The 144,179-nt window shown below is 41.9% G+C and overlaps 4 protein-coding genes across 11 annotated transcripts; 2 read left to right on the top strand and 2 right to left on the bottom strand.

Annotated features, from left to right (window-relative positions):
* Window positions 1-4,236: 4,236 nt before the first annotated feature.
* Window positions 4,237-17,868, bottom strand: nif3l1 (NIF3 NGG1 interacting factor 3-like 1 (S. cerevisiae)). Of its 2 annotated transcripts, none has more exons than XM_029629761.2 (7): window positions 17,807-17,868; window positions 11,544-12,160; window positions 10,441-10,597; window positions 10,213-10,336; window positions 9,034-9,172; window positions 7,794-7,877; window positions 4,237-4,960 (listed from the first exon to the last, which is right to left on the bottom strand). In XM_029629761.2, the coding sequence occupies exons 2-7, from the start codon at window positions 12,148-12,150 to the stop codon at window positions 4,776-4,778; spliced, it is 1,296 nt and encodes a 431-aa protein (XP_029485621.1). In that variant the 5' UTR covers window positions 12,151-12,160; window positions 17,807-17,868; the 3' UTR covers window positions 4,237-4,775. The 2 variants fall into 2 exon arrangements, with proteins under 2 accessions (XP_029485621.1, XP_064864125.1); XM_065008053.1 differs by lacking the exon at window positions 17,807-17,868 and adding an exon at window positions 13,284-13,381.
* Window positions 17,869-25,112: 7,244 nt separating this feature from the next.
* Window positions 25,113-31,255, bottom strand: cabp5a (calcium binding protein 5a). Its single transcript, XM_029628779.2, has 7 exons — window positions 31,055-31,255; window positions 30,084-30,133; window positions 28,753-28,783; window positions 28,214-28,357; window positions 27,793-27,902; window positions 26,055-26,202; window positions 25,113-25,742 (listed from the first exon to the last, which is right to left on the bottom strand). Exons 2-7 carry the CDS (start codon window positions 30,129-30,131, stop codon window positions 25,714-25,716), a joined length of 510 nt encoding a protein of 169 aa, XP_029484639.1. The 5' UTR covers window positions 30,132-30,133; window positions 31,055-31,255; the 3' UTR covers window positions 25,113-25,713.
* Window positions 31,256-58,323: 27,068 nt separating this feature from the next.
* taok2b (TAO kinase 2b) lies at window positions 58,324-121,677 on the top strand. Of its 5 annotated transcripts, XM_029629758.2 has the most exons (21): window positions 58,335-58,735; window positions 69,262-69,412; window positions 72,878-73,018; window positions 73,630-73,701; window positions 73,834-73,935; window positions 74,385-74,430; window positions 74,715-74,811; window positions 75,287-75,400; window positions 77,667-77,758; window positions 82,857-82,950; window positions 83,263-83,344; window positions 83,825-83,992; window positions 85,975-86,181; window positions 87,864-88,069; window positions 89,555-89,732; window positions 90,176-90,304; window positions 99,804-100,007; window positions 100,303-100,542; window positions 107,551-107,763; window positions 109,232-109,414; window positions 116,900-121,677. In XM_029629758.2, the coding sequence occupies exons 2-21, from the start codon at window positions 69,410-69,412 to the stop codon at window positions 117,803-117,805; spliced, it is 3,477 nt and encodes a 1,158-aa protein (XP_029485618.2). In that variant the 5' UTR covers window positions 58,335-58,735; window positions 69,262-69,409; the 3' UTR covers window positions 117,806-121,677. The 5 variants fall into 5 exon arrangements, with proteins under 5 accessions (XP_029485619.2, XP_064864124.1, XP_029485618.2 ...); XM_029629759.2 differs by lacking the exons at window positions 107,551-107,763; window positions 109,232-109,414; window positions 116,900-121,677 and having other exon boundaries at window positions 58,324-58,393; window positions 100,303-105,722; XM_065008050.1 differs by lacking the exons at window positions 107,551-107,763; window positions 109,232-109,414; window positions 116,900-121,677 and having other exon boundaries at window positions 100,303-105,722.
* A 367-nt stretch (window positions 121,678-122,044) lies between these two features.
* Window positions 122,045-133,678, top strand: mazb (MYC-associated zinc finger protein b (purine-binding transcription factor)). Of its 3 annotated transcripts, none has more exons than XM_029629756.2 (7): window positions 122,045-123,049; window positions 123,357-123,507; window positions 124,003-124,400; window positions 124,713-124,960; window positions 128,705-128,768; window positions 129,087-129,258; window positions 131,278-133,678. In XM_029629756.2, exons 1-7 carry the CDS (start codon window positions 123,017-123,019, stop codon window positions 131,622-131,624), a joined length of 1,413 nt encoding a protein of 470 aa, XP_029485616.1. In that variant the 5' UTR covers window positions 122,045-123,016; the 3' UTR covers window positions 131,625-133,678. The 3 variants fall into 3 exon arrangements, with proteins under 3 accessions (XP_029485616.1, XP_029485614.1, XP_029485617.1); XM_029629754.2 differs by having other exon boundaries at window positions 128,705-128,777; XM_029629757.2 differs by having other exon boundaries at window positions 122,047-123,049; window positions 124,003-124,109; window positions 128,705-128,777.
* Window positions 133,679-144,179: the final 10,501 nt, after the last annotated feature.

Genomic DNA, 144,179 nt, shown 5'->3' with positions numbered 1-144,179 from the left:
AGGGACATAGGGAACCCCAGGTAATAATAGCAACAACAAAAAAAAAACAGGGAAATAAAAGTAGGCTGAAACATTAGTAGGCCTAGGTTAGGCTATACAGCCCATCCCTCTCAGTTAAAGGAAAATAAATATAAATTGGACGGCTGTAATGACATTTAGGGGGTGGGTCTCTGGATATCGGCTATATGTCGTCTTACCTCCTTTAGTAATGGCATTAATCGCATTTAGTCATTGGTCTGTTTCTCATTGGCCAGGATTGTCTTTCAAAAAACGTTTTGCCTCTTCGGGAGTTTTGAAGTGTCGCAAGGCTCCTTGGTGAAGAATCCTGAGCTCGTTTGGGTATTTGAATCCCCTGAAGATGCCTCGGTCAATGGAGTATTTCTTCACTTCGTCAAATTCTCGGCGCTTTCGGCGTATTCCAGCTGACAGGTCCTGGTGTAAAGCGAGTTTGGCGTTTCCCACTGTGATGGTGTTGTTTTTCGCCGCCTGTAGGACTCGTTCCTTGTCGGTGAATCTCAGGAAACGTATGGTGATTGGGCGCGGTGGTTGTCTGGCTGCTGGTGGGGGCCTCAGTGCTCGGTGAGCTCTCTCGAGTTCTATGGGCCTGTCGGTGGGCAGGTGGAGCCACTCGGGAAGTTTGTCTTGCAGGTAGCGGATCAGTGGCATGTTTCCCTCTTCTTTTTCGCCCAGATTGAATAGAACACAATTATTCCTTCGCCCCCTGTTTTCCAGGTCCTCTGTTTTCTCTTCCAGATGCTCGATTTTCTTTTTAGCATATGCTATTGTTTCCATGGCATCTGTCAATAAGTTTTCCATGGATAGGATTCGCCCCTCTGCCTCGTCCAGGCGCCCCACGTTTATGGTTATCTTGTTGTTGATGTCAGGCAATGCGTTTTCCAGGATTGTCACCTTGCCCCCTATCGCACTGAGCTGAGAGTTAATGGCATCTAATTTGGTGTTTAGTTCTGTACGTTGGGATCTCAACTCAGAGAGGATGTCTTCGACAGAGTGCGAGGTTGGCGTTCGTTGTGCCTCGTGGGGGAGCGGGTTCTCTTGCTCCTGGCTAATGGCGCTAGTTTTTTCTGAAGCTAGCTTCTTCTTGGAGGCTTTTTCCGTCCTTTTGTAGCCGCCATGACTTTTTCTTACTAAAGCTAAATGAGTGTGAACTTGGAATGGAGGTAAGATTAGGAATTGGAAACTACTTGTGCGGAGCTCTTAGTTCACGCGGCCATCTCGTTCAAGGGTCACGTGATCGCTCCTACCCTGCTTTTCTAAAGTCTTTGAAAGCCAAGTTAACAAACAGATCACCTACCATTTCGAATCTCACCATACCTTCTGTTATGCAATCTGGTTTCAGAGCTGGTCATGGGTGGACCTCAGCCATGCTCAAGGTCCTAAACGATATCTTAACCCGCCATCGATAAGAAACATTACTGTGCAGCTGTATTCATTGATCTGGCCAAGGCTTTCGACTCTGTCAATCACCACATCCTCATCGGCAGACTCGACAGCCTTGGTTTCTCAAATGATTTCCTCGCCTGGTTCACCAACTACTTCTCTGATAGAGTTCAGTGTGTCAAATCGGAGGGTCTGCTGTCCGGACCTCTGGCAGTCTCTATGGGGTGCCACAGGGTTCAATTATTGGACTGACTCTCTTCTCTGTATACATCAATGATGTCGCTCTTGCTGCTGGTGAGTCTCTGATCAACCTCTACGCAGACGACACCATTCGGTATACTTCTGGTCCTTCTTTGGACACTGTGTTAACAACCCTCCAGGCAAGCTTCAATGCCATACAACTCTCTTTCCGTGGCCTCCAACTTGCTCTTAAATACAAGTAAAACTAAATGCATGCTCTTCAACCGATCGCTGCCTGCACCTGCCCACCTGTCCAACATCATTACTCTGGACTTAGAATACGTGGACAACTACAAATACCTAGGTGTCTGGTTAGACTGTAAACTCTCCTTCCAGACCCACATCAAACATCTCCAATCCAAAGTTAAATCTAGAATTGGCTTCCTATAACAAAGCATCTTTCACTCATGCTGCCAAACATACCCTTGTAAAACTGACCATCCTACCAATCCTCGACTTCGGCGATGTCATTTACAAAATAGCCTCCAATACCCTACTCAACCAATTGAATGCAGTCTATCACAGTGCAATCCGTTTTGTCACCAAAGCCCCATATACTACCCACCATTGCGACCTGTGCGCTCTCGTTGGCTGGCCCTCGCTTCATACTCGTCGCCAAACCCACTGGCTCCATGTCATCTACAAGATCCTGCTAGGTAAAGTCCCCCCTTATCTCAGCTCGCTGGTCACCATAGCATCACCCACCTGTAGCACGCGTTCCAGCAGGTATATCTCTCTGGTCACGCCCAAAACCAATTCTTTCTTTGGCCGCCTCTCCTTCCGCCTCTCCTTCTGCTGCCAATGACTGGAACGAACTACCTGTACATAGCCCACCTATAATTTAGCCCAAACAACTACCTCTTTCCCTACTGTATTTATTTAATTTATTTATTTTGCTCCTTTGCACCCCATTATTTTTATTTCTACTTTGCACATTCTTCCCCTGCAAATCTACCATTCCAGTGTTTTACTTGCTATATTGTATTTACTTTGCCACCATGGCCTTTTTTTTGCCTTTACCTCCCTTATCTCACCTCATTTGCTCACATCGTATATAGACTTGTTTATACTGTATTATTGACTGTATGTTTGTTTTACTCCATGTGTAACTCTGTGTCGTTGTATGTGTCGAACTGCTTTGCTTTATCTTGGCCAGGTTGCAATTGTAAATGAGAACTTGTTCTCAACTTTTCTACCTGGTTAAATAAAGGTGAAATAAATATTGATTGGACTGATCAATATTTGATTGGACTGATCATGTCAACATCATACTTTCAAAATTTTAGCTAGCAGTCATCATCATGAATCAAGTCGACAATCCTTGTCAAATGAAGAGAAATGAAAGATAAAACGTATCAGTGCCATCAGCCATTGGACAAAAGTAAATCGCAAAAAGCCACAATCAGTGGCTAACTGCAAATGCTGCAAAGCAATCACTAAACTGCTATTCAGTGGCGTGGGTGTGTGGTCCAAGTCTGGGTTTAAGGGTCTCTTTTCTAAGCTTAAAAGGATAAACATTCATCATTGACATGCTGTTAATCCAGCATGATTTCTGCCGTGTTCAAAACACCTGGAAACCCGGAAATCTCAGACTTCAGTGAGTTCAAGACAACTGGAAACTCCGACTGGGAAAATACGTTACTTGCTCGCTTTACTCATCCTACGGTTCTGACTTCATATACAGGGAGAATACTTTAAGAACGGACCATGTTCTGAATTCTGTCAATGTATATTTCAAGTGCAAACCAAATAGTTATTGACTACGTCCATCCTAGCACCCTCAATGTCTTAATCGAAATTACGGACTACCTCTCATCCACCCGCTGTCCCCTTATGCCATGTACATCTCAATTTTCAGTAGAAACCACATTTGTTTAAGCAAGTCAGCCATGTTTTTTTTAAAGACAGTAAATGAGGCTGAATGAACTGTTTCGCTGCCAGACAAGGCTCTGCTGATAGCCAGGTGTAGCAGTGGTAAGGATTCACACTCTGCTGTTAGGACAGCTTTATGTAGGCACTGTTTGTCACCATTATAGTGCAATTACATTTATTGGTTTAGTGTTGTGGCTTTGCTGGCATGCATGTAAAAAAAAAGTGGGAGATTTACATGCTAAAATCACCACTGGTAACCAAGCATTTATAGCGGCTAAGAAATGCACTGTCAATAATTGGAAGGTTAGTTATCCTCCCATAATGTCAAATTATGTATCACTATCTTTGATGTATTACCAGATTAAGGGAATACTGGGCAACTTTCATAAGGTCTGGATGCCTTATATGGAATACAGTACGACTAAAGGAGTCTATTGAAAACATGCCCACATCAGGGTGTTACGTTCCCCAGTTTCTGTGTTGTGGTTTGTGTATTTGTGAGTGTGTGTTTCAGGAAATGGCTTCCTGAAATTCTCCCCAAGCAGCTGATTGGTCGGCCCCCATTGATGGAGAACTGACCCTGCCCCCTCGTCAGGACGCAGCTGTCTTCAATTACCAACTCCTTCTGAAGCTATATAAGCCAGAGTTCCTGTTGCTCAGAAGAGAGAGAAGGCTGATGGCTATCGCATGTTGGATGTTGCAAAAGGAATTTAAAAAAAATAGGAATGCAAGGATTTATATATTTATTTTTTTACATTGTTTGGTGATTGACTAGGAATGCTGTGGTGACCACTGATGTAGATGCATACTTTGAATATCACCAAAGGATTACCTTATTCAGTTGTATACATTAGTCCTGCATTTCCTTATTGCATTTAATAAATCCTTTAACGCAGAGATCATCAACTAGATTCAAACACAGTCCTATTTTTTTCCTTGAGGGGATGATCGGGAAGGTTGGAGCATAATTACGAATCATTTGTAGACTGCAAATAGACAGGAAGAAGCCCAAACATATATTTCACTTAATCATTTCAAACCTTGCTTACATTAGTAACCGATCACATCTCTATTATGTGTGGGAATACTTGGGAACAGATTAACCCCAAAAAAAAAAAAAAAAAAAAAAAAAAAAATTGCTTAGTTGATTTCCTTGATTTTACAGCCTTATGACTAAATATGAATTTATTATTTATTTGCTAAGAAAACCACCTGCGGAATAGATTCGGTCTGTGGGCTGCCAGTTGGGGAAAACTGTAAGCATCTCAGACCACCTCCAGGGGGTCCCTGTCAGCTTGTGACAGCGCCACGGTAACAGAGTTGGACAGATGCCCTGCCAGCCTCTTCTTGAACACGGCCAGGAAACCACGCTCGCTGTTGCTATGGTCACTGAGGATCACACTGGCACCCGCAGCGACGGAGTCCAGGACCTCGTGATGGGACATCTCACCTGGGGGAGAAATGAGGTCAGAGGTAAATGTCTGGACATTTGGAATAAACAAAACATACAGTCAATAATACAGTAGAACAAAAGAAAACAAGTCTATATACAGTGAGTGCAAATGAGGTAAGTTAAGGCATTAAATAGGCCATGGTGGTGAAGTAATTACAATATAGCAATTAAACACTGGAATGCATTGCATGTACATCGAGAATATATGGCAGACTGACCAGGTGACAGCTATGATCCTTTTTTGATGTCACCTGTTAAATCCACTTCAAATCAGTGTAGATGAAGGGGAGGAGACCGGTTAAAATCATGCATGATTCTGCCACCACCATGCTTCACTTTAGGGATGGTGCCAGGTTCTCTCCAGAAGTGACGCTTGGCATTCAGGCCAAATTGTTCAATCTTGGTTTCATCAGACCAGAACATCTTGTTTCTCATGGTCTGAGAGTCCATTTTGTGCCTTTTGAAAAACTCTAAGTGGGCTGTCATTTGCCTTTTACTGAGGCGTGACTTCCGTATGGCCACTCCACCATAAAGGCCTGATTGGTGGTGCTGCAGAGATGGTTGTCCTTCTGGAAGGTTCTGCCCTCTCCACAGAGGAACCCCAGATCTGTGCCTCGACACAATCCTGCCTTGAAGCTCTACGGAAAATTCCTTCCACCTCATATGGCTTGGTTTTTGCTGACATGCACTGTCAACTGTGGGACCTTCTATAAAAGTACCAATCAAAAGTTTGGACACACCTACTCAATCAAGGGTTTTTCTTTATTTTTAGTATTTTCTACATTGTAGAATAATAGTGAAGACAAACTATGAAATAACATATGGCATCATGTAGTAACCAAAAAATATGTTAAACAAATCAAAATATTTTATATTTGAGATTCTTCAAAGTAGCCACCCTTTGCCTTGACAGCTTTGCACACTCTTGACATTATCTCAACCAGCTTCATGAGGTAGTCACGTGGAATGCATTTCAATTAACAGGCGTGCCTTGTTAATTAATTTGTGGAATTTCTTACCACCTTAATGCATTTGAGCCAATCAGTTGTGTTGTGACAAGGTAGGGGTGGAATACAGCCCTATTTGGTAAAAGACCAAGTCCATATTACAACAAGAACAGCTCAAATAAGCAAAGAGAAACGACAGTCCATTACTTCAAGACACAAAGGTCAGTCAATGCGGAAAATTTCAAGAACTTTGAACGTTTCTTCAAGTGCAGTCACAAAAACTATCAAGTGCTATGATGAAACTGGCTTTCATGAGAACCGCCACAGGAAAGGAAGACCCAGAGTTACCTCTGCTGCAGAGGATAAGTTCAATAGTTGCCAGCCTCAAATTGCAACCCAAATAAATGCTTCAGAGTTCAAGTAACAGACATCTCAACATCAACTGTTCAGAGGAGACTGTGTGAATCAGGCCTTCATGGTCGAATTGCTGCAAAGAAACTACTACTACTACTAAAGGACACCAATAATAAGTGACTTGCTTTGGCCAAGAAACACAAGCAATGGACATTAGACCGGTGAAAATCTGTCCTTTGATCTGAGTCCAAATTTGAGATTTTTGGTTCCAACATTTACATTTAAGTCATTTAGCAGACGCTCTTATCCAGAGCGACTTACAAATTGGTGCATTCACCTTATGACATCCACCACGGATGATCTCTGCATGTGTACATCACTGGGTCCAAGCTTCCTGCCATCCAGGACCTCTATACCAGGCTGTGTCAGACGAAGACCATAAAAATGGTCAGACTCCAGCCACCCTAGTCATACTGTTCTCTCTGCTACCACACGGCAAGCGGTACTGGAGCGCAAGTCTCGGTCAAAAAGCATAGAGGTGGTGTGGGGGTGCTTTGCTGGTGACAATGATTTATTTAGAATTCAAGGCACACTTAACCAGCATGGCTACCAAAGCAGCAATATGCCATCCCATCTGGTTTGCACTTAGTCCCACTATCATTTGTTTTTCAACAGGACAATGACCCAACACACCTCCAGGCTGTGTAAGGGCTATTTGACCAAGAAGGAAAGTGATGGAGTGCTGCATCAGATGACCTGGCCTCCACAATCACCTGACCTCAACCCAATTGAGATGGTTTGGACAGCAGGGTGAAGGAAAATAAGCCAACAAGGGAACTCCTTCAAGACTGTTGGAAAAGCATTCCAGGTGAAGCTGGTTGAGAGAATGCCAAGAGTGTGCAAAGCTGTCAAAGGCAAAGGGTGGCTATTTTGAAGAATCTCAAATATATATTTTGATTTGTTTAACACTTACTTGTTTGGTTACTACATGATTACATGTGTTATTTCATAGTTTTAATGTATTCACTATTATTCAAGAATGTAGAAAATAGTAAAAATAAAGTAAACCCTTGAATGAGTAGGTGTGTCCAAATTTTTGACTGGTACTCTAGACAGGTGTGTGCCTTTCCAAATTCTGTCCAATCAATTGAATTTACCACAGGTGGACTCCAAGTTGTAGAAACATCTCAAGAATGATCAATGGAAACAGGATGCACCTGAGCTCAATTTCGAGTCTCATAGCAAAGTGTCTGAATACTTACGTAAATAAGGTATCCGTTTTTATTTTTAATATATTTCCAAAAAATTATAAAATCCTGTTTTTGCTTTGCCATTATGTGGTGGTGTGTGTAGATTGCTGAGGATCTTTAAAAATATATATTTTAAAATAAGGCTAACGTAACAAAATGTGGAAAAAGTCAAGGGGTCTGAATACTTCCCGAAGGCACTGTATATGCAAAATAAATTGTTCAGTATTCTTGACCGTATTTGTTTTGATTCTAGCAGCTGGCGTTTTATAGCGAATGTACCTGTGATGTAGAGGTCTGCTTTCACTCCATTCAATACTGAGCCTCCGGACCCAGCACACACTGCCACAGTGCTTACAATGGACTCTAAAATGACAAATCACATACAATTACGTTATCCTCTCAGCCCCTCACTAGCTGTCAACATAATATACTTATTGCAGCGAATATATATATATATACACTAAAAAAATATATAAACCCAACATGTGAAGTGTTGGTCCCATGTTTCATGAGCCGGAATAAAAGATCCCAGAAAATGTCCATGGGCACAAAAGCCTATTTCCCTCAAATTTTGAGCACAATTTTGTTTACATCATTGTTAGTGAGCATTTCTCCATTGCCAAGATAATCCACCCACCTGATAGGTGTGGCATATCAAGAAGCTGATTAAACAGCATGATCATTACACAGGTGTACCTTGTGCTGGGGACAATTAAAGGCCAGAAAATATGCACTTTTGTCATACAACAATGCCACTAATGTCTCAAGTTTTGAAGGAGCGTGGAATTGGCATGCTGACTGCAGTAATGTCCAAGAAAGCTGATGCCAGATAATTGAATGTTAATTTCTCTACCATAAGCTGCCTTCAACGTTGTTTTAGAGAATTTGTCAGTACATCCAACTGGCTTCACAACCGCCCAACCTGTAATAAAGCCCTTTTGTGAGGGAAAAACTCATTCTGAATGGCTAGGCCTGGCTCCCCAATGGGTTGGCCTGGTTGCCAAGTGGATGGGCCTATGCCGTCCTGCCCAGTCATGAAGAAATCCATAGATTATGGACTAATTTATTTATTTCAATTGGCTGATTTCCTTCTATGAACTGTAATTCAGTAAAAATCTTTGTTCAGTATATTTAAAAGACATGGTGTGTGTCCCAAACGGCACCCTATTCTCTTTATAGTAAGGCTGGGACGATACCAGTATCGCAATATTTTTTCCATGGCAAAAATGAAAACAGAAAGAAGAGCAAACACTTTGGTCCTTTTAACCTGCTGTATGTAAAATATTGCGTGCTATATCGAAAAATAAATAAATGTGACTCTGGATGAAAACAATGACATTAGGGCTGTTTTCCTAAAGAAAAACACGTATCGCGAAATTGGTATCCTCCTGCCACTACTTTATAGCTACTTTTGTCCAGGGCACTATATAGGGAATAGTGTGCCATTTGGGACGCATCCAAGTTAGTAATCTGGTAACAAAAAGGAAGACATAGATGTTTGTTTAGCCTTCTCACTCACCTAAAGTTTGCTGGGCTCCGAGGGCCAGTCGAAGGTGATTCAAACCCAGGTGTGATTTCATTCGCTGGACGGCTGCCGCCACAGTTACGGGCTCGTCCAAAACACTTAGTCGCCCTTGGCCGTAGCCTGGGAGAGGACGCTACAGGGTGAGAAACAGCCAGGGTCGTATTCACTAGGCACCAAGAGGAATAAAACAGACAAACAGGGAGGGACTGCCTGAACTTTTTGTTTTGCTAGTGTGCACTAATGAATAAGATGTCACACGTAAAAAGAGTGAAAACATTTAGTAAAATTAATTGAAGTTCAATTCCAGTCCTATTCACACTGTGGCAAGCTAAGCCTATTGATTCAGGATAGCAGGAATATGATCCCAGGGGATATTTATCAAGCACATTAAGTGAAGTGTTGTCCTATTGCCTGGGGCCTGCTCTGAGTTTGCCCCATTGGGCAGGTGATAAAATAAGTTAAAACAACCAAACTGCAAAGACCTCTAGTAGCCTAAAACTGATATTTCTGTTTCCCATTGTTTAAGTAAAAGACAGACAATTTATGGTAGTCGGGCAAGTTTATGCCAGCTCTGAGAAATGTTTTACTGATAACAACCAAAATATAAAGAATTCCAGCACTGATCTTTCTGATTTCTCCCGTGTGTAGATTAATGGCTGTCAATATATGGCACTACTGCGTGTAAATATCTCATTTACATTTTTTGCGCAAGTGGTCAATCTTCGGGCAACCAAAAAAAAATACTCCTTTAAATGTTAATCCCTGTCAAGCATGCTGATATACAGTCTGCTTCCCCCTTTCCATGTAATCTTATCTTGCGTTGACACAGGTAGCCCAATTCTGATATCTTTTCCACTAATTGGTTCTTTAACCAATCACATCAGATCCTTTCACATCAGATATTTTTCAGAATTGATCTGATTGGTCAAATACCAATTAGTGAAAAAAATATCAGCCATTGTGATCTAAAAGGCAAAAATGATCTTAAAATCAGCACTCCGACCAAACTGTCCACTTTGTGTGTTTAGGGTGTAATACGCTGGATACATATGGCCTCAGATCTGTTTGTGCTGTTTTGCCAACTGCTATGGTCATATTTCCCATGACAATGACCATAGGAGATGGCTATACAGCACAAACAGATCTGGGACCAGGCTAGCAGCAATACTATACCTTTTTTACTTGAAGGATACTGAGAGACTGGCTGGGAGTGGCGTGTTGTAACAGAGTTTGAACACTGGGGGTCAGCCCTGAGTCTGGACAGATCAGACTTATGAAGAAGCCATCAGTTTCAGAGCTAGAGCCAGATGGAGGAGATATGTACAGTAACAGTGTAAACAACAGTGAAGAGGTGTATACAGATTTAAGCACGCACACACAAACTGACAGAGTATCCAGTACCTGACAGCTGTGTGCTGTAAATTGACACCACTATTCGTCCCCTTCAGTTCTGCCATGATGGTGTTGAGCTCCTCCTGACTCCTGGCTGTAAACTCCAGTTTGTGGCTCTGGGGGGCGCTACTGAAGGCTTGACTCAACACCGAAACTTTGCCACTCCCTGAGCAAGACAACAGAAACAGCACTTGTTACTCCGCAGTGCTTTTCAAACATCATGAACTTATTCAGGTGGGGAGAACACTTCAGAACATTGAGATAATTTGAGTAGAACAAATATGACACTCTATACACATCTTCAATAAACTGTGAAAGTGACCCTACCCTAATCTTTGGATTGGGCTTGACAATTACAATACAATTTGTGAAAACACGGTTATTTAAGATATATAAAACTATATTTGTGGATGAGTTTACATCTGCCAGATGCCTTTTGGGGGTTTTTGAGCTCAAGACCATTGCGCTACGTTTTTGCCCATTGAAGACCATTCAAAATGCATGCAAAAGTTCAAAAACGAGTTCTTGGAAAATTCTGTGTCACTTTCATAGTGCATATTCTGAGTGTAAAAGGTCCCAGATATAATAAAGCACTCAATCTTATAGCCTAAGTGTAACAGTATAGACTTTACGCCCGTCCCCTCGCCCCGACCTGGGCGCGAACCAGGGACGCTCTGCACACGTCAAGAGTCACCCTCGAAGCATCGCTACCCATCGCTCCACAAAAGCCGCGGCCCTTGCAGAGCAAGGGGAACCACTACTTCAAGGTCTCAGAGCAAGTGACGTCACCGATTGAAACGCCACTAGCGTGCACCACCGCTAACTAGCTAGCAATTTCACATCGGCTACATAAGCACTATTTTATTTGATAGTAAGTGAACAACAACCCAATTTGGGAGTACTATAGGCTTATATACCACTTTTATTTCATACTCACCATACCCAAAACCAGTTTCTCCTTTACCATAATGGACCAACAAAGCAGCATAACATCCAGGACCTCTCACACCAAAGTTTACAATATTGAGCAGTTGTAGAAGCCCAAAACAGAGCTACAGCAGTCCACTTTGCTTATTATAAAGCTAGGGGAAACACTGACAGCAGTCTCTTACCAATTCCTCCAACCAGCCAGTCATTCACGCCTCCTTTGACGCTGTCCCAAGAGGTGTGAGGAGAAAACACTGCTATTCCAGCCGTAATCGCCCGGATAGCCAATCGCTGCTTCCAGTTCTTTGAAACCAAGCACTTGATTGGATGAAACAGCGGGGGGTGGTAAGAGATGATGAGATCGCAGTTCATGGCCTCTGCTTCCGACATGACAGAATCGGTCAGGTCATTGGTTAACAGGATGGTTTTGATAGGCCGACATTTAATGGGTTCAACTAATAGGCCAACGTTATCCCAGGACTCTGCCAGTGATAGAGGGGCAAGCTCCTCCAGAACCTTGAGAACCTCCTTTAAATCCATTGGACCTGTTGTACGAGAAGAGTGGGAAAGGGAGCACGAAAAAGAGTAGCAATGATGGAGATGGGTAGAAAGCTGATAAGACCTAATATTACAATGAGAGGGGTCAGAAAAAAAGGATGAGCGAAGGGCAGACAATTTGGAGTGAGAAGAGAAAGTGGAACAAGCGAGTGTTTGAAAGATGCTTTCGTGGTAGCTCCTTCTGCAGGTCAATGACAGAATTCTCTGGAAAACATTCTTGTATCCAGTCAACATTAGTGTAGACCTGTGTGCAAAAGAGAGTTCATTTGATATGAATAAATATCGTTTGCATCCAAGAGCAAGGTTCATCTGCAACAAATAGGCTGCATTTTCTTAAAACATCATGAACGGTTTCTTGTCACCTATCAGTCTTGTCATCTATTATATAAAAGGCTAATTGTCAATATGTGTCAAAACTCCCATTCAATGTAGTGGTGGAAAAAGTACCCAATTGTCATACTTCAGTAAAAGTAAAGATACCTTAATAGAAACGACTCAAGTAAAAGTCACCCAGTAAAATTCTACTTGAGTAAAAGTCTAAAAGTATTTGGTTTAAAATATTTAAGTATCAATAGTAGAAGTTTAAATTATTTAAAATTCCTCATATTAGACTAACGGCACCATTTTTCTTTTTCACGGATAGCCAGAGGCACATTCCAACATAATTTACAAACGAATTGTGTGTGTAAGTGAGTTCGTCAGATCTGAGCCAGTATGGATCACAAGGGATGTTATGTTGATAAGTGCGTGAAGTGGACCACTTCCCTGTCCTACTTAGCATTCAAACTGTAACGATTACTTTTGGGTGTCAAGGAAAATGTATGGAGTTAAAAACGACATTATTTTCTTTAGGAATGTGGTAAAAGTAGTCCAAAATATAAATAGTAAAGTGAAGTACAGGTACCCTCAAAAACGACTTAAGTAGTACGTTACACCACTGCTAAGGTGCACTGTTCTAGCTACATTTAGTAGGCTAGCTAATAGGTTTGGATTGCAATGGCTGCTGTTACCATTTTGTGCATGGTTAAGGTGCATTGTTTACAAATTAAATCAACAGAACGGGTTTAATGGCCAAGGTAACGTTAGAATCGAAGTCATTTAAATCACACGAATATGAGCCAGAGCAACTCCACAAACTAGCTAGGTAAAGTAACTTAGAGGCATTTATAATAGCTTCGCTAACATTACATAGCTGGCTCCCAACCTGGAACAGGGCCCACAGCAATACGCTTAGCTACCAACAAACAAAGGTGTTTCTGTTTGCATGTTCAGACTGGTGTGATTCATACGTTACATTTTAAACGTAAGTTTCCAATTAATAGGCAAAAACTATGAATTGGAAATGAAAGCATGGTAACAGCACTTACTGGTGGAGAGAGAGCCAGCTATTGCGGTTACCTTCTTCTTCGATGAGGTTTAACCGCAGTTGGCATCCAATAAATGTTGCATTACTGCCACCTACTAGACTGGAGTATAACTCCCATATACTTTGCTTGAAACATTTAAAATAAAACAAATAAAACATACAAATCCCCAACCATCTAACACTACACCAAAAATAATAACAATTTCTCAAATGACTGCCTAGCCTGGGTCACCAACTACCTCGAATTCAGTGTGTCAAATCGGAGGGCCTGTTGTCTGGACCTCTGGTAGTCTCTATGGGGGTGCCACAGGGTTCAATTCTCAGGCTGACTCTTTTCTCAGTATATATCAATGATGTCACTCTTGCTGCTGGTGATTCTCTGATCCACCTCTACTCAGACAACGCCAGTCTGTATACTTCTGGCCCTTCTTTGGACACTGTGTTAACAAACCTCCAGACGAGCATCAATGCCATTACAACACTCCTTCCGTGGCCTCCAACTGCTTTTAAATGCTAGTAAAACTTCCATTGTCTGCATTTTCTTCCAGTTCTCTGCTGCCAATGACTGGAACGAATTGCAAAAATCACTGAAGCTGCAGTCTAATATCTTTAAGCATCAGCTGTCAGAGCAGCCTACCGATCACTGTACCTGTACACAGCCAATCTGTAAATAGCACACCAAACTACCTCATCCCCATATTGTTATTTATCTTCTTGTTCTTTTGCACGCCAGTATCTCTACTTGCACATAATCACCTACACATCTATCACTCCAGTGTTAATGCAAAATTGTAAATATTTCACATCTATGACCTATTTATTGCCTTACCACCCTACTCTTCTACATTTGCACACACTGTACATATATTTTTCTATTGTGTTATTGACGGTACGTTTGTTTATGCGTAACTCTGTTGTTTTTGTAGCACTGCTTTGCTTTATCTTGGCCAGGTCACAGTTGTAAATGAGAACTTGTTCTCAACTGGCCTACCTGGTTAAATAAAGGTGAAATAAAATAAATAAGTAAAACACTCCACTATTTCAATCTATTTAGTGCTACTTCAGGCCAACAACCTGAAAGGAAGGAACACCACCACTTAACACACCATGTAACTCTTCTGATGTCAAGTTTCGCACACCAAAATACCTCTGCAGCCGCCACCTCAACCTCTATTTTCTGAACCTTACGTTCCATCCCTGTAGAACACTTGATGATCATTGCTTAAATGCCAAAAATTCAATCTTACTGAAACATGTATCACTTGTTGGTTTATCCCTCTGTACTGGTACAGATCAAATACTCACACCACTCCTCTCAGGATCCCTCCCCCTTGACCCATCTTCCTCTACTTTCTTCACTGCCTCAGTATATGACCATTTCTGCACTAGTCTAACCCTGGAAACCTCAATCTGCCTCTCTCACATAGGACATTTCTGATCCCCAGCCCCATGGGCACCTCTACAAATAACACATAACACTACTTTCCCCAATGCTACACCTTCCTTTGTCTCGTGCTCTTCTGCACACTTCTCATACCTAGAAACCTCCCTCCTACACACTGCTGCCACATGCCCATAAGCTTGGCACCTGTAACAACGTAATGTATTTGGCACAAAAGCTCATACAGGATAACTTATATATCCTAACATAACTTTGTCGGGCAAAAGAACAGACAATGACTCTTCTGTTTCTCCACTCTTCCACCCAGTCTGCGTCACACCAAATGACGAGCATCACAAACACCGGGAATCTTCCCCTTCAGTTGGTCAGCTTTCACATTTACCGCTACCCCAGTAACCTCTCCTTTTAATGGTGCCCTTTTCTTGAGAGCAAACCCGTTCACATCTCTTGCCCCCGTTCGTTTAACACGGAGTGCCTGCTCCCTCTGACCAGCAGAAACACAAACAATTAGCACAAGGCCACTTCTGGTTACCCTCGCCTATTCCACAGCATCCAACTGTTTTTACCCACCCTGAAACCACAAATGGATCAGCCAAAAGGAAAGGGTCCACTTTTTCCAAAAACGTAACTACTGTCAAAGACTCACCTTTATCCTGACCCTCAGTGCAAGCCTCGGGCTCCAAGAACTTCCCCAAACCTATGAACTCCGATACTTCGCCCTCATTCACTTCCATTTCTCCACCTGTCTTCAACGCACTCTGCTTTCACTTTCTACCATTCCTTCTTTAACAAACCATCTCCTTTTTTCTCACAATTTTTTCCCCACCTCTGCCTCTCCTTTCCCTCCATTGCTCCTCCGTATTCCAAGTATAAGTCTCGTTATGATAATGCTGCACTTCTCCTGACATACATCTTGTTCTTGCCTTGTCAAGGGACGCCATCTAACTGGCTGTCACAATCTCTGTACAATCAGCACAATCCCCTCGGGATGTAACGCTCAACAGTGCACCCGCTTGTTAAGCAGCTACTTTGTCTTGATGTTATTCTTTATCAATAGCTACCGCAACGCTTTTCCATTTCAAACAAGAGTGCTCCCTTTCTCACGGATTCCTCGATTCGCTTGCTCTGACCCTGTGCCCCTCAGTCACGCTCTGTCCAGAAATTACTTTTGATACCGGAAGAATAACTTTAGGAATGCCTTCTTCTTATTCTTCAGGTCCGCAAACAATGTTAATGGTGCATGGTGCACCTACTGGATGGGGAGGGGGGAACCTCTTCATTCAGTCAGTATTCCTTGTAACATTTTGCCTGATCCAGAAGTATTTTTCACGCCTTTAAAATGATGTCTAGCTTCTTAGAGTTTTTATTCGTTTCAGTAGTGCAATGTGCTTCTTCACAGTTAGTGTGTCAGGATATTTCTCAAAGAAAGGAATTCACTGCAGGCTGTGGGACATCCACTACCATCTCATCTCACTCCTTTGGCTATGCTACATGACCAAAAGTATGTGGACACCTGCTTGTCGAACGTCTCATTCCAAAATCATGGGCATTATTATGGAGTTGGTCCCCCTTTGCTGCTATAACAGCCTCCAATCTTCTGGGAAGGCTTTCCACTAGAAGCTGTAACATTTCTGCTTGGGCCTGCTTCCATTCAGCCACAAAAACATTAGTGAAGTTGGGCGCTGATGTTAGGCGGTTAGGCCTGGCTCTCAGTCGGTGTTCCAATTCAACCCAAAGGAGTTCGATGGGGTTGAGGTCAGGGCTCTGCTTTCTCTGCAGAATCTCTTAAGCTCTGTCAGGTTGTATGGGGAGCGTCACTGCACAGCTATTTTCAGGTCTCTCCAGAGATATTAGATCAGGTTCTAGTCACCCTCCATCTGGCAAATCTGACCATAATTCTGTCCTCCTGATTCTTCTGCTTTCAAGCAAAAACTAAAACAGGAAGTACCATTGATTTGCGCAATACGGAAGTGGTATTCAGTGAAGTCCAGTGAAGAGGCAACTCCGGGATGCTGGCCTTCTAGACAGAGTTGCAAAGAAAAAGACTGGCCAATAAAAAGAAAAGATTAAGATTGGCAAAAGAACACAGACACTGGACAGAGGAACTCTGCCTAGAAGGCCAGCATCCCGGAGTCGCCTCTTCACTGTTGATGTTGAGACTGGTGTTTTTGCGAGTACTATTTAATGAAGCTGCCAGTTGAGGACTTGTGAGGCATCTGTTTCTCAAACTAGACACTATAATGTACTTGTCCTCTTGCTCAGTTGTGCACCGGGGCCTCCCACTCCTCCTTCTATTCTGGTTAGAGACAGTTTGCACTGTTCAGTGAAGGGAGTAGTACACAGCATTGTACAAGATCTTCAGTTTCTTGGCAATTTCTCACATGGAATAGCCTTAATTTCTCAGAACAAGAATAGACTGACAAGTTTCAGAAGAAAGTTCTTTGTTTCTGGTAATTTTGAGTCTGTTATCGAATCCACAAATGCTGATGCTCCAGATACTCAACTAGTCTAACAAAGTCCACTTTAATCAGGACAAAAGTTTTCAGCTGTGCTAAACTCTTTTGCAATTATGTTTCTAATGATCATTTAGCCTTTTAAAATTATAAACTTGGATTAGCTAACACAACGTGCCATTGGAACACAGGAGTGATGGTTGCTGATGATGGGCCTCTGTACGCCTATGTAGATATTCCATTTACAAAAATCAGACACTTCCAGCTACGATTGTTAATGTTGTAAATGACTATGTCTACATAGTATTTCTGATCAATTTGATGTTATTTTAATGGACCAAAAATTTGCTTTGCTTTCAAAAACAAGGACATTTCTAGGTGACCCCAAACTTTTGAACGGTAGTGTATGTCTCGTGTTTGAGCCATTGAATTGCGACTTGACTTTGTCTCTATACTGACATTTCGCTTGTTTGATTGCCAAGCGGAGGGAATAACTACACTGTTTGTATTCGGCCATAATCCCAGTCACCTTTCCATGGTTAAATGCGGCGTTTGCGCTTTCAGTTTTGCGCAAATGCCGCCATCTATTCACAGTTTCTGGTTAGGATAGGTTTTAATAGTCACAGTGGGTACAACATCTCCTATGCACTTCCTTATAAACTCACTCACCGAATCAGCGTGTACGTCAATATTATTCCCTGAGGCTACCCGGAACATGTCCTAGTCCGCGTGATTAAAACAATCTTGAAGCGTGGATTCCAATTGGTCAGACCAGAGTTGAATAGATCTTAGCACGGGTACATCCTGTTTGAGTTTCTGCCTATAGGAAGGGAGGAGCAAGATGGTCGTGGTCAGATTTGCCAAAAGGAGGGCGGGGGAGGGCCTTGTCACTGTCAATTGAACAGGGGTGCAAAACAATGTACAAGAGAAAAGTAAATTCCCAAACTATCATTCATCCACACAAACAACAACAAAAAAAGACACATTCCCTCAGCTGACACATGCATTTATGACACTGAAGGGGCATGTGCGCAAAAGCTCTTACAGGATATCTCATGAATCTTAACTTTACATGAGATGGGAGAGACTCTTCTACAAAGAACAATAGTATGGATGATGTGAATTTCTTTACTCCATCCACCATATGGGTTAGTCGACGTTCACCAACCACACAATCTAGGTCTTCAGTTATATCATCTTAATTTACTTCATGCACACCCCAGAGATAACCTTGATAGGTGCCCTGCTCCGAAAATCAATACCCTTAACATTCCACTTCGATATCTTTTTGAGGCGCAAAACACGCTTCTTAGGCTTTGCTTCATCATGTTTCATCGTAATGTACAGCTGTGTGTCATCCGCATAGCAGTGAAAGTTAACATTATGTTTCCGAATGACATCACCAAGAGGTAAAATATATAGTGAAAACAATAATGGTTCTAAAACGGAACCTTGAAGAACCCCGACATTTACTGCCACATTTTGTGAGTTTGGTACACATCCGGTGGATAGAAAGACGTTTATTATGTTCAACATAGGAGGGCCAAGCACAGGAAGCAGCTTTCAGTAGTTTAGTTGGAATGGGGTCCAGTATGCAGCTTGAAGGTTTAGAGGCCATTATTATTTTCATCATTGTGGCAAGAGATATAGTACTAAAACACTTCAGTGTCTCCCTTGATCCTCGGTCCTGGCAGAGCAATGTGCTTAATATTTGGAAAGTTGAAAATATATATATATTTTAGGCCTAGCCCATAGAAAGCTGATGGGATCCTCCTCTTTTTAATAGAGGCCATCATTCAATTTTCTCACGCAAATGCATAGCCTATAGAAATGTTGCGCGAAATGAGTTCATGGGCTCTCATGAAGTGTTTGATTAAATTTTCGATAACATTTGCATTGATGTCAGAGTGATTAGAGGGACAATAGAGTGCTGAGTGCCAGGCAGTTAGCAAGTTTGGTAGGCTACTAAAGACCACCAGCAGCATCAGAGCTTGGAGAAGCCTAATTACCATGACTAAACGGTCATGTGGAATTTGACTGCCTTCATTACTCGTGACCGCTGGTGTGGCAGTAATACGGTCACAGCAATACCCCTAGTGTTGATCCAGAGTCACATTTCCTGAGATTTACTAGAGATGAGTATATCACTTGTGATTACTAAAATTTTAAATGACCATGAAGGTTGTTAAATTATGTATCTAATTCCAAGAAAAGCTTATTTTCTAGCTTTCATTTGAACGTTCACAGTCATCCTAAAAATTTAGAAAAATTCAGAAAAATTGTTGACTGAAGAGACAGCCATGCTTTATGACGTCTCCTTATAATGCTCCCCTGGAGGGAAGTGGAGACAATCACAAGGACAGGTGAAACAGATCAGGGTGTGACATATACATATAATTGTCTATATAGTTATGTTTATGTGCACCAATGAAGCGCTTTCATCTACAAATACTCATACCTCCCAGACGGTTTACCTAAACCCTTCAATGGATTCTTTCAGGTTAATTTTGAAATCCATCTATATAACACAAGACACTGCAATAATCTTCACTCTACCCACTGCTGCACCTCACATATTAAATTCTCCATCAGATATAGAGGTACCATACTCTGGAATTCTTAATTACCATCATCCCTCAATAACTTCAAGTGAAGACTGGGGGTCAGCCTGATGAACTATACTACTCAGTTATCTCCTCCATATAGCCTAATTCTCACACACTCACATGCACACATGCACACATGCACACACACATTTAAACCAAACAATGTTTTTTTTCATGATTACTGATGAATTAATTTATACATTTATAATTAGTAGGTTTTGTTATCTATTTTAACAAACCTTTTTGTATTTTTGTACTATATATATTGTATATCATTTTTGTTGTTGTGTGGTTTTCGTATATAAGCCCTTGGGCTTCCAACCACACCTGCACACTGTTTAAAAAATAATAATAATAATTTTACATTTTTTTATTTCACCTTTATTTAACCAGGTAGGGTAGTTGAGAACAAGTTCTCATTTGTAACTGCGACCTGGCCAAGATAAAGCATAGCAATTCGACACATACAACAACACACATGGAGTTACACATGGAATAAACAAAACATACAGTCAATAATACAGTAGAAAAAAATAAAACAAAAAGTCTATATACAGGGAGTGCAAATGAGGTAAGATTGTTCATCTGTATTGTTGTTTATCACCTGTTTTCTGTGGTGCAAATAAATAAATAAAATAATAAATAAATAAAATAAATGATGGACCTTGATTTCAGACAAAAAAATATAACACTGTTGCCCCATTAAATCTTTCTCTAAATTGATGTGTGACCTTCATAACATTCCACATTGCTCTGAACTGCATTAATGAATGATCTTCCTTTTATTCTATTGGTGAGAGGCTGGCCGTAATAGTGGAGGCTGGTGAAGGTGGAAAAATGTAATGGACGAGCTCAAATCAAATTAAATCAAATTTTATTTGTCACATGCGCCGAATACAATACAATGTAATTATTAACTCAGGATAGATAGTAATACAAGTAAAATGAAGAATAGAGTAGCAGCAGCATATAATAAGTGTAAAAGTGTGTGTGTGTATGTGTGTTTGTGTTGTTTCGGTATGCGTATGTGTGTGTCTGTGTGTATGTGTGTTGTTGGTATACATGTGTGTGTTATGTGTGTGTGTGCGCATGCAGTGTATGTGGATGTGTGTGGGTTTTGTGTGAAAATGTCAGTGTAGTGTGTGTTTGAGTGTGTACAGTATATAGTGTGTATACAGTGCCTTCATAAAGTATTCATACCCCTTGACTTATTCCACATTTAGTTGTGTTACAGCTTGAATTCAAAATGGATTAAATACATTTTTCTCTCTCACCCATCTACACACAATACCCCATAGTGAAAACTTATTTTTCTCTCCATTTTTTTTTTTACAAATGTGTTGAAAATGAAATACAGAAATATCTCATTTACATGCACTAACGTTCAAATGTTAGGGGTCACCTAGAAATGTCCTTGTTTTTGAAAGAAACTGTAAAAAAAAATGTCAATTAAAATATTATCAAATTGATCAGAAATACAATGTAGACATTGTTAATGTAGTATTGTAGATGGAAACGGCAGATTTTTAATGGAATATCTACATAGGCGTACAGAGGCCCATTATCAGAAACCATGTCTAGTTTGAGAAACAGACGCCTCACAAGTCTTCAACTGGCAGCTTCATTAAAAAGTACCCGCAAAACACCAGTCTCAACGTCAACAGTGAAGAGACGCCTCCGGGATGCTGGCCTTCTAGGCAGAGTTGCAAAGAAAAAGCTATATCTCAGACTGGCCAATAAAAATAAAAGATTAAGATGGGCAAAATAACACAGACACTGGACAGCAGACTGGCCAGTCACTGGACGTCAACCCTATTGAGCTGTTGTGGGAACAGCTTGACCGTATGTAATGGTACGTAAAATGTGCCCATCAAGCAATTTAATTTGTGGGCGGTGCTTCAGGAAGCATGGGATGAAATCTCTTCAGATTACCTAAACAAATTGACAGCTAGAATGCCAAAGGTCTGCAAGGCTATAATTGCTGCAAATTGAGGATTATTTGACGAAAGTTTGAAGGACACAATTATTATTTCAATTAAAAATCATTCTATATAACTTTGTCAACGTACGTCTTGACTATATTTCCTATTCATTTTGCAACTCATTTCATGTATGTTTTCATGGAAAACAAGGACATTTCTAAGTGACCCCAAACTTTTGAACGGTAGTGTAAGTATTCACACCCCTGAACGGGTGGTCATATGTAAAAAATAAAATAAAAACTCAGATGATCTGTTCTCAGAAGTATTAACAGGAAATTGAATCATTTAAAGGGAATTCAATCTGGACACACGGAAAGGGAGAGAGGGAAAGAGAAAGAGGCTTCAGGGATACAGGAGATTAGACCCTAAGAGCGTAAGGGTTAATACTGTCATGGATGGACTCACTATAAACTACTGTAGCCAGGGTTGCATCCAGGCATGTTGGAATTGACAGGGAGCAGAAAGAAAATATATTCCCCAATGGTAGTGCATTATAGAAATGCACTATATAAGGAATACGGTGCCATTTGGGACGAGAGAGATAGAGAGAGAGAGAGAGAGAGAGAGAGAGAGAGAGAGAGAGAGAGAGAGAGAGTGCGAGCAAGAGAAAGAAAGATTAATTTGGATTAATGAAAGTGAAGCCTGCCCTGGATGTTAGAGGGCTCACGCCATCAGCATTACAGCATTTTTTTTATCTCCCCCCTCCCCCCTAAATGATTAATCCCACATTTTGTTCAGTATTATGGTTGTGTTGTTTTTTTTTTATATCAGGGACTTGGATTATGGACTTTGTCATCTGGCTGTGTAATTGCTTGATATTTCATTCTTAAAGGGCCAATGTGTTATCACCAGGCAGGCCAAAACTCCATCCTACCAAAACAGGCTGAAATTTCAGGCGGTCTTTTCAAACAGCTCTTTCAAAGGACATTATTATAATTTTCACAATTTCCCTTTATTATTCCAACCTCATATTGTGGAAATATATATCAAACACGGGGAAATCAAGTTTTTGACTTTAAAATGCGCCAAAAAATGCCAGTTGAAATGTAAATTTCTCTCTGTCTCTCGCTCTCTCTCATGCAAATGTTGATATCATGAAACTTTACAATTAAGTAAGTATAGTGGAATAACTTATTTAATAGCATGTTATAATATGTTATAGTGCACCTGCAAGGGACTCCTAGGGATCCATCCCAACACTGTGACAAAAATCTGCGCAACAACATTCTGACGCAGCTGTAGGAGTGCATCCCTTTTCAAAGCTCACTAAAATCACAGAAGTGTATTATTTTCTACCTCAGTATGAATCCACAATTTGACACTGTAGTATGAGGCCTATGGTGTATGCACTTTCGACACAGCTGTATTTATTTTCTAGATTGCCTGTTTGACAGAATTGCAAATAAATTATTAGGTCTGGAAACGGTGTTCTGCGAGGGTGTCACATCACTTTTGTTAATTGGTGCTCTAAGCCATCGCGCCCCAGCTGTCAACCCGGTCTGATAACCTGCCCAGTCTGTCACGCATCTTACACTACCAGGCCTCTGTAGAAAAGTTGGCATCCAAAACAGCACCCTATTCCCAATGTAGTGCACAACTGGTCAAAAGTAGTGCATACGTAGGGAATAGTGTGCCATATCGGAGTCTCACACAATGTCCACGTCAGCACTGTCAGTGTGCTGCACTATGTTTCTTGTTCAAAAATAATTGACTTCCGAGTCTAATGAGTCGAACAAATGTGCAAAGACCAAGTAGAAAATTATGTAACCCACTTCTACTACACTAGAACGCAACTGGTCAGATTAACATACAAATCCCCCAAAAAGAGGGGGTGAGAATTTAATCAAAGTTAGAGCTTCTTAATTTAAGGAGGGACTCAGAGTGCACTTTTTCCTCTGCCAGATTTTTTGGCTCAAGAAAACGTTCCGTGTTTCGGCTTTTAATAGCTCCAAATCCGATGTTTTGACCAATTGACTCACGATGTCATCATTTTGTGACTATAGCATGAGAGGAGCTCTGTTAAATCACCAGGGTGTCCACTTTCGGTCACGCAATAACTTTTAACCTTCAAACGTCCTTCCTATCCCTATGCAACCAACATCTAATCCTGAACCTTTTTATCCCAAAGTGTAATCATAATGACTTATCTTTTTCATTGCCCAAGCCAAGCACCCATAGTACCCACGTGTTCCGTTATGCAAACTCATCGTCATATCTTACTCATCATAAAAATATTTTTTATACCAAAATGTATAGTTTCTTTGAAGTCTTTGCTCTACGATTATGTAAATCAACGTAAGGGTCAGCACTCAAATAATAGAATCGCGATGATGGTAATGTTGGGTCAATAGTAGTTGGATAAATTAATTCTTAGTGTGATTGTTGGAATATGAAGACCTATTGATGATCTGTCAATACCAGTTACAAGCATTTTTATTTAGACTGATTAACTATGTGTATAAGTATAGCATAAGTATAGCATTGAATAGCTATCTATGTGTAATTATTTAATATCTTCCTTCCTTTGTATCTGCCTTTCTCCCCCTTTCTCCACTCTTTTACATGAACTTTTTCCCCTTATCTCATGAAGCCACTTTCAGACAGCTATGTTAAGTAACTCCACTCCCCAGCTTTCAGCACTCCATCTTTCTTTCTCCACCATCTGTTCTCTACCAAACTTCCATTACACAGATTACAGAGCTTCTGATGATTTTCAAAGAAATGCAGATTAGTGGACATGTTGTTTATTTACAGGGGTTAATCCTGTCTGACTCCATTCATAAATTGATGGTGTCACTCTTATTTCACACTGAGTTGCCTCTAACCGTCTCTATAAGGGGTCTGGATTTATGGGGTGTTCACATGCTATTAGAGTTATCTGAAGTCCGTAGTTCCGACTGGGAAATTTCACTTGAATGACCCTCCTGATCGTAATTACAAGTGGGAAACTCAGAGAAAATGTTAATTAACCAAGTTGTGACGTTTCACCACTGGCTTTTCACTTTATCAACTAAAGGATTACCACAAATTAGTTTTTGACAATTACAAATATGTAAATGTGAATAATGTAGCTAGTTTGACCATATTGTCAATGATAAGCAAGCTGGATAACTTTATTGTCTAGCTAGCTAAAATCGTATTGGTTGAACAATTGTTCTGACTTAAAAGCACTTGATCACAAACATGTTGGACTTATGACCTCCTTATTGGGAAGTTTCCCACATCCGACAACCATGTGAATGCCCCATTAGTGTAAAGATACATATATTTGATCATGTCTGCCAAATATCATATGCATGGACATTGATAACGGGTGATTGTTCAACCGAAATTTGATTCAGAATGGTATGTTAATGCTCCTTTGACATAGGGTAAACATAACCAAAGTATTTTTTTACGAATAATTTATTGTAGAATACCTTCAAAAACTAAACAAAAAACAAGCTAGACAAATAGAATTGCATAATTTCCCATATATATACAAATTACATAAAACAATGTATGTGCTTGAAAAAAGCATTTATAATTTGTGGTCATGTTATTAATTATTGTATTATATATTTTTATTGTATTATGTGTGTTAATAAAATAATTGTATTAATATCATTTTTCAAATTGCATAAATACATCCTGAAGTTTGCATAGACATTCCATCTTTCTGTTAATGTGTGGCTGTGTATCAATTGCAGCCCTGTGTGTGTGTGTGTGTGTGTGTGTGTGTGTGTGTGTGTGTGTGTGTGTGTGTGTGTGTGTGTGTGTGTGTGTGTGTGTGTGTGTGTGTGTGTGTGTGTGTGTGTGTGCGTGTGTGCGTGTGTGTGTTTGGTTTTGGGGACATTTTGCCGGTCCCAACAAGGAAAAAGGCTATTTTAGGCTTAGGGTTAGGAGTTAGGGAAAATAGGATTTTAATGGGAATCAATTGTTTGATCCCCACAAGGATAGTAATACAAACGTGTGTGTGAGAAATAATCATTTTTCCAAGAAGTCCTCCTCACTGGCGTGACATCATTCTAACAAACTCTGTGGGAGAGAAAAAACGAGAATGTAAGATACTATACAAAACATACAGTACAAAACATAAATACAGTTAATTCATTAATACATACATCTGTATCACTTATATTCTGCAAATAGCTCCTCATTCCCCACAGTAGAATTCAATGGTCAACAACAACAATGTCAATGTTGGTGCTGTGTTTTTTTGTCATCTATGTTGTTTTGTCTATGCTGCCATTGTTGACGTCTGTGTTACTGCTGTTTGTGTCTAGAGTATTGTAGCGTCTGACTATGTTATTTGTTGTTGTTTAGATGACCATTGTCAATTCTTCTTACCTTCAAAGTCTACTGTCCCGTCACCGTTGTTGTCAGCCTCTCGTACCACAGAGTCAATCTCTCTTCGAGACATGTGCTCCCCCATCAGCTTGGTCATGGCGTTTCGTAACTCCTCTGTTGTGATCTCTCCGTCTCCGTCCGCGTCAAACTAACCAGAGAGGGGGCAAGGGTTTGAGTTTGCATAATCAACCAGCTAGATAATATTATTAAACGGAGGGTAGCGAAGAGTACAATTCCAATGAAAGAGTCAGACTAATTGAAACAATATTGATCCAAACCCTGGTTAAGAGAATGGTAGGAATGTACAAAGTCTTACCACCATACAAAATCATAACAAAACTATAAAAAAGTGGTTCTGAGTAGGATTATGGTCTTGATATGGTGATATTGAAATAACTATCTTGCACTGACTCTATGCACGCACAATGGACTCGTTTATTGTTATTCGTTATTCACTATGCATTTATTCCTCGTGTCACTGTTTCTATTTTTATTTGAGATTTTTAAATATTTTTCTTTAACTCCGCATTAATGGAAAATAACCTGTTAGTAAGCATTTCACTGTTAGTCTACGCCTGGTGTTTACACAACATGTGACAAATAGCATTTGATTTTCTATGGTCAGTGGTGGAATACCCAATAGTCATACTTGAGTAAAAGTAAAGGTACCTTGATAGAAAATGACTCAATGTCACGGATCCCCCCGGAACTTTCATCACGCACACCTGCCCCTATTCCCACTGATTAGTATTGGTATATATGTGCCCTTTGATTTCCATGGTCTTGTCTATTAGTGTTACAATATCCATTGGTGCGTGTGAGTACCTGGGCTTTCGTGCCCTTGTGGATTGCGCAGATGGTTACGGGTCTCGTCCCGTGTGATGATCATTGTGCGCATGTGTTATTTATTTGAGGTACTCTTCGCTCTTTTGTTTGGGTTTCAACCCTGTGTTTTTGTAAAGTGTTTGTTTGGTCTTCGTCCCAGTGCCTTTACACAGCACGCCGTAATTTGTGGTTTAATAAAAAAAACTATTACGCATTCCTGCGTCTGCCTCCGGATCCTTTATGCCAGCGTGACACTCCAGTAAAAGTGAAAGTCACACAGTAAAATATTACTTGAGTAAAAGTCTAAAAGTATTTGGTTTTAAATATACTGTAATTGCTAAATGTAATTGCTAAAATATTCTTAAGTATCAGAAGTCAAAGTAAAAGTATAAATAATTTAATATTCATTATATTAAGCAAATCAGACAGCACAATTTCCTTGTTTTTTTTTATTTATTACGGCAAGCCAGGTGTACACTCCAATAGTTAGGCAATAATTTACAAACAAAGCATGTGTGTTTAGTGAGTCCACCAGATCAAAGGCAGTAGGGATGACCAGGAATGTTATCTTGATAGGTGTGTGAATTTGACCATTTTCCTGTCCTGCTAAACATTAGAAATGTAACGTGGTGGGTGTCAGGGAAAATGTATGGAGTAAAAAGTCCATTGGTTCTTTTAGGAATGTAGTGGAGTAAAAGTTGTCAAAAATAGAAATAGCAAAGTAAAGTACAGATAACCCCCCAAAACGACTTAGGTAATTTTACTTAAGTACCTTACACCACTGGATATGGTTGAATAGGGAGAGCAGCAGGAACGTTTTTTTTTTGTTAGGGTATCATGTTGGTTGTCTTTGCACAATTCCCTGACCATTTCATATGGGTTATTCAGGGAACTTGGAAGACTTCTCTCTCACCTCTTTGAAAGCGTCCTTCAGTTCTTTCACGCCGATCATCCCAGCAGTCTCAGCCAGCAGCTTTGGGGCCATCAGCTCAACAAAGTCCTCAAAGTCTACTCTCCCACCAACTAGGAAATTGAAAGAGATTAAATCAATTATAATGAGAGTTCCACTAACCTTAATTTGCTCTAGTTATGACTGCTATTCTGGTACTCTGGTCCTCTTCAGTATTGTATATTTATCTGAATTAATTCTAGGGTTGCAAAATTCATGCAACTTTCCCAAAGTTCCCAGGTTTTTCTGAAGTCCTGGTTGGAGGATCCCCAGTTGGAGAATTCCCTCCCTGCTTATTCCCTCCTCATTCCTGCAACCGGGATTTCTGACAAACCTGGGAATTTTCTAGAACCTGGGAAAGTTTCTTGAATTTCTAATGACTCACGGTTCATGTTGATGTTCTGGCTCAGCTCGATCAGCTCCATCTCAGTGGGCATGTAGCCCATTGTCCTCATCAGGTTGCCCAGGTCCTTGCAGCTGATCAGCCCATCCTTGTCCTTGTCGAACTCAGCAAACGCCTCGCGCAGCTCTGAGAGACAGTAGGAACAACTTATCAGTCTTTAAAGATACTGTGAGAGACCAAGAGTTGGCAAACCTCTTGGGGAAGTTGGAACATTTCTTTCTCTGTATTTTCATTTGCTTCAGAGGGTACATCTATAATGGAATGAAGACTGTTTTTGAGTTTTCTTCAAGATACATGATAAATGAAACATAATTGGTAGATGGACATTTGAAATTTACTGTAAGGATAATCTTATAAAAAAAAGTATTTTCCATTTGATCAGAAATCAACCAACATTGAGCATTATTTAGAAATTGGTTGTAAAAAGTTACTAATATAACTTAGAAACCCTGTTACATTGACCAAATGGAATGGAGGACAAATGGAAAGAGTGAGATGACGCTGACACAATTTTATTTTACCTTCAATTTCGTCATCGGCCAGCTCTCTGTCCTGCAAACAGTATTTAACAGAGTAAATGTATGTCAGATTTGATAGAATGTCTGCTTAGAGAGATGGTACAGTAAGTTGCATGAAGAATACTTCAATTTAACATATTACCATAAAGTGTGCTTTTCATTTGTACATGATAATGCAAATATTTCTCTATAACACAACACCTAATATTTTTCTACTCTCTCTCACCCCCCCCCCCCACACACACACACACACACACACGTGCGCGCTCACACTTTCCCTATTGCACCCAACATTTTGAATTAAAATGACACAAACCGAAATGAGATTATGCCCAGATATTTAAGAGGTTAGAGTGCATGTGCATGGCAGCTACCCATATATGAAGATAATGCCCATCTAGCAGGCAATATTTGGGGAGTATGAACCACATGTAGTTCAGCTAGTAATTTAACTACATTATTTGCAGTAGCTTGGTGGTAGTTGAACTAAATTCAAATCTAGGTCGTTTTTTCATTGGTTAATTACTTTTTTGCCATGTAGTGGTGTTGCTAACTACAGGAACTACAATTTTTTGCAAAAATAGGTGATGTAGGCAATAATTTATTTTCTTTTTCAGCATCAGACCTACCTAATTGTCACTTGAAAAATTGTTTTTATGTTAAATATGCTATATTACACATTTTGGTAGCATATGGCTGTGAAAGTGATCTGTCTTGCAAATTGTAGTCTATTCACATTAGAAGAAGTTATACTATACTATACTAAAATTATCCTTAAGCTTTTGTGTGTGTATGTGTGTTGTTCTTTACATAAATGTAATGAATGACTTTATCAAAGTCACTTTAGTTAAGTAAACTACATTTTCTTAAGGGTAGCTTTAGTGTAGCTTAACTTCTTCCAGTGTGAATAAATTGGTAGCTTGGTAAACCATATTTTCAAAGTAGCTTCCCCAACGCTGCTAGCAGGTAGAGAGATAATGCCCATCTTTCTCTCTTTCTCTCACTCTCTCTCAATTAAATTCAATTCAAAGGGATATATTGGCAAAGCAAGAGAAATAGATAATAAACAAAGGTTAAATAAACAATAAAACATGAACAGTAAACATTGCACTCACAAAAGTTACAAAGGAATGGAGACATTTCAAATGTCATGTTATGGCTATATACAGTGTTGTAACGATGTGCAAAAAGTACAAAATGGAAAATAAATAAACATAAATATGTCTCTCTCTATAATATTTTTTTTCTTCACAATCCACTCAACATATCATATTAGTTTGCCAGCACTTCCACACATACAGCATATTTTAAAATAAAATGTTTGTAAAACTTACAATATGCTTCCCTCCCCTCAGGAAGACACATGCTGCTCCTAAACTCATGTCTGTTAGATAGGGAAACAGTCAAAGATTAGCAAAGGTCCCTTGTCGTTCTTTAATTAAATGTATTTTACTTTATTGTACTCTACTCTTCTGTATTTGGCATCATTGGGGGGGACAGGATTAGTCTGCACTGACTAGTCTGTTTTTGTGATCTACAGGATTTCATATTTATACATGTTAATATTTAAAGTATATGTTTGTACTTTGAGTGTTTGTACTTCACATATACATTTGAGTTATTTAGCAGACGCTCTTATCCAGAGCGATTTACAGTTAGTGCATTCATCTTAAGATAGCTAGGTGCGACAACCACATATCTCAGTTATAGTAAGAACAATTTTCCTCAGTAAAGTAGCTATCAGCAAATTCAGTGCTAGTAGGGGGGGAAGTCAAGTGTGAGTGTTAGTTTACGAAAGGCAAGTTTTGTACTTTGTACAAAGTGTGTGTGTGTGTGTGTGTGTGTGTGTGTGTGTGTGTGTGTGTGTGTGTGTCTGTGTGTGTGTGTGTGTGTGTGTGTGTGTGTGTGTGTGTGTGTGTCAGGTAACCTAACAGTATAGCGGCAGGTAGCCTAGCGGTCAACAGTGTTGGGCCAGTAAAACCGTAAGGTTGCTGGTTCGAATCACCGAGCCGACTAGGTGAAAATCTGTCGATATGCCCATGAGCAAGGCGCTTAACCCTAGCAAGTCACTCTGGACAAGAGTGTGTGTTGTTTTTCAATAAAACATATGTATTGATACTAAAACTATATGCATGGTGAAAATCCATTGTAGTTTCCTTTCCATTTCCATTGTAGGCTTTTTAATCCACATACAGCATCTATGACTGTCACACAGTAAATTAATGCAGGCATTATCATCATGATGTTTTTTATCTGCAAATGTTGCTATTTTGTAAACAAAACAGAATGGTGTATATTCACTTACCGTTTTATTTTCCTCTTCACTCAAGTATGTGCATCAATATCCCTACTGTCGGAGATGAGTGGATAGCCCTCTTTCTCTCTTCTCCTCTTTTCCCCTCTGCTCTATATGTGTCCACTCCCCCTTTCAGCAGTCTGCCCTGCCTCTCTGTCTGACTGACCGACACTCTTGAATTCTGTGAGGATGGTGAGAAGGTGTGGTGTGTCTGAGGTTGCATTTAGGATGGAGGGGTATATGAGTGACAGGAGTGGGATGGGGGAGGGTTTGGAAGGCTGGTCATGGATGATCGAATCGGTAGTCCCATTAGTAAACTCTGCCCCTATGTCACAAAATTAAACACACAGTAAAACAAATGTATAAATACAATTGATTTACATTAGATACAATTTATATATTTTTTATTCATTTTCAAGCATATGTTTGCACTACAACACATAATTCATAAATTAGGGGGGTGGTGACATTTTAATAATATCATTATCATTCAACAAATATTCATAAGGTGGCTGTATACATAGACTGGCGGAGGAGGATGTCAGAATGAGACCAAGGTGCAGCGTGGTAAGCGTACATTTTCTTTTATTTGTTCAAATGTCTCCAACATAACAAGAAATAACAAAAACGACCGTGACGCTTACAAGGGCTACAGTACCCCTAACAAAGACAACTACCCACACTGAAAGGAAGGAAAAGGGGCTACCTAAGTATGATTCCCAATCAGAGACAACGATAGACAGCTGTTCCTGATTGAGAACCATACCCGGCCAAAACATAGAAATAAAGAAACATAGAAAACAAAACATAGAATGCCCACTCCATATCACACCCTGACCTAACCAAACAGAGAAATAAAACGTCTCACTAAGGTCAGGGCGTGACAGAGGAACATAATACAAGTATAGGGGTGCACACATATTCGATACAACTGTGGATACAATTACTTGTTCTCATTTGCTCTTATGCATTCATAAAAATCTGCACTATTTGCAAAGTTTTCTTTAATTCATATCACTATCTAAACGTTGGTTTAGCTCAATGATTACCTCAATGCTCTCGATACCCATTATTTTATCATAGGGTGCTGTTGTTGCTTGTTCGATTATCATGTTTAATGTGCATCCGTAAAGTGGAGTTGTGCCTCAGACTTTGTGTAATCCTACCCATGTTTACAGAGGCATCAATGGAAAGGGTATTTGAGGATTGGATTTAGAAAATCAACTTGTAGCGACAAATACACAAAATGAGTAACACAGACTGTATGTCGACTTCATAGAAGTGAGACACAGAGCAAGAGAGCAACGTAAAATTATGTACGGTATATTCTGCACAATTGTATATATTGAAAACATTTCACTTTTTCACCACTTTTTTTATCCGTTCTATTATTGTTATAGGTAACCTACATGGATTAAGAACCGGAAGTATCAGATTCAAAACCGGTAAATGATTACAACTGATATGGATATTTTTATAAACTAGGGTAACAGTGAGGATTTCCTACACTGGACAACTTGTTACAACTGTTGATAAGTCACTGATAATAATCTGCCACATTTTTTCATGTCATTCCATGAAGATATAAGGGGGATCATAGCTATATTCAATACAATTGATGAGTTGATTTAAAACCTGTTTAACGCTTTATCATGGACATGGTCGGTGTCTTGAGGGATTTGTCCAAAATCGTGTAACTTAAAACATTACTTTTCTGTTCTTGCATTTATGGCAGTGTAAGTTGTTATTATATCATAAATTAAGCATTAATCAGGTAAATTAGACATTGAACTTGAACCCTGTAAGAATCCAGGATCTAACTGTTGGACAGTGTTTTGTATAGACCGCTCAGAAATGCAGTGTAACGTCTTAACATTTCGTTAAGCAAAGCGTCAACACAGGACTAAGATCGAATCGTACTAAACCAGCTCCGACACTCGTCAAATCTGGCAGGACTTGCAAACTATTACAGACTACAAAGGGAAGCACAGCCGAGAGCTGTCCAGTGATACGAGCCTTCCAGACGAGCTAAAAAACTTATATGCTCGATTCGAGGCAAGTAACACTGAAACACGCATGAGAGAATTAGCTGTTCCGGACGACTATGTCATGACGCTCTCCACACCCAAGTAAGACTGTAAAACAGGTCAACATTCACAAGGCCGCAGGGCCAGACGGATTAACAGGACATGTACTCCGAGAATGTGCTGACCATCTGGCAAGTGTCTTCACTGACATTCAACCTCTACCTGTCTGAGTCTGTTATACCAACATGTTTCAAGCAGACCACCATAGTCCCTGCGCCCAAGAACACTAAGGTAACATGACTAAGTGACTACTGACCCATAGCTCTCACGTCTGTAGCCATGAAGTACTTTGAAAGGCTGGTCATGGCTCACATCAACACCATTATCCCAAAGACCCTAGACCCACTCCAATTTGCATACTGCCCCAACAGATCCACAGATGATGCAATCTCTATTGCACTCCACACTGCCCTTTCACACCTGGACAAAGGAACACCTATGTGAGAATGCTATTCATTGACTACAGCTCAGCGTTCAACACCATAGTGCCCTCAAAGCTAATCACTAAGTTAAGGACCCTGGGAATAAACAGCTCCCTCTGCAACTGGATCCTGGACTTCCTGATGGACTGCCCCCAGGTGGAAAGGGTAGGTAACAACACATCCGCCATGCTGATCCTCAACACAGGGACCCCTCAGGGTGCGTCCTCAGTCCCCACATGTACTCCCTGTTCCCTGATGACTGCACGGCAGGCACGACTCCAACACCATCATTAAGTTTGCCGATGACACAACAGTGGTAGGCCTGATCACAGACAACGATGAGACAGCCTATAGGGAGGAGGTCAGAGACCCAACCGTGTGGTGCAAGGACAACAACCTTTCCCTCAATGTGATCAAGACAAGGGAGATGATTGTGAACTACAGGAAAAGGAGGACCGAGCAGGCCTTTTATATATATATATAATTATATAATTATATATATATATAATTATATAAATTATTCAATTGTATAACGTTGCGGTCCTTGGAAATTACAATGAAGTGCTTGAAAAAGTCCCTGAATGTCCTTGAATTTGACTTGCCAATGTCTTTATGAACCCTGCTTAAAGTTAAAGGATGTTTAGTCCTAGGCCTATGTTGTTGTATAGGTAGAGGCCCTACACCCAAACAAGGGCACTGCGTTCATCCACCTCTGGCCTGCTCGCCTCCCTACCACTGAGGAAGTACAGTTCCCGCTCAGCCCAGTCAAAACTGTTCGCTGCTCTGGCCCCCAATGGTGGAACAAACTCCCTCACGACGCCAGGACAGCGGAGTCAATCACCACCTTCCGGAGACACCTGAAACCCCACCTCTTTAAGGAATACCTAGGATAGGATAAAGTAATCCCTCTCACCCCCCCTCCCCCTTAAAAGATTTAGATGCACTACTGTTCCACTGGATGTCATAAGGTGAATGCACCAATTTGTAAGTCGCTCTGGATAAGAGCGTCTGCTAAATGACTTAAATGTAAATGTAAATGTAGAGTTATGGGCTAATTTGAATATATTCACTTTTATATATTCCTTTAAGTACATGTGGAACTGCATGAAAATCCTTCTTTTTTTTACCATCCCAATGTCACACATTGGCCCCAATATTTATAGAAAGACCCATATACATCATATGAAATAAGTCTCTCACTGTTGCCGCCTGTTATAGACCCCCCTCAGCTCCCAGCTGTGCCCTGGACACCATATGTGAATTGATTGTCCCTCATCAATCTTCAGAGTTCATTCTGTTAGGTGGCCTAAATTGGGATATGCTTAACACCCCAGCAGTCCTACAATCTAAGATAGATGCCCTCAATCTCACACAAATTATCAAGGAACCCACCAGGTACAACCCTAAATTCGTAAACATGGGCACCCTCATCGATATTATCCTGACCAACTTGTACTTCAAATACACCTCTGCTGTTTTCAATCAGGATCTCAGCGATCACTGCCCCATTGCCTGCATCCACTATGGGTCTGCGGTCAAACGGCCACCCCTCATCACTGTCAAATGCTCCCTGAAACACTTCTGCGAGCAGGCCTTTCTAATCGACCTGGCCCAGGTATCCTGGATGGATATTGACCTCATCTCATAAGTGGAGGATGCCTGGTCATTCTTTAAAAGTAATTTCCTCACCATCTTAAATAAGCATGCCCCTTTCAAAAAATTTAGAACTAAGAACAGATGTAGCCCTTGGTTCACTCCAGACCTGACTGCTCTAGACCAGCACAAAAACATCCTGTGGCGGACTGCAATAGCATTGAAAAGTCCCTGCGATATGCAACTGTTCAGGGAAGTCAGGAACCAATACACGCAGTTAGTCAGGAAAGCAAAGGCTAGCTTTTTCAAACCGAAATTTGCATCCTGTAGCTCTAGCTCCAAAAAGTTTTGGGACACTGTAGAGTCCATGGAAAACAAGAGCACCTCCTCCCAGCTGCCCACTGCCCTGAGGCTAGGTAACATGGTCACCACCGATAAATCCATGATAATCGAACATTTCAAGAAGCATTTCTCTACGTCTGGCCATGCTTTCCTTCTGGCTACCCCAACCCCAGACAACTACCCCCCCCCCCCCTGCAGCTACCTGCCCGAGCCTCCCCAGCGTCTCTTTCACCCAAATCCAGATAGCAGATGCTCTGAAAGAGCTGCTAAACCTGGTCAGTCATGCTAAACGACCTGTATGCTCTAGTCGGCTGGCCCTCGCTACATACACCTGTATCCGTCGCCAGTACCACTGGCTCCAGGTCATCTATAAGTCTATGCTAGGTAAAGCTCCGCCTCAGCTCACTGGTCACGATAAAAACACCCAACCATAACACGCGCTCCAGCAGGTATATCTCACTGGCCATCCCCAAAGCTTTTGGCCGCCTCTCTTTCCAGTTCTCTGCTGCAAGTGACTGGAACGAATTGCAAAAATCGCTGAAGCTGGAGACTTACATTTCCCTCACTAACTTTAAACATCAGCTATCTGAGCAGCTAACCGATCCCTGCAGTTGTATATAGTCCATCTGTAAATAGCCCACCCAATCTACCTACCTCATATTGTTTTTATTTACTTTTCTGCTCTTTTTCACACCAGTATCACTACTTGCACATCATCATCTGCTCATCTATCACTCCAGTGTTAATCTGCTAAATTGTAATTACTTCGCTACTATGGCCTATTTATTGCCTTACCTCCTCATGCCATTTGCACACCCTGTATATAGACTTTCTTTTTTTTCGATTGTGTTATTGACTGTATACTTGTTTATTCCATGTGTAACTCTGTGTTGTTGTTTGTGTCACACTGCTTAGCTTTATCTTGGCCAGGTCGCAGCTGTAAATGAGAACTTGTTCTCAACTAGCCTTCCTGGTTAAATAAAGGTTAAATAAAAAAATATACTGTATAGTGTGATAAGCTCAACGGATATTGTTAACATACATATGTAACAAAAGTAATAAACTATTTTCTCCATAGTATACAAGTTACAAAACATTGTAACTTAAAGAGCATAATAGCATATCAGTGGGCCAGGGTATGTGTATGTGTGTATGTGTATGCATATGTGTGTGTGTGACTGTGTCCACAGTCCTGACCCTTTCCCCTCTGCCTGTCTCGAGCTGTTATGTAAAATCATCGAAAATCTGTTTGCATAAGAGATTTAATCCACGGCTTTAGCCCGACAGGAACTTATACAGATTTCATTATAATTTTGGTTATTGCGCCGCTGGGGCAGCGGCTGAGGTTACGTAAGGCTGAGTTAGGTGAGAGAGGGAATGGGGGGAGAGGAGGGAATGGGGGATGTGGGGTAGAGAGGGAGGAAGAAAAAGGGTAAAGAGTACGGCATGTTTTGATTTTATTTAATTGAACCTTTTTTTAGGCAGGGGAGTCCCTATGAGACCAAGGTTTATTTTCCAAGGGATCCCCTAATGACAAGACCAAGCAAATACAAAAACCACAATTATAAAAAACAACCATATTCCTCTACCAACAATCTGAATTGCCCGAAAGGCACCAATGTGCTCAACTGTAGGGTATTCTGAACATTGTTCCATAAGTGAGGTGAGAGGAAACTTAAAGCCGTTTTACCTAAATCTGTAGTGACAGAAGGAATTTCAAGAATAAATGAACAGACTGCGCTGTGGTAAATTGCATCTAACGGTTTTAATGATGTGGCAGCTGCATTCATGTTGATGATGTCGCCACAGTCTAGGACTGGAAGGAATGTCGACTGAATGATCTGCTTTCTACTCTTAAGCGAGAGGCACAACCTACTGTATTTCTATACAAGAAGCCGATAAATGTTTCGGGCTCCCGAGTGGCTCAGCGGTCTAAGGCACTGCATCTCAGTGCTAGAGGTGTCACTACAGACCCTGGTTTGATTCCAGGCTGTATCACAACCGGCCGTGATTGGGAGTCCCATAGGGAGTCGCACATTTGACCCGGTGTTAGGGTTTGGCCGGGGTAGGCCGTCATTGTAAATAAGAATTTGTTCTTAAATGACATGCCTGGTTAAATTAAAAAGACCCCGTTTTATTTTCAGCTTCTTAGTAAACACATTTATATTAGACCACTAATTCTCTATTCTAATGCACAGATATTTGTAAGCATGTGGAGATGGACAGAGGGAAAGATATGGAGGTGAAATAAATGGACGGTTTTGAGAGGGATAGATGGATTTCAAGTCAGGCTGGGCAGCTGTCAGAGTTTGATTTGCGATTCAAACAACAACAAAGTAGGGGTAAACGGCTAATGGATGGGGCTGGAGAAATTTAACCAATCTCAAATGAACAAACAGAGCTATGGATGCAAGAACTGAAATGGATAGTTTTCACCATATTTTTAAGCCATACAGTGTTTGTTTACAATTACATTGTTTACAAACAATGGAGTAAAACAGGCTGATATACAGTATTTGGGGTTCAGTTGGGGAAAGACAGTTGAACTAAGCTCATGAGGCATGTGTAAGTTATATTCTTCAAGAATCAATGTCATTTGTTTTAAGAGTCCCAATGTCACGTTCTGACCTTAGTTCCTTTGTTATGTCTTTGTTTAAGTATGTTCAGGGTGTGACTTGGGTGGGTTGTCTATGTTGTTTTTTCTATAATTTGGGATTTTCTGTGTTCGGCCTGGTATGGTTTTCAATCAGAGGCAGCTGTCAATCGTTGTCCCTGATTGAGAATCAAACTTAGGTAGCCTGGTTTCACTTTTGAGTTGTGGGTGTTTATTTTCTGTTCTGTGTTTTGTTGCACCGTTCATGACTGTTCGTTTGTCGTGTATTGTTTTTGTTTCAGTATTCATTTTTTATTAAATTACAATGATGTACTTACCATGCTGCACCTTGGTCCTCTCTTTCTCCCGACGACAACCATTACACCCAAATTGGATGTACCAATCCCAGATTGCCCCTTCAAAGAGAGGGGGGTTGGTGGGGACATAGTCACGGAAATCCCAGACAGGACTAACATTGTTAACATTGTGGGAACATGTCTGTCTAGAGAGACTAGTGGGGACAGGGTGGCATGGTGTGACAGTATAATATAAAATATGGTCAAATTCCAATTGAAAAGGATGAAGAAACAAAGTACAGATAAAGATCAAACATTTTGGATGAGTCTGGGAATATAAATAAGAAAATGGATCATTTAGATTTTAGTGATGTCATTGTTTGTTTGAGTGTTTTTAGACTTAGCAATCAAAAGCATGTTATCTTCAGTCTGAAGGTTTTAGAAATGTAAATGTTGTGATGATTTTCTTATGTTTGGCAATTAAAAGCTGATCATGATGATAATGCATTCATACAGTTTACACATTTTTATTTAACTAGGCAAGTCAGTTAAGAACAAATTCTTATTTACACTGACAGCCTAGGAACAGTGGGTTAACTGCCTTTTCCAGGGGCAGAACAACCCATTTTTATCTTGTCAGCTCTGGGATTTGATCTAGCAATCTTTCGGTTACTGGCCCACGCTCTAACCACTAGACTACCTGTTGCCCCCACATCTGTAGTAACTCTTAAATAAGGGTCCTTAAAACATTTAAAAGCATGAAAACATTGTCACATCAATAGAACTTCAGAAAATTTGCACTACACATTTAAATCTGTAAGCCTATTGTATTGTGTATTTCTGTGTTTTGTATTTTTTATGGTATGGGGTGATGTATTGTATTGGGGAATGTGACTACTGTATTACTGTATTTTTTATGTTGCGGGTTTTGTGTCGGTTTGATATTTGAAAAACGGACTTGCCTTTCTTAATTTCCCCCTGTGTGATTAATAAAGTTGAATTTAATTGCATTAAATTGAGTTGAATTGAATTAATGTAATTTAATTATTACACCTTCATAACGTATACATAATTAATTGTGAAATATTAATAATCGCAGGCTGCAGCAGATTGACATAGTAGGGTTTTCTATACCAACATGCTGCTTAGATCTGGAGATCATGGTTTCAGATTTGAAAATAATGAAGTCAGATGGTCTACAAGAAAAGAAAGAGAGAAACAGAATTGATGACACAATGTTGAATGGTGTAAGCATTTTTTCCCTTGTATTTACATTGTGTTGTGGTGTTTTGACTTTAATATTGCACAACAGAGATTACGTTGAGTGGATTATGAGAGCAAAGGATAGACTGTGAACGTGTGTGTGCATGAGTGACAATGAAGCATGATAGAGTATTGTATACTTATCTAATACGTAACTAATGCTTTTCATTGTTATCTCGGTGTGACTGACGATCGTCCTATAATCTCTGTCACTTATCAAAAGAAATTACTAATATAAATTACCAGCCATTGTTTATGGAACAGTTTATGAGTACCACATTTATTAATTTATATTAATGTCTTGATTACTTTCTTATGTCATTCTCGCTGGCACCAAAAGTTTTTTAAAAATTAAAAAGTGTTGACCGGGACAGAATACGGTTGGACCATCAACTAATTGGCATATATATTACTCTTACAGAATTTCTACGTGGGAGAGGATATTGGAAATGTAATCAAAGCCTAAGAATTTGTAAAGAACTTTTACCGACATAACATAGGTACAGCAGATCCCCTTATTGTATGAGACACTTTTTTTTGCCTTTCGAGGCCATGCAGTTCACTACTCATCTCTAAAACAAAAGCAATGTAGGCCAAAACAGTCCATATTAACAAAGCAAATGGAAGGACTAATAGTACAGATAGATAGCAATAAAAACTGTACCATAGTGGAACATAAGTTAGAGGAAAAACAAAAAGAAATGGAGGAACTTATTCAAGAAAGTTCAAGTGTAGTATATTGTAAAAAATAAAGAGAACTGAATGAAACATGGGGGAAAATGCACCAAATCATTTTTGAATCTACCAAAAATAATTTACTGAAATTTGTGACAAATGATGGAGTCACCCATGATTCACCAAACAATATTTTGAAAGAGGAAGCAAAGTACTTTAAGCACATGTTTTCATTTCAGTCTCCTCCATCTCCACAAACCAAAAATAACTGTATGGATTATTTTTCTATTAATAATGTCAGATTAACAGCTGTACAGCAAGACTCATGTGAAGGCCAAATTACAGAGGAAGAACTTCTTGATGCAATTAAAGCATTTAAGTCCGGAAAACTCTGGGTTAGATGCCATACCAGTGGAGGTATACCAAACCTTTTTTGATATACTCAGAGGAGGAATATTAGCATGTTTCAACCACACCTACAAAAACGGTAGATTATCAGATACTCAACAAGAACGTCTGAATTCATTATTACTGAAGCAGGTGGCAAGTGGTAAATACAAAGATCCGGTCCATTTTAATAGAAAGTTGGCAAAAATAGATAGGATTTTGCTGCCATGGAAAGGAAAATTCCTGTCTTTTTGTGGAAAAATCACCCTGACGAACTCTTTAGTCATGTCCCAGTTTTACCTATCTGCTTATGGTCTTGCCTACACCTTGCAACCTGTTTTTTTTAATTATATGACAAAAAATATTTTATTTAATTTGGATTGGCAAGCCAGGCAAAATTAAACGGGCCTCTTTTATATAATGAATATATATATGGAGGGCAGAAATTATTAAATATAAAAGCTTTACACCTCTAAATAAAAGCGTCAGTCATACAAAAATGATATTTAATCCAAACTGTTTCTCTAGCAGATTAGTAAGAATGTCTCACCCCATGTTCAAGAATAGCCTTTTCCCCTTTACCTCTCACTTTCAGTTATTTTAAAATTAAATAATCTACATATCCCTAAAACATCACTGCTCTAGAGGAGATCTGCATGGAGGAATGGGCCAAAATACCAGCAACAGTGGGTGAAAACCTTGTGAAGACTTACAGAAAACGTTTGACCTCTGTCATTGCCAACAAAGGGTATATAACAAAGTATTGAGATAAACATTTGTTATTGACCAAATACTTATTTTCCATCTCAATTTGCAAATAAATTCATTATAAATCCTACAATGTGATTTTCTGGATTTTTTTTCTCATTTTGTCTGTCATAGTTGAAGTGTACCTATGATGAAAATTACAGGCCTCTCTCATCTTTTTAAGTGGGAGAACTTGCACAATTGGTGGCTGATTAAATACTTTTTTGCTACACTGTATATATATATGGGGGATACAACCATCCCAGCTCTGCAGATTTTGCTGCGAAGAGACAGAATCATCAGATTATTTGTTTTGGTACCGTGTAGCTTGTTTTTGAATAAAGGTCCAGGAACGATTGAAGAGTGCAACATTTACCTGGAGCTAACTTGGCTGATAGCACTACTGGGTGATTTGAAATGTCATAGTCAATCGATAAATAATATAATAATACTTTTAGCAAAAATGTTTATCTTTAATTTACAATAGAATAGAATAGAAAGGTTGAGAACCTTTGTGAAACATCACATCACTGTTGAAATATATATGGCAAAAAGAAATAAAAAATGGATGGTGTTAAGAGATGGGAGTGGTTGAGTGGAGCTGAAGGGTGGGGTTAAAAACAACAAGATAACTAATGTAAAATATACTGTGTCCGTAAAATGTATATAGGTTCAAAACTTTTGTGACACAGCACAGTTAAAAATATATGGCAAAAAATAAATCTAACTGGATGGGCTTCATAGATAAATGGGAGGGGTTGATGGTAGCTGAAGGATGGGATTAAAAACAAACAAAAGATAACTATTGTAAAATACATTGTGTCCGTCAAACGTATATGTATAAGTTGGAAGTAGAAGCCTAAGTGTTGTCTATTAGTTTACTCATGTTAGGAGATGGGCGGTAGGATTAGGGGAAAATAATAAAGGAAGGTATATTGAAAAATATTGATATTTATGTCATGACTTGCCCTCCTGGGTGAGGATCAAAGAGAGCTCCCCCTCTCTCTCCCACCAGGGAGGAAAGAGGGGGAGTTGGGCTGGTTGTATGACTTAACGACAGGTCATAAACTTTCTCTCTCTTGCCTTTGCAGTTTAGAGAATGGAATGTCTGAGTGTTTGTCATAACAGAGAGAGACTTTGTAGTACTTTAACACCAAAAGATTGGACATTGAAACAATATTTTTAAGATAAATAATGGGGGAAATGGTTAGTGGGGCTCCAAACAATAATCATGTCAAATCAGTTGTTGTTTTGTAATGTCATTAGAGATGGTATAACAAGATATATGTCCCAGTTATCAGATTTACATAAACATTTTGTAAAACTTATATGATTAAATATGAAACTATTTGTAAAAATTTGGCAATGTGATTTCAGTCTTCTAAATTATATAATTGTTGTCATATAAAGTTTTACCCAGTCAGAAACCACACCCACGTGAGCACAGACATTATGCCTACAGGATGGAACGCCCCCTTTTCCAGAGTGCATAAAAGGACTTCTAACAAAATGTACATTTGACCAAGCAGGCGGTCGGTGATGAGCCGGACGTCACGAATGGCTAGACTCCACTAGACCAGAAAGTGCGGAGCGGTGGCTACACTTTGAAATGGTTTAAAACTACCAGACCAGAAAATGGTAAGACTCAAACGTTCGAGTGAAGAAGATAAAGACTACCTCGAAACATTCAATCTGCAGCTGTTTAAGTACTTTAGTCTAGTAAACTCGACCAAGACCACAGCGTGTTTTCCTCTGCTGTATCCAGTCTAACGAACACTCAGAGACAAAGAAGCCTACTACAAATGAGGACATTGTGACCTCTGGTGGAAACTCAGAGAATTACACAACCAGAGATGTTCTTTTTTTAATAAAAAAACAACAACTTTTACCCCATTTTACTCCCCAATTTCTTGGTATCCAATTGTTAGTAGTTACTGTCTTGTCTCATTGCTGCAACTCCCGTACTCCCGTACGAAGGTCGAGAGCCATGCATCCTCCGAAACACAACCCAACCAAGCCGCACTGCTTCTTAACACAGCGCGCATCCAACCCGGAAGCCAGCCACACCAATGTGTCAGAGGAAACACCGTACACCTAGCGTGCACTGCGCCCAGCCCGCCACAGGAGTCGCTAGTGCGCAATGAAACAAGGATATCCCTGCCTGCGAAACCCTCCCTAACCCAGACAGCGCTAGGCCAATTGTGCACCGCCCCATGGGCCTCCCGGTTGCGGCCGACTGCGAACCAGAGACTTTCTGTCAAACTTTTCGTCACAGACGGATCGAGTGGTTTCAACAGAGAGATGACAGACAAAGACATCTACAGTTGAAGTCGGAAGTTTACATACACCTTAGCCAACTACATTTAAACTCAGTTTTTCACAATTCCTGACATTTAATCCTAGTAAAAATTCCATGTCTTAGGTGAGTTAAGATCACCACTTTATTTTAAGAATGTAAAATGTCAGAATAATAGTAGAGAGAATGATTTATTTCAGCTTTTATTTATTTCATCACATTCCCAGTGGGTCAGAAGTTTACATACACTCAATTAGTATTTGGTAACATTGCCTTTAAATTGTTTAACTTGGGTCAAATGTTTCGGGTAGCCTTCTACAAGCTTCCCACAATAAGTTGGGTGAATTGTGGCCCATTCCTCCTGACAGAGCTGGTGTAACTGAGTCAGGATTCTAGGCCTCCTTTCTTGCACATGCTTTTTCAGTTCTGCCAACAAATTTTCTGTAGGATTTGAGGTCAGGGCTTTGTGATGGTCACTCCAATACCTTGACTTTGTTGTCCTTAAGCCATTTTGCCAGGTCCTTTGCTGTTGTTCTGGGATTGATTTGCACTTTTCGCACCAAAGTACGTTCATCTCTAGGAGACAGAGCGGTATGACGGCTGCGTGGTCCCATGGTGTTTATACTTGCATACTATTGTTTGTACAGATGAACGTGGTACCCTCAGGCGTTTGGAAATCGCTCCCAAGGATGAACCAGACTTGTGGAGGTCTATACTTTTTTCTCTGATGTCTTGGCAGATTTCTTTTGATTTTCCCATGATGTCAAGCAAAGAGGCACTGAGTTTGAAGGTAGGCCTAGGTACACGGGGCGGCAGGGTAGCCTACTGGTTAGAGTTCAAACCCCCGAGCTGACAAGGTACAAATCTGTCGTTCTGCCACTGAACAGGCAGTTAACCCACCCTAGGCCATCATTGAAAATAAGAATTTGTTCTTAACTGACTTGCCTAGTTAAATAAAGGTAAAAATTAAAAAATTAAAATAAACACCTCCAATTGACTCAGAAGCTTCTGAAGCAATGACATAATTTTCTGGAATTTTCCACAGTCATCTTAGTGTATGTAAACTTCTGACCCACTGGAATTGTGATACAGTGAATTATAAGTGAAATAATCTGTCTGTAAACAATTGATAAAAAAATAACTTGTGTCATGCACAAAGTTGTCAAAACTATAGTTGGTTAACAAGAAATTTGTGGAGTGGTTGAAAAACGAGTTTTATTGACTCCAACCTAAGTGTATGTAAACTTCCGACTTCAACTGTAAGCATAAATATATGTTTCATTTCTAAATCCGAATGAGCGGTTGTTAGGGTGCTAAATATCCATATCTATGGTGAGCGTATTATTAAACTGTATGTACGAATTGTACGAGTTGAATTCCTTTGTCTCTCCTTCTCCCGCTCTTTCTTTCCCCACCCCTTTCATTGTGTAACAAGCCGTCATATCAGGGACTTTTCATTGCATTATGTTACTAAATCAATTCATCCTATATTGTGTGTGTTTATGTATTTCTGTGTGATTATTTAGTTAGTTAGTAAATAAATAATTAAGCCAATTTGTGTATCACTGAGTCATCGTGTAGACTAGGGTTCATGCAGATTTATAGAATATTACAACGTTCAGAATGAGACTGATTTGAGCTAATGATAATTAATAATTGACTGTTTTTGAAGTAAGAGCTATTTATATCTTTAGAGTTTACGTCGGGAGATAGTAACTCGTTAAATAACTATTCCTGTGGTTCCACCAAGATTGCTAATGAGTTAGTTGTTTCATGACTAATTTAATCACGTAATAATTAAACATAGTCAATTGGATAAAATAACAGTCATCACATTAATGGTGTCACAACATACTTGTATAAATATGTACAGTGCATTCGGAAAGTATTCAGACCCCTTGACTTTTTAAACATTTTGTTACGTTACAGCCTTATTCTAAAATGGAATAAATAAAATGTTTCTCCTCATCAATCTACACACAATACCCCATTAGGAAAAAGCAAAAACAGATTTTTAGACATTTTTGCAAATGTATCAAATTTAAAAAACTAAAATCTTACATTTACATAAGTATTCAGACCCTTTACTCAGTACTTTGTTGAAGCACCTTTGGCAGCGATTACAGCCTTGAGTCTTCTTGGGTATGACTCTACAAGCTTGGCACACCAGTACTTATTCTCTGCAGATCCTCTCAACCTCTGTCAGGTTGGATGATTTTCAGATCTCTCCAGAGATGTTCGATCGGGTTCACTCAAGGACATTCAGAGACTTGTCCCAAAGGCACTCCTGCGTTGTCTAGGATGTGTGCTTAGGGTCATTGTCCTGTTGGAAGGTGAACCTTTGACCCAGTCTGAGGTCCTGAGCGCTCTGGAGCAGGTTTTCATCAAGGATCACTCTGTACTTTGCTTCATTCATCTTTCCCTCGATCCTGACTAGTCTCCCAGTCCCTCCCGCTGAAAAACATCCCCACAGCATGATGCTGCCAACACCATGCTTCACTGTAGGTTGAAGAGGGGAAAATTTAGAATAAGGAGAGAATTTTAGAATAAGGCTGTAACATAACAAAATGTGGAAAAAGGGAAGGAATCTGAATTTTTTCCGAATGCACTATATGTATATTTGTGTATGTACGGTATATGTGTATATACAGTACCATTCAAAAGTTTGGACACACCTACTAGTGTTTTTCTTTATTTTTAATATTTTCTACATTGTAGAATAATAGTGAAGACATCAAAACGATGAAATAACACATATGGAATCATGAAGTAACCAAAAAAGTGTAATGAAGTAATCATGAAGTAACCAAAAAACAATTTCAATGTGGTTTCTTCAATGTAGCACCCTTTGCCTTGATGTCAGCTTTGCACAGTCTTGGCATTCTCTCAACCAGCTTCATGAGGTAGTCACCTGGAATGCATTTCAATTAACAGATTGTTAAAATGTTAATTTGTGGAATTTCTTACCTTCTTAATGCGTTTAAGCCAATCAGTTGTGTTTTGACAAGGTAAGGGTGGTATACAGAAGACAGCCCTATTTGGTAAAAGACCAAGTCCATATTATGGCAAGAACAGCTCAAATAAGCAAAGAGAAATGACAGTCCATCATTTCTTTAAAACATGAAGGTCAGTCAATACGGAAAACTTCAAGAACTTAGAAACATTTTCAAGTGCAAAAAACATCAAGCATTATGATGAAACTGGTTCTCATGAGTACCGCCACAGGGAAGGAAGAACTAGAGTTACCTCTGCAATAGAGGATAAGTTCATTAGAGTTACCAGCCTCAGAAATTACAGTCCAAATATATGCTTCACACATGTCAGCATCGACTGTTCAGAGGAGACTGTGTGAATCAGGCCTTTATGGTCGAATTGCTGCAAAGAAACCACTACTAAAGGGCACCAATAACAAGAAGAGACTTGCTTAGGTAAAGACACGCAAACAATGGACATTAGAACAGTAGAAATCTGTCCTTTGACCTGATGAGTCCAAATTTGAAATGTTTGGTTCCAACCATCCTGTATTTGTGAGACACAGAGTAGGTGAATGGATGATCTCCGCATGTGTGGTTCCCACCGTGAAGCATGGAGGAAGAGGTTTGATCTTGTGGGAGTGCTTTGCTGGTGACACTGTCTGTGATTTATTTAGAATTCAAGGCACACTTAACCAGCATGGCTACCACAGCATTCTGCAGCGATATGCCGTCCCATCTGGTTTGCGCTTAGTGGGACTATCATTTGTTTTTCGGCAGGACAATGACCGAACACACCTCCACCAGAAGGAGAGTGATGGAGTGCTGCATCAGATGACCTGGCCTCCACAATCACCTGACCTCAACCCAATTGATATGGTTTGGGATGAGTTGGACCGCAGAGTGAAGGAAAAGCAGCCAACAAGTGCTCAGCATATATGGGAATTCCTTCAAGACTATTGGAAAAGCATTCCAGTATAAACCAAAAAATATATGAGGGATGGGAAATGTTGCAGACAATTACAATGATAGAATCTGCAATATATCTGCACTATTAAAGCTGATGTACCCCCTTAAAATTAAATAAATAAATGAAAAAATATATACAGGGCCTTCGGAAATTATTTTTCTACAATTTGTTACGTTACTGTCACGTTCTGACCTTTATTTCCTTTGTTTTGTCATTATTTAGTATGGTCAGGGCGTGTGTTGGGTGGGCAGTCTATGTTTGTTTTTCTATGTTTTGGGGTATTTCTATATTTCGGCCTAGTATGGTTCTCAATCAGAGGCAGGTGTCATTAGTTGTCTCTGATTGAGAATCATACTTAGGTAGCCTGGGTTTCACTGTGTGTTTGTGGGTGATTGTTCCTGTCTCTGTGTTTTGCACCAGATAGGGCTGTTTTGGGTTTTCACGTTTCTTGTTTTTGTTAGTTTGTTCATGTGAAGTGATTTATTAAAACATGAATCAAAAGAACCACGCTGCGCTTTGGTCCGCCTCTCCGTCAATGGAATAAATCCCTTACAGTTACAGCCTTATTCTAAAATGGATTAAATAAGAAAGAATCCTCAGCAATCTACACACATCTACACACAATACCCGATAATGACAAAGTGAAAACATGTTTTGTAAATGTATTACATGTTTTGTAAATGTATTACAAATTTAAAACAGAAATACCTTATTTACATATTTACATTTTCAGACCCAAGACGTTTATTAACAATCCAAAAGGGGTAGGTAGGATAATGGTTGTGGACAGGAAATAGGTCAAAACCAGTCCAGAGTTCCAGAGGTACAGAATAGCAGGCAGGCTCGAGGTCAGGGCAGGCAGAATGGTCAGGCAGGCGGGAATGGAGTCCAGAAAAACAGGCAAAGGTCAGAACCGGGAGGACTAGTAAAAGAGAATAGAAAAGCAGGAGCACGGGAAAAACACGCTGGTTGACATACAAGACAAACTGGCACAGAGCGACACCTGGGGGGGTGGATACAATCACAAGGACAGGTGAAACAGATCAGGGCGTGACAATAAGGTCCCACAGTTGACAATGCATGTCAGGGCAAAAACCAAGCCATGAGGTTGAAGGAATTGTCCGTAGAGCTCCGAGACAGGAATGTGTCTAGGCACAGGCCTGGGGAAGTGTACCAAAACATTTCTGCAGCATTGAAGGTCCCCAAGAATACACTGGCCTCCATCATTCTTAAATGGAAGAAGTTTGGAATCACCAATACTCTTCCTTGAGCTGGCCACCCAAGCAATCGGGGAGAAGGGCCCAGGTCAGGGAGGTGATCAAGAACCCAATGGTCACTCTGACAGAGCTCCAGATTTCCTATTTTTATTTATTTATTTTATTTAACCTTTATTTAACAAATTCTTATTTACAATGACGGCCTACAAAAAGGCAAAAGACCTCCTGCAGGATGGGGGCCTGAGATTAAAAAATAAATAAAAATACAATATAAATATATGACAAAACACACATCACGACAAGAGAGACAACACAACACTACGTAAAGACAGACCAAAGACGACAACATAGCATGGCGGAAACACATAACAACACAGCATGTTAGCAGCACAACATAACAACAACATGGCAGCAACACAACATGGTAGCAGCACAAAACATGGTACAAACATTATTGGGCACAGACAACAGCACAAAGGCTAAGAAGGTAGAGACAACAATACATCACAGAAAGCGTGTCCATGATTGAGTCTTTCAATGAAGAGATTGAGATAAAACTGTCCAGTTTGAGTATTTGTTGCAGCTTGTTCCAGTCACTAGCTGCAGTGAACTGAAAAATGGAACGACCCAGGGATCTGTGTGCTTTCGGGACCTTTAACAGAAAGTGACTTGCAGAATGGATGTTGTATGTGGAGGATGAGGGCTGCAGTAGATATCTCAGATGGGGGAAGTTTAATAAATAAGCATCAACCAGTGGGTCTTGCGATGGGTATACAGAGATGACCAGTTTACAGAGGAGTGCAGTGATGTGTCCTGTAAGGAGCATTGGTGGCAAATCTGATGGCCGAATGGTAAAGAACATCTTGTCGCTCGAGAGCACCTTTACCTGCTGATCTCCAAATGATGTCTCCGTAATCTAGCATTGGTAAATGGTCATCTGAATTAGGGTTAGTTTGACAGCTGGGGTGAAATTACGATAGAGGAAACAAAGTCTAGTTTTAACTTTAGCCTCTGTGGAGATGGGAGAACCTTGCAGAAGGACAACCATCTCTGCAGCACTCCACCAATCAGGCCTTCATGGTAGAGTGGCCAGACGGAAGCCACTCCTCAGTAAAATATTTTGGAATTTGCCAAAAGGCACATAAAGACTTTCAGACCATGAGAAACAAGATTCTCTGGTCAGATGAAACCAACATTGAACTCTTTGGCCTGAATGCCAAGCGTCACATCTGGAGGAAACCCTGCACAATCCCTACGGTGAAGCACGTTGGTGGCAGCATCATGCTGTGGTTATGTTTTTCAGACGCAGGGACTGGGAGACTTGTCAGGATCGAGGCAAAGATGAACGGAGAAAAGTACAGAGACAGATCCTTGATGAAAACCTACTCCAGAGAGCCTAGGACCTCAGACTGGGGAGAAGGTTCAACTTCCAGCAGGACAAAGACACTAAGCACACAGCCAAGACAACGCAGGAGTGGCTTTGGGACAAGTATCTATCTGAATGTCATTGAGTAGCCCAGACAGAGCCTGGACTTGAACATCTCTGGAGTGACTTGAAAATAGCTGTGCAGCGACGCTCCCCATCCAACCTGACAGAGCTTGAGAGGATCTGCAGAGGAATGGGAGAAACTCCCCAAATACAGGTGTGCCAAGCTTGTAGCGTCATACCCAAGAAAACTCTACGCAGTAATCTCTGCCAAAGGTGCTTCAACAAAGTACTGAGTAAAGGGTCTGAACACTTATTTTATGTACTGTACCCATTGGTTCTTGAAGAATATAATTTATAAATGCCCTATAAACTTAGATTAACTGTCGTACCCCATCTGAACCCAAAATATAAGCTTGTTGTACTCCAATGTTTGAAAACAAAGTAAATGTAAACTAACAATGTATAGTTTCAAGTTTCAAGTTTTATTAGTAATATGTACAAGATACAGATGGTATACACTGTCCAATGAAATGCTTACTTGCAGGTTCCTTCTTGACATTGCAACAACAATAAGAAATCATTTAAGATAAGAATACAAACACAAATAAATGGCTCAGAATAGAATAATTTTTTGGGGGGAAGGGGGGATTGGGGGCAAGTGTTTAAATTGTGCAGTATTTAAAATATATTATAAGAGTCTGGTGGCTGCGATAGGGATGTGTATTTGGCGTGAATGTATATGTGTGTGTTTTTTTATATTTTTATTTCATGTTTATTTAACCAGGTTAGCAAATTGAGAACTGCGACCTGGCCAAGATAAAGCAAAGCAGTGCGACAGAAACAACAACACAGAGTTACACATGGAATAAACAAGCATTCAGTCAATAACACAATAGAAAAAAATAAAGTCTATATACAGTGTGTGCAAATGGCATGAAGAGGTAAGGCAATAAATAGGCCATAGTAGTAAAGCAATTACAATTTAGCAGATTAACACTGGAGTGATAAATTCATGAACTTCTTTGAGGAAAAGATTATGATTATTAGAAAGCAAATTACGGACTCCTCTTTAAACCTGCATATTCCTCCAAACCTCAGTTGTCCTGAGTCTGCACAACTCTGCCAGGACCTAGGATCAAGAGAGACGCTCAAGTCTTTTAGTACTATATCTCTTGACACAATGATGAAAATAATCATGGCCTCTAAACCTTCAAGCTGCATACTGGACCCTATTCCAACTAAACTACTGAAAGAGCTGCTTCCTGTGCTTGGCCCTCCTATGTTGAACATAATAAACGGCTCTCTATCCACTGGATGTGTACCAAACTCACTAAAAGTGGCAGTAATAAAGCCTCTCTTGAAAAAGCCAAACCTTGACCCAGAAAATATAAAAAACTATCGGCCTATATCGAATCTTCCATTCCTCTCAAAAATTTTAGAGAAGGCTGTTGCGCAGCAACTCACTGCCTTCCTGAAGACAAACAATGTATACGAAATGCTTCAGTCTGGTTTTAGACCCCATCATAGCACTGAGACGGCACTTGTGAAGGTGGTAAATGACATTTTAATGGCATCGGACCGAGGCTCTGCATCTGTCCTCGTGCTCCTAGACCTTAGTGCTGCTTTTGATACCATCGATCACCACATTCTTTTGGAGAGATTGGAAACCCAAATTGGTCTACACGGACATGTTCTGGCCTGGTTTAGATCTTATCTGTCGGAAAGATATCAGTTTGTCTCTGTGAATGGTTTGTCCTCTGACAAATCAACTTTAAATTTCGGTGTTCCTCAAGGTTCTGTTTTAGGACCACTATTGTTTTCACTATATATTTTACCTCTTGGGGATGTTATTCGAAAACATAATGTAAACTTTCACTGCTATGCGGATGACACACAGCTGTACATTTCAATGAAACATGGTGAAGCCCCAAAATTGCCCTCGCTAGAAGCATGTGTTTCAGACATAAGGAAGTGGATGGCTGCAAACTTTCTACTATTAAACTCGGACAAAACAGAGATGCTTGTTCTAGGTCCCAAGAAACAAAGAGATCTTCTGTTGAATCTGATATTTAATCTTAATGGTTGTACAGTCGTCTCAAATAAAACTGTGAAGGACCTCGGCGTTACTCTGGACCCTGATCTCTCTTTTGAAGAACATATCAAGACCATTTCGAGGACAGCTTTTTTCCATCTACGTAACATTGCAAAAATCAGAAACTTTCTGTCCAAAAATTATGCAGAAAAATTAATCCATGCTTTTGTCACTTCTAGGTTAGACTACTGCAATGCTCTATTTTCCGGCTACCCGGATAAAGCACTAAATAAACTTCAGTTAGTGCTAAATACGGCTGCTAAAATCCTGACTAGAACCAAAAAATTTGATCATATTACTCCAGTGCTAGCCTCTCTACACTGGCTTCCTGTCAAAGCAAGGGCTGATTTCAAGGTTTTACTGCTAACCTACAAAGCATTACATGGGCTTGCTCCTACCTATCTCTCTGATTTGGTCCTGCCGTACATACCTACACGTACGCTACGGTCACAAGACGCAGGCCTCCTAATTGTCCCTAGAATTTCTAAGCAAACAGCTGGAGGCAGGGCTTTCTCCTATAGAGCTCCATTTTTATGGAACGGTCTGCCTACCCATGTCAGAGACGCAAACTCGGTCTCAACCTTTAAGTCTTTACTGAAGACTCATCTCTTCAGTGGGTCATATGATTGAGTGTAGTCTGGCCCAGGAGTGGGAAGGTGAACGGAAAGGCTCTGGAGCAACGAACCGCCCTTGCTGTCTCTGCCTGGCCGGTTCCCTCTTTCCACTGGGATTCTCTGCCTCTACCCTGTTACGGGGCTGAGTCACTGGCTTACTGGGGCTCTCTCATGCCGTCCCTGGGGGTGTGCGTCACCTGGGTGGGTTGATTCACTGTTGTGGTCAGCCTGTCTGGGTTGGCGCCCCCCTTGGGTTGTGCCGTGGCGGAGATCTTTGTGGGCTATACTCGGCCTTGTTTCAGGATGGTAAGTTGGTGGTTGAAGATATCCCTCTAGTGGTGTGGGGGCTGTGCTTTGGCAAAGTGGGTGGGGTTATATCCTTCCTGTTTGGCCCTGTCCGGGGTGTCCTCGGATGGGGCCACAGTGTCTCCTGACCCCTCCTGTCTCAGCCTCCAGTATTTATGCTGCAGTAGTTTATGTGTCGGGGGCTAGGGTCAGTTTGTTATATCTGGAGTACTTCTCCTGTCCTATTCGGTGTCCTGTGTGAATCTAAGTGTGCGTTCTCTAATTCTCTCCTTCTCTCTTTCTTTCTCTCTCTCGGAGGACCTGAGCCCTAGGACCATGCCCCAGGACTACCTGACATGATGACTCCTTGCTGTCCCCAGTCCACCTGGCCATGCTGCTGCTCCAGTTTCAACTGGCCTGGGCCCTAGGACCATGTCCCAGGACTACCTGACATGATGACTCCTTGCTGTCCCCAGTCCACCTGGCCATGCTGCTGCTCCAGTTTCAACTGTTCTGCCCTACTATTATTCAACCATGCTGGTCATTTATGAACATTTGAACATCTTGGCCACGTTCTGTTATAATCTCCACCCGGCACAGCCAGAAGAGGACTGGCCACCCCACATATGCTCTCTCTAATTCTCTCTTTCTTTCTCTCTCTCGGAGGACCTGAGCCCTAGGACCGTGCCCCAGGACTACCTGACATGATGACTCCTTGCTGTCCCCAGTCCACCTGACTGTGCTGCTGCTCCAGTTTCAACTGTTCTGCCCTACTATTATTCGACCATGCTGGTCATTTATGAACATTTGAACATCTTGGTCATGTTCTGTTATAATCTCTACCCGGCACAGCCAGAAGAGGACTGGCCACCCCACATAGCCTGGTTCCTCTCTAGGTTTCTTCCTAGGTTTTGGCCTTTATAGGGAGTTTTTCCTAGCCACCGTGCTTTTACACCTGCATTGTTTGCTGTTTGGGGTTTTAGGCTGGGTTTCTGTACAGCACTTTGAGATATCAGCTGATGTACAAAGGGCTATATAAATAAATTTGATTTGATTTGATTTGATTTGAGTGATAGATGAGCAGATGATGATGAGCAGATGATGGTGTGCAAATAGTGATACTGGTGTGCAAAAGAGCAGAAAAGTAAATTACATCAATATGGGGGATGAGGTAGGTAGATTGGGTGGACTATTTACAGATGGACTATGTACAGCTGCATCGATCAGTTAGCTGCTCAGATAGCTGATGTTTAAAGTTAGTGAGGGAAATGTAAGTGATTCAGTGATTTTTGCAAATCATTCCAGTCACTGGTAACAGAGAACTGGAAGGAAAGGCGGCCAAAGGAGGTGATGGCTTTGGGGATGACCAGTGAGATATACCTGCTGGAGCGCATGCTATGGGTGGGTGTTGTTATCGTGACCAGTGAGCTGAGATAAGGCGGAGTGCCAGTGTGTCTGGCGACAAATATGTAACGAAGGCCAGCCGACTATAGCATACAGGTCGCAGTGGTGGGTGGTAGAAGGCGCTTTGGTAACAAAACGGATGGCACTGTGATAAACTACATCCAATTTGCTGAGTAGAGTATTGGAAACTATTTTGTAGATGACATCGCCGAAGTCGAGGATCGGTAGTATAGTCAATTTTACGAGGGTAAGTTTGGCGGCGTGAGTGAAGGGGCTTTGTTGCAAAATAGAAAGCCGATTCTAAATTAGATTTTGGATTGGAGATTGTTTGATATGAGTCTGGAAGGAGAGTTTACAGTCTAGCCAGAAACCTAGGTATTTGTAGTTGTCCATGTATTCTAGGTCAGAACCATCCAGAGTAGTGATGCTAGTCGGGCGGGTGCGGGCAGCGAATGGTTGAAAAGCATGCATTTGGTTTTACTAGTGTTTAAGAACAGTTGGAGGCCACGGAAAGAGTGTTGAATGGCATTGAAGCTCGTTTGGAGGTTAGTTAACACAGTGTCCAAAGAAGGGCCAGATGTATACAGAATGTTGTCGTCTGCGTAGAGGTGGATCAGGGAATCACCCACAAGCAAGAGCAACATTGTTGATATATACAGAGAAAAGAGTTGGCCTGAGAATTGAACCCTGTGGTACCCCCATAGAGCCTGCCAGAGGTCCGGACAACAGGCCCTCCGATTTGACACACTGAACTCTGTCTGAGAAGTAGTTGGTGAATCAGGCGAGGCAGTCATTTGAGAAACCAAGGCTATTGAGTCTGCTGATAAGAATACGGTGATTGACAGAGTCAAAAGCCTTGGCCAGGTCGATGAATACGGCTGCACAGTACTATCTTTTATCGATGGTAGTTGTGATATCGTTTAGTACCTTGAGCATGGCTGAGGTGCACCCATGACCAGCTCGGAAACCGTGTGTGTGTGTGCATGTGTGTGTGTGTTTGTTTGTGTGTGTGTGTATCACTTTAAAACAGGATAAAACCATCCTTTTGATCTAATGGATGTTCAGTCCTTGCATCTATAGCCCTGTCTATGATTTTGAGAGTGGTTAAATTTCTTCAGCACCATCCCTAAGCTGTTTACCAAAATAAGTGTGGGGGGTGCCTGCTTTGTTGTTGTTTGAATCCCCTACTGCCCCTTTCAGCTGGGAATTATGCAATGACAAGAGTAAAAATGCATTACACCACCCTTTACTGATTTGTAATGATGAGGTAATAAATATTAGGTAATAATTCATTCATAACATCAAATATAATTGTCCCTAACAATGAAATCGGGGAGGGAACTGTGGATCGGTCTCTGTCCGTCTGTTCGTCCGTTCGTACAAAACATGTTATACAACGGGTGGGTCTAATCCTGAATGCTGATGGGTTAAATCCGCATTCCAGCTAAATCCGCTAAATTGATGACGATAAAATCCCTATTTATTCTGTTCCATCTGACTGTGCAATCCACTGTCTCATCAGCCCAACCAGGAGTGCAACTCAATATCAGGAAGGTGTTCTTAATGTTTTGTACACTAAATGTATGAGATCCGGCATTTACAAAATGACACTGATTGGCCCAAGGCGTGAAGGGATAACTGGGCCCAAAATATGTCTTCTCCAGCAATTTGGTTAACAAAAAATGTATTTTCTTATTTGCTACATGTGGCTTATTTGACCAAATAGAAGTTTTGTATTGCTTAGGTTGTTATGAGTGTACTGATAAGTAGTACACATGATATCCTGGAAACACTTTGTGCCTGTTGTTCACACACGTATCTGCCCTCTCATTGGCTAGAGTGGTCCCACCTGATCTTGCCTTCTCCCGAGTGCCTTCTGGTTTGTGTACCAGTCTTTTGCACATGACATAGAGTACAGGGAGTGGATTAGCTAAAGAGACTGGTACTCAGCTAACTGTCTTCCATTTTTTAAGAAATGTATTTTTATTGTTAGAGCGGCCACCACATTACTGTTGTCTTGTTACCCTTTGTTGAAGTAAACCTTTGCTGGACTATAATTGGAGAGTTTGGCTTGGTTTTTAGCACTTATGTGAGTGTGTTGTTGTAGTTGGACGTCAGATTTATTTCATATTCTTTATAATTTACACATTTCGGTTGAATGCATTCAGTTGTGCAACTGACTAGGTATCCCCCTTTCCCTTTCCCTAATTTGGCCTAAGTAGCAATAATCTGTCAAGTGTTTTTAGTTGATTACAAAAATGCAACTTCTGTTATTCCTCAGATAAATAGTCTGAATAAAATGGGCTAGATCGTGAATTAGATTATTACAATGGACAATTGTTTTATTTTCAAGCAGGGCCAGACTTAGCCTTATATTTATTTTGTATCACATTTTCCTTTTCAGAAGGGTTTCAGAAATTATAGTGGATGCGTAACCAAGCCAGCCCAGTACAGCTCGATGGCTCGGCTTGGCTTAGTTTGGCTCTAACGTGTGAATCTGGCAAGATATTGTTTTTGTTGACCTCATTGCAAAAAATGATTGAGTTTACCATGCATATTAGACACATAATAAAAGGTGATTTGTCACAGTCAGTTTAGTCCTCTAACATCCTGCAGATATGCCTTTCTAGGCTCAGGGATGGTTTCCCCTACCGAAATCTAGGATCAGTGTCTCTTCTCCCAATCCAAACATGATCAATTAGTGGGGAAAATGTTAAACTGACCCAAGATCATAGACTAGAAACAGCTTCACCCTAATCCCCCTAAAATAAATGGATTCGCATGACCTCTAGTAGGCCAATGTTCTGGTCCTCCAATGTAGTCCATGCTCATGGCCATTGGATAGAGATAGACAAGCACATCCTCTAGTCTCTACCAAAGCCTATACATTATAGACCATCTCTGTGTCAATTGATGTGTGCTTGTTTACATGCAATAACTCTCACCATTCCCAATGATTTTGGCAGTATTTTAATAGAATACAGACATCTGGATACATGCTCAACAATTATCTATTAGATAAATTACATGTCAAATGTATACAGGTACCACCAACTGTCTTCTTGTGACCTCTTTATGTAGAATACCCCTGAGCTACAGTGGCATGCATCATTGCACATCTATCACTCCAGTGTCTATTTCACCTCTATGGCCTATTTCTTGTCGTACCTCCCTAATCGTATTACATTTGCACAAACTGTACATAGACTTTTCTATTGTGCCATTGACTGTATGTTTGTTTATCCCATGTGTAACTCTGCGTTATTGTTTTTGTCGCACTGCTTTGCTTTATCTTGGCCAGGTCGCAGTTGTAAATGCGAACTTGTTCTCAACTGGCCTACCTGGTTAAATAAAGGTAAAATAAAATAAAATAAATGTCCAAATCAGGTAATTATGTCGCGTTCATGTCCTATTCGGAACTAGGAAACTCGGACATTTCCGAATTGCTAATAGGTTGTGGATATATGCTGGCTTCACCCCTTAGCTTGTCGGATATTTCCGAGTTTCCTAGTTCTGACTAGCATATGAACGTGGCATTAGCCCCTATGTATCGTAGAAGAAGTCCTTTAATAAATTATTATCTTTCTTTTCCGGTTTCCGGTCGGCTCCCGCCCCACTCCGCCATCATGAAGTTGTGAACCAAAAAACGAATGAGACAGAAAGGGTAAAAAAGGAAAACAATTCATGAATAACATTTATGTAATGATAAAATATGGTCGAGAGTGGAGCAAATACCGGGGTCAGCTTTAAATTGATTAACTGTTTCCCAGTCGTAATCTTCTGATTGCTGGTGAGAAGACCAGGTCGTTAGCATTTTGATTGACTGCCATAGCTAATGCTAGCTAAATCGTTTGCGAAGAATGGAATATCAATGAAAACAATGTGGCTCGCTCGTGTTGAATAGAGCAGAAGAGGTAACGTTAACGTTAGAAAAGCGACCAATATTTCCCATCCCGGGCCAGCTAGCTAGCTCTCCAACTAGCTACAGTGGACCCCAAAAGCCACGGTAAGACATGTCATATAAGGCTAAGGTTAGCTCTCTTGTAACGTCTCAAATACTGTCGTTCATTGGCACTGTAGCAAACATTAGCTAGCAATGCCAGCAACAGCCGTTTCGGCGATGCAAGTACCCTGCTATTCTGCGGTATACTTTTATATTGAAGATTATGACTTTGCTCGTCAATACAATTTACACGGAACGTGCATTGATACAAATGGCAGTCTGATTCAGCTGACGATAGCGAACAAATTACACCCCTTGTTTTTGCAATTCGGTGTCGTATTTCTTTGGGGAGGCGAAATGTAGTTAAAATGTTGCTCTCCTCCACTGAGTGTTAAGGGACCGTATTAAAACGGCAACGCCTTAAAGTGCAACTGAAGGCAATAAACAACTTATCTGATAGAAAATGGCCTATGTGGCATTGATATGGGTCAAACATTTGTAATGGTGTCAAAATTAACTACAAAGTGTAAATAAGAATTATGTTCATAGTCTGTCTCGTCCAAAACTGAGTTTTGTGAGTTCATCATGACTTATTTGAGGGTTGGGTTTTGATTTTGACAGTACTCCATTGCCTGCTAACATGGGATACACACCTGCGGATATTGTGTCTTTAAGGAATACCTAGGATAGGGACCCCCTCCCCTGAAAAGATTTAGATGCACTACTGTTCCACTGGGTGTCATAAGGTGAATGCACAATTTGTGTCGCTCTGGATAAGAGCGTCGGCTAAATGACTTAAATGTAAATGTAAATGTGGGTGCCTAACTTTGTCTGAAAGGGGGGGGGGGGGATTAGTGGTGCATTTTAAAAATCATGTTCCTGCAATTCTACACTCCTGACAGGGGGATCCATATTTATAAACAAAACACAACCATTTGCTCCAAGATTTTCCCACAAATTATTTAAAAAAAGTGTTTTTATGACTAATCTACTCCCTTTCTTGAAAATCCCACCCCCAATAATGAATTGACAGGTCTGAAACCTACCAATCCTGTAACTTAGACATCCCTTCCCTGAAAATCCCACCCATAGTGATTGATTGCCAGGTTTGAAACCCTACCAGCGTTGTGACTCACAAATATCTTGCTTCTCCCTTGACAATTGCTATTTCATTCTTAAAACCACACATTTTGACCAAAGATGGCGTAACAGTCGGACATGTATTTGTCTTTGTCTTATCCCGTGTAAATAGACAGTTGTATATATTTTAATCTCACTTTTTATCTACGAACTAGATATACTTTCCTGCAACCCGCCTCACCCAATGTCGTATGGATCTGATATTTATATTCCTTATAACTGGAACTTCCATCAGGAGCTAGCCAGCTAACTAGCTATTAGTCTTTGTTAGCCATGGCTAGCGGTCTTCACCTTTTTAGCAAGGACACCAGCCAGCTTTAGCTCAGACAATACCTGCCAGTCTGCCGAGCACGGTATCAACCCAGAGAATATCGGACTGCTTCTCTCTACCACATCACCGGATTCCTGCTGCTCTGGTTCATTTCATCGCAGCTAGCTAGCTGCAACCGAGTGGCTACTGTTAGCTAACGACCCTGTCCCGAAGCAAGCACCAGTTAGCCTTGAGCTAGGCCCGAATACCAGCTATTTCTAGGGCTACAATACCTCTTTTGCCAATTGGCCTGGACCCTTTATTGTCGACATGGTGCCCCGCCGATCCATCACAAGCGGTCTGTTGACGTAATCGTCCGATGTGGTCTCAACAGGATTTTCTGTTGCGATGTCGCCGAAGACCCATCTGCAAGCCCTGGCCCGCTAGCTCTCTACTACGCCTAGCGTCGTAGTGACTACCGAACGGGTCCCTGACTCACCAATTGCTGCTCATTGGACCCTATGATCACTCGGCTACACAGCTGATGCCCCCTGGACTGTTTCAATAACACGGTACCTAATTTTGTTTACCTGTCGGTCCCAGCCTCGAACTCCGGTCCTGTATGTACCTAACTGACCCGCTCTGCCCATTCATCGCCATATACCCATTGTTGTCTTAGCTCTCCTGATCAACACCTGTGATTTGTTTTATGCCTCTGTAATGTCAATATGCCTTGTCTACTGCTGTCTCAGCTAGTTCTTATTGTTTTATTTCACTGTAGAGCCCTCTGTCCAGCTCAAAATGCCTTACATAGCTCTTTTGTCCCACTCCACACACATGCGGAGACCTCACCTGTCTTAACTGGTGCCTCCAGAGATGCAACCTCACTGTCACTCAAAGCCTAAGTTTACCTCCGCGGTACTCACATCCTACCATACCCTTGTCTGTAAATTATGCCATAAATCTATTCTACCACGCCCATAAATCTGCTCCTTTTATGCTCTGTTCCCAACGCACTAGACGGCCAGTTCTTATAGCCGTTAGCCGTACCCTTATCCTACACCTCCTCTGATGATGTAGAGGTTAACCCAGGCCCTGTAGCTCCCAGTACCACACCTATTCCCCAGGCACTTTCATTTGTTGACTTCTGTAACCGTAAAAGCCTTGGTTTCAAGCATGTTAACATTAGAAGCCTCCTCCTAAGTTTGTTTTATTCACTGCTTTAGCACCCTCTGCCATCCCTGATGTCCTAGCTGTGTCTGAATCCTGGCGTAGGAAGACCACCAAAAATTCAGAATTTCCATTCCCAACTACATTTTCCACCAAGATAGAACTTCCTAAGGGAGTGGAGTTGCAATATATTGCAGAGAGAGCCTGCAGAGTTCTGTCATGCTATCCAGGTCTGTGCCCAAACAGTTTGAGCATCTTCTTTTAAAAATCCACCTTTCTAAAATTAAGTCTCTAACAAGTGGCAACAGTGATAGACCCCCCTCAGCCCCCAGCTGTGCCCTGGACACCATATGTGAATTGATGGGTCCACGGTCAAACGACCACCCCTCATCACTGTCAAACACTCCCTAAAACACTTCTGTGAGCAGGCCTTTAAAATCGACCTGGCCCGGGTATCCTGGAAGGATATTGACCTCATCCCGGCAGTAGAGGATTCCTTGTTATTCTTTAAAAGGGCTTTCCTCACCATATTAAATAAGCATGCCCCATTCAAAAAAATGTAGAACTAAGAACAGATATAGCCCTTGGTTCACTCCAGACCTGACTGCCCTTGACCAGCACAAAAACATCCTGTGGCATTCTGTATTAGCATCAAATAGTCCTCGCGATATGCACATTTTCAGGGAGGTTGGCAACCTATATACACAGGCAGTTAGGAAAGCAAGGGCTAGCTTTTTCAAACAAATGTTCTTCCTGTAGCACAAACTCCAAAAAGGTCTGGGACACTGTAAAGTCCATGGAGAATGAGAGCACATCCTCCCAGCAGCCCACTGCACTTGAGGCAAGGAAACACTGTCACCACCGATAAATCCACTATAATTGAGAATTTCAGTAAGCATTTTTCTATGGCTGGCCATGCCTTCCACCTGGCTACCCCTACCCTGGCCAACAGCTCTGCACCCCCCGCAGCAACTTGCCCCCCGCGCTTCTCCTTCACCCAAATCCAGATAGCTGATGTCCTGAAAGAGCTAAAAAATCTGGACTCCTACAAATCAGTTGGGCTAGACAGTCTGGACCCTCTCTTACTAAAATGATCTGCCGTAATTGTTGCAACTCCCATTACAAGCCTGTTCAACCTCTCTCATATCGTCTGAGATCCCTAAAGATTGGAATGCTGCCGCGGTCATCCCCCTCTTCAAAGGGGGAGACACTCTAGACTAGAGGTCGACCGATTTAATCGGAATGGCCGATTTTTCGAGTTTTCATAACAATCGGAAATCGGTATTTTTTGTGCGGCAATTTTTTAAAATGTAATTTAAAAATATTTTTTTACACCTGTATTTAACTTGGCAAGTCAGTTAACCTCTCTGAACCACCCATCCCGGATCCGGTATAATTGTCATCAGCAATGCTGAATAGCATAGCGCCACAGTCAAATAATATTACTAGAAAATATTAATATTCATGAAATCACAAGTGCAATATTGCAAAACACAGCTTAGCCTTTTGTTAATCCACCCGTCGTCTCAGATTTTGAAATTATGATTTACAGCGAAAGCAATACAAGAGTTTGTAAGTTTATCGATCGATCGCTCGACAAAACAAGTACACTTTAGCATCCATCAGGTAACTTGGTCACGAAAATCAGAAAAGCAATCAAATGAATCGTTTACCTTTGATCTTCGGATGTTTTCACTCACGAGACTCCCAGTTAGACAACAAATGTTCCTTTTGTTCCATAAAGATATTTTTTATATCCAAATACCTCTGTTAATGTGGTGTGTTATGCCCAGGAATCCACTGGAAAGAGCGGTCACGACAACGCAGACAAAAATTCTAAATTATATCCATAATGTCCACAGAAAAATGTCAAACGTTTTTTATAATCAATCCTTGGGGTGTTTTTCAAATATCTATTCGATAATATATCAACCGGGACAGTTGGCTTTTCACTAGGACCGGGAGTAACAATGGCCTCCTTTCTCTTTTGCGCACAACTCACTCTGAGAGCCCCCACTTATCCACTTATGCAATGTTCACGCTCGTTCACGCTCATTCTTCAAAATATAAGCCTGAAACTATGTCTAAAGGCTGTTGACACCTTAGGGAAGCCATAGAAAAAGGAATGTGGTTGATATCCCTTTAAGTGGGCAATAGGTATGCATAACAACAGAGGGGTTTCAAAAACAGGGGCACTTCCCGATTGGATTTTCTTTTCTATGACGTAACAAATTGAATAATGTAGTAACCAAAAAAGTGTTAAACAAATCAAAATATATTTTAGATTCTTCCAAGTAGCCACCCTTTGCCTTAACAGCTTTGCACACTCTTGGCATTATCTCAACCAGCTTCATGAGGTAGTCACGTGGAATGTGTTTCAATTAACAGGTGTGCCTTGTTAATTAATTTGTGGAACTTCTTTCCCCCTTAATGCGTTTGAGCCAATCAGTTGTGTTGTGACAAGGTAGGGGTGGTATACAGAAGATCCAGAGTTACCTCTGCTGCTGAGGGTATCTTTATTAGTTACCAGCCTCAGAAATTGCAGCCAAATAAACACTTTAGAGTTCAATTAACAGACACATCTGAACATCAACTGTTCAGAGGAGTCTGCGTGAATCAGGCCATCATGGTCAAATTGCTGTTAAGAAACCACTAACGGACACCAATATGAAGGGACTTGCTTGGGCCAAGGAACACGATCAATGGACATTAGACCGGAGGAAATCTGTCCTTTTGGTCTGAGTCCAAATTTGAGATTTTTGGTTCCAACCGCTGTGTCTTTGTGAGACGCAGATTAGGTGAACGGATGATCTCTGCATGTGTTCCCACTGTGAAGCAAAAATTAATTTGTCAAAAGTCGCAAAAGTAGTGTCCGTGGTTTAGACCGCCACGGTCCCTGATCCCATAACAGATGTTCATGCAAACACATTGGGTTGAAAATATTGAAGTTACGGATGTTTTTTATGTTCAGTCAAATGTATTAAATGGACCAAATAAAATGCAAAGCAATTGCCGTAGATTGTACAGATGAGGTCCCTGAACCAGAGCCATCTAATTTAGCTAGCCTCAACCAACAGTTGGTTTTATTCATGCACGTGGCATCAGGTGGAAGCTATTGAAGTAAAGGAATATATATATTTTTTTATGGTTAGTCAAAGCATTAAAAAAATACATATAATTGCCGTAGATTGTAGAGGTCCCTGAAAATATTAGTTGGTTTGAGATGTTTGTCTTGTGGTTGCAAAGCTTTTAACCTAGTTAACACTAGGTTTCAATTTCATTTTTAAGACGGCCCCTTAGTTGCAACTACACAGAGAATCAGCCATTGAAATGAACTTATTTTTTTATAAACTGAACAGCAAAAACAAGGTGTTATTGTTTGCTATCGTCAGTGGATTCAGAATAACATTTGTCATCCAGGTATGTTCCGTTTAGGAGGTATTGACGAGCATAGTTTTATATTAAAGATTCAGACTAACTACACTGCACTCCCAGCTAGCTAGCTCGCTGTTGAATAAGCTTGCTGTCCTCAGGCTACTGTTGAGTGATCTGTTTGGCAGCTGTTATCAAGCCAGAGCCATCTAATTTAGCTAGCATATATTTACGTGTGATTGGGTCGGATGGCTAGTAGCAAGGGCTTGCGATCGGGATTGTATTGCATTTCTCTGTCGCTAGCTAGCTAAAATTAGTTGGCCAGAGAGCCTAATTTACCTGCCAAGTACAATGCAATCCCTCAGCTATAAATACCAACAATATGTATTAGCTAGCGAACACTAGCTAGCTGTGGCAGGTTAGCTTACTAGCTAGTGTTGGTTACAAGCATAGAGATTATGATGCACACCACCAATGCAGAAGTGAAATTGCTTATTAACGGGTAACGTTAGACCCATTTCACCCACTCTTTCAATGGGGCCAGCTTTCTCAAGGCACTAAAGTAAAACTTTAAAAAATGTGGCAAAGCAATTTAACTTTTTGTGCTGAATACAATGTGTTATGTTTGGGGCAAATCCAACAATACATCACTGAGTACCACTCTATATATTTACAAGCATGATGGTGGATGCATCATGTTATGGGTATGCTTGTTATTGGCAAGAACTAGGGTTTAAGATGAAAAGAAGTGGATTTGAGCCAAACACAGGCAAATAAAGACACTGAGACAAGTTCTCCTTTCAGCAGGACAATAACCTAAAAGACGAGGCCAAACATTGAAGTTGCTTACCGAGACGACATTGAATGTTCTCGAGTGGTCTAGTTACAGTTTTGACTTTAAATTGGCTTGACAATCTATGGAGAGTCTGTCTAGCAATGCTCAACAACCAACTTGACAGATCTTTAAGAATTTAGAAAATAATAAATGGGTAAATGATGCACAATCGGGGTGTGGAAAGCTCTTAGAGACTTGCCCAGAAAGACTCGCTGCCAAAGGTGACTCTAACATGTATTGACTCAGGGGTGTGAGTACTTATGTAAATGAGATATTTCTGTATTTGATTTTAAAGGAATGTGGAAAAACAAATTAAAGCATGTTTTCACTCATCATGGGGTATTGTCTGTAGATGTGGCGGCAGGTAGCCTAGTGGTAGGAGCATTGGGCCAGTAACCGAAAGGTTGCTAGATCGAATTCCCAAGCTGACAAGGTAAAAATCTGCCGTTCTGCACCTGAACAAGGCAGTTAGCCCACTGTTCCTAGGCCGTCATTGTAAATACTATTGTGTTAACTGACTTGCCTAGTTAAATTAAAAACATTTAAAGTTAATTTTTATTTACAGAACAATGGTGGAATGAGTCAATGGGTATGAATACTTTCTGAAAGCACTGAATCTTGTTAGCTAGCCAGCTAGACTTCTCCTTTTTATAGGGAACCTAGAGACTTCTGTATTGTTGGACTGCCTTCAAATCATGGCCACAGGATTTTTTTTTTTTTTTTGCTGAAGCACTAAGAGACAAGAGCACTGACAAAAAGAAATGTCCTCCCACTGTCAACTGTGTTTATTTTCAGCGAACTTAAAACATCTCTGGCCAAAAGCCAGTTATAATGAAGAGCGTCAAATTCAAATTAATTACTATAAAATCAAACTAGTTTGTAGTTATTATATACATTTTGGACTATTTCTCTACCATTTGAATTTCATTACCCTTTGACTATTGGATGTTCTTATAGGCACTTTAGTATTGTCAGTGTAACAGTATAGCTTCCGTCCCTCTCCTCGCTCCTCCCTGGGCTCAAACCAGGAACACAACGACAGCAGCCACCCTCGAAGCAGCGTTACCAATGCAGAGCAATGGAAAAACCACAACTAGTCTTAGAGCGAGTGACTTTTGAAACGCTATTAGCGCACACCCCGCTAACTAGCTAGCCATTTCACATTGGTTACACCAGCCTCATCTCGGGAGTTGATAGGCTTGAAGTCATAAACAGTGCAATGCTTGATGCACAACAAAGAGCCGCTGGCAAAACGCATGAAAGTGCTGTTTGGATGAATGCTTACGAGCCTGCTGCTGCCTAACACCGCTCAGTCAGACTGCTCTATCAAATCATAGACTTAGTTATAACATAATAACACACAGTAATACGAGCCTTAGGTCATTTAATATGGTCGAATCCGGAAACTATCATCTCGAAAACAAGACATTTATTTTTTCAGTGAAATACGGAACCATTCTGTATTTCATCTAAGGGGTGGCATCCATTAGTCTATTGCTGTTACATTGCACAACCTTCAATGTTATGTCATAATTACGTAAACTTCAGGCAAATTAGGCGGCCCAAACTGTTGCATATACACTGACTCTGCGTGCAATGAACGCAAGAGAAGTGACACAATTTCACCTGGTTAATATTTCCTGCTAACCTGGATCTCTTTTAGCTAAATATGCAGGTTTAAAAATATATACTTCTGTGTATTGATTTTAAGAAAGGCATTGATGTTCATGGTTAGGTACACATTGGAGCAATGATATGCACCGCATCGATTATATGCAACGCAGGACACGCTAGATAAATTAGTATTATCATCAACCATGTGTAGTTAACTAGTGATTGATTTGTATTTTATAAGAAGTTTAATGCTAGCTAGCAACTTACCTTGGCTTACTGCATTCGCCTAACAGGCTGTCTCCTCGTGCAATGAAAGGCAGGTGGTTAGAGCGTTGGACTAGTTAACAAATCCCTGAGCTGACAAGGTGAAAATCTGTCGTTCTTCCCCTGAACGAGGCAGTTAACCCACCATTCCTAGGCCGTCATTGAAAATAATAATGTTAACTGATTTGCCTAGTTAAATAAAGATTAAATAATGGTGTAAAAAAAAAAGGTTAAATCGGTGTCCAAAAATACCTATTTCCGATTGTTATGAAAACTTGAAATTGGCCCTAATTAATCGGCCGACCTCTAGTTGAAAGGCCTCTTTAGTGTCCTAAGTTTTCATAACTGTGACCTTAATTGCTTACCTTCTACAAGCTGTTAGTGTCTTAACGACCGTTCTACGTTCATTAATTGTTAATGGTTCATTGAACAAGCATGGGAAACGGTGTTTAAACCCTTTACAATGAAGATCTGTAAAGTTATTTGTGTTTTTACAAGTTCTCTGAAAGACAGTGTTTTGATAAAGGGAGGTTTATATGAGACAGATAAATAGTAATTGAAAAACAAGGACTAAAAGAGATCTGCAACTGCTGTGTGTTTGATTTATGGTGTAAGAATTGTGAAAATGCTTAAATTCAATGCATGCAGACCTACTAGCCATCTAGTTACAGTGCCATCAGAAAGTTCACACCCTTTGACTGGGATTAAAATGGATTTAATTGTTTTAACAGTGATACACAGAAAATAATCTAATGTCAAAGTGGAGAAAATGTCTAACATTTATAAAAAAATAAAAAAAGATCTAGATTAGATCAGTAAGTTCACACCCTTTGACTGGGATTAAAATGGATTTAATTGTCTTAACAATGATACACAGAAAATAATCTAATGTCAAAGTGGAGACACATTTGTAAAAAAAAAAGAAGAAAAAAAAAGATCTAGATTAGATCAGTATTCAACCCCCTGAGTCAATGCATGTTAGAATCACCTTTGGCAGCAATTACAGCCTTGAGTTTTTCCAGATAAATCTCTAAGAGCTTTCCACACCTGGATTGTGCAACATTTGCCATTTTTTATGATTTTCAAAATACTTCATGCTCTGTAATATTGGTTGAATGTCATTGTTAGTGTTAGGTTCTAATTTTAAAGTAAAGACCGTAAAGACAACACTAGATTTTCAGGCCTTGCCATTGATTTTCAAGTCAAAACTGTAATTTTGCCACTAGGGAACAGTTACTGTCCTCTTGGTAAGCAACTCCAGTGTATATTTGGGCTTGTGTTGTAAGATTATTGTCCTGCTGAAGGGGGAATTCATCTCCCATTGTCTGGTGGAAAGCAGACTGAACTCAGTTTTCCTCTAGGATTTTGCCTGTGCTTAGCTCCATACCATTTTTAAATGTTTTTATCCTGAACTCCCCATTTCTTAACGATTACAAGCATACCCACAACATGATGCAGCCACCACAATGCTTGAAAATGTGGACAGTGGTACTCAGTAATGTGTTGGATTTGCCCAGAACATTACACTTTGTATTTTGGACTTAAAGTTAATTGCTTTGCCAGTTTATTATGCGACTTGTTAATAAGCAAATGTTTACTCCTGAATTTATTTAGGCTATCCATAACCAACGTTTTGAATATTTAATGACTGAAGACATTTTAGCTTTTATTTTTAATACAATTTAAAAACAAATCTGAATTCCACTTTGACATTGTGGGGTATTGTGTATAGTCCAGTGACACAATCTCAATTTAATATTTTTATTCCGGCTCTAACACAACAACATTTGGAAAAAGTCAATGGGTGTTAATAGTTCCTTAAGGCACTCTGTGGTCTTGTATCTAAAATGTTTCTTGTTTATAATCTCCAACATCAAATTGTGTCCTCATGACATGCAGGTGTGGCTAATATCAAATTCCTCTTGTATTCATGTTTGCCCACAGATTTGTCTTTGGTGGGGTGCAGGCATGCACCCAAATTAGCAACTGGGATGCCATTGCCAACACCAACATGAACATTTTCGATTGAAAAGAATTGAAGGATTTTGGCGTTGGGCAACAGAGCTAGGAAGGGGCAACCCCATCCTTCATAATGGTAGGGGAAACACTATTAACCAAAATGCATTTCACCAAAACACATGCTCCTGAAATGATTTAGATGTGTGTAGTATTATTATTCATTGTAGCACACAAGTTAATATTTTGTATTTCCTTCATCTTATACCTGTTGTGGTTGAATGCAAGAAATGGACTGTGGCTGACCTGGGTTCAATTTCACATTGGTCTATTATCCTATTTGTTTTCTTCTTTCAAATACTCTGAGCATTTTATTTGATTGGACCTGTCTGCCTGGAGTGACAGAAATGGGTTGGTTCGTTTTTTCACTTTTGGGACTGTTGTGGAAATTCTTACACAGGGAAACTCGAAGTCAATCTAAAATGAATCATTGTTTGCCAGTGCGCTTGGAGAGGTTCCAACAAACTAAATGCACCATAGTGAAAGTCTGTCAGAAGCACTAACGGGGCAGTCCCATTTGTTTTCTCTTATATACTGCAGACAAGTCATATTTGCATGATTTAGCTTATTCATTAGCTTATTCATTAATCGTTAACATTTGCTTCATTCATGTGACCAACCAATACTGGGTCATGCGTGTGACAGACCAATACCTCCACGAGGCTTCTTTAAGCTGACACCTTGAAACTGAGATCTCAAAACAAGGGTCTGGGTGTACTGCCAAATTGAAAATACTGATAGTGAGGGTTTGTTCAGTCAGTCACTTGCATGAACACAGAACTGTTATTAGAAAAACATAGAACACAAATGCACCAACATAACATTTTCCATCACAGGACTATTCCGTAGACGGTTTGGTTGTTTAGCAACAACCGACACGTGGGGCATAACAGCCAGAGTTAGATGGTTGACGATGTAAACTATATTTAGTCCAAATGTTTATTGAAAACAAATAGTTTGCTGAATTGTTGGTTAGCTTGCAAATTTTAACCATATTAGCATCGACATTGAAAGCAGTCAAAACATCTCAGAACAAGACTAGCTGAAACAAAACACCTATGATTCCCCACATCGCAGCTTCTTGTCATTGTTGAAATCTGACTGTTCAGACTCATAACAAAGCACAGTTTCTTGCCACATTGATGCGAGTGGATAATTTGTGATGTTGTCAAGCCAACCCATCTATTGGTTCCACAGGGATTGACAAAGGTCTGAAAGGCACTCTCCCAACGAGCAAGTCTGGTCTTTTTTTGGTTGCCTGAAGATTAAGATTGGGGCGGCAGGAAGCCTATTGGATAAGAGCATTGGGCCAGTAACCAAAAGGTCACTGGTTCGAATCCCTGAAACAAGGTGAAAAATGCCCTTGAGCTATGCACATAACCCTAATTGATCCTGTAAGTCACTTTGGAAAGGAGTGTCTGCTAAATGACTCGGCGGTAAGAAAAATATATCTATATATTTTTTTTTACTGATTCTCCAGAACTTTTGTATAATTTCAGCCAGTAGATAAGTGGTGCTAAAACTGGTCTCCTTTATTTGTGTACCTCGTCATCCAAATGGTATATCTTACGAATTTGTTGTGAACGTTTAAACTTTTAAACTAAATTGAATCCTTAACTTTAAGAAAAGATTCTACCCAAAAACTTTTTTTTTTGCTCCACAACATTACCCTTAACAAGGGGCCTCCTGAGTAGCGCAGCGGTCTAAGGCACTGCATCGCATTGGTGCAGCTGGCTACTGGGTAAAGCAAGCATTGTGTCAAGAAGCAGTGCAGCTTGACAGTTTGTGTTTCGGAGGACGCACATCTCTCGACCTTTTGCCTCGTGTCCGTACGGGTGTTGCAGCGATGGGACAAGACTGTAACTACCAATTTGGAATTCACGAAATTGGGGAGAAAAAGGGGTAAAAATAAATGACCAAACAAAAATCAGCGCAACATGCAACAATTTCTACAATTTTACTGTTAGAGTTTATATAAGGAAATCAGTCAATTTAAATAAACGAATTAGGCCTAACTGTATGGATTTTACGTAACTGGGAATACAGATATGAATCCGTCACAGATACTTAAAAAAAAGGAAGGTAGGGGCGTGGGATCAGAAAACCACTCAGTATCTGGTGCAACACATTTCCTTTGCATAGAGTTGCTGTTGATTGCTGCCTGTGGAATGTTGTCCCACTCTTCAATGGCTGTGCGAAGTTGCTGGTTGTTGGCAAGAACTGGAGCACACTGAGTATCCCAAGCATGCTCAATGGGTGACATGTCTGGTGAGTATGCAGGCCATGGAAGAACTGGGATGTTTTCTGCTTCCAGGAATTGTGTACAGATCCTTGCGACATCCGAAGGAGATGCTGAAACATGAGGTGCTGGCGGTGGATGAATGGCACTTAAACGGGCCTCAGGATCTCATCACGGTATCTCAGTGCATTGGTATTGTCATTGATAAAATGCAATTATGCAATTAGCTTATACCTGCCCGTACCATAACCCCACCGCCACCATGGGGTACTCTGTTCACAAAGTTGACATCAGCAAACTGCTCACCCACACGAAGCCATACATCATTATGCGGTTTTGAGGTGGTTTGGCCATACTGCCGAATTCTCTGAAGTGAAGTTGGAGGTGGCTTAAGTAGGAAAAATTAACATTAAATTCTGTCAACAGCTCTGGTGGACATTCCTGCAGGCACCATGCCAATTGCATACTCCCTCAACTTGAGACATCTGTGGCATTGTGTTGTGACATACCTTCACATTTGAGTGGCCTTTTATTATTCCCAGCACAAGGTGCACCTGTGTAATGATCATGCTGTTTAATCGGCTTCTTTATACGCCACACCTGTCAGGTGGATGGATTATTTTGGCAAAGGAAACGTGTACGACAACTTGTTCCAGACAATATCCGTCAACTTCGCACAGCCATTGCAGAGGAGTGGGACAACATTCCACAGATCACAATGAACAGCCTGATCAACTACATTTGCTAAATAAACTAAAGTAGTAAAGTACATAACAATAACGAGGTTATATACAGGGGATACAGAGTCAATGGGTGTGGTTACAGGTTAGTCGAGGTAATTTGTACATGTAGGTACGGGTGTAGTGACTATGCATTGATAATAAACAACGAGTAGCAGCAGTGTAAAAACAAAGGGGGGGTCAATGTAAATGGTCTGGGTGCCCGTTTTTGATAAATTTTTCAGCATTCTTATTGCTGGTGGTAGAAGCTGTTAAGGAGCCATTTGGACCTAGACTTGGCGCTCCGGTACTGCTTGCAATGCGTTAGCAGAGAGACTGTGCCAATGCAGATACCGAAGTCACAGAAAGCAAGGTACAAAACAGAGAACTTGGCAAACAAGTCAGTAGTGGTAGGCGTGGAGGCCGCCATCTTAATGCACGTCCGATATTCAAAGGCTTTGAGGAACATTTTAATTTCTCTTTTGGAATTGAAATGGAATTCATCGCAATCCTGACATGTGGCTACATTTCAATGCAGACAAACTTAAGCTCAAAGCCTCATACTGGTGTGTGTGTGTTCGTTCAGGCGCTGGCCATGCCGTCCAGTGTGCGGGCCGGGAGCCTGAAGGACCCAGAGGTAGCTGAGCTCTTCTACAGAGATGACCCTGAGAAGCTGTTCACCGACTTGCGGGAGATCGGCCACGGTAGCTTCGGAGCGGTCTACTTTGTAAGAAAGGGGGCATCTGTGGACTTTACTTAAGTGGGCAAATGGGTGCATCTTATTCACTAGTTTACTGTTTATTTTGTGTCCCTTTTTGGGAGATGATTTCTTAGAATGGATGAGATGTAGTATAGAAATATTTGTCACTTGGTACTGCATACATTTTTACTAAACACTCCTAAATAATACCCAGTACAGTATTTGTTACGCAGTAAAAACTTGTAGTAGGGGAATTCGGGCATAACTTCAGTGATGGATGCATGAGAACTGGGAAGAGAAATGGAATGGGTATTGAAAGGGTGTTGATAAGATGAAGGGTGAAATGACAGGGAGGCAGCCACTAGGCTAGGTAAAGACAAGTGAAGGATGAAAGGTAGGAGGTGGGTAGTTATGGGTAAAAAGGTAGCACAGGGTAAGCGATTGGTTGAAGGATGACAGGTCCTTTTTAAATAGATGGTGTTAGTGACTAGTGAAGGATGGAGGGAGAAAGGAGTGTGAAAGAGGTGAAGCTGTAGTATATCAATTTGTCTGCGCCTGCACTTGATGATATGTGTGTGGCCAGTGGCCACTGTTAGCATGATTAGAAATGTATTTATTTTAACCCTTCCTTACATTAGGCACATGACATCCGCACCAATGAAGTGGTGGCCATTAAAAAAATGTCCTACGGTGGCAAGCAGTCCAATGAGGTAGGAACACAGATTGAGTAATGGTAAAATGTACCTTGTTATAAAAAAAGTGTTCACTACATTTGCCATCTGTTGCAATGGTGTAGGCCAAGTTTTTAATGTTTTCAAGCTCCCTCTTTCTCTCTTATGAAGAAATGGCAGGATATCATCAAAGAAGTGAAGTTTCTCCAGAAACTGCACCACCCCAACACTGTGGAGTACAGAGGTTGCTACCTGAGAGAGCACACAGCATGGGTAAGTGAAGCACTTCTTTAACTGAAACATGGTACCCTATTCCCTCTACAGTGTACTACTTTTGCGTCCCATGGGGCTCTGGTCAAAAGTAGTGCACTATATAGGGAATAGGGTGCCATTTGGTATTGACACATGAACTAGGGGTCACTGACAAATTAACTTTCACTCATTGGTTATTGATGTTTTCAGTCAACCCCTATTCACTCCCTATCCCTTCCCCTTGGCCCTAACCCTTCAGTGTTGGCAGATCTGAAGGGTCTGGATAGGTAAAAGCAGTGTAGTGGAGGAGCTTCCATCATATTTCATCCACCTTACAAATATGCAAACATTGAAGTGGCCAAGGGGAAGGTGTAGGGAATACATTTTGACCAGCTCTCCATCACCCCCCCCCCCCCCCCCTTCTTGCTCCATATTTTAACCTCCTCTATCTCTCTCCTTCATTCTCTTAGCTGGTAATGGAGTATTGTTTGGGTTCAGCCTCTGACCTACTGGAAGGTGAGTAGAATACAACTAGATGGTTTAAGTTCACGTTCAAACAAGTACTTCATGTGATGTACACTGGGGTGGTGGAAGTAAACCAGGGTTGTGTTCATTAGGCACGTAATGGTAGAAAACGAACTGAAACTGGGAGGGACAACCTGGATTTGTGGTCAAATAAGAGGCGCTTATTTTCGTTCTGTTGCAAAAGGTTTTTGTTGTGTGTGTGCCCTAATGAACACGACCAAGCCGTCAAAGAATGAGTGTTTAACTGTTAATTTTGTTTCCCTCTGTGTGCGTAGTCCACAAGAAGCCCCTCCAGGAACAGGAGATAGCAGCCATCACCCACGGTGCATTGCAGGGCCTGGTGTATCTTCATTCTCACAACATGATTCACAGGTGAGAGAACCTCTCTCCTCCCCCACACGATGGGACGGGAAGGGAAAAAAGAGAGAATGAAAGAAATGTAATCCAAACATAAGCTCTCATTGTTGAATGGGAGGTGTGTCAACCCTCTTTTTTAAAACTTTATCTATTCCTTTCTGTCTTGGTCTCTCTCTGTCTGCATGTCTCTCTCATTCTATTTCTCTTGCTCTCTTTCCCTCGCTTCTTCCTTTCCTGTCTTTTTTTTCTCTCTACCCCACTTTTCTTTCTCTCTCTCTCCTCTCCTTCCAATTAAAAAGGCTTTATTGGCATAGAAAGTATTACCACATACATTGCCAAAGAGAACCTATAATATTGACTTTGTAAATAAATATATATTTATTTATTTACTGACTTAATATTATTGAGTCAATGATGATGTCAATTAATAATAAGAAACAGAATACTCAATGAATAATAATGGTGTGTCCCCCCCACACTTTCTCTCCAGGGATGTGAAGGCTGGTAACATCTTGCTGACCGAGCCTGGCCAGGTGAAACTGGGGGATTTTGGCTCAGCCTCCATCATTGCCCCGGCCAACTCGTTCGTGGGCACGCCCTACTGGTGAGACACTGGTCTCCTCTGTTGTTTCTATGGTCATTATTGTAAGATTGTCATCAATAAATTTGGCAATGGCGATATGATCCACAAGTAGGACAAAATACCAAGGATGTGTCCCAGATGGCGCCATATATACTGCCACTACAACAGAGGCCCTGGTCAGAAGTAGTGCACTATATAGGGAATAGAGCACCGGTCGGCGGGGTGGGCCGACCAGTGCCCTATTGATGACAACTTTACACACTCTTGGCATTCTCTCAACCAGCTTCACCTGTAATGCTTTTCTAACAGTCTTGAAGGAGTTCCCACATATGCTTTACACTTGTTGGCTGCTTTTCCTTCACTCTGCGTTCCAACTCGTCCCAAACCATCTCAATTGAGTTGAAGTTGTGTGATTGTGGAGGCCAGGTCATCTGATGCAGCACTCCATCGCTCTCTTTCTTGGTCAAATAGTCCTTACACAGCCTGGAGGTGTGTTGGGTCATTGCTCTGTTGAAAAACAAATAATAGTCCCACTAAGCGCAAACCAGATTAGGTATTTTATTAGGTTTGCTGTTTTATTTGAGCAATATGAGATGAAAATAACTACCATGCAATAAGGGCTTTGTATAATACTGTACGATTCGGGGACTGTGAAAAGACCCCTGGTGGCATGTCTGGTGGGATAAGTGTGTGTGCCAGAGCTGTTGGGATGGCGTATCACTGCAGAATGCTGTGGAAGCCATGCTGGTTAAGTGTGCCTTGAGTTCTAAATAAATCACTGACAGTGTCACCAGCAAAGCACCATCACACCTCCTCCATGCTTCACGGTGGGGACCACAGGCGGCGATCACCCGTTCACCTACTCTGTGTCTCACAAAGATACGGCGGTTGGAACCAAAAATCAAACATTTGGACTCATCAGACCAAAGGACAGATTTTCACCGGTCTAATGGCCATTACTCGTGTTTCTTGGCCCAAGCAAGTCTCTTCTCATTGGTGTCCTTTTGTAGTGGTTGCTTTGCAGCAATTTGACCATGAAGGCCTGATTCATGCCGTCTCTCCTCTGAACAGTTGATGTTGAGATGTTTGTTACTAGAACTCTGAAGCGTTTATTTGAGCTGCAATTTCTGAGGCTGGTAACTCTAACTTACCCTCCGCAGCAGAGGTAACTCTGGGTCTTCCTTTCCTGTGGCGGTCCTCATGAAAGTCAGTTTCATCATAGCCCTTGATGGTTTTTGCAACTGCACTTGAAGAAACATTCACAGTTCTTTAAATTTTCCGCATTGACTGACATTCATGTCTTAAAGTAATGATGGACAGTTGTTTCTCTTTGCTTATTTGAGCTGTTCTTGCCGTAATATGGACTTTTACCAAATAGGGATTTCTTCTGTATACCACCCCTACCTTGTCACAACAGATTGGCTCAAACGCATTAAGGAAACAAATTAACTTTAACAAGGCACACCTGTTAATTGAAATGTGACTACCTCATGAAGCTGGTTGAGGGAATGTGCAAAGCTGTCATCAAGGCAAAGGGTGGCTACTTTGAAGAATCTTAAAAATAAAATATATTTTGATTTGTTCATTTTTGGTTACTACATGATTCCATATGTGTTATTTCATAGTTTTGATGTCTTCACTGTTAATCTACAATGTAGAAAATAGTAAAAACAAAAACCCTTGAATGAGTAGTTGTCAACTTTTGACTGGTACTCTGTGTACTACATTTATTTAAAGGAACTCAGTCCGGCTTTCAACTTACTTTTGAAAGTTATAGTAGTAGAATGCACCAGGTGTAATTTCGAAATGTAGTACTGCATCAGTTTTCTGCTTGTCATGTCAGTTATTACATACCTTAAGGAAAAAAAATTCCAGATCAACTAGCCCATGTCAGCTTGTTTTTATAGCCCATAGATTTAGTTGTAATGTTTGAGTCACTCATCACATGAACACACATTAGACTTGACAAAATCTGTAGAATTGCAGGAAATAAGCTTTAAAGCAACAAAATGTTCTCTCCACCAACGAGAGGTGTGAACAGTTTGTCATGAACAGTGCTTGTGCCCATAGAAATAGATGTGGCGAACAGGGGGGTGCAGTATGTTCTTCAATGCTGGAAGGGGGGGGGGGGGGGATTGGGAACACCTGGTATAGGAGGTGTACACATTGAATTCTTTCCTATATATTGCACTACTTTCTACCAGTGTCCATTGTTGGGAATAAGTTGCCATTTGTACAGAAATAGTGGTGTCTCACACTGGCTTCGATGTGTTTTACCTCCGTGCAGGATGGCTCCTGAGGTGATCCTGGCCATGGACGAGGGCCAGTATGACGGCAAAGTGGATGTGTGGTCACTGGGCATTACCGCCATAGAGCTGGGTAAGCTAAGCACAGGCCATATAATACACATGTTCACAAGCTTTTAAGGTCTATGTACTGTATACCTGTTCTGATATGTTTTTGCGTACTATTAGTTTTCTTGCCAATACTTTGTGCTTCATTGAGCTTGCCTGGCACAATGGAACAAATTGCCTAGTCCCTGAAGTGACAAACTGAGCCTTTTGGCACTTTGGGCAAGCACAAACAAAACGCTTGATTTATTTTTGTAATATACTGTCTCATAGTTGTTTTAACTGTGTTTCCTGTGTGATTGGTCCAGAGGAGTTCCGATTTATGCGATAGCAAGGTGTGGGGTAAACAGAGGAAGAGTTGGATTTTTGTTTCAAAAATCTACATTACTTTTGTGTATATATAGTGTAAATATGTGGACACCCCTTCAAATTAGTAGACTAGGCTATTTGTCAAACAAGCACACAGCCATGCAATCTCCATAAATAAACATTTCCAGAAGAATGGCCGACTAGCTCAGTCACTTTCAACATGGACCCGTCATAGGATGACACCTTTCCGACAAGTCAGTTCGTCAAATTTGTGCCCTGCTACAGCTGGCATTGGTTAACTGTAAGTGTTGTTATTCTGAAGTGGAAACGTCAAGGAGAAACAACGGCTCAGCTGCCAAGTGGTAGGCCACACAAGCTCACAGAAGGCGACCAGTGAGTGATGTAGCACGTAAAAATCATCTATCCTCGGTTACAACACTCACTACTGAGTTCCAATCTGCCTCTGGAAGCAACGTCAGCACAAGAACTGTTCGTCTGGAGCTTCATGAATTGGGATTCCATGGCCGAGCAGCCACACACAAGCCTAAGATCACAATGTGCAATGTCGAGCGTTGGCTGGAGTGGTGTATAGATCACCGCCATTGGACTCTGGAGCAGTGGAAACGCGTTCTCTGGAATCATGCTTCACCATCTGGCAGTCGGACGGAAGAATCTAGGTTTGGCGGATGCCAGGAGAACGCTACCTGCCCCAATGCATAGTGCCAACTGTAAAGTGTGGTGTAGGAGGAATGATGGTCTGGGGCTGTTATTAATGGCTCGGGATTGGCCCCTTAGTTCCAATGAAGGGGAATCTTAACACTACAGCATACAATGACATTCTAGACAATTCTGTGCTTCCAGCTTTGTGGCAACCGTTTGGGGCAGGCCCTGTCCTGTTTCAGCATGACAATGCCTTCGTGCAAAAGGCGGGGTCCATACAGAAATTGTTTGTTGAGATGGATATGGAAGAACTTGACTGGCCTGCACGGAGCCCTGACCTCAACCCCATCAAACGCCTATGGGATGAATTTGAACGCCGACTGCGAGCCAGGTCCTAAATGCCCAACATCAGTGCCCGACCTCACTAATGCTGTCATGGCTGAATGGAAGCAAGTCCCCAAAGTTCTTACATCTAGTGGAAGCCTTCCTAGAAGAGTAGAGGCTGTTAATAGCAGCGAAGAGGGGACCAACTTCATATTAATGCCCATGATTTTTAGAATGAGATGTTCGATGAGCATACTTTTGATCATGTGTATTTAATGTTCACAGAATGTCACAAGGCCGGTTCATGAAAGGGGAAACAAAATCCATGCCCGGTTCATAGCACTTCACTTACAAACTAAAGATCATTTCGATAATCACCAAATGAGTCTCTCTTGTGGCTTAACTTGTCACTCTCAATGTCCTCTTGTCCTTTTATCCTTTTATCCTTTTGTTCTATATTCTTCTTTGTTCTTTCTCCCTCGCGGGTCTCCATTGTTTTCCTATTTTTCTCATGCGTAATTTCCCCCGTCCCTCCACCTGCGCTGGTAATAAGGGGTGTGATGTTGGGGATTTCCAGAGTGGCCCCGCCCTTCTGAATATCCTTGGCCCCCACGCCTCTGGATGGTTGAAACACTCCCGTCGTGGAAGGATAGCGTGTCTGTTTTTGTGATGGACCCCGGCTCTATAGATGATAGAGAAGTTAAAGGGTTGCAACCATCTGGTTACCCTACAGTTCTTTTTTTTTTTTTGTGAGATGCCTCATCTTCCCAACCCAGCATATTTTGCCCCCACTGACAATTTTCTGTTGCGCAGCAGGGATTCTGTAAGGCCCTAAATTCACTCTTGCCTGGCTCCGTGTATATATATGATGCAGGATGAGATCTGTATTCCCGGGGAGGGCTGAGAATATCTCCCAGCGTCGGTTCACTAGGGCCTGTAGGTCTTGCTTGTGCGTCACCGACTTCCCCACCTGCACCACTGTCGGGGGTTGATCTTGTTGGGCTGCGGGAATGGAGCAGAACATAACATTTTCCATTTCTCTCGTGGTACTCCTTCATAAGGTTGATGGTGTAGCTGTTCATGTTTTCTCCTACCTGTCTGCCAAACAGTAATTTACAGGTGATAATTTTACCGATACTTCATATGGACCTCTCCATTGCTTTAAAAACCTATGTTCAGCTTTCAGAATTAAAAGGAGTACCGTATCTCCTACATTGACTTTGGGGCTGGAAAGTCCTGTTGTAGGCTGTCGGTTGCGCTTGCTGCTCCCCCTCCATGTGTTCCTTCACTGTTGGCCACACTGCGGCCATCCGTTCTCGCACTAAGGTGGCATGTTCAGTCAGTTCTGTGGGGACTCAGCTGGGCTTCCCATGCCTCCTTGTTGAGGTCCAGGATCCCTCGGCACGGCCTCCCATATAAGTTTGAATGGGGAGAAGCCCGTTGACGACTGGTGCACCTCCCTAAGAGCAAACAGAAAGTGAGTTAATAACATGTCCCAGTTCCTCCCGTCCCGTTTCAATGTTGTTTTTTAACATTGACCTAACTGTTTTATTTAAGCGTTTGCATAAGCCATCTGAGGATGATATACACTCGTGCGTATCTGTTTCACCTGGTACAAGGCACACAAATCTTTCGTTATGCGGTACATAAACAGGGTCCCCTGGTTGGTCAAAATAGAGGAGAGTAGGCTGACTCGGAAAACATTTGAAACTCTTTAGCAAATCCTTCTAGTGGATAAATTGCGCATGGGAATGGGTTTGGGGTAGAGTGTGGCATAATCGATTACCACCTGTATATATTCGTGCCCCTGGACTGATTTGGGAATATGACCAACCAGATCCATAGCTATCCACTCTGAGGGCATTTCAATGATGGAGGGGGATGAGCATTTCTTTTGTGCTCTGGTGCAGGCTTGGGGTGGTTCTGTTTAGTCTCTGGGTATGTGCCACGGGGTATATGCATGTGTCCCCATAGATACATGAGACTGACCTCTGTTCCTGACACACATCTCCCTCCTGTACTAAGTGTGACAGAACAAGGGTAATCCTACTACCTGAGTCGAGCACCCCTTCTGCGTCCTGTCCTTGGATTTCCACAGGCTGGGGCTCCCTCTGCGGTCTAACACTGTGGGTATAGATTACATGGATGCACTCCATTTTACCGCAGGCATGGATTCATCATTAAGGGGACACTGCCATGGTTCCTGCCTTTCTAGGGAGTCTTTCCTTGCCACCGTGCTCTTGCTTCTACATCTGCATTGCTTGCTGTTTGTGGTTTTAGGCTGGGTTTCTGTATATCACTTTGACACGGGCTGATGTAAAAAAATATATATATTTTTTTTAACTCTTCAAATCAATTTGATTGAAGTATAGCTGAGCTCCCTACCTCGGAAACACTCTCACTGACCTTAGTTGGATACCTCCTTGGTGTTTGTTCAGCGAATGTTCCACGGGGCTCTCTCGCCTCTGGTTCAGGTCTGCCCTGGGGCCTTTCCGGCGGCCTCTTCAGACTGGGCATTGGTACCGGAGCGGACCATCTCTGCTCCAGACGTGCGCACCAGCTCTGTGGTGGCTTGGCAAGTCTCTATTAGCTGAACCAACTGATCTGCTGTCTGGGGGTTGCCTTGCCATACCACTCCGGTGGGAGCTTTCCATCACCAGTTTTTAGACTGCCCCGGATCCCTTTTTGTTGTTGGTTCAAGTCAACCTTGGTCAGATGTATTAGTTGGTGCATTTAGGCTCTCTCTGATGCATTGCTATCGAAGGTCCACACGTGGAAGCGTTTGGTGTGTGCTCGTGGATTCGGACAGTAACGAGAAGATTTCAGCCTTTAATTTATTGTAGTCCTCTGCTTCTGCAGGACCCAGGTCGAAATATGCAGCCTGCGCACGCCCAGACTGAGAGGGAGCCAGCATCCCTGCCCACCGCTGCGGGGCCCGTCCTCTTACTGCTGACCTCTCGAATGAAAGCAGATAGACCTCACTGTCATCCTGGTCTTGTCGCCTAGGTATTTGGGTCCCCACTCCAGGCTTACTGTTCTTCCCTGCCTGAGCCAAACTGGCCATTTCAGTTCTCAAGAGGTCTATGCCTTTCTTTTGCGCAATTGCGCACGAAGCCAACTGTTTTAACAATGCAACATCCATTCTTAATATACCAAAGTAACTCTGTCACCACTTCTAGTGCCCGCGGTTTCCACCACTGATCAGTTCAGAGGGGTTCTGATCTATGTGGTAGCGAGGAGTGGTGTAAACGGAGGAAGAGTTGCAAAAATCTTGGTTCAGAGCACTTCACTTACAAACCAAAGATCATTTAGATTATTACCAAATTAAATAGTCTCTTTTGTGGCTACAGAAATCACTCAAGTTCTTCCTCTTTTAAGCCGTTCTTTACCTTTGTCTCTCAATGGGGAGGCAGGGTAGCCTAGTGAACAGGCAGTTAACCCACTGTTCCTAGGCCATCATTGAAAATAAGAATTTGTTCTTAACTGACTTGCCTAGTTAAAGGTGTAAAAAAAAAAAAAATGTCCTCTGTCCTTTTATGTTCTCTTCAATTCTATATTTTTCCTTATTTCTTTGTCCCCCTCCGTGTCTCCATTGTTCTTCTCTATTTCTTGTGTGTATTTGCCACTGTCCCTTCACATGCTCCAGTAATAAGGGGTTTGTTCAGGGGGAATCCTGTGATGTCGGCGGGGATTCCCAGAGTGGCCCCGCCCCTCTGACTCCCCTTGGCCCTCACGCCTCTGGATGGTTCACACCTGTATTTTGTTACAAATCTGGCCTTGAGTGTGTTTGATGCTGTATGTCTCCTGAACTTTGTCTCTGTCTCTCTATGCAGCGGAGAGGAAGCCGCCTCTGTTCAATATGAATGCTATGAGTGCCTTATACCACATTGCCCAGAACGAGAGTCCCGTTCTGCAGTCCAATCACTGGTGAGCCACTGACTGAGCACAGAGGTGGTTCTTGTGCCCTCTTTGTTTGTGTCAATATACTTTCTGAGTAGCCTGGTCCCAGATATGGTTGTGCTGTATAGCCTTCTATGACAATGACCTTAGGACTTACCACAAACAGATCTGGGACCAGGCTACTTTCTGAGAACAATATGAGCCATTGGTGTAGATCAGGGGTGTCAAACATATGGCCTGCTGGCAAATTGAGTTTGACACTCCTGGTGTAGATAGGTGAGTACCGTTTTATAGTGCGACTGTGACTAGTTTCTCGTTGTTTGGTCTCGTCCTTTTCAGGTCTGATTATTTCCATAACTTTGTGGACTCGTGTCTGCAGAAGATCCACCAGGACAGACCTACCTCGGACGTGCTGCTGAAGGTAAACGCTTTCTCTTAGTCTACGTTTCCTCTTTTTTAAAATAGTTATTCAAAGTTTAATAATCAAAAGAAGGCACTACACAAACATGTAGAAACCAAGGAATGGCCATGAACTCTTTACCCATGAATAATATCAGAGGTGGCCTAAAGAGGTGCTGTGATTCCTTATTCTCATGATGGTAAAGGAGCATCTCTTCAATGGCTCCAGTTTAAAGTGAACCTTAACTTTCCAACAGCTCCAAGTGGCACCATCAGGTTGAAATTACGTCCTTACAACCAGAATTGGTTGAATGTTGTAATCAGGTTTCAAAAGTCTCATTGCAACCAGTTTTCCCAGCTAGGTTGATGCATTAAACCAACAAAGATGGCATTGATTGACATGACGTCATTACAACTAGACTTTATGTAATTCCGACATCAATTTGACCAGTTTTGCCTGCTGGATTAACCTTAGAAGCCATTCTCCCTTCCTCTCCCTCAGCACCATTTCCTATGCAGAGAGCGTCCTCACACGGCGGTGATGGACCTGATAGCTCGCACCAAAGACGCGGTGCGGGAGCTGGACAACCTGCAGTACCGCAAAATGAAGAAGATCCTTTTCCACGAGGCCCTCAACGGGCCCCAGCCCGAGGGAGGAGAGGAGGAGGAGGTATGAGGAGTGAGGGAGGTGGTGGTAAGGGGGGGTGATGAGGGGAGAAGGGAGGTGGTGTTAAGGGGGGGGTGATGAGGGAGGTGGTGGTAAGGGGAGAGGGGTTGAAGGGGTGTGTGATGAGGGAGGGGGGTTTCGGAGTAGGTGGTAAGCATGGAGAGGAGTTGAGGAGGGTGGGAGGTGGTGGAAAGAAGGGTGGAGAAGAGAAATGGCAGGTTGAGGAGAATGGGAGGTAAGGAGGGAGAAGAGCAGGTAAGGAGGTAGGCAGGTGAAGGGGGGATGAGAGAAATGGCATAAAAAGGAGATTATGGGGGGTGGGGGAGAAAGTGACCTTGGAGAGGCAGTAGGGGGATGAACAAGAGAGAGAAGATGGAGGGGAGGACATGGAGATGTTATGTAGAGGGAGAAAATGAAGAGGCAGTAGGAAGAGAGGAGAGTAGTAACAGTTAGCCGAGGATGATGTAGGACCAGAACCGAAAGTAGGATGTGTTGAGTGAGGGGGAAGACAGACTACAGAACGCACTGGCCTTAAAACCTATTTAGTTTTGGACCCTTTTTTTTCCATTTTCACCTAAAATGACATCCCAAATCTAACTGCCTGTACCTCAGGACCTGAAGCAAGGATGTGCATATTCTTGAAACCATTTGAAAGGAAACACTTTGGAGTTTGTGGAAATGTGAAATGAATGTAGAATGTTACACATTAGATCTGGTAAAAGATGATAACAAAAAAGTTTATTTTTTTTCCAGCTTTGAAATGCAAGAGAAAGGATATAATATATTGCAGTTTAGTTGCAATTTAGATTTTTTTGTGCAGTTTCAGATTTGATCAAGTGAAGCATTGCACTACTGCCCAGTAGTTTTTATCAAGTTTGCCCAAATGTCCTGAATTGGTCAATTGATACATTTTCAAGTACATAACTAAAGAAAGCATACATTTTGTATTACCATATAATTTGTGAGTTTACACACTCCCAGGAATGTCATACATAATGGATCATGAGCTTATACACTAACTTTCACACAGCTAGATGGCGGGGTGGGTGTGGACCAGAGACAGCAGGGGTTCAAACTGTAGAACCCAGTTCCTACATTTGAATATAAAAATCGATTTTTTTTCAAACGAAACTATAACTATACTACATTCTATCTATGGGACCCTCAGGATGACAAATCAGAGCAAGATTACTGAATGTAAGTACATTATTTACTTTCAGAGGTGAATATATCAAACCAGTTGCCGTGATAGTTTTTTTTTTTTGTGCACTCAAACAATAGCATGGTATTTTTTTCACTAATAGTTACTGTTAATTGGACAGTGCAGTTAGATTAACAAGAATGTTAAGCTTTCTGCCCTTGTAAGACATGTCTATGTCCTGGAAAGTTTGCTGTTACTTACAATTACATTCTAGTCACTTTAGTGCATGTTAGCATCCACCGTCCCAGTATAGGGACACTCATCCCGTAAAGGTTCATTTAGAGGAAGAGGATTGAGCTGTGCACCACCACTCTGTTCAGGAATACAGCTAGCATTAGCATCCATCCTGTCTTTTTAATAGCATACGTCACCAAAGTGTAGTCCAAAATTGTGTGCCTTGACTCATTGTATGACCTCTTCCTCCAATACAAATAACTTTGATGCCATCAGGAGTTTAAAATCTTTGTTTCCGTTCAACATGCCATACAAATAAAGGCATTTTAATTAATTATATGAAGAGTTCTTTGGTCCTCCTTTCTTTTTGATGACCTTTCCGGGTCTAATTGTCTTCCCCCAGGGCCTTGCATAGGAAACAGGAATCCAATGAATGCCTTATGATTGAAATTTGTAGATGAGAGTTTGAGGTCTGTTTGAACTGCATTTGATAAAATGCGTAGGTGTTTATTTAGGTGTTTGTAAGTATTAGTAACACTGTGTATTTGTGTGTGCGTGATCGTGCATATGTTATCACCACTTCTCCTAACCACCATCCCTCTATCTCCAGGACGTGGAGCAGTACATGCTGCGGACAGGTACGGTCAACAGCATGGAGAGCTCCCATTCGCTGCCTTCCATGTCCATCAGCGCAAGCTCCCAGAGCAGCTCGGTCAACAGCCTGGCGGACGGTTCCGACGACAGCGGCGAGATGGCCATGATGCAGGAGGGCGAGCAAACAGTCACCTCCAACAGCTCAGTCCTGCACAAGCCCCTGGTCAGTTGGGACTTACCTGTAGACATTAGTCACAGCAGTGTTTCTTTTAGACTATTTCTTTCCAAAGCGTCACCCAAGTCCTATTTCACAATTTTGTCAGTATGTGTAAACACTGTGCTGTATGAGGTGGGTAAACAATTACTACACTGAACAAAAATATCAACGCAACATTTAAGTGTTGGTACCATATTTCATGACATGAAATAAAAGATCCCAGAAAATTTACATACGGACAAAAGTGTTTCACTCCAATTCATTACTCAGGTGCACCTTGTGCTGGAGACAATCAAAGGCCACTCTAAAATGTGCAGTTTTGTCACACAACACCAGAGATGCAATTGCCATGCTGACTGCAGGAATGTTCACTAGAGCTGTTGCTAGAGAATTTGTTTCTCTACCATAAGCCGCCTCCGATGTTAATTATAGAGAATTTGGCAGTACACCCAACCGGTCTCACAACTGCAGACCGTGTAACAATGGCAGCCCAGGACCTCCACATCCGGCTTCTTCACTTGCGGGAATGTCTGAGACCAGCCACCCGGACAGCTGATGAAACTGGGTTAGCTAAATTGAATAATTTTTTGCACAAACTGTTAGAAACCGTCTCGGGGAAGCTCATCTGCGTGCTCGTTTTCCTCACCAGGGTCTTGACCTGACTGCAGTTTGGTGTCGTAACCAACTTCAGTGGGCAAATGCTCACCTTTGATGGCCATTGACACGCTGGAAAAGTGTGCTCTTTACAGATGAATCCTGGTTTCAATTGTATCTGGCAGATGGCGTCGTGTGGACGAGCGGTTTGCTGATGATGCTGTGGGACTATTCTACTACTCTGCTCAAACCATCGTATTATGCTACTCTCATCACCCCACTGGGAACCATCGACACAGCTGTCTAGCCTATCTTCAAAGAAGCATCTTCGAGAGCGAATGGAAGGAAAATAAACTCTGTAGTTCTTTTCAGGACTACGTGACAAGACACCAGACAACTACAGAGGAGAACAGTAGAATACTTGTTGGAACCCTTTTGGATAATCTGAGCCTTACAAGCGTGCCGCGAAAAGGCCAAACTCCCTTGGAAAAAGTGTGCATGAGTCAGATGGTGGTCACACCAGATACTGACTGGTTTTCTGATCCACACCCCTACCAGATGCATATCTGTATTCCCAGTCATGTGAAATCCGGGGCAGCAGCTAGCCTAGTGGTTAGAGCGTTGGACTTGTAACTAAAAGGTTGCAAGATCGAATCCCCGAGCTGACAAGGTAAAAAAAATCTGTCATTCTGCCCCTGAACAAGGCACTGTTCCTAGGCCGTCATTGAAAATAAGAATTTGTTCTGAACTGACTTGCCTAGTTAAATAGAAGTAAAAAATATATTAGGGCCCAAGGAATTTATTTCAATTGACTGATTTCCTTATATGAACTGAAATTGTTGCATGTTGCGTTTTATATTACTGTTCAGTGTATTTAGCTAGATATGATGATTGTAAAATACCAAAGGTGAACTGTTTTTTGGGGTGTTTGTTGCGCTGATTCTAAAAACTGTAAATTATGGTTTTACCTCAGTTTAGTTTACCACATAAATGGCTCACTAGTGGCTAATGACCTACTCTTCCCCCACCCCTAGATTGATTCCACAATGCAACACATGATTTACACAGAAAATATTTGTCTCTCTCTACATCAGAGCCATGACAACATCTACGACGACCCCTACCAGCCCGAACTGGACGCACAGCAGCAGCCCCCGTCACGGGGTGAGGGACGAGAAGGTGGCAGGCGGAAGGGACACCGCAGCCGAGATCACTTTGCCACGATCCGGACAGCATCGCTGGTGACCCGGCAGATCCAGGAGCATGAGCAGGGGTCGGCGCTGAGGGAGCAGATGTCTGGGTAGGAGAGCTTTTATGGAACGGTCAAAGAAAGAGCCCATCTGGAATTAGAAGGAAACGGATTGGCTAGTCCATGGAAATCAAGTTAATTGATTTATTCCAGTCATCATTCACCTTTTCAGTTAATATTGAGCCAAACAATCTGCAAATTCATCCACTGTCACACGCTGGATGTGGTTGTGTACAAGTAATATGGTACCGGCCTCCCGATATACTCTCAAATAAACATTCTGTACTGTCGCCTCATATGAAACGTTTGATCTCAAATAGAAAATGCTGGAGAATAGAGTCACTGTCCAAATACATATGTAGGGGAGTGTACTAATATAATATTTTTCAGAGGTACTCACTACTAGTATTCTAATGATACCAGAATGTTGACTTCAATACTGATACCAGGTTTAGTATCACAATACTCGATACCAGAATCATCCCACGGGACCAAAAATTAAGGATTGTGATAAAAAAAAAATCCCCTGTTTTTATTTATTTTCTAGTTTAACCCAAAATCACACTTTAAAAATAGAAAAACGACAACATTGGAAGTTTAAGTTCACAACAATGCTTAGAACACGTCGGGGACCACTTTTGAGGTCTGGGAATAATCGTAAGTTAGATTTTTTTATTATGTTTTATGTTTTATTATTATTACCCTTTAATTCAAGTGGCATGCACTTAACACTCTTGTTTGGTTAGCAACGTTTTATGTAGTGCACGTGATGTAGTTTGCAAAACAAATGGCCGCTGGATTGATGCAGATAATCTTGATTCTGCCAGGAAGGCATAGGCTACTTTGTTGTTAGCGTTTGGTTCAAGGTTTTTGGGGAAGCCTTTTCATCTACCCGAAGACGGTTAACATTTGCATTGCTAGCGGATACACAAAGTGGTAGACATACGCACACACATGAAAAGGTGCGTTTCTGAGCCGTTACCTCATCAGAAAGTTGCAGGGAATAAGAATCACTTCTGTTCATGTCTTATGATAAACTTGGGCAAATTAATACATTCAAACAAAGTTCAATACATTTAGTTTATTTCCAAATGTAAGACACATTTGATAGAAAAACTGAAAGTAACAGAACCGTTTCATGTGGTATTGAAGAAATACAGAAGTTTCGGTGTATCAAGCAACCACTATTTGCGACTAGCTCTGGCCACGCTGTGACGCACAAAATGGCTATCTGTCAGCCATAACTGGTTGAAATTATTTGTTAAACTCATTACATCCAAATGACAACATATGGGTTGTAAACTGATTTTAATGACACCATTTCAACCAGCTTAGCCCACTGGTAATAAATGTTCTAAATACTCATTCGTGGTTAGAAAGCAGTTCATGGAACTATGTAAAACCGACCGGCGCAGTTGGCTGTACTGGTTGTCAAAATATCTGAATCGGGCTGCTTACGTAATTGCCCATTCCATTTGGCTGTACTAGTTTTTGACATACTTTTCTCGTGTCAAATCCTCCTTTACCCCGTCCCAGGTACAAGCGCATGCGGCGGCAGCACCAGAAGCAGCTGATGGGCCTCGAAAACAAGCTGAAGGCGGAGATGGATGAGCATCAGCTGAGGCTGGACAAGGAGTTGGAGAACCAGAGAAACAGCTTTGGAGGGGAGGGGGACAAGCTGAGCAAGAAGCACCAGGCTATCCTGGAGAAGGAGGTAAGGGAAGGAGGGAGGTATGGATCAGGAGCGAGGTAGGTGGGGACAACCTCAGCAAAAAAACACAAGGCAATCTTGGAGAAAGAGGGATGGAGTGAGGGGATGGGGACAAACTGAGCAAGTAGCTCCAAGCCATCCTGGAGAAAGGTGAGAGGGGGAGGGATAGGAAGGGAAGGAGGAGTGTGAGATTGGGAAGGTGGGGACAACTTTAGCAAGAAGCACCGGGTTGAAGAAAGAGGTACGGATGGAGGGGTGGAATGAGATGGAAGGAAACGTTGAAAGAAAAGAGGAAAGGGTATTGGCGACGGGGCGGCTATCCCAGGATCTCAATGTACATTTTCAGGCCAAAGTAGATGGTCAAGCCGTATATAAGCTCTAGAATTTAGGGGGGGGGTTTAGCTCTATTCTTAGTTTGCTTATGGCCATGTGTGGTTGGTTTTCAGACCAAGGCAGCCCTGGCTGAGGAGAAGAAGTTCCAGCAGCACATCCTGGCCCAGCAGAAGAAGGAACTGACCAGCCTGCTGGAATCCCAGAAACGCCAGTACCGCGCACGCAAGGAGCAGCTCAAAGAGGTACAACCACAATGCCATACTGTAAATACTCATCAACCATACCGTAACTACACACTAACCATACTGCAGTTACTCACCAACCAATAATCCATCTACTAGGGCTGCACGATATTGGCAAACAAATCTAATTGCCATTTTCTTGACCAAATATTGTGATTGCAATTTGACATGTAATATAAATCAAAACACTTGGGTTAGCTGTTGGAATCGTAGAAATGGAATTACTTCTATTAAGAAGCAAAGTGGAAAGCAGCAGCATTCTTGTTTGGAACAATCGGTTGACTGCATTTGATCTAACAGAACATGCAATATGGATAATGCACATGTCAGTATTGTGATGACTTTTTTCCCTACAAGTTTGATATTAAGGCACATGGAAGTTCACATGTCCGGTATTTTGATTAAAAAAATAAAGTTCAAACCGCTCTCCTGTGAAGTCGTGACATACACCTAGTTTCCTGAATCAGGTCACATGCTTAACCACAGTTTTACTAATGTGGTGATGTTTGGCATAAGAGTTATTTCGTATTTTTACGCCAATAACAAATTCACCACATATTGAACCTACACCCTTCAGCGATTTGTTTGAATGCGGCGTGAAACAAAGTTTGACTATTTGTAAACATCATTCGTGCTCTCGCCCATATATCCTGCCAATTTTAATGTTACCTAATATATACTGTCCTTGATTCTCACAAGGATTATTTAACCCCAATATCTGCTAAAAAGCAAGGTTGGTCCAAGCTCTCTGATTCATAATGCATAATATTTTTCTTACCTCACAAAGGCAGTCCCAACACCTTGGCTAGCTTTCAGGCCAACGTTACTTCCAGACACAAACGAGAATGTCTTCACTCTCTGTTCTACTCACCTAGCTGAGCTGGTTAAGCTTGTTTTTTTTTTTTTTATTCAAAATGTTGGTGACTAACTGCTGCTGGCAATTTAAATGACGCTATTTCCTAAACGTTGACAGACACAGGCCATATTCAACGGGAGTTGCGCATTCGTAAATAAATCAGTTATTCTGCGCTCTGGTACATTCAGACAACTCCTCTGAAGTCCGAACAATTGCCTGAGTGAATTTACCAAGTACCCCATTTTAACAATGTCCATTGAGAACGCACAATGACTATACCATTTAGCTAAGCTAAGAATGACATGAATGATCAAGTCGACAAACGTTGGGTAGTTGAAGAGCATATAGTTAGTAAACGATATGCCATGTGGTTCATAAGGATAGCGCCAGCAACAAATTTGTCATACTTATAACAGAATGTATATCTTAATACCAATTAGCATACTACATTCTCAAATTACTTCACAAATAGTACAGTTGGTACAGTGCGATTATGCTGATAAAACGCTAACATCAATACGCTTGTGTATTGAGCTAAAGGTTCTTCTTTTATGTCATTGTGCCAAGTCACAATTGCATCCCTGAATTATCTTATTAGTTTGGAATTTTCCTGTCAGCAGGGAAATGTTACCGAATGCTATCCATGATTGTTTTTTTCCCATATTCGAGCCGAATTGGTAGAATGCTTGTGCGCTGCTATTAGTGTCTTTGCTTTGCTGTAGTTTACCTCTTCTATGAATTTCTTTCTGCCTCTCTCCTCGCGGTTTTAATAAACTCATCTTTTTCTGAGATTACCCAGACTGAGAGAATCCCATAAGCGCTTAAGTCATAAAATGCTTTGAACTTTTATAGCTATCAAATGATCCATAAAAAGACCACTCTGAACCTACGTACGTCTACGTATGGGTTGTTTAAGTTGCATTTCATTATATTTCCAGTGTTACTTTATCAAATCTATAGTAAAAGATTATACACACACACTTATTTCTCATTCATTTTTTTTTTCTTATCTTCAAAGAATCAATATATAACGTAGGAAATCTTGGGTACTCACATTAATTAACAACTCCGTGTGCGTTTCCTTGACTCTCCATCGCTACCACTCCAAGCGGAAACCAGAAGCGTTCGTTTCCCGGATGCTGCCCGGCCGGTCATTGGAATAATTCTCAACTGTTCTCTAGTCTTCCAGGAATCATAGATTTGCCGCTATCGTCTAAAAAAAATAACATCTAGCACTTAATAAACCGTGATATTCTATGATGAGCAGTGTTGAACGGACCCCAAGATAACGCTACATATCTCAACTTACTTTCTAAAGTAACAACAGTTTATTATACACATTCCTATATCTTATTATCCAAACTTCAGATTGACACTTATTTCCACACTCTCACATCACATTCATAAACACAGTACACACAGGGGAAATGAGTCGGACGAGGAAAACCCCGGTTTAGCGCTGTTTTTTTTAGATAACAAAACCGTGTCTATGAACAGGGAAACCCATACCATTATCAAAATATTGCCTAATTAGTGGTCCCACAACAGGGTGTTGTATCCACACTGGGATATCGCCTACTGGGATTACTATGGTATAGATTCTCTTACATCTATCCAATTGTGCAAAACTACCAACAGCGTACCCATGTCTCCTACCTATGTAACACGGTCCCAGAAAATCCAGTTTTACCTCGTATTTTAAGTATCAGGAATAACAAAACATGCACAATAACATTTGACAATAGTAACCGGGGCATACCTGTTTACCTCATTTATGAAGCTCATTGAATGAGGGACTAGAGTGCAGGTGAGGGGTTGCGAGGGCATCTGCCTTGGTGAAGTTCAAATTTTTACGTTTTACATTACACGTTAAAATTTGAACTTCACCAAGCCAGATGCCCTCGCAACCCCTCACCTGCACTCTAGTCCCTCATTCAATGAGCTTCACCAAGCAGAGTTCTCTTCACAAGATTACCTGCGCTCTAGTCCTTCACTCCACATTAACCTCACCAGTCCTACTGTGATCAACTCAGACCCACGCCACTGGCTAATCAACAATTATGCCCAAGGATACCTCAGTCTTGTTTTCTATTTTATAACCTGCAGGAATATTTTCTATATCGCTTTTGACTTTCTCTTAGGCAATAACTAGTCCTAGCAAGGTCTAGTTATACATCCGGTACACACAGATTTGGATGCTCACGTTCTTTTGATCACGTTGGTTTGGATGCTAATCTTAATTGGTCTTAAAGGATTGGACCTTTTTTTCTCTTTAATTCCCCCCCCCTAAAATGACATGCAGGCAGTTAGATTTGGGTAACTCAGGACCTGAAGCAATGATATGCATATTATTGATAGCATTTGAAAGCAAACACTGAAGTTTGTGGAAATGTGAAATTAATGTAGGAGAATATAACACATTAGATCTGGTAAAAGGTAATAAATCCCCCGTCTTTGAAATGCAAGAGAGAGGCCAAAATTAAATATTCCAGGTTAGGCGCAATTTAGATTTTGCCACCAGATGGCAGCAGTGTATTAGCTACGTTTTAGACTGATTCAATGAACCATTGCATTTCTGTTCAAAATGTTCTATAGACTGCCCAAATGTGCCTAATTTGATTTATTAATACATTTTCAAGTTCATAACTGTGTATACTCCTCAGTAAACAATAGCATGGTATTCTTTCACTGTAATAGCTACTGTAAATTGGACAGTGCCGTTAGATTAACTGGAATTTAAGCTTTCTGCCCATATCAATATGTCTGTCCTGGGAAATGTGCTTGTTTCTTAAAACCTCATGCTAATCACATTAGCCTACCTTAGCTCAACCATCCCGCGGGGGAGACTAGTTAACCTGTAGAGGTTAACTAGTTCATACTGATCCTAGTTTTCATCCGATACACACAGATTAGGATGTTAACATCAGATGGCAGTTCCCTCGGAACGCCATTGTAATTATTTATTTTTTATTGTTTCCAAGAAATGTGAGTCTCACCCTATTTCTGTCTCTGTTCGGAACACCGTAACCACCTGCCTGACACCCTCCTTCAGATCTTAGGCAGGCCTCAGGAGCCGTCAACAGAGTTTGGTTTCCCATCTGCGGTGCCAAATATTGTGGTGAATATTCTATTCAAGTTATAGACATGGTCATTCCTATAAACAATTCTTTATTCAATATTGATTCATTATTGCAGTAATTAATACCAGTCAGGACTGTTGGGCTGAGCAGCCTACCCTTTACAGACCATGCTGCTCCTTTTTTTTTTTTTTCTGATACCAAGATTGCTCAGTCATAGCTGGTTCAACCCCCCCCTGGGCACCGTAAGCCACTTTGGGTTCATCCTGTGGTCATCTGCCTCTGGTGTTGTCTCCCAGATGCCAGAATAATTAGGAATACTGAGCCTGGAGGAACAGAACAAAGGCCTATCTCGGTGACACCCACCACATCTGATCTACGGAATGCCAGCTATTGTTTTTTTTTTATCACCAAGCCATTTTATTTATTTATTTATTTATTTCACCTTTATTTAACCAGGTAGGCAAGTTGAGAACAAGTTCTCATTTACAATTGCGACCTGGCCAAGATAAAGCAAAGCAGTTCGACACATACAACGACACAGAGTTACACATGGAGTAAAACAAACATACAGTCAATAATACAGTATAAACAAGTCTATATACAATGTGAGCAAATTAGGTGAGAAGGGAGGTAAAGGCAAAAAAGGCCATGGTGGTAAAGTAAATACAATATAGCAAGTAAAACACTGGAATGGTAGTTTTGCAATGGAAGAATGTGCAAAGTAGAAATAAAAATAATGGGGTGCAAAGGAGCAAAATAAATAAATAAATTAAATACAGTTGGGAAAGAGGTAGTTGTTTGGGCTAAATTATAGGTGGGCTATGTACAGGTGCAGTAATCTGTAAGATGCTCTGACAGTTGGTGCTTAAAGCTAGTGAGGGAGATAAGTGTTTCCAGTTTCAGAGATTTTTGTAGTTCGTTCCAGTCATTGGCAGCAGAGAACTGGAAGGAGAGGCGGCCAAAGAAAGAATTGGTTTTGGGGGTGACTAGAGAGATATACCTGCTGGAGCGTGTGCTACAGGTGGGAGATGCTATGGTGACCAGCGAGCTGAGATAAGGGGGGACTTTACCTAGCAGGGTCTTGTAGATGACATGGAGCCAGTGGGTTTGGCGACGAGTATGAAGCGAGGGCCAGCCAACGAGAGCGTACAGGTCGCAATGGTGGGTAGTATATGGGGCTTTGGTGACAAAACGGATTGCACTGTGATAGACTGCATCCAATTTGTTGAGTAGGGTATTGGAGGCTATTTTGTAAATGACATCGCCAAAGTCGAGGATTGGTAGGATGGTCAGTTTTACAAGGGTATGTTTGGCAGCATGAGTGAAGGATGCTTTGTTGCGAAATAGGAAGCCATGACTTGCCAGCCCAAGTTTAAGGGGTATGAATACTTTCGGAAGGCACTGTACATGTACACTACCGTTCAAAAGTTTTAGGGTCATTTAGAAATGTCCTTGTTTTTGAAAGAAAATCACATCTTTTTTTGTCGATCGAATTGTAACATCAAATTGATCCGGAATACAGCCTAGACAGTATTAATATTGGAAATGACTACTGACTACTTTTTAATGGAATATCTACATAGGCGTACGGAGGCCCATTATCAGCAACCATCACTCCTGTGTTCCAATGGCACGTTGTTGGCTAATCCAAGTTTGTCATTTTAAAAGGCTAATTGATCATAAAGAGAACCCTTTTGCAATTATGTGAGCACAGCTGAAAACTGATGTGCTGGTTTTAAAGAAGCAACAAAACTGGCCTTTAGACTAGTTGCGTATCTTGAGCATCGACATTTGTGGGTTCAATTAGACTCAAAATGGCCAGAAGCAAAGAACTTTCTTCTGAAACTTGTCAGTCTATTCTTGTTCTGAGAAATGAAATTGCCAAGAAACTGAAGATCTCGTACAACGCTGTGTACTACTCCCTTCACAGAATAGCGCGAACTTGCTCTAAACCAGAATAGAAAGAGTGGGAGGCCCCGGTGCACAACTGTGCAAGAGGACAAGTATATTAGTGTCTAGTTTGAGAAACAGGTGCCTCACAAGTCCTCAACTGGCAGCTTCATTAAATAGTACCCGCAAAACACCAGTCTCAACGTCAACCGTGAAGAGGCGTCTCCGGGATGCTGGCCTTCTAGGCAGAGATCCTCTGTCCAGTGTCTGTTCTTTTGCCCATCTTAATCTTTTCTTTTTATTGGCCAGTCTGAGATATGGCTTTTTCTTTGCCGCTGCCTAGAAGACCAGCATCCTATAATTTGCCCCCCACAACCGCAAATGTTCCATGTCACCAGTCTGACTTTTAGCCCCAAAATACCATCCTGGAATGGTTGTGAACTAGAAATGAATCCTTAAGAGGTCAAATGAAAAAGAGCGATTGAGGAGCAGCATGAAAAAACAAATCTGAATTAAAAATACATTAAAATCCTCTAGAGAAGCAGAGCACATTCTTTGCCCCACCACCCCCAACATACACAAAAATGAAATAAAAGTGATGGTATAATACCATTTTAAAGAAAAAGGCAAAAACTTCTAATCCTATTCTCGTCATTATGAACGAGACAAGCAGCAGAAATTCTCTTACTCAGCCACCATTGATTACCCTAAACATGTGATGTGAGGTCAAACTGACCTAGGAAAGAAGTTACATATACCCTTGAGAGAAAAAAAAAAAAAAAAAATATATATATATATATATATATATATATATATATGGTATAACCTTAAGCTTCAGTTTTTCCAGTTGTCAGAGACCTCGTACGACTTATTTTCTACATCGCTCAACCGGAAGCCAGTATTTCGATGTGAATTTGATTAATTGTCCAGCTCTACCATCTACTCACCAACCCTACTGAAGACATACTATAACTGAGGTATTCAACTGGGAGTCCACAAAAAGTGTGTGTGTATATCTGTATGTATACACACCCACACGCACTGTAGAAACATTTTTTTGTTTCAATGGCTTTATGAATATTGCTAGCAACAGAAACACATTTTTTATTACATACCTACAGTAGAAAAGATTATTTTTCTAATGTAGTCAACTTTAGTCCTCAACTCCTGAGCAAATTACACTCATTGGAGCCAGTTTACACTCCCTGGAGTGTCTGACATAGGCTTTGAAAGAGCACCTGCGAATAGGCTACCAGTGTGTCAAGTACCGATGGCTGCTGGTAAGCTTTCTTCACTTAGACATTTTTGCCAACACATGGCTAACCTTTGTTTAACCAGCTAAACAGCTGCTCTTAGCAAAATTGTGTTTATAGTTACTAGCTTTCTAGCTAATAGGCTATGTTAGAGTTTATACTTCCTCTTCCAATGATGTGGGAAGGTCAAAATAAACTATTTACCAAATATATTTATTCTAAAATGTTCATTACTTTATTCCTTGCCATTCACCTGATAAGACGAGACTTGCTATATACATTTTTTTAAACATATACTGGTGGTCCCTGAGTCGCCGGTTTGCCTGGGAGCTGGTCCTTGGGCATGAATAAGTTTAAGTACCCTGCTATAACAACTCACCAACCATAGTTTAAATGCACTGAACAAAAATATAAACTCATGTAAAGTGTTGGTCCCATGTTACATTAAAAAATACCAGCAATTTTACATATCCACAAAAAGCCAATTTCTCTCATTTTGGACAAAAATGTGTTTGCATACCTGTTAGTGAGCATTTCTCCTTTGCCAAGATGATCCATCCACCTGACTGGTCAAGCATATCAAAGAAGCTGATTTAAATAGCATGATCATTACACAGGTGCACCTTGTGCTGGGTACAATAAAAGGCCACTCAAAAATGTACAGTTTTGTCACACAACACAAAACAAGAGAATTTGGCAGTACTTCCAACTGGCCTAACAACCGCAGACCACATGTAACCACGTCAGCCCAGGACTACCTCATCCGTCTTCTTCACCTGCGGGATCGTCTTTGGTGGGGGTGTAATAATATTTGTCTGTTTTGTGGGGGGAAAAACTCACTGATTGGCTGGGCCTGGCTGCCAAGTGGGTGGGCCTATGCCCTCCAAGGCCCACCCAAAGCTGCACTGCTGCCCAGTCATGTGAAATCCGTAGATTAGGACTAATGAATTTATTTAAATTGACTGATTTCCTTTATATGAACTATAACTCAATAAAATCTTTGAAATAGTTGCATAGTTGCATGCTGCTTTACCGTAATTGCTGGACTATAAGCCGCTACTTTATTCCCACACTTTGAACCTCGCGGTTTATACAATGACGCGGCTAATTTATGGATTTTTCCCGCTTTCGCAAGATTCATGCCGCCGCCAAAAAACTGAGCACCGTCACATAATGTGACGTAAATCGAGCGCGCTTTCCATCATTCTGATTACGGTAGTAATTTTGTCACCCTCATCATGGCAAAGACACGGAGAAATGAATGCATATGATGCAGCTTTCAAGTTGAAGGCGATCGATCTGGCTGTTGGAAAAAGAAATAGAGCTGCTGCATGGGAGCTTGGTCTTAATGAGTCGATTATAAGACTTTGTAAACAGCAGCGTGAGGAACTGACTCAGTGCAAAAAGACAACAAACCTTTCAGAGGGAAGAAAAGCAGATGGCCCAAAGTATTTGCAGCCACTCGACATCAGTGTAAATCGTTCATTTAAGGTGGCGCTCCGTGTTCAGTGGGAGGCTTGGATGACAAGTGGGGAGAAATCCTTCACTAAAACGGGCCGCATGCGAAGAGCAACTTATGGTCAAGTCTGCCAGTGGGTCCTGACAGCGTGGAGCATTGTCAAAAAATCCACTATCATCAACGGGTTTCGAAAGGCTGGACTGCTGCGTGTTGAAGGGGCAGCATGAGCTCAGCGGGGTATTTGCCTCCGGATGAAAGTGACGAGAGCGACAATGAAAACGATCCAACATCGGATTAAGCATTTCTGAGGCTATTCAACTCCGACACCGAAGGAGATGACTTCAGTGGTTTCAGTGCACAGGAGGAGGCTTGGTAGGCTACTGTTTTAATTTTTGTTACAAGCAGTGTTTCGTTAAAGCCTATTTATTTTTGTTACAAGCCGTGTTTCTTTTAAAAGCTGTGTAAAGTTCATTTGTTTCAATGTACCGGTAGGCACCTGCGGCTCATAGACATGTGCAGCGTATTTATGTACAAAATACATATTTTTTTATAATTCAGTGGGTGCGGTTTATATTCAGGTGCGCTTAATAGTCCAGCAATTACGGTAATTACTCACCAACCTTAGTCAGCTGCTTACCAACCATACCCATACTGTAACAACTCACCAACCACACTGCAACCAAACCCTCAATTACTCACGAACCGTACCGCAACCCCTAGTCATAATTACTCACCAACCACACTTCAACCACTCATAGCTGAGAAGTACAGCTACGCACCCAAATCATCTGGATGTTAACAATGGCCGTTAAAAGATACAGCCATATACCAACCACGCAGCAACCGCTATTAACCCCTGCCAATCCGCATGCCACCACTATGCCTTAATCACAAGCTATTATATTGACCTATCAAGTGGCGGGTGTCACGCTCTGACCCTTTCTCGTGCTGTATTTCACAGGAACTGAACGAGAACCAGTTGACCCCCAAGCGTGAGAAGCAGGAGTGGCTGGTGCATCAGAAGGAGTGTCTCCAGCAGCTGCAGGCGGAAGATGAGGCGGGGCTCCTGCGCCGCCAGAGGCAGTACTACGAGCTGCAGTGTCGCCAGTACAAGAGGAAGATGCTGCTGGCGCGCCACAATCTGGAGCAGGACCTACTCCGAGAGGTATAGTACATCAACAGTACCCATAACGAAGACATTTTTCACTTGACCAAGCAATAGAGGTGTTTCAGAGTTCCATTAGGCGCTGGTCTCGGACCACAACTCTTCTCATGATATAATGCAGGGGTTAAAGTTCTGTCACTGCGACTGATTTTTAATAATTTTATAGATTTTTTTTTTTCAATGTTAAAGGTCTGAAATTGGTCTAACGCGCTGTTTAATACATGTACAAAATGATTACGTCTTTCCCTACCCTCATCTGTTGCGCTCTCCTTTGTTTCTTCCTTCTCCATCTAAGGACCTGAACAAGAAGCAGACGCTGAAGGACCTGGAGTGCGCAATGCTTCTGCGCCACCACGAGTCCACCCAGGAGATGGAGTTCCGGCAGCTGGGCTCGGTGCAGCGCACGCGGGCTGACCTGATCCGCACACAGCACCAGACGGAGCTCACCAATCAGATGGAGTACAACAAGCGACGCGAGCAGGAGCTGAGGCAGAAGCACGCCGTGGAGGTCCGCCAGCAGCCTAAGAGCCTCAAAGTGAGTGAGAGCGAGACCCCCGGTACCCAAACCCAGAACCAGCCACCTCCAGAGGAGGAGAACAAGGGGGAGGAGTACCAGGAGACAGGGGGGCTAAGGGGAGCCCAGGCTGGGGCTGAGGGAGTGGAAGAGGTGGTGCTGGTAGAGGAAGGGGAGAAGGAAGAGGTGGAAGAATATGAAACCAAAGAGGAAATGGAGGGTAACAAAGGAAAAGTTAGGGAAGGTTTTGAAGGAGGGAAAGAAAAGGTGGTGAGAGACGAAAGTGGAGATGGAGAGAATGAGAAGGGAGAAGAGAAGGACGTGGGAAATGGGAATGAGGTTTGCTCCATTGTAGAAACAAAGGTTGAAGTAGAGGAGGAGAAGAGCGAGAAAAGCGAAGATAATGAATGTCAAGAACTTGAGTGGAAAACAGGGGAGGGAGGAGGAGAGCAAAGGCAGGTGGAGGGAGTGCAGTGGGGGGAGGAAGATGGGGATGAGGAAGACGAAGCGAGATATGTTCTCGACGATGACGACGATGAGGAGGAGGATAGGGGAGTGGCAGACGGCTGTCCGTCTGAGCTCATCTCCTCCCCATCCCTGGAACGGAGGCATGTCCGCGATCAGCGCAAGGGGGACGAACTCTCAGAGTTCTACTTCCCCGACACCCTTGAGGAACTCGAGCCTCCTCACCTCTCTGCCCCACCCCTTTCTCCGCCCCCTGTCCCCTCTTCCTTTCCCTCCCTCTTCTCTCATGCCATCTGCCTCCTCCTCTCCCTCTCGGCCGCCGCCCAGCCCTCCAACCTCACCTTCCTCATACTCTCAGTCTTCCTCCTCTCCCTTCGTCGCTCTCCCCCTCTCCCCTCGCTGGCCTCCCTCCTCCTCTCGGGTGAGCTCGCCCTCCTCGCCCTCTTCTTCTCCTACCTCTTCCTCCGCTCCTGCTGCTCCCTCTCTCTCTCCACCTACCTGTCCCTCACTCTGTGGGCATGCGGTCTTTTCAGCCTGGGCCTCTCGCTGAGCCTGGGTCTCTATTACGTCCCCATAGCCCTGATCTCTGCCTCCTTCCTCAGCTCGCCTTCCCTCTTCCTCTCCCTCTATCTTGTGGTGGTGCTGGTGGTGCGACCGGCGCGCGTCTTCCTACAAAACGCCCCCCGGAAACTCAACCGTTTGTGGATGAGGTTCCTCTTTCGCCTTCCCCGCCCACTCTTCAACATCTGCCAGTCTCTCCTTGGGGGCCTGGCAGAGCGCAGCCTCTATGACATGTTCCCCAAGGCCGGGCGCAACTGGGGCGGGCGCCAGTCCAAAATCCCTGTGCCCCTAAAGAGCCTGCCCTTAGTGCGCCTGGCGGGCAGGGGCCACGTTGGCTCGCCCCTTGCCACGTGCCTCCTATGGGTCAGGCGCTTTATCAGACGCCCCCTAGGGGTCCTTGCCGACCTGGCCAACTCAGTCGTGCTAAGGCTAGCTAGCAGGGTCCTTAAAGAGCTGCCTCCTGAGTGCCTGAGCAGACTTCGTACATTCGGTCTGCTGAGAGAGGAGAAACCTAGCAGGCTGCCCAGGCTACTGCCCAGGGAGGTCAGAGAGCAGAAACAGAGGGAGAGGAGGAAGAGAGAGAGGGAGCAAAGGCAAAGAAGGGAGGAGAGAGAATGTATGTTCAGAGATGAGGGGAGGTGGGAATGCGGGTTGAGACGAACGTCATCTGGGCGGAGTGTGAGGGGTAAAGTGCGACCATGGAGATAGTAAGAGAGGGAGGGAGTTGGATAGGGTGTGTATGTTCCATCTATCACCGTCTGACCATCGTGTGTTTGTTTCCTTTGTTTCAACCCTCCCAAAGATAGGTTGTGTGCATCATAGGTATACCGAACACTGTGTTGCATTGGCTGAATGTAATTGGCCATTTAATGTACTGTATTGCCAAAAGCATCCAGCAACTCCTGTCATGTCACTGTCTTATACCCCATTGAAGTTTCATTGTTTGTCACTCACTATTGTGCTTTTTGTAAAAGTTTAAGTGTTTTCTTTATTTTGTTCTTAATTCGTAAGACAATATGTTTATGGTTATTTCTAAGACCATGTTTGTGCAATCTATTGTGTTTTTATTGAAGTTCTTACGATTTCAGAGATCTTTTTAGTGCACTGTTCATGCACATTGAATTTCTTGTCAGTGGATAATGGTTATCATCAATGGCCACTATTGATAGATATTATTGGTTGTGGATTGTCCACAAATCAAGCATTTCACCCATTATAATACTAAATTACTGTGAAAGTAGAAGTAGGCAAACATCCTGGTCATTTCATTTAACCGCCCCCAAAAAACACTACTAGGTCATTAATATAGTGCAATAAATAATTAACCACACAAACTTCCAGATCAAGATTACTTCAATCCACAAAGTGAACTTTAATACATTAATGTTATGTACAAGCTAAACTGTACAATTATGTTAAACGCATAGTGTTTGATACGTGAAACTTGACATAAATGCGGTAAACTGTAAAATTATTTCCACGTTTTTGTTCTAAAAATCCAATCATCCGAATATAGGATACAATATGGCATTTTATACTGAATTTCAAGTTAGCCAATGTTTTGGGATATTGCATATTGTATTTGGCTGGGTAGGCTTTGGCTGTCAATTTAGTGAGCTATATTAGATATTTAATTAGTATTGCTCATTGAGAAGAGTCGGCACACCCAGAAGAGGACTTGGGCCACCCCTCATAGCCTGGTTCCTCTCTAGGTTTCTTCCTAGGTTCTGGCCTTTTCTAGGGAGTTTTACCTAGCCACCGTGCTTCTACACCTGCATTGCTTGCTGTTTGGGGTTTTAGGCTGGGTTTCTGCACAGCACTTTAACATCAGCTGATGCAAGAAGGGCTTTATAAATACATTTGATTGATAGTAAGACCTCAAATGTGAACATGTAGAGAGCAGTGGAAGCTGGTGAAATGGTTATTAGTTATTACATTTCATCTTCTAGATAAGTAGATTCATTATTGTGCTATTGGCAAACTTGTATACTGAATGATTTGCCATGTAAACGTTGTTTTTATCATTCTCCTAAATGAAGATACAGTGCTTGTCTGTTCAGCTGTAATTGTTTGAATGACTGTTCTGTTATACAGCCACTGAGGTTAGGCTACCTCCATATATGCAAAAAAAAAAAGTGTTATATAGTTTTTGTTCATTTTAGTATGACCATATGTTTAATATCATTTTATTGTTTAATTTGGATATTGGTTCAAACAAGTCTTAATGGCTTTAAAACACAAGTCCAAAGATTGAGGGAACAATGCAATACTCAACGAAGAGATTAACCAATTTGAACGTTTTAACTAGTCTAAAACGATGCGAAAGTATTTATCCCAAAAAGGGCTGGAAATTGACTGGCCCCTCCCTCCACTGAGTACTAAGTGAGCTTGTCGCGCAAATTATATTGAATGATGTTATGTATCCAATTCAATACTTTATATATATATTATATGTATATGTGGACACACCTTCAAATTAGTTCAGCCACACCCGTTGCTGACAGGTGTATAAAATCGAACACAAAGCCATGCAAGCTCCATAGCCAAACATTGGCAGAAGAATGGCCTTACTGAGAGCTCAGTGACTTTCAACGTGGCACTGTCATAGGATGCCACCTTTCCAACAAGACATGTAGCGTTAACATTTCCCTTCACTGAAACTATGGGCAAGAGCTATGAAAAACAGCCCTATGTCATTATTCCTGCTCAACCAAACTTTACAGTTGTCACTATGCATTGGGGCTGGTAGCGTTCTCCTGGCATCCGCCAAACCCAGATCTGTCCGTCGGACCGCCAGATGGTGAAGCGTGATTCATCACTCCAGAGAATGCGTTTCCACTGCTCCAATGTCAGCGAGCAGAACACCACTCCAGCCTATGCTTGGCATTGCACATGGTTATCTTAGGCTTGTGTGTGGCTGCTCAGCCATGGAAAGCCATTTCATGAACCTCCCGATGTACAGTTATTGTGCTGACGTTGCTTCCAGAGGCAGTTTGGAACTTGGTAGTGAATGTTGCAACTGAGGAAAGACGATTTCAGCACTTGGCGATCCCATTCTGTGAGCTTGTGTGGCCTACCACTTTGTGGCTGAGTTGTTGTTGCTCTTAGACGTTTCCACTTGTCTATGGAGATTGCATGGTTATGTGCTCGGTTTTATTCACCTGTCAGCAACGGGTCAGGCTGAAATAGCCAATTCCAATCATTTGAAGGGGTGTCTACATCATTTGTGTATAGATAGATGGATAGAAATAAATAAGTATTATACTTAACTACGTTGAATGATTGCTTGGTCACCCGTCCATTGACTTGCAACTGGTTGTTTAAATGGACAGTTGGCTATTGAAGAGCCAGGGTAGATGGAGGGCTAATTTAGAAGGATAAACATTTCAGTAAAACATTTTAGCGAAGAAAAGATTCTTAATAAAAATATATCTTATCTACTTGGGAGGTCAGGGGAAATGTACTTTAAAGTGCAGGAATACTACTTTAAATGCAGCTCACCCAGAAAATAGTCCCCTGCATTTTACAGGTGAGCCATTGGTGTGGAAGGGTATTATTGAGTGATTCGGCAGGAGGAGCACTCCCTCTCTCCTGCACTGTATTCTAACACAAAGAGAACAAGGGCATTGCTTTCTGGATGGCTTGCATTGGAGGGAGAGTTGGTGAATCCCTAATCCCCTTTTTAAAGGGTGATAGATTACATTGTATTCTGGCTCTAAAAAGAGGCATATCTTTTCAGTTTTTCACCTTGTTATTTTGTGAATGTAATTTATGATTTTCAAATTATTTCTGCGTCAGTATATTTGTCTTATTTTTCTATGTTTACTGTTCTATGTTTGAATTTCCAGAGTTTTATATGAATATTTAATATATGCAGTATTTCTAAGGTTAGTACTGCATTCTGTGCGTTGGGCCAGTAACCGAAAGGACGCTGGTTCAAATCCCTGAGCCGACTAGGTGAAAATCTCTGAAACCCATCACTTAACCCTAATTTCTCCTGTAAATTGCTCTGGATAAGAACATCTGCTAGATGACAAAAATGTAAATGTGTTCAGCAGCCATTTTGTTTGCATTTCAGCCTTATTGTGAGTGCATGAGTGGTGTATTGTATATGCAGCATTTTGGCATATTTTCGTTTTTTTCTCCAAACAGAAATAAATTATTTTTTGTTATCATTTTGTCTTGTTCATTTTTATGATTTACGTCTTTGTTTTGCATTATTTCCTTGTTATAATTTACCATAATTTCCATATCTTTATTCATTAATTCAGTTCATCAGTCTTTAACCAAACATGGAGAAAATGAGTGAAGTATTCTGGATTTACATTCAAACTCATTTCATCTCATAACTAATGTTCTTGTCATCCTCTGTTCTCCCTGTCCCTACATCTACCTCCAACATGAATAAAATAAGTCAAATTTAGTTTTGACATAACACTTTGTAGAGCTGGGACGATAAAATGAAAGACACCAACCATACCGATCACTTATCGCAAGCATTTTGCAGATATCGTTAATTTTGATAACTAACCTATATTAGAGATGTGATTTAAAATTAAATACGTTTGCTGGTATGGGTGATTGTTAATGAGACAATTGATTGCTACAACCATCAAACTAGTAGTTGAAAGGATATTTCTATTTATTTTTTACTGTGGTGCACAATGTTTTAAACGTATGGTTTTATTTATCGTTATCACATCAATTCCGGCACTTTATTGCGATATGAACTTTTGTCCATATTACCCTGCTCTAACGCCATGGCTACGTCCCAATTATCTCTCCTCTATTCCAAGTGTGCACTTGTTCATTACCCTTCAAGGATTTTAAAGTAAATTACTAGTATAAGAAATATGGTGGAAATGCTCTACATACCATGCCCCCCTGCAACCCAATGTGTTTAGATTTTATGAGTAGTAGTGAACGAGTGTACACTTCAGGAGAAAGGAGATATTATTGGGACGCACACAGTATATCTGAATTCCAAATCGACCCTAGCCTTTACAGCCTAGGCACTCTTAGATCTGAGGATTGGATAGATGTAAGCAATATGGTAATAGCTTTATCTTGTCTTCTGATTGCATGGGTGGCGTTTTTGCCACATTGCTTCGTGTATTGCAGGTAAGTGTAACGTGAAATATTCATTGGAAGACCCGCTTTCATCCAAAGGCTGGCTCATGGTGTCTTGTAGGAATACATTACTTTCTTCCTCACAATAAGTGAACAGAACACATACTGAATTGGTAGTGAATAGGATAACGAATTTGTTTTCACAGACCACACCCCGCCTCACACCACTTGTTTTTTTAGGAGTGCACATTCGATTATGGATAATAACCATTTATGACCTTACAACTTTAATTTGCAGATGTTTTATACTGTTCCAATCATTCCCAGTCAGACATTACAAGGAGTATTTCCCAATTCTGCCTCCACTAATGCATACATGGTTTAAATCAGAGGAGTTCCACCACTTCGGGTTGGGACATGGTATACAGTAGGCAGCCATTCAATAGATGTACTTATTTTTGTTTAACTACCACAGAAAAGCAAGTGATGTTGAGGTCACTAATACCTCTGTAAAAATCGAAATGTACACTCCACAGCCCTATATAGCCTATACATATATTGGATCTTCACATATTCAAAAGAACACATTCAAGCACATCAGCCAAAACGGTTGTCTCTCTCGCTCTTTCTGTATTGGTAAGGAGACAACCAGGACACCATTATGTTAGCCTTTAAGAGTATCTTTACAAATTCTTTCTCAATTAGTCTTCCAAAGATTCCTCATCCTCTGTTCTTGCCTCCTCAAAACCCATTGGAGTAGTAGGTCAGAGGGGAGCGGAGCTTGGAAGTACAATACATTTGAGAAGGTGGCAAGGAAATAGGATGCGAGGAATCAGAAAGACAAATTGAGAAAGAGCCCAAGATAAAATCTGTTATGTTACAAACAAAACATTCTGGGTAATGTAGTACGTCATGCCACACTCTCTCATCCAGTCCAAAGAACTCCAGATCAAGCGTCAGTTCCAGGACACGTGCAAGATCCAGACGCGCCAGTACAAGGCCCTGCGCAACCACTTGCTGGAGAACACGCCCAAGTCGGACCACAAGGCGGTGCTCAAGCGCCTGAAGGATGAGCAGACGCGTAAGCTGGCCATCCTGGCTGAGCAGTACGACCACTCCATCAATGACATGCTGTCCACACAGGCTGTGAGTAAGGCAAGGAGATGCTGTACACTCTTTGTACCGCACCACCTCCAACCCACCGTAGCACCGTACCCACCCCTGCCTGGGCATGCGAGCCAGCTGCCTGCACTCCTGGCTGTCCCCAGATTTGACACCGTCACCCCACTTTCGTTGTCCTCGCTTTGTTACAGTATGATACCCTCTCGGCACTTGGCTAGCAAGCTACATACCCCCTGCCCTGGGTCTGGCTTCCCTTGCATGGCACAACATGGGCCTGTTCAGAGGATGATAGAAATGTATCATATAGATCAGAAATTTGTCAGAATAAGGGAGTTGTCAGCGCTATTCTATTTATATCTGCATCATTACACCTGAGATGTTAGACCAGAGCCAGCTGTTTATTGGGCAGTTTCCAATTGAAAATAAATGTCAGTTTAAGTGGGCGTTTCCTCTCACGTGAGCGTGTCAGCGTTTTATGGAGGAACCACAAACTCACGTGGGAACGCCTGCAGACGCAGACCTCTCACGAGAGAGGGAACGCCTACTTACACAGACCGGAACCTTCACCATTTTTTCCCCCAATGGTAAACTGCCTGAGTAAGACGTTTATCAACCATCTTTGGTTACACCCATAACTACTGGAACAGCAGGGGCACAATGTTGTGGAATATTCAGATATAAATATATGATGGAGAACATATACTACTCTCTGACATGAAGAAAAAGGAATCCTGTCAGCTCTAATAATGGCATTTCTATCTGTAACGTTACCCAGCGTTGCGCCCTCCTGAACAGAGCCCAGTTACATGCATCTGTTAGGTCCTCACGTAGCACCAACACATGTCCAAGACATTCAAGCAAGCCAAACCCCCTTTCTCTGTCCCTACACGACATCACATTTGCTGGCACACAGAAAGCGACATAACATCTCTTGTGTCTCGGAATACCACCGACTCACATCCACCGGCACAGATCTGCGATATGTCAAAGCCTCATGTGACACCTTATACAATAGCCCCACACACCCCTGTCCCTATCCTCACCACACTCCTCCACTTGTGGGCTACTAGCCAAATGCCTATTCGCATTGTTACAAGCTATACCCAGCTCTATACAGTCTCTACTGTATTACTATCAATACCACAGCATGTGTGAAAAACAAACTACGACACCCTATTCATGTCACACAATACCACACTTATTTCCCCATCACACACTCATGGAAAGAAGGTGGAGGGTGCTCAACCATCACACACTCAACCACATTCACTCGGAGCAAACCCCTACTCGTCAATAATATCTACCCAAAACATTTCCATTTAGTAATTAACACACCTCCCTCACACTAAGATAGACATCCCCTTCCTATACGCCACATCCCCTGATCTGACCCTCTGTCTCCCTATGCCTAAGTACGGGTGGAACTACCTTTTCCACTTCCTCCACCTATTTTTATGCTGATGCCCCACCTTATTTGCCACTCTGACTCCAGCTCCGATTGGATGAGACGCAGGAGGCGGAGTATCAGGTGCTGCGGATCCAGCTGCAGCAAGAGTTGGAGCTGCTCAACGCCTACCAGAGCAAGATCAAGATCCACACCGACTCGCAGCATGAGCGTGAGGCCAAGGACCTGGAGCAGAGGGTGTCCATCCGCCGGGCACTGCTGGAGCAGAGGGTAGGTGTAGGGGGAAGTTGCCCCTAAACTCTGATCTGGGGTCAGTTTATCATTTCCCCCACTAATGGTTAGAGTTGGGGGATGGGAAACTGATCCTAGATCTGTACCAAGGGGAAACAGAGATACAGCTTGTCCCAAATCACTCCCGATTCCTCCCCTTAGCCCTATTCCCATGTATGTGTGGTCTGGATAGGTACCGTGGTGATTTTAGCATGTAAATCTTGGTGATGCAGAAAAAAACAAGTGGGATGCATGCCAGCAAAGCCACAACACTAAACAATGCACTGCTAGACCTGGCTATCAGCAGAGCCTTGTCTGGCAGCGAAACAGTTAATTCAGCCTCAGTTACTGCCTTTTAGAAAAACATAGCTGATATTGCTGACTTGCTTAAAACAAATGTACAGCGACAGAATTCAGAACATGGGAACTAGTGTTCTCCCTGTACACAAGTCAGAACCGTAGGATAAAAAGGGGGCATATAAAGCAGACAATGAAAGCGCTTACAATATTCGATGATTACGTTTCTCTAAAACAGGTGATTAGGCTACATGTGCACTACCAAGTCAGAACAGTTGGTGAAATTAAGAGGGGTAAATATACCAAATGATTAGGTTGAGGCACATGGGCTACTAATGTCTTACTACACAACATATTTCTTTCATCACATTCCCAGTGGGTCAGAAGTTTACATACACTCAATTAGTATTTGGTAGTGTTGCCTTTTAAATGATTTAACTTAAGTAACTTAACTTAACTGATGTCTTGATGTTGCTTCAATATTTCCACACAATTTTCCTGCCTCATGGTGCCATCTATTTTGTGAAGTGCACCAGCCCCACCTGCAGCAAAGCACCCCCACAACATGATGCTGCCACCCCCGTGCTTCACGGTTTGGATGGTGTTCTTCGGCTTGCAAGCCAACCCCTTTTTCCTCCAAACATAGCGATGGTCATTATGGCCAAACAGTTATAAAAGTACCATCTAGGTCCCCATGTGCAGTTGCAAACCGTAATCTGGCTTTTTATGGCAGTTTTGGAGCAGTGGCTTCTTCCTTGCTGAGCGGCCTTTCAGGTTATGTCGATATTGGACTTGTTTTACTGTGGATATAGATACTTTTGTACCTGTTTCTTTCAGTATCTTCACAAGGTCCGTTGCTGCTGTTCTGGGATTGATTTGCACTTTTTGCACCAAAGTACGTTCACCTCTGGGAGACAGAACATGTCTCCTTCCTGAGCGGTATGATGGCTGCGTGGTCCCATGGTGTTTACTTGCGTACTATTGTTTGCACAGATGAACGGCGTTTGGAAATTGCTCCCAAGGATGAACCAGACTTGGGGAGGTCTACAATTTTTTTTCTGAGGTCTTGGCTGATTTCTTTTAATTTTCCCATGTTAAGCAAAGAGGCCCTGAGTTTGAAGGTAGGCCTTGAAATACATCCAGAGGTACACCTCCAATTGACTCAAATGATGTCAATTAGCCTATCAGAAGCTTCTAAAGCCATGACATCATTTTCTGGAATTTCCCAATCTGTTTAAAGGCACAGTCAATTTAGTGTATGTAAACTTCTGACCCACTGGAATTGTGATACAGTGAATTGTAAGTGAAATAATCTGTCTGTAAACAATTGTTGGAAAATTTACTTGTGTCATGCACAAAGTAGATGTCCTAACCGACTTACCAAAACTATAGTTTAACAACAAATGTGTGGAGTGGTTGATAAACAAGTTTTAATGACTCCAAAATTTTATTTTTGGACTCAACTTGTTGTGCTGTGCTCACTTGAACATGAAGGTGGCGCGGCTGTCCTTTGTGGGCACATTTTGTCATCAAAGTCAGGCATTCTCTGGATTTATAGTGCTTTCAAAACAACTGGGAACTTGGGGGGGGGGGGGGGACAAGGTTGAATCATGATGATGTCATTGATCTTCAGGTTGTAACTCTAGAAAGTGGCCGGATATATAATTCCGAGTTGGATGACCATTCAAATTTATTTTCCCAGTCGGAGCTCGTTTATTCCTGACTTCCCAGTTGTCTTGAACTCACTGAAGTCAAGTTTTCACAGTTCAGAGTTAAGTTGTTTTGAGCGCGGCACAAGTCATGCTTCATTGACAGCATGGCCAATGTTGAATGTTTATCATTTTAAACTTGGAATAGAGCCCCTTAATCCAAGATTTGGGGCCACACAGCCACTCCACTGAATAGCAGGTTTGTGATTGCTTTGCAATGCTTGCAGTTAGCCACTATCACTGATTCCTTCCAAACCACTCCTTGTTGAATTTGCGATTTCCAACTCATTGTGTAATGGTTATGTCGAATGGTCGATGAGTACCGATAGATTTTATCTATAATTTCTCCATTATTTCTCTTCATTATGACAAGGATTAAAAATGATTTGCCAGTAGATTGTCGACTTGATTCATGATGACTACTAGCAAAGATTTTGAAAGTATAATGTTGACATGATCAGTCCAATCAAAGCTACTGTACATATAACATGATTTGACGTCATTTTATCTGTGGCCAATGACCTTGGATGGGCACTTCTATTGTAACTCTATGGCAGCACCCAAGGAGCTAGAATTTTCTAGCTCTACCCTTAGACTTGGAGATGACGTAGTGTCCTCATGAGTGACAGGACACTGAGCCAATCACGGCTCAACGCTCCGTATTTTCTGCTGGCTTGCCCCACCACCACAGAAAGCACTGAGCTAAGCTGAAACACCTGCATTTTGGAGCTGCCTTACTCAAGAAAAGAAAAGAGACCATGTTTGTATGCAGCTTTATTAACTCAATTATATATATATATATATATATTTTACATTGTTTGCAAACTGATATGTGACTCGTATTAATGTCAAAATAACATACAAAACAGGCAAGCCCTGAATGACGGGTCACCACTAGATAGGTATAACCAGTGTAGTGAAGGAGTTTCCACCTTACATTTCTGCACACATCAAAGGGGTTAGGGCCAAAAATAGGGTTAGGGAGCGAATTGGGACTTGAGAGTATGGCTTAATTACAAATTGACTGCCTAGTCCTGGACTTTTGTCTTGGATGTTTGTCCAAAATGTAAATTCAAGGTTACATATCTGGCCCATTGAAAAATGCAAAGAATGTATACTTAACTCTAGCACCCTACATTCTAGGCACTCCTGGATAGGTGGAAGCAATATTGCAACCAATCAGAGGCTATTACCAGAATGCTTATCTATGCTCTCAGATCTACAGGAGTGCCTAGCCTGGTTGTAGAGGATAGAGTTTGATTAAATTTTTGGACTTTTTGAATGGGCCTGATATGTAACTATGGAGCAATTTCAGTGGCAACAGAAATTGTATTTGAATTCCATAATTGTTTATTTGTATGAGGATATTGCATTTTAATGTAATATTTTAGATTTTGTAATGCACCAATTGAATTCATTATGAATTACACTTCAATTTAATTGAGTATTCTAGTAAAATATTTACATATTAAGTTTAAATTAGAGTATGTGAGCGGCGTTGATGAGCGGTCTGAAATCCCGCTCATGGAGCTTGCGCACCTCTCCTTTACAACTGCTCCGCTAAAAACCGCTCCTTGCTCAAAGACAAAAAATAGTAGCACTCCAAATTCGCTCCATTCATTAAAATCACAATTTAACCAACACACATCTATTTCTGTGACTACCTGGACCTACTGTACCATTTTGTTTTGAAGTATTGAAACCAAACCATGTGCTTTGAATGAAAAGTATTTTAATAAACAACAGGAAAAGGTGACTAAGAAGCGCTCGCCATTTCAAATAGGCTACATGTCATATTAAACAGCATATAAACACTCTAAATAGGTCAGGAGCCAAACAGCTAGCCAAATATGGAGTGCAAATTAATTATTTTGGCTATATTATTTATATTATTTCAAGGCTATAGGCTACAAATAAATTGTGACGCTTTTGCATGTGCGACACACTAGGCTGGCAGGGACATTAAGTGCTCAGCATATTAATGTAATGGCAAAATGTAGATTTCCTCCTAAATAGACATACCCAAAGGTAACTGCTATTCATGTGTAATTACATGACATACAAAACTTGGTATTTTTGGAAAGAAGACATCTGGGAGATTATGAGGAAATGATCAGAAGGAAGACAGGAGTTACATAGTTCAGAATACACAGGATCAAGCATACACAAAATATTGTCATTCTTTCATTGACAAGCTACAAGTGAATTATTGATGACTTGAGCTGGCTTCCACAACATGTGAACAATATCAGAAATGTTTTTGATTCTTAGACCTAACAACTAGAAATGGGCAGATGTTTTAGTAAGTGGTGTCAGGTGTGGTCACGTGACGATTCCAAGTGTCCCTAAAACTGTCAAATGGCATGTCTCTCTAAATTAGATCATTCCAGTGCTATTACATATTTGCAATCCCTAAATGCTATTTGTTCAGTATAAAAACACAATATCGACCAAATCAACCTCACTCAAACATTGTGGTGGTGTTATGGAGTATCCAGGGTACATTCAGTGTCCTTTCAACCTCTCCAAAGTGTCCAAATGTGGTAATTGCACTTTTTTGACACACTGGATGTGCCTCTTGCTTTGTCCCACCCAGGTCAACTGCATATCCCTGGAAAACTTAGCATTGGCTACAAGACTGTCGAGGTGCCATAGTAGCCTACAGGCAACCTCATATTTCTTTATGTGCAAAATATATAGTCACTCGGTGGACATTAGATGTTACCATTAAGTCATATATCATCAGAGAACATTGAATTTGTTCCTACCAACCTAAGGTTTAATTTGATACCCTCTATGTAGCTATGGATCAAACACAGACCAAATTGAGGCTTACCTTGTAAATAAACATTTTGACTCTCGGGACTGGTGATTGACAAATAATATATCCTCAAGATCTGTGGAGTCCCGGCTTTCGGTGTATATCAACGTGTTCAGTGTTTATTTTGATTATACTTCACAACACTAACCGGAATGTAGGTAGCAGCCATCTTGAAATGAGGTCATCAGCTCGGTCTGTCCTTATAAATTTGTATGCCCATATGGTAGTAAGGCACACAAAAGATTTGAAGGCACTGTTCAATAGCCAATATACTCAGCTTTCCGCAGACACCCTGTTTTTGCAGACAGGGTCTACCTTTCTCATAACAGACTTAATTGAATAAAGAAAATCAATTAGGGTCCTCAAATATGAGAACTTTACATTTAAGAGGTACAAGATTTTGCTGTATTAAATCATTATAGTCTATAAATTGCATATATAGCCTGTGACTTAAATTAAATACAAATTTAAATGTAGACTGCCTTGTTTTAGCCTCCATCTACAGTGCCTTTGAATTCATTTTAGAAACATGAGTTTGGCCAGAGTCTATGGCTTCAGGTTCATGCGATGGTGCCTGGAGAGCAGGCCAGCAGTGAAGAATATCCTCTCAGCACTTGCAGAGCCACTGGGGATGCTAAACACCCTTCGGGCCACTCTTGCAGGGATGTGTATTTTTAATTAAGTTTTTTGTAAGTAGGACAAAAATATTTTAGGTAAAATAACCCTATCAAAACGTAAAGCTCCTTGAAAGAGGATAATATACCAGGCCTATTGCGCCAAAATCAATCATGGCCTATTGTATACAGTGCATTCTGAAAGTATTCAGTCTTATTCTAAAATAGACGAAGAAAAAAAATCCCTCATCAATGTACACACAATACCCCATAATGACAAAACAAAAACAGGTTTAGACATTTTTGCCTCCCCCCCACAATAAAAAAAATATATATATTTACATAAGTATTCAGATCCTTTACTCAGTACTTTGTTGAAGCACCTTTGGCAGTGATTACTGCCTCATTTCTTCTTGGGTATGAGGCTTCAAGCTTGGCACACCTGTATTTGGGGAGTTTCTCCCATTCTTCTCTGCAGAGCCTCTCAAGCTCTGTCAGGTTGGATTGGTAGCGTCGCTGCACAGCTATATTCAGGTCTCTCTAGAGATGTTTGATTGGGTTCAAGTCTGGGCTCTGGCTGGCTGGGCCTCTGAAGGTCATTCGGAGACTTGTCATGAAGCCACTCCTGCATTGTCTTGGCTGTGTGCTTAGGGTTGTTGTCCTGTTGGGAGATGAACCTTCGCCCCAGTATGAGGTCCCGAGTGCTCTGGAGAAGGATTTCATCAAGGATCTCTCTGTACTTTGCTCCATTCATCTTTCCCTCGGTACTCCCAGTCCCTGCTCCTGAAAAACATCCCCACAGCATGCTGCCACCACCATGCTTCACCGTAGAGATGGTGCCAGGTTTCCTCCAAATGTGACGCTTGGCATTCAAGCCAAAGAGTTCAATCTTTGTTTCATCAGACCAGAGAATCTTGTTTCTCATGGTTAGTCCTTTAGCTGCCTTTTGGCAAACTCCAAGCAGGCTGTCATGTGCCTTTTACTGAGGACTGGCTTCCATTTGGCCACTCTACCATAAAGGCCTGATTGGTGGAGTGCTGCAGAGATGGTTGTCCTTCTGGAAGGTTCTCCCATCTCCACAGGGGAACTCTGGAGCTCTGGCAGAATGACCCTCGGGTTCTTGGTCACTTCCCTGACCAAGGCCCTTCTCCCCAAATTGCTCAGTTTGGCCGGGTGGTCAACTCTAGGAAGAGTCTTGGTGGTTCCAAACTTATTCCATTTAATAATGATGGAGGCCACTGTGTTTTTGGGGACCTTCAATGCTGCAGAAATGTTTTGGTACCTTTCCCCAGATCTGTGCCTCGACACAATCCTGTCTCAGAACTCTACGGACAATTCCTTCAACCTCGTGGCCTGTTTTTTTCTCTGACATGCACTGTCAACTGTGGGACCTTACATAGACAGGTGTGTGCCTTTCCAAATCATGTCCAATCAATTGAATTTACCACAGGTGGACTACAATTAAGTTGTAGAAACATCTCAAGGATGATCAATGGAAACAGGATGCAGCAATGGGTCTGAATACTTCTGTAAATAAGGTATTTCTGTTTTTATTTTTTTATACATTTGCAAAAAATTCAAATCTGTTTTCACTTTGTCATTATATATGTGGTTTTGTGTGTAGATGAGGGGAAAAAAAACTATTTAATCGAGTTTAGAATAAGGCTGGGGTCTGAACTTTCCAAATGTACTGTAACCTGGAATTATTTTGACAAACATCCAAGACATCTCAGTGTGTGTTTGTTTGTTTGTTTGTTTGAGTTTGCGTGTGTGTGTTTTTGGTTAGTAAAAAAAGGAACATTCGGACTACTGGGGTCATTTCGCCGGTCCTATTTTAGGTTTAGGGTTACAATTAGGTTTAGGAGCTAGGGTTAGGGGTTTCGGATTAAGGTTAGGTTTAGGGGTTAGGGAAAATAGGATTTTGAATGAGAATCAATTGTTTGGTCCCCTTAAGGATAGTAAAACAAACGTTTGTCTGTGTGTGTTTATGGGTGTTTTCTCACATTCAACACTTCTGTGCCCTTGTTCCCCCTATTACCCACAGATTGAGGAGGAGATGCTTTCTCTTCAGAATGAGCGCTCTGAGCGCATCCGCACCCTCCTGGAGCGGCAGGCCTGTGAGATCGAGTCCTTTGACTCGGAGAGCCTCCGTCTGGGTTTCAGCAACATGGCCCTCACGGGCATCCCCAGCGAGGCCTACCCCAAGCAGGGCTACACCAACGCCCCACCAGTGTTCCGCTCTGGTGGGGGCCACTGGAGCCATGGCATGCACCCCCAGAATGCCCAGCCCCAGCCGCACTCGCGCCGCAGCCACAACAGTAGTAGCAGTGGAGGGGGTGGGGGTGTTGGAGGGGGGAGCAAAGGGGAGTCTTCTTCTTCTCACGGCATGGCTCTGGGGTTGGGTCTGGGGAGGGACGGGAGGGAGGTGCATCCTTCATCTCGTTCATCAGCCTCTTCTTCTTCCTCCTCCTCCCAACAACACCACCACCGCCATCACCTGCCACAGCACTACCACCACCAAAGCACACCCCAGCTCTACCGGGAGCGGGAGAGGGATAGAGAGAGGGAGCGGGAGAAGGAGAGGGACAGGGAGTGGGCCGGTGTCCGAGGCAGCGGCGACCTGGCCCACCCGCAGCACCCCCATCACTTCTCCCACAACCTGCCCTCTCGCTCCTCCTCTCAGTCCCTGGCCCTGCTGCCGCCGCCGCCCCCCGCGCCCCCCTCCATCTCGGGGCCCTCCTCGTCCTCCTTGCAGGGAGGGGTGTATGGCGGGGGGCTGGCCGTCAGGGGCGGTCCCAGCCTCATGGCCCTGAGGAACAGCCCCCAGCCACTGAGGAGGACGGCATCCGGAGGGGGACCTGGCGGGGCGGGTGGAGGCGACGGGGTGCTGAGCCGCAGCACCTCGGTCACCTCGCACATCTCCAACGGCTCCCACCTCTCCTACTCCTAAAGAGGGGGGAGGCGGTGGAGGGTGTTCACCCGAGAGAGAGCAGGAGGTAGGGAGTAGACGGGGATGGGGGAATGTAGCTACCTGTCTTACCATTGAAGTGGGTGAGGGAAAAGGATGCGGAGATGATGGTGTCTGACTTTTTTTCTGAGGTGAGGCAGGGGAAGGGAGGAGGGTAGGTATCAGTTTGAGGGTTGCTCTTCAAGGTAGCCATGTCTTCTTCTATGATGTTCTATAATGGAATGGAGGAAGCGAGAGAATAGGTGGGAAAGTGCATGGAAAGGGAAGAGATAAAGACAACAGACCTAAAAGTGAATGTATGTATGTCGTGTGTGGTGTCCTGATAATCTAGCAAACACTTGTGTTGTATGGCTTCAGAAAGGGAAGACATGGGGAACAATAAAAAATGCTGGTTTTAGTCTGCATTCAGAAAGGTAGCTATTGTTTGAAACACATTTTATTGGTTTATAACTTATTTGTTGACAGTGTTCTGGTTTATTTTGTAGATGTGTTAAAAACAAGTGGCTCGGGACGTCCCCAAGGCCTTTAAGAAGTCTTAAAGGGATGGTGTGATGACCACGCAAGAATTACGGCTGATGTAAATTAATATGAATACACAGAATGTTTATAAAGGCAACAAACAGACCCGGTTTCATTACAAATAATGAAAGCACCTGAAATGGAGAGAGACATTTGTATGGACAACAAAATGACCTCAAAAACTTTTCCGTCATCCATGACATACTCTATATATACAAAAGTATGTGGACAACCCTTCAAATTAGTGGATTCGGCTACTTCCAACAAGTCAGTTTGTCAAATTTCTGTCCTGCTAGAGCTCCCCCGGTTAACTGTAAGTGCTGTTATTGTGAAGTGGAAACATCTAGGAGCAAGAATGGCTCAGCCGTGAAGTGGTAGGCCACACAAGCTCACAGAACGGAACCGCTGAGTGCTGAAGCACGTAGTGTGTAAAAATCGTCTGTCCTCGGTTGCAACACTCACTACCAAGTTCCAAAATGCCTCTGGAAACAACTTCAGCACAAGAACTGTTCGTCAGGAGATTCACGAAATGGGTTTCCATGTCCGAACAGCCTCACACAAGCTTAAGATCACAATGCCAAGCGGCGGCTGGAGTGGTGTAAAGCTCGCCGCCATTGGACTCTGGAGCAGTGGAAACGCGTTCTATGGAGTGATGAATCACTCTTCACCATCTGGCAGTCCGACGGCCGAATCTGGGTTGGCGGATACCAGGAGAATGCTACCTGTCCCAATGCATAGTGCCAACTGTACAGTTTGGTGGAGGAGGAATAATGGTCTGGGGCTGTTATTAATGGTTCGGGATTGGACCCTTAGTTCGAGTGAACGGATATCTTAACGATACAGCATACAATGACATTCTAGACTATTCTGTGCCTCCAACTTTGTGGCAACAGTTTGGGGAAGGCCCTTTCTCTTTTCAGCGTGACAATGGCCCCATGCACAAAGCGAGCTCCATACAGAAATGGTTTGTCGAGATCAGTGTGTTAGAACTTGACTGGCCTGCACAGAGCCCTAACCTCAACCCCATCAAACACCTTTGGGATGAATTGGAATGCCGACTGAGAACCAGGCCTAATTGCCCAACATCACTAATGCTCTTGTGGCTGAATGTAAGCAAGTCCCAGCAGCAATGTTCCAACATCTAGTGGAAATCCTTCCCAGACGAGTGGAGGCTGTTATAGCAGCAAAGGGGGGACCAACTCTATATTAATGCCCATGATTTTGGAAGGAGATGTTCAATAAGCAGGTGTCCATATACTTTTGGTGATGTAGTGCATTTATTATCTTTAAAAATGACATAGGTGTCCATGGGAGTCGCTCTAATGCATTACATGCATTACATAAATGTACAAAACATGACCAAAATCACATTTGAGATGTACAGTATTAGTTGTGCAAGTTTAACTGGTATTTAAAGACCAGTGCAGTCAAACTTAATTTTCCTGTGTTTTACACTGCAAAAAGGGAAATCTAAGCAATCCTAAATATCTTCTATTGAGTGATAATTTGACCTTCTTGAAAAAACCTTGAAATAAGTTAAATTACTTGTATTAAGACTTTTTTAAGGTTAAAATAAGCACAATTATTTGCCAATTATGTTAGATAATTTAGCTTAGTAAGAAAAAACAAGAAAAAAACACTTATCACTCAATGTAAGATATTTAGGCTTGCTTAACGTTCACTTTTTGCAGTGTATATATATTTCCACACTGTGGTTTGAATAATATTGTGAAAAGTATGATAATGCCCTTGTAGTGTACGATATGTTTAAAAAGACCGCCTGAAATTTCAGCTTTTGTTTTGGTGACATCATCAGACAGTTAATAGACCAATAAGAATGAGCGTTCCAAACCTCTTTGACAAAAACTGCTACTTTTAAGTTTCCCCTTCCCCACTCAAGACAGTCCTAGCAAAATTCTTGCTTGAGAAATGGCTATTTTCTTTTAAAAACAAAAATGTATCCGTTTTATGGAGTAATAACGACAATGATCATAGTAATTTTGATATATTCAATGAGTATTGAACCCAGGATTTAGACTAAGAAAGCATTTTCTATAGGTCAATATTACCATTACTAATCCATATATAGTTGTTGTAATCTTGTACAAAAATGTGTTTTTATCTTGCAAGAAAAATGCCACTTTTGACTGTGGGCTATGGTTGAAAATGTGTAAAAAATAGATATACATTGGATTGTCAGGTATGGTGTGTGTAACAGGTATTAATGATTATTAATAATGTTTTATTAATAATTGTTGATTATTCATGTGTGTACATGTGTTGGTTGAGTGTTATACAGTCTAGTTATATTGCCACTTTTTTAGACAAACAAACATTATTGCATTTTAAAGACACTTGTGTAATCTTTATAAAAGGTCTGACCCCAATGAAAAGGAAGGTGACACATCCAAAAGAAGCAACATTGGTTGACATGAACATTATTAACCTCTTCTGGTATGTTTCTGTTCGTTTGTTGGATTTTGAAATGAAAACGTTGGTTGAATTTTCTAGAGATTTCACGATTTATTCTACTGAGCCCACACATATTCTAGCATGAAGAACAAAATGGAGTTAAAAGATAAAGATTGGTGCACAATTTAGATGATAATCTCACAGTGCAAACCATCATTGCAAGGTGCGAGCCACTTGTCAGTGAGCTTGTGCTGCAAGTTAAAGTAAGTTTTAAGGTTAAGGGTGGTCAACCATTTGTTGTGTAGTTAAGCCTACACTCACCAAGGCCATATTACTCAAATACTTAACTTCCCCTTTCTTAATTAAAGGGGTTTGCCTCATTCAGTTAGCAATTGTTTACTCTGTTTATAACTAGGGATTCTGAGATGCTGTTCATTTGTACAAACAGGGTGATTTATTTATTCAATCTCAAAAACACCAGCTCTGATAAGTCCCCCTGTAGCCTAATACTTCATGCTTGGTTTAAATCTCAGTGCATGCAGGAAACTCCTTATATAAATAAGACTGGTGGGTTTTGATATGTGGATGGATGGTTGGTAACATAACATGCTAATTCATAGGTAATTGGGGGGTGGTGCAGTAAAAGGTGTTCTCTTAATTTCTTAATGTCTAGGAAATCATGATGGACATCAGGAAGAAGAGATCCCAATTCCTTTGTCACAGACATAGCTGGTTAGATGATGATATGGACTGTTCTGTGTGGACTTGTACTTTATGGTTTGCAAAGGGGAAATTTTCAGTTAATATGTAAACATAGTTGAACATTCCAATCAGGGGATTCCAAGCTTGAGGGAAAAGAATAGGGTTCTTTAAAATGTGTTGAACAAGAAGGTAAAAGCAAAGTAATACAAAATAAAAAATGAATGATAGTAAACATTGGTGTTCCTATCTTTTTTATTTGTATATATATATTATTATGTGCATTAATTTGCTTAGGCTTGAGCATATTCCCAAATTGATTGAAGGTTTATGTTTGTCATCATTGCATCCTGCATGTTTATCTAGCCTATACAAACCAAAACAAGATAGCCTATCAAAACGTTTTCATATCCGATAATTGTCGTGTCTACTATAGCCTATGTTGTCCTGTAGCTGTGCGTGTTTTATATCTGACACTGCCGTCCCCACAATTGCGTCCGTGCGTCCCGCCCTTTAAGAGGCACTTGTATGGAACGTTTTTCTCACCGTTTTCCTAGTACGCGTGCGCTGCGGAGGAGCTCTGTATAGAAACGGCAGACATCTATTTGTGATGGTCTGAGAAATACTGTAGTGAAATGTCTGTCGGACGAAATCCCGAGTAGGAGGGGCCGAAAACATGTGCTCCATGAGGGAGACGGAAATGAAAGGGGGTGTCCGAAGAGAAATCCGATCCCTTTAAGAGCAACTGGGACATAGTCGTGCGAGAAAAGGAGAGGAGGGGGAGAAGAAAGAGGAATTTAAAAAGAAAAAGGAAGAAAGAGACAGGGAGGGAGGAGGGAGAGCGAGCGATAAAAAAAGAAAGATGACATCCTCGCATTTGAACAGCCGAGGTGGAGCGATAGGCTGCGGCCCGGAGCGAGCGCTCTTTGCCAGGGTCAGGGCTTGAATCCAACAACGAGGCTTCGTCAAACACCCGATTGGCCTATTGGGGGAAATCGGACAAATTTATTAATAAATTCAAAAGCATGAACTGCTACTCTTTCAAATGCGTTTATTATAACGCTGACAATAATATGCATTGTGCGTAAAATGCATTAATTTAATTTTAAAATCTAGCTATTATGTATGACTACGGCTATATAAATAACAGATTTTTGTGCACACATATTTGGTTTGAAAGTCATCAATGCCAAAAGATATACGTTTTTTAAATTTTATAATTGTGCTTTTCTAAATTAAAGTTAGAAACCACAGTCAAAGAGAAATAGGCCACTATTGGACAAGGCAATTCCACTCAGGCAGACAGCCTAGTCAGCCTAATCGTAACGCCTGCGTGAATACGAATAGCTTGAATCCTTCTATTAGTACATTTTTTTGTTATAGTTGCACGTCCCTTTCGGATGATCGATAGCATACTCTTCTTGTTGCATTTGAATACTGTTTACTTAGATCTTCGCGCCTCAATAGCCAATAGGGTGATTAAAGAATATGCCAACGATTCACTGTCGAATCGCAATCAGGATTACTTAACTGACTTTATACTCTTCGTCACTTTGGTTCAAAATGGATGCTGCTTGGAGCAATTTTCTCTTCCAGGTAAGTCTTAATGGACCTAATTTCTTGTTGTGTTTGTGTGCGCGTTTTTCTGAAGATTGGCTTTTGAAGAATTTGTGCCCCGCTGCTCCGGGGCCTACACATTTATGTGATGCAAAGTAGCATCTCGTCTAGACCAGTGATTCCCAATCAGGGTTACTAGGACCCCTGGGGGTACTTGAGAAGACTCATGAGACAATAGCCTTACTGGTAAAATGCACATGAATGGGTACTCCTGGCACAGCAAAATGTTGTTGGTGGTATACAATGCAGTGACTTTATGCTAATAGATCAGTGTTTATTTCTCCAGACTACTCCCAACCAAAACCAAGTGGAGGGGACCCTCCAATCAGAACTCTTACCAGTCCATACTGCCTCTCCTCAGACCCCTCCCACAGAGAACATAGCCCAGCCTCCTTCCACGGTGGACACTGCTGCTCTCAATGAAGAACCCTTACCTGGTGAGAGAATCATGGGGTGTGAAATACATATAAATACTATTGATTTTTCAGCAGTTATCGGCAATTAAGTTGAAAAAGGATGTAATGTAGATTGCTAAACAAGATGTCTGTTATAATATGATACATTACTTAAGGGCTCCTGAGTAGCGCAGCAGTCTAAGGCACTGCATTGCAGTGCTAGAGGCGTCACTACAGACTCAGGTCCGATCCGGGGCTGTATCACAACCGGCCGTGATTGGGAGTCCTATAGGGAAGTGCACAATTCGCCCAGCGTCCTCCGGGTTAGGGGAGGGTTTGGCCGGGGTAGGCTGCCATTGTAAATAAGAATTTGTTCTTAACTGACTTGCCTAGTTAAATAAAGTTAAATAAAAAAAATAAACATTAGGCTGTCTTCATACCGTTATATTTAGAATTTATCGGGATATTATTATTAATGAGCATTTCAATGTCTTTAATTTCTCATTCCCTCTCTTCTTCCGCTCTTTTGTCCTACAGTGAAGACAACTTCCCGGCCTGCCCGTGTGCCACACATCTGTGCCATATGCAGCAAGCAGTTCAAGAACAACTACAACCTGCGGCGACACCAGTCGGTCCACACAGGGGTACGCATGAGGCGAGCAGGGGAGCAGGAGGAGGGGGCAAAGGAGGTTGGTGGTGGCGCAGGGCCGGCGCAGGCGGTGTCGGGAGAGAGGGCGGAGAGGCATACGGTCCCCCTCTCCCTGCTTCACCTCTCCGTTCCTCCCCCTCTCCCCCCTCCCAGCATGCTGGCGTCCCAGCTGCCAGCTCTGGGTAGTCAGGATGGCGAAGGGGTTGCCATGGCGAGCGTAGTGGCTAGAGTTAACCCCCATGCTCCTCCTGCTGCTGTCGTCATGGTGGCGGGGGCGACAGTACAGGTGGGTCATGGCGCTTCTGGAGGTTGTTGTTGTCGTCCGTGAAAAAGAAAAGAATAATTTAGGTTCCTCTTGCATGGTCTTTATGGAGATTGTGGGAATGAAGGGAATTCGGCATGTTATGCAAATGGCCCAGAGAAATTATCTAGGTTTCCGAGATCCGTGTGTGTCTTGAGTGGTTCGGAAAGACCCAAAGAATGGACAATATGATATGTCAATAATCTACACAGATGCATGTGTAATTATCGACTACTCCAATAAATAAAAAACTGTTTGTACTGTAAGCGCATCTCTTTCTAATCATCCCCACCCCAGCGGCCATCGAACCCCAACCCGAACCCCGTGCGGAAGAACCACGCCTGTGAGACGTGCGGGAAGGCTTTCCGAGATGTGTACCACTTAAACCGACACCGTCTTTCCCACTCGGATGAGAAACCCTTCTCCTGCCCCATCTGCCAGCAGCGGTTCAAGAGGAAGGACCGCATGAGCCACCACGTGCGCTCTCACCAAGGCGGTGTGGAGAAACCATATGTGTGCCCTCACTGTGCCAAGGCTTTCTCCAGGTGAGAGTGGCATACTATAGGCCAGAAAGCAGGGTAGTGGTCATTGAGCCAGAGAGCAGGGTCATGTTCATTAGGGCAGGCAACATAATTATTTTCTTAAGATAGTACCTTTCCCTGCATTTAGGGCCGTTTTCTTCTGCTTTGTGCCTCAGTGATACACTGCTTAAAGGGGCAATCAAATGTATGATACAATTGATTAAATTATTTTCTCCATCAACACAATACCCCATAATGACAAGTTTTTTTTTTTTTTACCTATTAACAAATAAAAAAGAGAGCTTATTTACCTAACTATTCAGACCCTTTTGCTATGAGACTCGAAATTGAGCTCAGGTGCATCCTGTTTCCATTGATCATACTTGAGATGTTTCTACAATTTAATTGGAGTCCATTTGTGGTAAATTCAATTGATTGGACATGATTTGGAAAGGCACACAGACTATGTAAGGTCCCACAATTGACAGTGCATGTCAGAGCAAAAACCAAGCCATGAGGTCGAAGGAATTTTCCGAAGCAGTGAAGGTCTTCAAGAACACAGTGGCCTCCATTCTTAAATGGAAGAAGTTTGGAATCACCAGGACTCTTCCTTAGAGCTGGCCGTCTTCTACCCTTGAGCAATTGGGGGAGAAGGGCCTTAGGCAGGGAGGTAACCAAGAAACCATTTGTCACTCTGGCAGAGCTCCAAAGTTCCTCTGTGGAGGTGGGAGAACCTTCCAGAAGGACAACCATCTCTGCAGCACTCCACCAATCAGGCCTTTATGGTAGAGTGGCCAAATGGAAGCCAGTTCTCAGTAAAAGGCACATCACAGCCTGCTTGGAGTTTGCCAAACGACACCTAAAGGACTCTCATACCATGAGAAACAAGATTCTTTGGTCTGATGAAACCAAGATTGAACTCTTTGGCCTGAATGCCAAGTGTCACATCTGGAGGAAACCTGGCACGATCCCTACAGTTAGGCATGGAGGTGGCAGCATTGTGCTGTGGATATGTTTTTCAGGGACATGGAGACTAGTCAGGATCGAGGGAAAGATGAACAGAGCAAAATACAGAGAGCTCCTTGATGAAAACTTGCTCCAGAGCACTCAGGACCTCAGACTGGGACAAAGGTTCACCTTCCAACTGGACAATGACTCTAAGCACACAGCCATGATTAACGCAGGAGTGGCTTCGGGACAAGTTTCTGAATTTCCTTGAGGGGCCCAACCAGAGCACGGACACGATCAAACATCTCTGAAAATAGCTGTGCAGCGACACTCCCACTCCAACCTGACAGAGCATGAGAGGATTGGCAGAGGAGAATGGGGAAAAACTCCCAAAATACAGGTGTCCAAGTTTGCAGCGTCATACCCAAGAAGACTCGAGGCTGTAATCGCTGGCAAAGGTGTTTCAACAAAGTACAGATTAAAGGGACTGACTTATGTAAATGTAATATTTTCGTTTTGTTTCTTAAATACATCTGCATACATTTCTAAAAACCTGTTTTTGCCATTATGCGATATTGTGTGTAGATTGATGAAGGGAAAAAATGATTTAATTCATTTTAGAATAAGTGTGTAACATAAAGTGGAAAGTCAAGGGGTCTGAATACAAACTGAATGCACTATATATACAAATGTGGACACCTTCAAATTTGTGGTTTGGGCTATTTCAGCCACACCCATGGCTGAGAGTTGTATAACATCGAGCAATCTCCAAAGACAAACATTCGCAGTAGAATGGCGTTACTGAAGATCTTGGTGACTTTCAACTTGGCACCGTCCTTGGATTCCACCTTTCCAACAAGTCAGTTGGTCAAATTTCTGCTCTGCTAAAGCTGCCCTTGTCAACTGTAAGTGCTGTTATTGTGAAGCAGAAACATCTATGAGCAACAACGGCTCAGGACCGCCAGGTGCTGAAGCACGTAAAAATCATCTGTAACAGGCTGACTACACCGCTCGCATCGCGTGCGTGAGCGTTGCAAAATACATTTTGAAATCTATATTATTAAATTATTGCACCCACACTGCTCGCGCGCGCCAAAGAGCGTCTGCATTGCCACGGGCTAAAATAGAAGTCGTTCTATTTGTGACGCAGATCGCGCTGCAAGTCCTGCCTCTCCCATCTCATTGGGTGACTGAAAGACGAACGAGGTCAGTGGCGGTAATGCACCTAATTTATGGAAGTTGCCAATTACAATATAAAGTCAAGAGAAGAAAAAGCCTAGGAGGAGAAGAGCTGACTAGAAATGATTCGGTTGATCGTTTTATGTGTGGATTCATTGTTGGAGTAGAGGACCTTGTGCATTTCAGGTAAAATAACAACTCGATGTTTATATCCCAGAACAAATTAACTAGCAACAGCAAGCTAGCTAAATATGACAAATTAGCCTGCAAGTGCAAGCTAGCTAGCTAAATTGCCATAAATGTTTAATGCTTTTCAACCTGTCCCCAAATTAATGTAATTGGTTCAGAGTTTGTTTTGATATTTTAACCTGAGTGTCGTGATCGCGTTTGGTGTGGGGGGACAAAATACATTTATGCACGATGGCGCGCGCGCAGCTGGTTTGAGTTTCGTGTAACACTCACTACCGAGTTCCAAACTGCCTCTGGAAGCAACGTCGGCATAATAACTTTTCGTCTGGATCTTCATGAAATGTGTTTCCATGGCCGAGGAGGTGCACACAAGCCTAGGATCACCATACGCAATGCCAAGCCTGCAATCGAACCATTGACTGTAGTGACACCTATTGCACTGAGATGCAGTGCATTAGATCGCTGCGCCACTCGGGACCCATCTGGCAGTCCGACGGACGAATCTGTGTTTGGCGAATGCCAAGAGAATGCGACCTGTCCGAATGCGTAGTGCCACCTGTAAAGTTTGGTGCAAGAGGAATAATGGTTTGGGGCTGTTTTTCATGGTTTGGAATTGGCCCCTTAGTTCCAGTGAAGGGAACTCAACTCTACAGTATACAATGACATTCTAGACGATTCTGTGCTTAGGGGAAGGCCCTTTCCTGTTTCAGCATGACAATGTGCTGAAGCCAGGTCCAAACAGAAATGGTTTGTCGAGATTGGTGTGAAAGAACTAAACTGGCCTGCACAGAGCCCTGACTTCAACTCCATCGAACACCTTTGGGATTAATTGGAATGCTGACTGCGAGCCAGGCCTAATTGCCCAGCATCAGTGCCTGACCTCACTAATGCTCTTGTGGCTGAATGACTTTTTGTTGCATCCAATGTAAACAAACACAAAATAGCCTCAAAACATGGTTAAAAATGTAATTTTGATATCAAGGATGGTCAGTCCTTGCATCCATAGCTCTGTCTATGAATTTGAAAGTGGTTACATTTGTCCAGCCCCATCCCTCAGCATTTTACCGAAACGGGTGGGGGAAACACTTTATTGTTTCTACTGCTGATTGCTGCTTTAAAGGGACGTTACATTCCACGATCAATTCTGTCACATGTTTTCACACCTCAAAAGTAGTCCAGATAAGTCCACATCCCATGCCATTGGTTGTCTGTGAATGGAAATGTAAGCACCAAAAATTTGGGAATTACATGGTGCTTATCTTTCTCATTCATAATGGTTTGTGGCCTGGGACTTGAACTTATCTCAAAAGAAGACTTCTTGCGGTCTAAAAACATCTGACGAAGTTTGAATGTTGAATGTAATGTCCCTTTCACAGATTCACAGTTTCTGCTGGAGAAAGTCTATAACAAGGTGTTGTTGTCTTACCCCTTTCTATCTCTCACTTCTTTCAGGCCTGATCATCTCAATAGTCATGTCAGACAAGTTCACTCATCTGAACGACCCTTCAAGTGTCCGGTACTTGATGTTTGTGCTACTTTTTATCCTTTTACACCTCTCAAATCTCAATACAGTCATTCTTAGCCATCAATTTGCTTCTCTATACCTTAAATCCTTTGTACCATAACGATCCATTGTAATAAAATCGGGATTGGGATCAATTCCATTTTAATTCAGGAAGTAACCCGAAATTCCAATTTGAGTTTACTTCCTGAATTGAATGAATTGACTCCAACCCTGAATTAAATACAATGGGAGATGGGTTTGCTTTTAAACTGCTGCCTTCTGTGTCTTTATTGATAACCAGTCATTCCTCATCACTCTCGATGTGTTTAGACGTGCGAGTCCAGCTTCGCCACGAGGGACCGGCTACGTGCTCATATGATCCGCCACGAGGAGAAGGTACCGTGCCACATCTGCGGCAAGCTCCTGTCGGCTGCCTACATCACCGATCACATGAGGGTGCACAACCAATCGCAGCACCATTCCTGCCATATCTGTAACCGCAGTGAGTGTCTGTCAACAACTTGTATTGTTTGATGAAAAGGTTCACAAATAGTTTATAAGATGTTAGTAAACGTTTCACGGCCTCCCGAGTAGTGCAGCGATTCGATACCAGGCTCTCAGCCCGCTGTGACCGAGAGACCCATGAGGCGGTGCACAATTGACACAGCGTCATCTGGGTTAGGGGAGGGTTTGGCAGACCGGGATTGTCCCATTGCACTCTAGCGACTCCTTGTTGTGGACCGGGCACCTGCAAGCTGACTTCAGTCGCCAGCTGGACGGTGTTTCCTCCTACACATTGGTGCGACTGGCTTCTGGGTTAAGTGAGCGGTGTGTCAAGAACAGTGCGGCTTGACAGAGTCATGTTTTGGAGGATGCATGGCTCTCGACCTTCGCCTCTCCCGAGTCCGTTAGGGAGTTGCAGTGATGGGACAAGACTGTAACTACCAATTGGATATCACGAAAAAGGGGTAAAAATACTGGTCAAAAAATTAAATACCAGTCAAAAGTTTGGACACCTACTTATTCAATCTTTATTTTTACAATTTTCTATGTTGTAGAATAATAGTGAAGACATCAAAACTATAGTGAAGACGTCACAACTATAAAATAACACTTGGAAGGAATCATGTACTACCCAAAAAAGTGATGAATGAATCAAAATATGTTTTATATTTGAGATTCTTTAAAGTAGCCAACCTTTGCCTTGATGACAGCTTTGCACACTCTTGGTATTCTCTCAACCAGCTCCATGAGGTAGTCACCTGGAATGCATTTCAATTAACAGGTGTGCCTTGTTAAAAGTTAATTTTTGGAAAGGAAGACCCAGAGTTACCTCTGCTGCAGAGGGCAAGTTCATTAGAGTTAACTGCACCTCTGATTGCAGCCCAAGTAAATGCTTCACAGAGTTCAAGTCACAGACACATCTCAACATCAACTCTTCAGAGGAGACTGTGTGAATCAGGCCTTCATGGTTGAATTGCTGCAAAGGAACGACTACTAAAAGACACCAATAATAAGAAGAGGCTTGCTTTGGCCAAGAAAGACAAGCAATGGACATTAGACCGATGGGGATTTGTCCTTTGGTCTGGAGTCCAAATTGGAGATTTTTGGTTGCAACCGCTGTGTCTTTGTGAGACGCAGAGTAGGTGAACGGATGATCTTCTCATGTGTGGTTCCCACCGTTAAACATGGAGGAGGTGTGGGGGTGCTTTGCTGGTGACACTGTCTGTGATTATTATTATTTTATTCAAAGCACACTAAATCAACATGGCTACAACAGTATTCTGCAGTGATGCACTATCCCATCTGGTTTGGGCTTAGTGGGACTATCATTTGTTTTTCAACCGGACAATGACTCAAAACACACCTCCAGGCTGTGTAAGGGCTATTTTACCAAGAAGGAGAGTGATGGAGTGCTGCATTAGATGACCTGGCCTCCATAATCCCCCGACCTCAACCAAATTGAGATGGTTTGGGATGAGTCAGACCGTAGAGTGAAGGAAAAGCAGCCAACAAGTGCTCAGCATATGTGGGAACTCCTTCAAACCTGTCGGAAAAGCATTCCAGGTGAAGGTGGTTGAGAGAATGCCAAGAGTGTGCAAAGCTGTCATCAAGGCAAAGGGTGGCTACTTTGAAGAATCTTAACACTTTTTTTGGTTACTACAACATTCCATATGTGGTTTTGATGTCTTCACTATTATTCTACAATGTAGAAAATAATAAAAATAAAAACCCTTGAATGTGTAGGTGTTCTAAAACTTTTGACCAGTAGTGTATAAATAAACATTTTAAAGTTTAAGTGGTTTATAAGATGTTAATAAACATTCAAAGTTTAGAAATGGTTTTATTAAATGTTTAATAAACAATTGTCAAGTCCTGGAACACACACACTTAATAATTTTCTATACAAAATATTATTATCTAGAACGTTTTCAGTCTCGCCTGCCTACCATACTCTATAAAGCGTTACTTGTAAAGGCTTAAAATGACGTTAACCGCTAACTCTCTCCGTCTCCTCCAGGCTTCACCACTCTGACCTACCTGCGCGTCCACGCCCAGAAGCACCACGGCCAGGAGTGGAAGGAGAGCGCTGGCGGCTTCGGCGGCACGGGCTCAAGTGGTGTTCTTGTGTGCCAGCTGTGCGGGGTGCACTGCAAGACCCCCACCCAGCTGCAGGGCCACATGGGCACCCACAGTACTGGGGGCCAAGGGGGCTCCTCCGGCACTGTTCCTGCTAGCGGGGCGTCTAGCTCCTCCGTGTCCCTCAGCAACATGGTGTCTGCCCCAACTGTCTACGTCAACAGCAACGCAGTGGTGGACCTGCTGGTGTCGGACTGCTCCAGCATACAACCTCAGTCCCACAGTTAGCAGAGCCGCAGTTGAACTTCAGCCACTTGAGTCCCTAAGACCCGTAGTAATAAGGTTAGGAGGCTTGCTTAGGGGAGAGCCTCAGTTGTAAACTTTGGCCCCTCTGAGTCCCATAGCTAGAGGAAGAGGGGGGGGGGGATGGAAAGAAGGGTCTGGCCTAGGGGAGAGAAAGTATGCAAGAATATTGTAGAGCGAGGAGGAGGGGGACATTGTATGTCCTGTACGCTGATTCGATGATGCTAGATAACGACAAATACAGACGTGTCCCCAACGTGGCTGAACGCTCTCTCTTTCAGTACTCCCATGACACTGTGGACTTGTCTGCTCTATCCCTCTCCCTCCCTCCTTTCTCTCCCCCTTGCCCTCCCCCAGTCCCAGCAACTACTCCCCTCTGCTAATAATGCACCATGTACTGTAACTCAATGTCAGTCACACCAACCACCTCTCCTTTTGTTTATTTTGTCGCTCTCTTCTCCAAACATTCATAAGATAGCCTTGTAGTAAGTTGGGGAGTGATGTAATAGGAACATGATATAACAAGGGGGTATGTAGAAGAGTCTATTCTGAAAGAGAATTAGAGGTTCAGGGGGTGAATTGCACATAAGTCAGAGGCTCTGCTATCCTCCAGAAATGAAGAGGAGTAGATGTGACGTTTTAATTGTGTAATGCTGTGAGCATATGGATGTAGTCTGTTTTAAATAGGGCCAACGCTGGATCTGGAGGTTAGCCCATACCCACTGGGCAGACACTGGTTGAATCAACGTTGTTTCCATGTAATTTCAATGAACCAATGTGGAATAGACGTTGAATTGATGTCTGTGCCCAGTGGGTACTGTGTTGGTGTTTATGAACAGTGGAGGGGTGTACTGCATCGATGTGTTTCAGGTACAGTGGAGAGAGAGAGAAACAATTGGCAAAGTTGCGTTCAGGAGTGTCAAGCACCTTAAAAATGTGGACGTTTAATCCGCTGAAGGTTCAGACAGGTTTCGTAAAGATGCATTTGCTCTGCGTCTTCCTCTTTGGGCACAACCACATTTAATACATAATGGTTATTCTTATTACTGCTACTGTACAGCCACATTCATGACATATTTCACTGACACCTAAAAACACAATTTGCATTAAAGTGAAGCTAGCTAATACTACCTACAAGAACGTTAGCAGCAGCCCCCCTTATGCTAAAGATGGTTGAAAACAAATATTTTAAGAAAGTATCGATTGATTTAGTCAAAAGAATTGTACCCATGTCTGCCATTTTATTTCTTTGTAACTGTTATTGCCATAGTGTTCTTTGTTTTGTTCCTAGCACGAGTCCACCATATTAAAACTAATTCATTAACACCACCATGTATAGCACACAGCATTTGAGTACAACTCGTATTATAACTTAGCGCTCTCCATGAATCTGAGGAGAAAGATCACCTTTCCTCAGATATCTTTGATTGTTTGACATTTTCAGTGGTTAAGAGTGATGTCATGGAAGGGCTTAAAAGGTCATGTCGAGATATGAATATCCAGGAACTTTATACTACTAGCATTCGAGGGCCCACCCCTGGTATGCTTTCAACAAATCCCGGTTTTGTTGTGAAGTACTTCATTTAATCAGTTTAGTGTTGGTATGTTATATAAAATTTTAAAAAATGCTTCTAATTATTTAATTTGGAGACTTATTCTTCCTGTTGAGAAAAGTTGTGTTTTATTAAAAGTTATTTTAGGTTTCCCGCGTTAAGCAACAACAAAAAAATACCTCTATTCTAGGAACCTGTACAGCTCTTGTGATACATCGTAATGCCTTATTGTACTCAACTGCTATTTTAATTATTTTATTCTGAACTATTTTAAATCTTAGTCATGGATTCATTAAGAATACTAATGGGATGTATTTATTATATTTTTATATTTCTCAACAGTATGCATGTCTGAACAGTTAGAGCAAAAAACAGTTGATGCTTACCGTGATCATGAATATTACGTTATTATTTTGTAGATGAAGTATAGAGATCGTGTTATTATTTTGTAATTTTTGACTATTAAAAGTAAAAGCAGTAAACATATGAGGTGAGGGTGTGTCCATTATTTGTGTGTGTGTTACATGCTTGACAGAGAAGTGTTTGGATTTTGTGTTGATACTGTGCAGTGAAAATGGTGGGTAGTGGCATGCAGCTGGTAACACAGTGTGTGTGTGTTGGTATCTTTGACTTAAAATATGTTAAGCGTGAGATGAGCATGTAACCTTGACCCCTGTTGTGTAATCGTATTTGGCTCTGGCTCCTGTGCGTGTGTTGCTGCACACTGAGTAATCCCTCTGCACCGATACTAATAATAATCATGATGAAATATACAGTCCCTACAATAGTATATCTCTCTTTTCCTGGAAATGAAAGCGCATGTGATCTTACTACTGTGCAGATCTGGTCCTTTCTAAACCAATATTAGCATGTGTATTTTCTGACCGATATAAACGGGTGTAAACAAGGGTTTCTTCCACATTCTCTTCTGAAGAGGTCTTCCTGTATTTTTGTGGGGAATGTTTTGGATGCAGCTTGCAAACTCATCATATTGTATTTTATTCCAAATATTATATATATATATATGTTTTACAAAGTAGTACTTGTTGATACTCTTCCAATGTGTAACGTTTACAATGCCCCCATTGTGTTTTATATTTCTATGGTCAGAATTAACTGTTCTGCCGTTCTACTAAAGCATCAGGACCTTTCTTGAGCCAATTTCTCATCTGTGGAGTGAGGGCATTAAAGCTGCCGAAAAACCATTCCGTAACGAAACACATTACACTAGTTTTCCAATCTCTCTGACATAACTACTATTCTAAAAAATAAAGCATGCTGATTGCCTGCCATGCATTGCTCCCTGTGAGATATTTCATCCCATCTCCAGACCATCTTGATTTATTTTGCAGAATGGAGGTATATCCATTCTCAAAATGTTCTACTGCACCTGGAGGGCAACTGAAATTGTTCCCGGGGGCAGTTATCAGTCGACAGACCTGCTGGACTGTCAAACACCAATTATTGGTGACCAAAGTGAATATGTTAACCATACAATACATACATACAATACAAGACAATTCATAGGCAACCCCAGGAACCACCCTAGACATACAGTACCAGTCAAAAGGGTTTTTCTTTATTTTTAAAATTTTCTACATTGTCGAATAATAGTGAAGACATCAAAACTATGAAATAACACATGGAATGTTGTAGTAACCAAAAAAGTGTTAAATCAAAATGTATTTTATATTTTAGGTTCTTCAAAGTAGTCACCCTTTGCATTGATGACAGCTTTGCACACTCTTGGCATTCTCTCAAACAGCTTCACAAGGAAGTCACCAGGAATGCATTTCGATTAACAGGTGTGCCTTGTTAAACGTTAATTTGTGGAATTTCTTTCCTTCTTATTGCGTTTGAGCTAATCAGTTGTGTTGTGACATGGTAGGGGTGGTATACAGATGGTAGCCCTATTTGGTAAAAGACAACGTCCATATTATGACGAGAACAGCTCAAATAAGCAAAGAGAAACGACAGTCCATCATTGCTTTTAAGACATGAAGGTCAGTAACTCCGTAAGGGTTAAGAACTTTGAAAGTTTCTTCAAGCGCAGTCGCAAAAACCATCAAGCGCTATGATGAAACTGGCTCTCACGAAGACCGCCACAGGGAAGGAACACTCAGAATTACCTCTACTGCAAAGGATAAGTTCATTAGTGCTACCAGCCTCAGAAATTGTAGCCCAAATAAATGCTTCACAGAGTTAAAATAACAGACACATCTCAACATCACAGTTCAGAGGAGACTGCTTGAATCAGACCTTCATGGTCGAAATTGCTGCAAAGAAACCATTACTAAAGGACATCAATAATAAGAAGAGACTTGCTTGGGCCAAGAAACATGAGCAATGGACATTAGACTGGTGGAAATTTATTCTTGGGTCTGATGAGTCCAAATTTGAGTTTTTTTGTTCCAACCGCTGTGTCTTTGTGAGACGTAGAGTAGGTGAACAGATGATTTCCACATGTGTAGTTCCCACCTTGAAGCATGGAGGAGGAGGTGTGATGTTGTGGGGGTGCTTTGCTGGTGACACTGTCAGTGATTTATTTAGAATTCACGGCACACTTAACCAGCATGGCTACCACAGCATTCTGCAGTGATACGCCATCCCACCTGGTTTGCGCTTAGTGGGACTATCATTTGTTTTTCAACAGGACATTGACTCAAAACACACTGTGTAAGGGTTATTTTACCAAGAAGGAGAGCGGATGGAGTGCTGCATCAGATGACCTGCCCTCCACAATCACCTGACCTCAACCCAATTGAGATGGTTTGGGATGAGCTGGACCACAGAGTGAAGGAAAAGCAGCCAACAAGTGCTCAGTATATGTGGGAACTCCTTCAAGACTGTTGGAAAAGCATTCCAGGTGAAGCTGGTTGAGAGAATGCCAAGAGTGTGCAAAGCAAGGCAAAGGGTGGCTACTTTGAAGAATCTAACATGTAATATATACTTAGATTTTTTTAAACACTTTTTTTGGTTACTACAACATTCCGTATGTGTTTTTTCATAGTTTTGATGTCTTCACTATTATTCTACAATGTAGAAAATAGTAAAAATAAAGAAAAACCCTTGAATGAGTAGGTGTGTCCAAACTTTTGACTGATACTGCATGTAAACAACGTTTACATTCCAAAGTTTCCCTCGGGACCATGGCTCTGGGCCCCAAACTCTTTTATAATGTGATTGATTATCAATACTGGAAATGTTATACAGCCCTCACCATATGTATTTGGACAGTGAACCTAACATTTTAAATTTGACACTATATTCAAGCATTTTGGATTTGTATCATATGAGGCGACAGTACAGAATGTCACCTTTTATTTCAGGGTATTGTCATACAGTTACAGCCAAAAATACACTGAACAAAAATATAATTTAAAAAAACATGCAACAATTTCAAAGATTTTACTGGATTACAGTTCATATAAGGAAATCAGTCAATTGAAATAAACTCATTGGGTCCTAATCTATGAATTTCACATGACTGGGAATACAAATACTCATCTGTTGGTCACAGATACCCTTTGAAAAAAAAGTTGCGGCGTGGATCAGAAAACCAGTCAGTATCTGGTGTGACCACCATTTGCCTCATGCAGCGCAACACATCTCGTTCGCATAGAGTTGATCAGGCTCTTAGTTGTGGCTTGTGGAATGTTGTTCCACTCCTCTTCAATGGCTGGGCGAAGTTTCTGGATATTGGCGGGAACTGAAACATGCTGTCGCACACATCGATCCAGAGCATCTCAAACATGCTCAAAGGGTGACATGATTGGTGAGTATGCAGGTCAGGGAAAAACTGGGACATTTTCAGCTTGCAAGAATTGTGTACAGATCCTTGCGACATGGGGCCATGCAGTATTATGCTGAAACATGAGGAGATGGCGGCCGATGAATGGCACGACAGTGGGCTTCAGGATCTCACCACTGTATCTCTGTGCACTCAAATTCCCATTGATAAAACGCAATTGTGTTCATGGTCCGAAGCTTATGCCTTCCCATATCATAACCCCACTGCCACCATGGGGCACTCTGTTCACAAGTTGATGTCGGCAAACCGCTCGCCCACACGACACCATACACGCTATCTGTCTGGTACAGTCGATACCAGGATTCATCCGTGAAGAGCACAGTTCTCCAGCGTGACAGTGGCCATCGAAGGTGAGCATTGGCCCACTGAGGTCGGTTACAACACCAAACTGCAGTCAGGTCTAGACCCTGGTGAGGACGACGAGCATGCAGATGAGCTTCCCTGAGACGGTTTCTGACAGTTTCATCAGCTGTCCGGATGGCTGGTCTCAGACGATCCCGCAGGTGAAGAAGCCGGATGTGGATGTCATGGGTTGACGTGGTTACACATGTTCCTTGCCCTCTAAATACACCTCTGCTGTCTTCAACCAGGATCTCAGCGATCACTGCCTCATTGCCTGGTTGCATAATGGGTCCGTGGTCAAACGACAACCCCTCATCACTGTCAAACGCTCCTTAAAACACTTCAGGGAGCAGGTCTTTCTAACCGATATCCTGGAAGGATATTGACCTCATCCCGTCAGTAGAGGATGCCTGGTTCTCTTCAAAAGTGCTTTCCTCTCCATCTTAAATAAGCATGCCCCATTCAAAAAATGTAGAACTAAGAACAGAAATAGCCCTTGGTTCACCTCAGACTTGACTGCTCTTGACCAGCACAAAAACATCCTGTGGGGTTCAGCATTAGCATAGAATAGCCCCTGTGATATAAGTCAGAAGCCAATATACTCAGTCAGTTAGGAAAGCAAGGGCTAGCTTTTTCAAACTGAAATTGGCTTCCTGTACCACTAATTCCAAAAAGTTTTGGGACACTGTAAAGTCCATGGAGAATAAGAGCACCTCCTCCTAGCTACCCACTGCACTGAGGATACGAAACATTTTCACCACCGATAAATCTACGATAATCGATAGTTTCAATAAGCATTTTTCCGTGGCTGTCCATGCTTTCCACCTGGCTACCCTACCCCAGCCAACACCTCAGCACCCCCTGCAGCAATTTGACCCCCTCTTCTCCTTCACCAAAATCCAAACAGCTGATGTTCTGAAAAAGCTGCAAAATCTGGATCCCTACAAATCAGCTGGGCTAGACAATCTGGACCCTCTCTTTCTAAAATGATCCGCCAAAATTGTTGCAACCCCTATTCCTAGCCTGTTCAACCTCTCTTTCGTATCGTCTGAGATCCCCAAAGATTGGAAAGCTGCCGCGGTCATCCCCCTCTTCAAAGTGGGAGACACCTTAGACCCAAACTGGGTCCTGCCTTTCTAAAATCTTTGAAAGCCAAGTAAATAAACAGATCACCGACCATTTCGAATCCCACCGTACCTTCTCCACTATGCAGTCTGGTTTTCCGAGCTGGTCATGGGTGCACCTCAGCCACGCTCAAGGTCCTAAACGGTATCATAACTGCCATTGTAGAAAAGGCCCATGGAGTTGGTGGAATAATCCTTTAAACCTCTTAAGACTACCCCTGACTACTGCCCCTTCTGGAGGAATTCGGTACCCATATAAAACATGATACATTTTTGTCAAAAGTTGCTAATATATGCATATAAAAATTATTATCGAATAGGAAACACTCTAAAGCTTCTAAAACCGTTTAAATTTTGTCTCTATGTAAAGCAGAAGTGTCAGGGCATGCATTCTCCCAAAGTCTCTCTTGTAATGGAAAAAGTTGCCACCACTTTGACGTCATCGTATACGCACTTACCAAGCAGTTATAACCATGGGAACAGTTTCTACGTCTTCAGCGCGAAGCCTGCTTTCGATGAGGCGTGTAACTGTGAGAATCGCGAGCTCACCAGACGTTCAGCTTGCCGAAACGTGCCGAAAGGTCTCGGTCACGCAAAAAAAAAGTTTACCCAATGCGCGCTGTGAAGTTTTTCTCTCTTTTCCTCAGGATGGATTGAACAACGTGTGTGTGTCTGTTCGCCCTCACGATTGCTGTATACCTTTATAACATGTTAAGGCTTAATTATGAACATAGTTTGATAAGTTTACTTGACATATAATGTATACTTTCGACGTTTTGGTGCGCATCCACTATAAATTTGCATACATTTAGACCGAAATGTGGCTAGTTTGAGAACCGAAAGACACAGACTTGAAACCTGAACGCTAACTTGGTGAGTATTAACCCTTTCCAGGTCTTCTGATGGAAGAACAGCAACGGTAAGGGAATATTTATGTGTTAATTTTGGGTTTCTGTCGACTCCAAGATAGAGGAGTCATTATGCTAAATGGGAGCGCCGACTCCCTATTATAGCCTAGTGAACGCAAAATGGAACGTTAAAAATAAATGTAACACAGCGATTGCATTTAGAAGAAGTTTATCTTGCTATACATATGTAAAACATGCATATTTAGTCAAAGTTTATGATGTGTATTCCTTGTTAGCTGACGTTATCTGCCGGAGCTATTTTATTTCTCCTGACATTGCAGTAGCATTTTTTGAACGATGCATAATTGTAAACAGAGATTTATGGATGTATATTGCAGATTATTGAAAAAAAATGAATGTACTGTGTAACATGTTATATTACTGTCATCTGATGAAGATTTCAAAAGGTTAGTGAAATGATTTTTCTTTTAATCCTGCGTTTGTTGATTGCATATTTTTTCCTACTTGGCTATGCTAATGAGGTATGTCTGCAGTGGTGGTTGGACATAAATATGTGCTATGTTTTCGCCGTAAAACATTTTAGAAATCTGACTTGCTGGGTAGATAAACAACTTGTTTATCTTTCATTTGAGCTATTTTTCTTGTTAATGTGTGGAGTTTAAATATTTTTAGGATTATTTCTTGCGTTCCATGCGGCACCTTCCAGCTGAACGTGGGGGGGAAAGTTCCCAGTTGGGTCTCAAGATCCCTGTAAGGTTAATTCATTGCCATTTACTCAGCTGGGCCAGGGGCGCTTTAATTAGGTCAGGTGGAAATGTCCGACAGATCTCAACTCCATAAAAGGAGGAAATTGCCATCGCCTGATCTCGCTGCTTTCTCTTCCTTAACTCCATCTGATCCAGAAGTTCTGTGCGTCCATGAATCCACACTACTCAGTAAATATACCACTTTATGGTTAAAGGAATTCCTGCCTCAGTCTCATCCATTCCGCTGTCACCTGACACGTGACCACCTGTTCACCTTCACTGTCAGTCATCCTACGTGTCCAGCTACCCACACAGATTCCACTAATCTTTCAGCCATCGATAAACAACAATACTGTGCAGCCGTATTCATCGACCTGGCCAAGGCTTTCGACTCTGTCAATCACAGCATTCTTATCGGCAGACTCAATAGCCTTGGCTTCTCAAATGACTGCATCGCCTGGTTCACCAACTACTTCTCAGATAGAGTTCAGTGTGTCAAATCGGAGGGCTTGTTGTCCGGACATCTGGCAGTCTCTATGGGGGTGCCACAGGGTTAGATTCTCAGGCCGACTCTTTTCTCTGTTTATTTCAATGATGTCGCTCTTGCTGCTGGTGATTCAGTAAAAACAGCTTTCCCAAACCTCAAAAGAAACAAGGTGAGAGCTTTTATACAGGCTGTTAGCGCGGAACAGACAGATGAATACGCAGTGAAAACCAAGAAAGAGAAGGTTGTTGTACCAAAACACAGTAGCATTCAGATTGAGTGCTGTGTAGCTCCCCAGCCTTTCAAAGATGACATGACAATGCTTTTCCAGCCAGACCTGAACCCGCAGTGGCCAGACGACCTTGAGTTCTTTGACACACTAGTCAGAGTCAGGAAAGGTGTTTTTCCAGTTATCCTGCTTGATGTCTCTAACCCCACTGACCACGACATTGCCCTGCTAGGACGCACAATAATCGGTACAGTACAAACCATTATGACTGTGTTACCTGCCCAAGTCTTTGAAAAAACTGTCACCCCAGCCACAGTGAATCACACCTGCGTTCGAACCCCATGTACTTCTACTGAACAGTGGGATCCACCAGTAGGTTTAACTCACCTAACCGAAGAGCAGAGAGAGGTTGTTAGGCAAATTCTTAGAGAAGAGTGTCACTCCTTCTCCAGATCAGACAATGACATTGGCTGCATTGAACGATTGAAAATGACTATTTCTCTAAAGGACTCTGAACCAGTAAAGCGCACATACATGTCAGTGCCCAGGCCACTGTATCAGGAGATGAAGAGTTACCTTTATGACCTCATAGTCCAGGACTGGGTTAGGAAGTCAAACTCTTCATATTCTTCATCTGTCGTGTGCGTTCGTAAGAAGGACGGGACCCTCCGGTTGTGTATAGATTACAGAGATCTGAACAGAAAGACACATCCCGACCGCCAGCCCATCCCTCGGGTCCAAGACATCATGGACAGTTTAGGTGGTAATTCCTGGTTCTCCCTCTTAGATCAGGGAAAAGCGTATCACCAGGGGTTCATCTCTGAAGAAATCAGACCACTGACAGCATTTGTGACCCCGTGGGGACTCTATGAGTGGATACGTATGCCATTCGGCCTCATGAACGCTCCTGCAGCTTTTCAGTGGTATATGGAGTGTTTGGAAGGGCTCCGGGATAACATCTGCATTCCTTATCTGGACGACACACTAGTTTTCAGTAAAACATTCGACAGCCATGTGAATGATGTGCGAAAAGTTTTGCAGCGTCTCAGAGAGTATGGCATTAAACTCAAACCAAGTAAGTGTGATCTCTTTAAACCCCAGGTTCGTTATTTGGGCAGAATAGTGTCTGCAGAGGGCAGCCGAGTTGACCCAGCCAATTTTGAAGCAGTAAGAGCATTGAAAGAAATCAGACCAGAGACTGGGCCAGCTCAGAAAAATGCTTTGTTTACTCACTTACTACAGACAGTACATCAAATACTTTTCTAGGAGTGCCAGTTGCCTATATGACCTCCTGAAAGCAGATTCAGAGAAATTACCTGACCACCCACGGAAAACAAAAACAAAGAAAGTAAGTCATATGGTGCCCTCACACAAGCCAATCATGTGGACTGACCAGCATCAACAGGCACTTGAACAGCTGATTGAGTGTTTGCTTCACCCACCAGTTTTAGGTTTCCCTGATTTCACTCAGCCATTTGTTGTACACACTGATGCGTCACACCAAGGCTTGGGAGCAGTTCTTTATCAAAAGCAAGATGGGAAGCTTAGGGTCATTGCTTATGGCTCTCGAACCTTAACAGCAGCTGCGAAGAACTATCACTACCACTTGAGCAAGCTAGAATTTCTAGCTCTAAAATGGGCAATCCCTGATAAGTTCCATGATTATTTGTACTATGCTCCAACCTTCACTGTATACAGCGATAACAACCCGCTCAGCTACATTCTGTCTACTGCAAAACTGAACGCAACCACTTCCAGGTGGGTTGCAGACTTGGCTGATTTCCACTTTACAATAAAGTACAGGCCAGGCAGAGAGAACGGTGATGCAGATGCTTTGTCAAGGATGCCACTGGATGTAGAGTCACTGATGAGAGAATGTTCTGAGGAGCTTCCACCAGACACCATTGCCGCCACGATACAAGCAGTTGAGGTACAGAAAGAGGCTGTTGTACCTTGGTCACTTTCAGATGCATCTATGTCAGTATCAGCTGTGAGACAACCACTGCAACAACCAGCTCGATCCCAAAAGATGGAATAAGAGAAGCACAAGAATCTGATCCGGTCATCCGTCCTGTGCTCAATTTCAAACTGTCTGGTTCCAAACCGCCAGTTAAAGAGCAAAAGAAATCCAGTCCAAAGACAAAATGCCTATTCAGAGAATGGGACAAATTGACAATAGACAGTGATGGCATTCTGTACAGAATCACTACAGCCCGCAAGCAGTTAGTTCTACCAGAGCAGTACAAAGGTAAAGTGATGGAATAGTTGCACAATAACATGGGACACCAAGGTACTGACTGCACTGTATCACTAGTACGTGACCGCTTCTTCTGGCCATATATGCAATCTGACATCGAGCACTATGTGACTAAAACGTGTAGCTGTGTCAAGCAGAAAAAGCCAGCCCATGAAACAAGAGCTCCTCTGACAAACATTGTGACAACACAGCCATTTGAACTGGTATGTATAGACTTCCTTCATCTCGACAGATGCAAAGGGGGATATGAGTACATCCTCGTGATTGTTGATCATTTTACACGTTTCACTCAAGCCTACGCCACCACATCAAAGTCAGGTAAAACTGCTGCAAATCTCATCTTCAATTACTTTGCCCTGAAGTTTGGGTTCCCGTCCCGCATCCACCATGACTAAGGGGGAGAATTTGAAAATCAGTTGTTCCATCAGTTAAAGAAACTCAGTGGCATGGCGGGGTCCAGAACAACACCCTACCACCCGATGGGAAACGGTCAAGTGGAACGCATGAACAGAACATTGTTGCAAATGTTAAAGACACTAACTGAGACACAAAAGGCAAATTGGAAGGAGTCTCTGAACAAACTGGTTTATGCCTATAACTGCAACCGTTGCGAAGTGACTGGCTATTCACCATTTTATCTTCTGTTTGGGAGATCACCCAGGCTTCCAGTTGATATGCTCTTTGGATTGTGCACAGAGGCAGGTTCCAGTAACCAGCGAGACTACGTGGAGAACTGGAAACGAGGGATGGAAGAAGCATACGCCATTGCAAATGAAATTGCTCAGAAAGCCGCTGAAAGAAGTAAGAAGTACTATGACACTAAAGTTAGGAGTTCAGTGCTACAGCCTGGCGAGCGAGTTCTAATTAAAAACCAGACACCATGAGGAGGACCAGGCAAACTCCGTAACTATTGGGAAGATACAATTCACACAGTGGTGAGACAAATGGGTTCAGACCTGCCAATTTATGAATTGTGACCAGAAAAGGGTAGGGGACGCTCCAGGGTCCTGCACAGAAACCTGCTCATGTCCTGTGACCACTTACCTTTTGAGACACAACCAGAAATTACCAAAGTGGACAAAAGTCAGAAAACAAGGAGACACCAGCCTGCATCACAGCCTCTAG

Source organism: Oncorhynchus nerka, linkage group LG23 (assembly GCF_034236695.1).
Source record: "Oncorhynchus nerka isolate Pitt River linkage group LG23, Oner_Uvic_2.0, whole genome shotgun sequence".
NCBI lineage: Eukaryota > Metazoa > Chordata > Actinopteri > Salmoniformes > Salmonidae > Oncorhynchus > Oncorhynchus nerka.
Note: the sequence above shows the minus strand (reverse complement) of the source record. Positions and strands in the feature narration are given on the sequence as shown.

Bases quoted from the DNA above. Each gene is read 5' to 3' on its own strand.
- mazb (XM_029629754.2), top strand. From the start codon at position 123,017: ATGGATGCTGCTTGGAGCAATTTTCTCTTCCAG. The intron at 123,050-123,356 runs GTAAGTCTTAAT...TTATTTCTCCAG, and splicing joins GGAGCAATTTTCTCTTCCAG to ACTACTCCCAACCAAAACCA. The intron at 129,259-131,277 runs GTGAGTGTCTGT...CGTCTCCTCCAG, and splicing joins CTGCCATATCTGTAACCGCA to GCTTCACCACTCTGACCTAC.
- taok2b (XM_029629759.2), top strand. The intron at 73,936-74,384 runs GTAAGTGAAGCA...TCATTCTCTTAG, and splicing joins TGAGAGAGCACACAGCATGG to CTGGTAATGGAGTATTGTTT. The intron at 74,431-74,714 runs GTGAGTAGAATA...CTGTGTGCGTAG, and splicing joins AGCCTCTGACCTACTGGAAG to TCCACAAGAAGCCCCTCCAG.
- cabp5a (XM_029628779.2), bottom strand. From the start codon at position 30,131: ATGAGTTTAGGAGCAGCATGTGTCTTCCTGAGGGGAGGGAAGCATATT. The intron at 28,358-28,752 runs GTAAAATAAAAT...ACTGTCTCTCAG, and splicing joins GGCCGATGACGAAATTGAAG to AGCTGCGCGAGGCGTTTGCT. The intron at 25,743-26,054 runs GTAAGAAGAATT...TCTCTCCCACAG, and splicing joins CGGGACAGTAGACTTTGAAG to AGTTTGTTAGAATGATGTCA.
- nif3l1 (XM_029629761.2), bottom strand. From the start codon at position 12,150: ATGTTGACTGGATACAAGAATGTTTTCCAGAGAATTCTGTCATTGACC. The intron at 10,598-11,543 runs GTAAGAGACTGC...TGTCTTGCTCAG, and splicing joins CTGGCTGGTTGGAGGAATTG to GGAGTGGCAAAGTTTCGGTG. The intron at 4,961-7,793 runs GTACATTCGCTA...TTTCTCCCCCAG, and splicing joins AGCAGACCTCTACATCACAG to GTGAGATGTCCCATCACGAG.